The following is a 134,056-nucleotide window of genomic DNA, read 5'->3' as shown; positions in this document are numbered from 1 at the left end:
TTATTTAATTTGCTTAATACATCCTGAGTTCACAGTTATTTTATGAAATATTACATTGGCATTGTATGGTAATACATTATAAAAGAAGATTGATTGTAACAGTCTGCACTGCATTACCTCACTGAACCAATATTTTGATTTGACAATTATAAATGAAGGTTTAATGTTCACTCTGGTAAAGTATGCAATCCAAGCTCCAACAGTCCTGTAAATATTATATTATCAAACCATTTTCACAAAATATCAGGAAATGTAGATGTAAAACGGCACAAAAACATGTTTAAATGTTTGCAATATTTAGTGTGGTTGCAGAATAGGCCTTTATGGGATGTGGAGTAAGCTTTAACACAAAACCACTAGCGTGGTTGTCTTCATTCTCACATTTGTTTATTGGTTGAATAGGCCAACTATTTTTTCAAACTTTTTTTTTTTTTTTAAAGCTCTTGAATCAGCCCAGCTGGGTGTGTGTGCACCATCTGGGTGGACTGGGCAGTGTGCATTGTGGGAGATAAATACCCTGACTCTGAGTAAAAAGGGAGTGCCAATGGCGGGACAGGAGAAGGGGGTAGAGATAACATGGCATGCACTTTAAATAGTGAATCCAGGACCAGTACAAGGCTGCCAGTGTCATCTCAGTCAAACCAAACGGACCTAAAATGTGTTCTTTCTTACATAAGACCCCAGCACACATTAAGATAACATACTTATGTGACAGACGCCCCACAATGGGAGTGAATGTGCTTTATCATAGAGGGGTGATCTGCTGAACTGTGTGTCCGGCAGCCTGCTCATCTATCGGGTGTTACTCCACCCAACAATCGATGTCACTTTGACAAAACAGCCAAAGAAAAAGCCAGATAACTAAACACAACTCTTCCTGACCTCTGTATATCCATTCATTTTACAGCCAAGCAGTTAATTGGACAGTATGTCGATCTGGAATGTGTCTCCTCTATAATGCACTTCCAACATTTACCAAAGGACCTCCAGCTTCTGTTTGTGTAGCTCTTTGTATTTGTCTGTGTTAATGAATGAATGATGCTAACCTATGACCTCATGCGAGCTATTACAAACCTATTTGTAGAGTGACACTGTCAAACTCACAAAGTCAAACTACAAAGGGAAGACATGAAAAAAGAATGACCAGAAGCCTTGCTATAGGGGAAAATGGTATGTTGGGTTTGTTCGGCCTACAGTAAATAAATATATTTGATCAATAATTCAAATTATCTTTAATTTAGTTGATTTATTCTGGTGTCAGTTAAGCTATCAACCTAACAATAAAGTAAAACTGATAGCTATATCTGAGAGACAAAACGCCAACAAAAGGGATTCGCGTGAAAAGACAGCTCTCATTCTGCAGCAATTCTTTAAAGATATGTACCAAATTAACTAAATTTGCCATGCTAGCTGCTGTTTGGGGCTTTACCTAAGCTTGGCTGTGATCGAATGCCATCATGCTAATGATAAAATCAATATGTAAGCTGGTAAAGAATATAATTTTTTTTCCACCTGATGTAAGTATGTAAGCCTGTGCTAGCAGCTTATGCTAATAAAAATTGTGAATCATTCTGTTATTGGAACCAAAACCAAAGCAGCCCTTCTTTGCACATATGTGGTGGTGGTACAAATATATTTATAATGCCCTATACAAATCTGTCTTGTAGATTTTGTGACATGTTTCATGCTAAGTGAAAGCCTATTCAGCTGGCAGCACTTAAGTAAAGATTTATGAAAAATAAATGCAACTTTTAAGTCTTTAAAAGGTAATGAACAAAAATTTGATAGAATTTACTCAATCCAATTGTTAAAATATTTAAATTTGGACAAATGTGGCCTGACTTGGTACATCACTAGGACTGAATACAAGGCTGTGCCTGCTAGCATGTGCATGGTCACAATGCTAGCTTGCTCATGTTTAGCTGACCATGTTTATCAACTGGTTAGCAAACTAGTAAGCAATACAAAAGTGAGCGAGAGCCAGTGTTTAGTTGAAATTAAAACAAAAATCTTAGACTACATTGAAAAATTGAGACCATTAACATCAGTAGAATACATTTTAACAGGAAAATTAATGTTTGTACTAAATTTCACAGTTATCTTTCCACTTAGTTGTTAGATATTTTAGTCTGGACTAGTGGTGGACCCAATGACCAAATATTTTTCATTAAAGCTATATGACCACTGGCTGAGTTAAACAAGACAGTTTAATATCAGCCACGACAGGGCTATGAACCACATGGCAGCATTAATGCTGAAGTTAGCATGCTAACATACTGTGCAAGGCTAACATGCTTATGTCTACTATGTTCATCAACCGCATTTAGCTAGTTAGCATTGCAACTGTGAATGTAATTCAATGTACAGGATTGGGAATGAGATTAGTTTTGTGGGTATTTTGTCATAAATAGAGATGGGCTGATTGTGAAAATTAGGACCTATGGATGTCCCATAATACCAGGGGCATGGGGAAATAATCTGTTGCAAAAATAACAAAGTCCACACAGAGGTGGATGTGGCGAGTAATCATGGCCTGGGGTACTGGTGGGTTACAGGGTTGCCACAAGCCCCTGGATGTACTGGGGATGTCCCAAAGGCCCAAAACTGCTGGTGGTCTCTAGGTAAATTACCAGATGTGAAAAAGCCCAGACAAAAGGAATGCAATCTAGCTAGAACCTAGCTCCAGAGCAACGCACATGCTGACATTTACCACTCTTGACTCTAACTGCCTACTTCCCCCTTTCCAGCCCTGGGTTTTGACACATTGGGCCATGTGATGAATCCTTGGCACCCGACATGCCTTAAACATTATTCACATGACTGTATATCAGATGCCAGCAAAAAACAGAAAAAAATTGACTGGACACAATAGATAAACTAGAATGGCCGTCTGAGGCGGCAGACCCACGCCTAAGCAGCACCACCGAGGAACTCACGCTCCCATTGATTACTATGGTGTTCAAAATTCGCAGTCCAAGAAAAACCGAACGGATGTGCGGATCATCACTAAAATCTAATCAATTCTTCCCTGTCACTATCCCAATATTCCCTGGAACTTTGGTGAAGATCCGACTTTCCGTAATCGAGTTATCTTGTACACATACAAAGAAAGAAAGAAAGAAACGAACAAAGATATGGAACCCTTTACATAACCCCCTGCCGATTTCATCTGCGTGGGTAATAACAGTAACTGATATCTGTTCTTGCCACATAATTTGGCTGATATAAAACCAATGCATCTGTGCATCCCTAGTCTTAACACCAAGATAAAGTGTACAAAGGATAATGGGAAATGTAAATCCTGCCACCAGAAAAGTAAAAATATTATGTAAGTAAGCTGCATTATCCAAATGCCAAACTTTTTGATGTTTAATGTTGGGCAAAATAAGGGGTGAACTGACAGATAATTCAGTCATAATACATATCCATTTTACATCTGCATTAATGTTTCCAAAAAAGGCGATTTTATTGCAATCTTAAACAACACAATGTATCCCAGCTTTCAACGCTGCATGAGATTGTAGTTTACATGACAGCAAATAATACGATTAAGTCTGACAAGAAATAAATAATAACATTAAGGGAACAATTCATGACAAAAATAAATGAGGGCAAAAAAATAGAAAATTAATGACACACATACCCACCTTTCACATTCACTGTTTCTGTCCTGCTCAAACTACTCTATCAAGCAAGGTCTGTAGAAAAAGACAATGAAAACATTCATTCTGCATAGTCCCAATGCACTTTGCATTTGTATGCAATAGATTTTATGTCTGTTTCTTTATGTTCACATTGACTCTGCAAACCTTGGCAGCCTGACAAGTGTTTTATTTCACATCCTAAAATCTGTATCTACTCTACATTATGACTGAATGAGGCCCTAACTCCATTTATCCTCTGTTAATCTTTAAATAATCTTCATCATAAATGTCTGGCCACTCTTTTTTTCTTTCTTATAGTAGTGTAATATTATATGGCAAAACATTGTTTTTTTTTTTTGCAATAGGTTATAACAGCTCATCTATTCTGCTCTGCAGTATGCAACAGGCAGAACGACGAACACTGACAGACTGATCAGACACAGACAAATGGACTAACATGTACAGAACAAGCCTACAATGAGTTTGTTGAATGTGACCAGAACATATGCATGACTGTAATCGTACAAAAACAAGCTTTGTAACTTATGGGAGCTCAAACTTGAGCCAGCTGTTTGCATTTTAGGAGGCTTAATAATGTCAAGACAATGAAACTGACGGAGGCCGACAGGCAGTACAGCAGCTTTTTCGGCAACTTTGTTTAACAGTCCCAGACAAGAAGATCCCTCCTTCACAAACTCTTAAAAGGTGTAGGTTTAGAGTGCAGGGCTCAGAGCGTAAAGGGAATCACGAAAGGGCCACAACCGAGTGCCTATCAAAAGTTTTGTGTCCATGTTGAATTGTCTCTGTCAAATGGTCGGCAGTGTTTCTTTGGCGCCCCCTAGCTGGGTGACAGGGCAGGGCTATTCTCTGTGCTGATGTTGACCAGGCACTCGCTGGACTTGAGGCTAGCGAGAGACTTGCAGCTTGGGAGGGAGGCCAAGGATCCACAGAGGCCCATCATGGAAGGGGTGTAGTCCTTTTCTGGTAAAGTGAGACAGACATAAATGATAAGTTCTAGGATTCCGTCAGCATGCTAACATTGTTACAGTAACACAGTTATATAAAGTGTGTAATAGGTTACCTGTGCACCAGGCTCCTCCGTTCTGCTTTCCATCCATCCTCTGGGACTCTGAATCTAGACTGATCTCCACTGACAGCAGTTCTGAGCTGGGGAAACTTCTCCTACAGGGGGATAGAAGTTACGGTTTACAAAGCTTCCAGACAGGCCTGAAAACTGTAGATTTATTTACTGTAGCTTAAAATAAAGTTTGCATGTCTTAAAACTATTTGCACACATGTATTTATCATTTCATTAACATTTGAAGCAAAAATGTGCAACAGCTGATAGTTTCTGCCTCCTGCATCATCAAATCTCCTCTGAGAATTTCACACTGTTTATCAAACAAAACATGCACATGTGGTGCGGTCAAACCTGCGGAACAACTTGATGTCGTCTTGGCTGTTGTAAGGCTGCAATGTCGGCCACTGGTTGACCAAGGGGATTGAAAGGTTCTTGGCCAGGTGGTTGGAGTCACATGGAAGCAAGCTGGTCCTGACAAAAAAAATGAGAATAAAACACATTTTACAAACAATAACTTCCAGGTCTCTGGAGTTGCAGCAACACCTTCAAGACACCAGTAAAACACATTAGGGTTGAAAAGTAGATTTAAATGGTAATATTTCATGCAACATTTCCTATATGTCCTTCCTTTAACCCCGTGATTTCAAAAGTGTAGCCTGTAGCCCATAGAGAAGGTTTAAAGTTATGACAGGAATGCTGAATAAAACCACTTTATAACATTAAGGACTGCTAGCAAAGCATGGTAAATTTTATAAGAGGCTTCCAGGAAAGCATAAGGAAAAATATTTCTTTAATTTGGGCACAGGTCTAGCTGGAAATGCAGGCACTTGTATACTGAGGCTACAATTCTAAGTCTATGGATTGCAGGATTGACTCCAGATCTTCCCCTGGTCTCTCTCTCCCCCCAAATTTCCTGTCTCACTTCAGCTGTCCTATCTAATAAGGTAAAAAGGACATAAAATAATCTTAAAAAGAGACAATATTCTCCTTGTAGACAGATTTGAAAGAAAACTTTACAGTGAATGTCTTTAAATGCACTTTAACATGGCTTGATTTTATTACTGGTGTTTGTTTTAACATTTTAACGTAGGTTTTTTAATAAATTTTGTCTGGATGCGACTTGTACTGTGAAACAGTGCTGCTGTCATTTGTTGTTTTTGTCTTTCTAGTGCTGAAACTCCTGTCTGCACACCTTCTAGTTGCTGATTGGGACATCTCGAACTTTGAGATTTAGAAAAATTAGTTTGAAAACATAAATGGTTGTTAAATCTTAACCCATTTAGACAGGATGCAACATATATACCTGTATCTATACCTCTAAGACTTGATGTCATGTCAGCATATTTTGGATGATATTTTGTTTTTAAGGCATGTAACTGACAAACAGCAAACTGATTTGCTAAAATAAACATTTGGAAGACAGATGAGATCAAAGTTAAGCAGTGACAACTTGAGTGATGGGAGCAACTTTGTGGCAGACTACAGGGGCGAAACTCTTAATTTTTTGTAAATTTCACATCTTTAACTGCTAACAAGGGCAAGAAATATAGATTTTAGTAAACGTTATAATTAAGTGTAGCTTTTCAGGAAACCCTTATGATTTCGGAGGTTATTTTCAAAACCCCCTAAATTTTAGAGGCGATTATTTTAGATAGCCGTATGGATTTAAAATTTGGAAGTTTCACATTGCAGTATTACTCTAGATTACTTCCTTAGTATAGGCTGCTACTTGACCATTAAATGACAAACACATGCTGCTTTTCTGTATTTTTGGAGACAATGTTTGATAAAGAGTTTAAAAATACAGAAACTTATTAGCAAAAGGCCTGACTGACAATGTATTTATTGTACATCAGTACGTGTTTGTATGTCCTATTTAATGGTAGAGTTAAATGACTCACAGTTGCTCCTGAAGTTCGAGCACTATGGCTTCTAGGTCCTTCTTCTCTTGCTGGCTGTGGTTTTGAAGCTCCTCTAGTCGAGCCTTCAGCTTCTTGTTCTCTGTTTCTGTGTTTTTCAGCTGAGACTCACGCAGTCGCACCAGCTCCTCTAGGTAACCCTAAAAATACACAAAGACACTGAATGACAGGAAATACTTACCATACAGGCCCCCTTCATTAGACTTTATTTGAGGTGAGCGCACTTCTCTAGAGACCATGAAGTTAACACAGAAATACTTGACATTTAAATGCCATAGCATTACATAAGAGTAAGACTTTTGATAGTACAAGCTATCAGAGTTTGAAAACTGAACCAAATATACTATTTCTCATAAAATAGTATTAAAATGTTAATGTTTATTGCAATGCTACATCCAAAGGCTTTTAAAAGGAAAAGTGTGAAGATCTCAACTTATATTAATTTATAATCTTTTACTCTATACATTTTAACTGAAACAAAAAGCAAACCTTTTGAGCATTGACAATTTTGAACCTCTGCTCCATCTTGCGACACTTTGTGCTCCAGCTCTCGTCATCAGTGACCAGGGGGATGTAAGGATGCTCAGGGATGCTGTCATCACTCGTGCTGCTGTCGATGCTCTGTCTATCGTCATCATCACTCAGATATTCATAGCTGAAACACAAGCCAGATGATGAGTCAAAATGTTGGCTGGGATTTAAAAAACTGCATAAGCAAGACCCTAAAAGACATGTACTCCCTATATAATGTCGGACAATAATTAACCATGAGGCTAAAGTGCTTCAATGCATTTTATATATTTGTGCAGATTGTAAGGATAGCACTTTAACAGCATGCTTTCTTGTCATAAACAAAATCAGGACCAACAACAACTAGTAAGGTCCCCCTGAACAATACACAATCAAAACATCAAACCCAACTGTATAGCTGAGACGTTTTGATACTACTATTCCTCCCCTGTAACCATCATGATACCTAGGCATATGCCAGTACAGAGCAACCATAAAAGGTGAGGGCGAACAGTTGGTTGTCACATAACTTATTACAGCCAAATGACAGGATGCTTTTTCATCATGTTCATATCAAATATTTGTCCTGATGCCATGATGACATTTTGTGTCTTTTGTGGGTCAGAGATTTTATATTAAAAGCTTCAAAGTGGACATTCAAACATTTATCTAAAAGTTGAAACCCTTAGCCTTGATTTGAGCCTAGTTTCAGCTAGCTTAAGGCAGGTTTTTGAAGAATAAGACCTTATATATAATTTTTTTCCTCCAGATATTTTCTAATGGCACACTTGTTTTCTCTCTTACACTCATCCACCCCATACATATATAAAAGTGAGTGTTTTGTACTCTATAATTCAAACAAAAAGGAAAAAATGCATTGATTACTAGAAAAGCTGTTTTTAATTTAAATACTAATTTGGTGTTTCTACCTTAAAAAATAACACGTTAAGGGTTCATTTAATTACTTCTTTTTTTTTTTTTACTGAAACCGCACAGCTAAAGGGACATCTAACCCAAAACAATTTAAAAACCAACCCCATGATGGGATGTTAGCTAAGATTATCATTAGCCCTGCTCACAGTTTCCCCTGAAGTCCCGTGTCTTCAGTGAGCTACTGATCTTTAGAAATAAAGTACTTAATTTTGAGATTTTACTGATTTAAACGATCAAACTCAAATCAAATCATCCAATTAAAAAAATGCTAACTTAAAATGTGCAACAGGGCCCATGGCTTACTGATGCTTTTCTTTTTTTTTTTTTTAGATTTATTTTTGGGCATTTTTGTGCCTTTATTTGATGGATGAGGACAGTGGATAGAGTCAGAAACAGGGACGAGACATGCGGTAAAGGGCCTCAGGCCGGATTCGAACCGGGGCCATCCACGTACATGGTGCGCGCCTTGAACCACTAGGCCACCTGCGCCCCTGTGTTTTTCTAATTACTTTGAAGCACAGTCCATGCTAGCAGTACTGGCTTCTATTTAAAGGTTGAGTGCCATTTTCCATTTTCCGGGGCTAGAATCTCTAACAAAAAACTCTTATTGTGTTTAAGAATTTATTCCTGGTTACTAAGAGAATAAGGAGATATAATTTACAAGCAAAGCTTTTTCCACATGCTGTCTTTTACCTTTGTGTGAATTTCAAGTATGGAGTGTAGTCGATCACAGCAGGAGATTTCCCATCAAATGCCTCCCCTTTTAGACAGAAACTAGAGAAAGAAACGCACAGAAAGAAGATAAGCACACTTAAATGATCAGTTTGGTGCAAATAATCAAGGTCAAGTATTCTCACCTAAAGTCTATGGCTCCAAGACCTATGAGCATCCCTGTTAGTACTGTGGCTTCTTCTCGTAAAACGATGGCTCCTTCCGCATAGAACCGCCTAAAAAACACACAGACGGCAGCGGGATAAGGAGCTAGTTTTGGTAGGAATACTGATAGCACTGTCAAACCAAGTGTGTGAAGCCTCTCACCTGGTCGTTCTGCTGTCCCGGAGAGCAGTAGCGATGTATTCAGACATCCTCTTCTCCATAAGAGCAACTCTCATCCAGGCTCGACCCTAAAGGGGGGCCAAAAAGTTTTGAAATCTAGTTTCACTGGTGTTATGTACATTTCTGTCCTCTCTTTCTTTGGCTCTCTGCTCTCTCCTATCTCTGCCTGCAGCACACCTGAGTCCAGTCTGCATTCACAGGGGAGGAGGGGTATTTATAGGAGGAGGGAGAGGATCATGGCTGGATAGACATCTGATGACGAGTTTCTTTTTTTCTCTCTTCTGTATTTGTTGTTGGATTTTCCTTTTATCCCAATGCAGGTTTGGTTTTTGTTGTATATTCTCATCCCCATGTGTGTTTAAATGACTGATCTTTGTTATTTTAGATTAGGCTGAAGGTCACCTGTAGTCCCATTTTCAATCTTTTAATTTTTAATAAGTTACATTAAAATTTGGTTGGGTAGTATGGGGGAAGATGGTGAGTCCTACAGCCCACTGCTGGGTTAATGCTGCAATCTTTCCATCTCTTGTTCTGTTTTTTCATAAATCTTTTCTAACTTGCATTTATGTCAACAAGGAAACCAGCACAATCATGTCTGAAGATGTATGTCTGAACAAGCACAAACCAGAAGAAAATAGAGGATCATTTGAATAGCTGAATGACAGAGGTCGTCTATTCCACCTCTCTACATTATTTGTGTGTTTTCCATGATTATTTTTACAATAACTCTGCATGGGACTCGCCTTGGCCCGTGAGGCGCTGATGTTCTCCATGCTCTCGATGCTGCTGATGCAACTGTTGGGGACTTTAGCACAGGCCAAACGGATGTAGTCCCAGAAACTCCTCTGGCCATCGAACCAGCTACCTGAGCCTAGAAACAGAGTTCAATAGGTATATTAGGACTTTTTTCTATATCATCATTTTGAACTTACAGTTACAGCACTGCAGATGGTGGAGTAATCATTGTACAAGCCTTGTAATGTGTTCTTAAAATCCCTAAAAATGTCCTAGCTTGACTATAGGACTTCTTTTCTAACATCCACTTTCCCAGAATAAATTCCACTTAGTTTGTTTACCTTTAAAGCGATGGCTGAGGATGTGTTCAAGGATGGCTGCAAAGTTGATGAACTCCTCAGATGAATCATCTATGGGCTCAGCGGTGTATTTCTCTAAGAGCGTCTTTACGGAAAACCTGTGTGAGGGAGAGAGGAAAACAAAGAGAACTTTTAACAAGGAGTCTGGCTGCCAGTAATAAAGTCATCATGGGAATGGATTAGTCAGTGAGATTAATGGATTACTGCTTTCCTCGTCTCAGTTCACTGTAGGGGAAACATAGCAAAGATAACTTATAAAATCTCTACTTCCTTTATAGAAATAGCTCAGAAGTGTGCGAATAAAGCATATTGTTCTGCCAGAACCATGAGTTGAGTTCAGTAAAGGCAGTGACAAAGACGGAAACACATGGTTTAATTTTTTCAGGCATAAAGAAACCAAATCATCATACAAACACTCATCTCATTGACAGTTGATGTAAATTTCCCATCAAAAATGTGTCTGATGTCAGCCCTTCACTGACAGGAAGTCGTTTACTGGGCTTTCAGGAAGCTCCAACAACTCAATTTACTTCCTTTATCTGGACGGCTTGAATTTATGACTGTCTCCTGAATGCACTGCTGTGAAATGCCTGCTTGTGGTGTACTTTAGTTGTAGCCTCTAATGGCACATTTGCAGTGCCTTTTTGAATACATGAGTGACTAACAGATTCAGGGGAATTCACTGGAAATGTGGCAAGGAAAACACAGCTCTGCCACTGACGGCTTGAGGTTTTCTATCAAAATCAAAATCTCCACATATCATTTAAGATTCCCAGTACCAGACTAACTCTAACTTGTAAGGTGCCAAGTCAACTGCTGCCCCACAATGTCTTATTTCACTGTTTAAAAACTCACAGTGGAAGGAGTCAGAAGAAATAATGTCTCAGTTTCAGCATTTGATGTGTTGCATTCCTGATTTTTGTGCAGTTTTATTAAAAACTGTGAAAACAAATAAAATGGCTTTTTTGTGTGTTTGCATTGGCCAATAGAGCTGATCTATGATGTCGACCCAATGGTAACACCAGAAGAAAAGTCCTCAAAGAACATTCCTTTGGGTATCATGACTAGCATTACTTTGTGGTATAAGAGTGGCTAGTGCATTAATGGAGGAAAAAATGGTGCGTCCTCCTTTTATAATACACCTACAAACCCTTAAAACCCCCTCAAGCTGTGTTAAATTTATTTCTAGCTACATTAAGCACCTCCTGAAATGACCACTCCTAAATATTTTCCTGGAGTCTGAATAATGCATGAGGTTTATTTACTGCTGGAACACCTGCCAACTGCTGTTTGTCCAGTGACACATCGATACGCTGTGGGGTGAAAGATGCCATATGGGCCAAAGAGAGCCTTAGTAAACAGCCTCTCCAGTAGATGGAGAGGAATTATTTCCAATGGATACTGGTTGTTTTTTGCTTAACCTGGTTTGGGGGGCAAAATAAACCATTTCAGAAAAAATTGATCTGAGGATTTTAAAGTCTACACAACTATTTTGCATGATGCGTCCTTAAAGACAATGCTGATCCTAACACAGGCCAACTAAGCAAGTGACTTCTCTCCCCATTGTTCCACATAAACAATGTCTCATTGAGATGCCCTGACTGTGGCCAGATACTGCACAATAATTGGCTGACTATCCTCAAAACAAGCACACTCCCTCGTGTTTTCACTGTATCTTAGACAGCAGGGAGGTGAAATGACCCAGATAGGCTTACCACTGGCTCTGCAGAGGTACAGTTTTCACCTGCACTGATTTTTAATATATAAATGTATGTTTTTCACATGGTATAGTGGGGTATGGTTTTTCACAGGGTCTACGTGTTAAAAAAAGACCATCCATACTGAAGACTCATCACATGAGTGAGCTTTAAACAGACCCATGAAACAAACATTTGATATGTTTAGCCTCAGATTCCAGCCTGACTTTGACTTTAACATCAGTGACTGAATCTTGGCAGAACAAGCAGCCTACAGACAGAGCAGTTATGACAGCCAGAGTTAACAGAAACTGTTTACATAAGTGACAACAGTATTATGGTGAGATCTAATCAATGTTGGATAGAATATCTGCAAATAAAGAACGAAGGAGAGATCCTGTTTTTTTGCTACCACCCTCACGTAAAAGGGTGAAAGAGTATATTTCATTGCCATTTTTAGTGACATAAAACAGTAAATCTTATTCAGCTCATGACAAAAAGCTTGTCTTGCTTTACACTCCCATCTCTTGTAACACAATCAAATACTACTCAATTCATTTCTTGTGTCATTTTCTTGTATTAATATAACCTCTAATTGAGTTGTTGGGGCAGCAAAGATGAGCAGTAATCTCAACTTAGACAGTTTAGTACCATATTAGATGTTAAATTTGTTTAGCTAACATCCAGATTCACTGGATACAAAAATATCAAAAATAGTTTGTAGTGTTGCTATGGTTTTTGTTCACCCTCCTTTTAGCTCTAGTTTTGGTCTCAACCAACCCTGGAGAACATATTTAGGCAAGTTAGATCCTAAATTGGTTTGTTTCCAAACGTGGTAGAAGCTTGACCCGACTTGACTCTGTACGCGTCACTTTAGCTTCATAAGCTTTATCTTAAACTAACATTGCTATGCTAGCTATATAATTTACATTACTACATAAGCCAGTGCAGCTAAGTTAGTTTTAGCAATGGAGCTATAGCAAACATAGGTGATGTAGATAAAGTAGCTATGTATCTTACGTAACTGATTTGTGAGCTGAGCTTTAGGTACATTAGCTATATAGCTACATTATCTACACAGCTTACGCAGCTAACTGAGCTATGTCAGCTACTTTTACTGCTACCTTTACTTTTTTAGGTAGACTGTTCACTCAGCTTATTAAAATGTTTTGCTATTAGGTTTTGCAAGTAAGGTTTGTAACTTTTAACTGGTATTCCAACTCTTACCTAAACCCTTATACCCTTACCACAAACAGAAGTCTATTCTGTTTTTTTTTTTTTTAGAAAATTTTAGTGTGTATTTTCATTCCAAATGTTTAAGTTTGTCCAGCAAATGGGTTTGATATGCAGACACTAATGACTCTGCAGATACATCTAGCATAAAACAGGCTTTAGTCCTACTCATGGCTAACTGTAGGCTAACTTTAAAACTATTTGTGAACAACTGCTGGCATTCATTAGTAGTTTAGAGCTTTTTAGCTGAATACACTTTTTCAAAAAGTGACATTAAACCATGACAACAAGGTTGCAGGCCAGAAAACTAAAAATAATCAGCTAAAAATATGCTAAAATGCTCTTCATAGCTTAAGTTAGGCTAACAGGCTAAACCACAAACAACTTCTTGATGACACATAAATCAGTTTCTGTAAAATATTGTTTATGGCATAAACAATTGATATTGAACTATTATAATTAAAGATTAAAGGCAATGTTCAGTTCCAGGTTAACTGATTGTTTTTTATTTATTCCCTTTGCTAGCATAGAAGAAAAACATGCATGTCATCATGTAGTTTGTCTGTGTGTGTGTTTCAGCTGTCAAAGGGCATTTAAGAGCAAACCCCATCCAAACCCCCCACATTTAGTCCAATCAGGTCTACAGGCCTCAGACTGTCTCCCTGCCCTGAATCCCTGGGGTGCCAGCTAGTCCTTGCCCCTTGGAAGGTTGTCGTCATAGCAACCACGCCATCAGCAGGGTGAAAATAAATCATACTGACAAAGATGACACGGCTTCGCTCAAACACAAAACAGACTGTTGATCAATTATCAGACTGTGTATGTAATGGCATTACTGTGTAATATTAAAGGTCGCTGATGCACAGGCAGGCTTCGTGAGCGTATAGGCCTAGCGACGATAGAGTTCATAAAAAGGACTTATGATGAGGATGACGTCAGCAGACATGTCAAAATATGTCTGACTCTGTATATTTGCGCTAAAACAGAAGCACAACGGCTAGTTTGTTGTCATAAAACACATAATAGCACAGTGGGATAACTTAAATTATACCCAGACTCACACATTTTCCATACACATCACAGTAAAGCACATAAAATTTTATATTCACAGACCTGCACACGGTGATGAGGTTTTTTCGCTCCACCGCTACGTTCCGAGTCGACGCTTTTTTCGAGACATCTCCCATGGCCATCGCTGCCTGCACACAGCCGGGCTCCATCCAGGAGGAGGCAGCCCTGATATCAAAGGACCCCTCCCTGTCGGCCACCGGCCCTCCTCATTCACTCCTTCAGGATGACCAAGAGAGACGGGAGGATGCTGCCTGCCCGCATCAGAGCCGCTGTCAGCCGGCAGCAGAGCTTTTTTTCAGGACGGAGAAGACATGAGACACACCGGGGTATGCAGTGTGTTGGTGTGTATTTATTATTACTGTACACAGAGGAGGAGGACTGGATTACATCTGCGCTCTCTCTCTCGCTCTCTCTCTCTCTCTCTCCCTCTCTATCCGCCCACCTTTTCGCTTCATCGTGACGTCACTAGATCAGCTCTCATCATGAAGACTGAACATGACGAATCAGCTTGGTGGCCTGAGTGGCTTATATTCATAAACAGCAGCTAGCGTAGCCAACAATTCTCTACTTTACATTTTAGCTTTTTAAAATAGAACTTAAGGTCTTGAAAATGAAATATTATGTGATATATTTAAAATAAATAGTATCTGGCATTGAGTTCGATAGAGTTAAATGACCCTTTATTGACGTAAAACATTATTAAATTGTTAAAAAGATAGCCTATGGGCTACGAAAAAAGGGCCAGTAGCTTCTGAAAACCAAAAAGACAAAGGTGACAAAAAAAATCCAACTCTGTTGTCAAGTAGGGTGGACTTTATTTATTTTGAATAAATAAAAAATACATACAACATAGCCTATAAAAAATGATTCATTTCAATAAATTATAGAGCTACGGAAGCCCAAAGCAGGCATACATCCATGCATTTTATGCTTCTCTCCCTTCCCCATCATTTTGAGTAAATTCCATTTTTTTCGCAACATCTTTTTCTCAGATCTCAACAATCTCAAACATCACTGGTTTCTCCTTGATAAACACAATTTCTCAAAAGCTGGGGGAAAAGACTTTATCAGAGGAAAACAAACATTTTCAGGAGTTATGGATCTCAAGAAAACAACTGAAATCTACGCTATGTCAAAAGAAAATGAAGCAAAATAAAAATGTTTAGATGAGGGTTCTAATATAAAATAAATTACTGCATGAATATTGTCCCAAAGTGACTAACTTATTCAACAGAGGTCCAGGTAATAGGTAGTTGTCTCACAATTAGTGAAATGGGGATCATCTGAGAGCAGTGAATGTGTCTCACGTGACTGTACTTTAAAGACACCTGTATCTGAAAGAGCCAGTTAGTGGTTAATAGAATAACAACACTGTTTTTCCATGAGAATGTTCAGTTTTTCAAGATCTTGAAAAATAGTCTAAAACTGAACTCATTATCCCATGAAAAAGCATTGATATCCTGAGATAATGTTGTAAGAATAGAGAGGATAATGTCTTAAAAAAGGACTCAAAGTTATGCATTATTTTGCAAACAGTGAAAAAAAAATGTATGAATGCATGTCCTGATACTGAATTTGACTTCATATATACTCCTGTGTGGTTAGATGTGACTAATAAAAGTACTTTCTTTTCTTGACCAGAATCAGCATCTCCATAAAGGCTTTACACTACAGTAAGGGTGATATCATCAACACTGTCACCATGCTGCATCATTCCCTCCTTCTGTAATTGCCGATCAGCTTCCTCTGCTCTCCTCCCTCTTTTCTTTTTCTTCTCATCTCAACTCAAAAGTGTCATCAGAAGGTAACACTTCAGGACCCAACCTTTCCTCTCTAATGAGCTGACAGCTGGTTGCCACCATTATCGGGTGGGGGTTGGGGTTTGTGCCTTTCTGGTCCTGGTATAGAGGAGGAATCATTCATGCATATCTGTGTCTGTTGCTCCATATGCTTCATATTTCTGCTTGTAAGGAGTCACCTCTGAGATATTCTTTGACATAGGCAGTGATTTAAAAATAAAATAAATGTGAAAGCAGGGAAAACAACCTTTCAAATTGATTAAAAATGTTTTTGCAACTAAATACAGAGTAGAGAGGTCTTATACCTGCATTATAATTATATGCATCTGAATGTCTCAATGTAAAAAAAGACAAAAAAAAGTTATGCAGTGTCCTTAAATTTCTTTTTATTTGATGTGTTTTATTTGTTTAATGGGTCTCATTGTAGTCACTTTCTCCCTCTGTGCTGCCAAGCAGGACCAAAAGGGCTCATTCTGGACAGTTTTAAACAAAATGCATAGAAACACCTTCGCTTATACTGGTGTCACAGTGATTTTAGCGTGGTTCAAAGTGGTGAGTACAGTATTTTACCTTGTGATGTTTCATTTCTGCTGCAGGGGGCAGAGTTTTACCATTACTGATCACTGAAAGTCTCATGCCTCTGATTCTGCAGTTATTTTAGTTACATAAAATGACTTAAAAGCACGGAAGCCCATTTCGGCTAAATAAAAAAGAAAAACTTGAACATAAGGCAATTCTTGAAAAAAAAATCCTAAGTAATAACTATGTGATTAAAAAAGTCAAAATTATGAGATAAAAAAAGTCTAATCATTTGATAAAATTATATGATAAAAAAAGCCAAAATTATGAGATAAAAATTTAAAATATTTAGATAAAAAGTCATAATTATGAGGGAAAAAATTATGGGATATACAGTCATAATTATGATATAAAATGTCAATATTATGATATAAAATGTCAATATTATGAGATAAAATGTCAATATTATGAGATAAAAAGCCGAAATAATGACATAAAAAGTCAGAATTATGAGATAAAAAGTCAGAATTATGAGAAAAAGTCCTAATTATGAGATAAAATGTCAATATATGAGATAAAAGTCGAAATAATGGGATAAAAAGTCAGAATTATGAGTTAAAAAGTTGAAATCATGAGATATAGTTATAATTATGAGATAAAAGTCATAATTATGAGATTAAAAAAATAATCGAAATCATGAGCTAAAAAGTCATAATTCTATTTTTTCTAATCTCATAATTTTTAATTCTCATAAATTCATCTTTGCACCTCACAATTTCTAAATTTTATCTCAGAATTGACTTAGGACTTTTTTTCCAATACCCTAGCTTCTTCATTTTTTTTAAGTGGCAGAAATGGGCTTCTGTATCTATATAAAATGATACATCTTTAATAAAAAATGGAAAATAATTGAAATCTTTGACAGCTCAAAGAAGAACTCATCACAGGTGTATGTATGTTCACTAAGGGTTTTTTGTAGTTTTAAGTATATTTTGGTGGAACATGCTGTTTTGACTATATGTATTTATGGTAAATGTATTTTAACTTACCTTAACCTTCTTGGTTTTTATAAAGAACCAAACAATTTATGAAAAGAAAGACAAAAGTTTCCATTAACAGCTTGAATTTTGAGAGGTGTAATATGCCATAAATGTTTGGATTCACTTTTTTACAAGAAATACTTTTTTTTTTCCACAGCATATCGTTTCCTCTCAGTTCAGTTCCTTTTATTCATTTCATGTCATCTGAAATCTCAAGACATCCCAAACATATTTATTAAATTATGAGACCTATCTAACACTGTACATGCCCCACAAACACATATTAGTCATGTTTTTCCCAGACAAACACTCTTAAACATTTACAGGCTCTTTCCTGTTGTGAACACTAGTGACATCTCCTGCAGGTTTGTCCCTGAATCCACATCCACAGCAGCTCAGGAGTCTGTGGCTGAAAGCTGAGGCCTAAGGGGAGAGTGTGAAATTCTGGATGGTGTTGTCAGGGCGTTTGGGATAGAGGTCACACAGAGAGGAGCTAGAGTTTGTCCAGTGAAGGGCAAAAGGTTCGACTGTCAGCCCTCTGGGTCCTGTCAGGCTGAGTAATAGGGCAGCAGGATGGAAAAAATAAAGCTGCAGGTCTAGACAAGATGTCTGGACACTTGTGACTGTGGGAATTAATCAGACATTGACGACAAGTTTGGAAGAAAACTTTTGGAGGATGCTTTATCTGTCAGAAATGTGTCAGGGTATGCTGACAGATACACCAACAAACAACAACGAAGTTTGAGCTGGGGTGAGCTAGTCCAACAGAAAATAACTTTATATATATATATATGCATAAATGTATTAGAAAACTCTACCTTTTTAAAGCTCACATGAGGAACTTTGGGATTATGGCTATTTTGGCACCCCTTGTGTCTGAAGTATAATGACACCTGTGTCTGGAAGGCCCAGGCACTGGCTACCATTACATCATGAGGACAAAAGAACACTCCATGCAACTCAGAGAAATGATACTGAAACATTTAAGAGTCTAGTATGTGAGGCTTTCCTTATAGTTATCCTTCTAACAACAATCACAAGATGGTCTCCAGCTCTTTAAAAGACGGGCAGCTCTCTGGATCTTCCCCACCAGGACTGTCTGCTAAAGATGACTTTTGACTGCTTTTGTACTCATCGTTCCCCTTGCCACCTCTGACGTTACGGGCGGTAACTCCAGACTCCATCCCTCCTGGTTTCTTCACAGCCAGCTCCTGTTTTAGGTTAAGGGTCTCTGCATCATAGGGCATGTACCCAGGAAGGCTGTTTGGAGGTTGAAGAGAGCTGTGGCGTGGCGGCTTGCCTGACCCTCCACCTGCAGCCGAGGTGAAGGAGGGATTTCTGGGATTGGCAGCAGACAGGCTGACACTGTAGGTGGTGGTGTGAGACATCATTCCACCATAGTAGCAGCTGCCCCCTCCGCCACTGCTGGTCATCCGTGCTTTTTGTTTTAGGTCCAGGGTGAGGCTGCGTCTCAACCATGCTTTCTTTACCTCTGCCTGTACCTGAGAACAGGAAGAGGTTGACAAACAGAAACCTAAATTCCTCTGATGTTCAGACAAGGATGAAGTATGTTCCACTTTAAATCATAAAAGGGCTTCACTACCTCCCCATTGCAGAAACAGTAGATAAACGCCACAAAGAAGCCCTGGAAACAAAGAGATTTGTTAAAAAAAGCTGTGCTACAGAATAAGCTTTTGCAAATATGTGACTATTATAGCTGGAGATATACCTGCTGTTTCACCTTAAGTTCCCACATGCATCCAGTTGTTTCATTATAATTTCTATTAATATAATTGCCTATACTGGAGATATCTCTAAAGCACTAGTTCCCAGCCTGGGGCCCAGGATCCCCTTGGGGATGTGTGAAAGATCTCGGGGGGCGTAAAGCTTAGTTTGCTCTGGGGGTGTCAAAATTAGACTTGCACATATTGATAAAAATCCTGTTAAGTTAGGTCTTTATTGTCCTCAAGGAGCAATTTGGTTTGCAGCAGAAGTTCACACAAGAAATACACTTCATAAAAAATACAAAATTACATAGATGTTACACATAACTCTCAAGGATTTCATCATGAAAGGCAGGCAGTGAGATTTGATATGATACACAACAGTCCAGAGTTTTCAGTATGTGTAGTGGTAGCAGTGCCCGCAGCTTATTTAAAAACCCAACAGCTGATGGAACAAATGAACTCAGGTATCTATTAGGTAGCACAAGTAAACCTCCTGCCTGATGGCAGAAGTCTAAACTCTGCATCCAGAGGGTGCTGAGGGTCTCCCAGGATGGCCTTTGCCTTTGATAGGGCCCTCACTTGACAAACATGGCAATATCACAATATTTCCGTACCTGTTTTTGTTAACCAAATTACCAGATCACTGCAAAAGTTGAAATAGACTCAATAACAGATATCTTAAAAGAGATATATTTTAACATTAAAACCTTCCAAGAAGAACAATCTCTGGCCACTGGTAAAACACTTATATAATTTAAATAAAGCTTTTCCAGTAAAAAAAAGAGATCAGATCAGACTGATGACCAGTAGTCAACATTTTCATCTGTGCTTGGACATAACACTCCTGGTGTAGCAGTTTAATAAGTGACTGTGGTAACTTGTGACTTTTGTCTGACTGTATTTGTTGATGGGATTGTCACAGCAGTTTGCACGGTCACTTTTGGAGCTATAATGTTGGTGTTAGGATTTGAATATGTTTCCAAACTAGAACTATATGTCTCAGCTGGTTTACTGTACATGTTTGTCTCTGTGGAGTGATGATAACACATTGTGCATACACAGTTGTGGACTCAGTTCATAAGTGTGTCTAATACTTTTATGTCTCTGCCACTAAATTGATTGTTGTGCTTACCCCACCCTTACACCATCTCTACTGGTGATGAGCGTGCTCTATCTTGAGCCTATGTTTGCATTTAGTTTTGAGGACATGCACAGATTATGCTTCAAACTAGCAAAACATGTCCCTTGTGATGTCCAGTGTGCTGCAGCTTAACTTAATATCACAACATGCACATAGATAAAGAGCAGTCTCACCTGTGATGAGTTGAAGAACATCTCATAGTGCATCTGCACCTGCCACAGCAGCCCGGTCACCTCAGTGTAAGGCAGAGCCATAAACACCATGTAGTGAACCCCAAACAACGGCATGAGGACTAACGTGGACTTGAGCAGCTTACTAAAAACAAACATAAGCCTCAGCGTTTATATTCTGACTGAGTAACTTGGTGAAAAAGATAAAAAGTAATGGCCAGTTTTTTAGGCTTGTAGTTTTTGGAGGATTTAAATTACCCGTATTGCTGCCGAGGGTCTAGTTTGCCAGTGTTAGTCTCCCACAGTTTGGAGGCCAGGACCCGTATTATGTTGACGAAGAGAAGGAAATTCACCTGCAGGGATGGGAGTGTACAAGAAGAGTATAAAAGTGTCAAAATGCTTTTATTTACTTTCGTATTAAGATGTTTAAATGTATTTTTTCTCACAACTATAGCTGCCAAAATTGGAACTTGATAGATCCACTTCAGGTTTCCTGCACTAATGTCCCAACATCTGAAAGTGGAATCAGCAGAGTTGGAAAGTGATGAAGGTGTAATACAGAAAACATTAGACAGGTAAATGCATCAGATGACTTACTGTGTGTCTGCCAGTGATGCTCGTGCACTGACCCAGATCGACACAAACACAGCTGGAACACCTAAGGTCAGAGGAGGGAATAATTAGCAAACAAACAATGTCTTTCTATGGCCATAGTGACAACAAAGTACAAGGTGTGATGCTGGGTACCCCAGCCAATGATCATGAGGGCCCACAGGTAATTCTTGTCAGACAGGAAGGCCATGAAGATGAGACTGTGCAGGTATAACCCCTCCACCAGGATCCAGTAATGATTTGTCGCCAGGAAATAAAGAAAGAACGTGACAGCGACTTTACAGCCAGCCTGAGGAGACACAGAAAGATAGCACAACATCCATTAAAAATCTATCAGCTCCTTTAAAAGATACAGAAATAATTCAATTAAATCAGGTAGACTGGTGCTTTAAAAAGAAAGTTTAACATTTTGGTTAAAAAAGCTTAATGTATTAAACCACTTTAAAAAAAGAAATCACAATCAATTAAACAGTCCATCTTTGCATAAGATCAACAGATACCACATCATATCTTGATTAGTGACAAAACTAAGAAGGTCACAGTTTGCTCTTTCAAAGGTGTAGGTGCAGTTGCCTAGCAGCAACTAAAAAATCCCACCTGTTACAGCCTCAGTTGTCTGGGCCACATGCAGCTTCCCTTCTTAATTTATGTGGCCCACAAGTTAGTAAATTGTAAACTAAAGAAAACGACAAAATTTGCTATTAATAGTCATCTTTGATTACTACTGTAAGTTCAGTTCCTCTGAGAAATTATGTATAATTTATTATTTCTGTAAAACTGTTTAAAATGAATGGATAAATCATTAAAAAAAATAGAAAAGTAAGTTAAATATATAAAAAAACAGTAAATTCTTTGTTCATTACCTAAAAGTAGCTCATCATCTAATCCCAGATTAGATCCATGACCTTTTCCTTAGTTTCATTTATGAAATTTTGCTTCATCTGAAATGTTTGCAATAAAGCTATTTTCAGAATGTAACTACAAGGCTTTTTTTATAAAACGAAGTTGAATTTTTAACAAATCTAAAACTGGGAATATGTTGTATAATATATTAAATGTTTCTCACTGGCAGTTATAAACACAAGGGCAGCATTTTATTCTAATCTAATTTTAGTTAATCATTCTAATCTTTGTGTACTGACATGTCTACAGTCGCCATGGTTGGCGTTATGCAGTTCTCTACGGAGTTTACTCATCGGTAGCGGTGCACTTCAGTTTGGGGCTACGACGTCACGTGTTTTGTGTCTCTGATTGGCCCGTAAAGATGTGACGGACAGAGCGTTCATCCAATCACCCTCCATTATTTTTTTCGAAGGCTCTGCCCTTTCCCAAATGCTGTCTATGGGAGGTTTACCAGATAGATGTGTGAAACAAATCCATCTGGCGTGACAGGTTAAGAGTATCCTACAGTTCGCAACAATTAGGCTCTTTTGTAGTGAGACTAAAAGTAATGTGGCCCTCTTGGAACTAAAGTTGCCCATCCTTGTATTAAGACATTTATTGTGGCATTAAATTGAAACAAACTCAACCTTTACTCCCTTTAACTTTTACAACCACTTTCTCTAAATTATGCCTCTTTTGGATTAACCAAGGCTAGCTGATTTTGTATTCATGCTAAGCATAGCTAAACTAGAGAACTGTAGACTTTTACTTTCAAAAACATCATACTGTATCATACAACATTGACTCATAATATGTACTACTGGATTAATTTTATAACATACATGTCATACATAAAATAGTATAGTCCACCATTACCATTCTGTCATAAACTAAACAAAAAAAGTACCATCTGGGGCTTCTGTGCAGCGTAGTCCCGGTCAGTGTTGCTGTCATCAGAAATGTTGTAGAGCACAGCATCCTTCACAAAAATGCTGACAGCTCGACAGATGAAGGAGGTGAAGAGGTGAATGTGGATGTAATTGCGAGTGCAATGAAGGCGTCTGCAGACATATGAGTGTGTGGGAGAGAGAAAGAAAGAATAGATTAGGATCTTGAAGTGGAAAAAAAATCACATAAATGTCTTAAAAGGAGGCTATTTAAACAATGACACGAATAACTGACATGCCATGAAATTTCTGTTCTACAAATAATCCTTTCCCTACAAACGAAGACCTTGATTTAAATACTTTTTAAAGAATTGTGTTTCTTACTTGAAATAGCAGAGGATGGAGACTGCCACCAACAGTGATGCAAGAGAAATGGAGTAGCCAACAGTGTACATGAGATGTAGCCTCTCAAAAACCTTCAGAAATCAAACAAAAACAAACTTAAATGTTTGCTTCCTGGCAAAGTCCCAGGATGGACAACACAGGATGTCATTACATTTAGAAGTGATGAAAAAAACAGATTCAAATATGGACCATTTAAATCAGTTAGACAAAATAACATTCTTAACCAACAGAGGGTGCTATCTGCTTTTGCCTTCTCTGATTTGATAAGTAGCCGGAGAGTGCCGTAAAGGAATGGCAGAAGCAAAGTAAGATTTTAAGGTTTACTTGTCTTGTTACAAAGCAGGAGTGTTGACGCGTGGCGAGTAGAGGATGACCAAGACAAAAACAGTGTGCAAATTTTGCCAAGACAGTCTGACTGCAGACCATTCAACTCTGCCAGCCAGACTGTTAATCTGATAAGATGTCTATTTCAGGACAGAAGTACCACACTTTGCCACTATGATGTTTTGGATTTTTTTTTAAATATTCTACTTTATAAACAAAGTCTGTCAGTGACATTCATAGGGGAACCAATTACAAACAATACAGACTAAGAAACATTTCAAAATAAAACATAGAGAAAGGTCAGAGGTCCTACCAGGAATTAAATTATGTATAGACCAGTTTTAGAAGTAGTAAGTAGCTAAGCTAACATAGCTATGCAAGCTACATCATTAATGCTACTACATAAGCCAATGTAGCTAAGTAAGCTTTAGCAACATGAGCTTTAGCAAACATAGCTATGTAGAATGCAACTGGTCTTAGCTTCAGCTACATTAGCTACTGTAGCTATATTAGCTACATAGCTTATGCAGCTAACAGAGTAACGTGAGCTAAGCTTGCTGCATCAGAATGTTTTCATGGATGTCAAGCTTTTTTCATGTAAGCAGACTGTTTACTCTGCCATATTTAACATTTTGTAATCATGTTTTGCAGGTCAGGTTTTTTACTTTTAACTTTTGATACCCTAAAACAGAGGTTTAATCCGTATTTACTTTAAAAGTTTTAGCCTGTATTTCCGTTCTGAAATAGACAACTTCTCAGGTGAACAGTCTGTGAGAGTGGCCATCAGAGATGCACGCTCTGCAGCCAGACCCCTCTAAATTTTGCAAGACTGTTTTACAAAAAATGAAACATAAAATACAGAAATTTGATATTTTGCATTGTTATTGTCAGGGAATTTCAGCTAAAGATATTGACATCTTCATAAAAGTTAGAAAATTGTGACCACTGTAAAATCATACCATGAACCTAATATTGTGTTGCACATTATTATGTCTTTCACGCTTAATAATTTACAACTTGCAATCAAGGCTATAACAATTTGATTCCAAAAACATAAATCCAGCCAACCCACATCCAGACAAACACATATATACTCACCTCTTCTTGTCTCCTGTGGTTGAAGGACAAGTATGCGGTGCACTCGGTGTAGTTGGCCCATGTGCGGTTGATACTGGGAACCTGCTCCCAGTTCCCTGATGCATCGCACTGCCGATAAGCTTGGCCTAGGTTACAGGAGACACAGATACAGACAGTTTTATCACAAAAGTGTTGCAGTTCAGTAGTAAATATACAGGGTAAAGCTGCTGTAGCATTTATATTCATTAGTGTGTTAATCTCCTCTACCTCTGTGGTTAAAGTCGTAGATATACTCTGGACACGGCACTGACACCAGCTGACCTGCTCTGCTCAGAGGCCAGCAGATGATCCCGTCCCACTCTGGGTTACACTCTCCATCTTCACAAATAAGGGAGACAGCTGTAAGCTTTGTAAAAAGGTAATTTGAGCTTTTTCGATTGTCAAACTTCACTGTGGTATAAGAAAATAAGCCTAATGGCATCTTAGGAAGAGCTTTTTGCTGGTACTGGATCAAAAGAAAGACACATGACTGAGTCTGAAAAGGGGGGGCTTACTACATGTTGTCTTTTTAAGATTCTGATTCCCTCATAATGAGTACCTGGTGATACTCCACAATGTTATTTCTTGCCAATGCCCCCTATTCTAGCTGTATAGTGCACACAGTGAACCTGCAGATCGTGGTCCCCAACAGCAAGTTCCTCATATGACCGTGAAATTTAGATGGATTTAATGAAAAAGGAGCAAGTTTTCTTCGACTTTCACCTGCAGTACCCACTGGCTTGTATGGCATTATGCAGGGTATTTGTGCTGTATCTCTTAAGTGTTTGCTAATGTGTTGCAGATATGTCTGTAGAATGATTATGAGAAATAATCATTATAAAAAGGGGATAAAAACTAAATATGAAAATATTTCTTTAAACATGGTTACTGGTCTAATGTGCCCTTCTGTAGAGTCTTAAGCCGAGGGCTCTGTCACATTTAAGTCCTCCTAAAATAGACCTTGATGCAACTACTCATCAGCTTCTGCATCATATTCTGAATGAGACATGTCTCACTATTGTCTGCGCTTGAATTCATCAGTGAAATGACAGAGATACTGGTAGGCAGGATATTGGACACGTTTTGTATCTGATCCCACATATTTGACTGATGTAATATATTGTTTCTAATTATAAAACTGGACATGATAAAGGCACTGACGCCTCATGCTAACATAAATACTCACACACTTATAAGAAAAGCTTTGAATTTTCAAAAGTTTACACACGTCCCATTTACTTTAAGAGAGTTATTACACTTTTTTTGAGGCTTAACTAACTTTTCCCCAGCAGATGCAGATATTTAATGATTAAAATGCTCAAAACCAGCAGACAAACCTTTAACCAGGGCCAACTGTGCCCTGATGCTTCTCTCACACTTGGCGTGAGCACCAATCAGAACATAGATCTGCTCGTCTCGCGTGATGACATCATCAGAGTCTATCTGTAGCAGGATGGTGAGAGAGAAAAGACAAAATATTAAAGCAAAGATGAAAAAGATACCATAAAGTATTGTTTTAGGGATAAGCAAAGTCCTTTGAATTTTAAATTGTACAAACACTGGAGAACATAAAATATAACAGGTTAGATTTGGGGTTTTTTGGACATAAATTCCTATAAAATGCCACCACCAGGGGGCTCTCAATCAAACAGTAACAAAAGATGATGTATAGAGACCACTGCCTAGCTCTGACCACCTGATGCTAACCTAGCTTAACTTTAAACTGAGGACTTTATACAATAAAGCTACACTCCATAAGATGTATTTACTGAACAATGAACCACCATCCCCAGTTTGTGGCTGAATTTCAGACAACAAGGGAGAAAAGCTGTTTAAAAGTGGACTTTCTAGTTAGTCTGAAAGCATTCTGGGATCGCCTGCCAGCACAATTCAGGAAGGTCACTTTAAACAGTTTTTCTCCTTTATTATGTGATATTCATCCATGAAATGAAAAAGGTGTACTCTTAAACACGTGATATAAAGTATATTTAGATTATATCTATATAACTGTCAGCTGTCAGTTACTGTCAGTGCTTTGGTTAACATAATATTTTATGCAGAGATTAGGAAAAGTCTCTTAGATGCCTTCTTTCATTTTGGAAAAAAGTCTGTCAGCTGTCTCTCTCTCACTCAGATGATCTGTCAGTTATAAACACTGTTAGCGCTCTAATGTGCTGCCTCCAGGTGTTGTGAAATAGTTTTGTTAGGATGCGGTATGTCGCGATCCCTCATGACCCTCCCATTTTTTTTTTCTTTTTTTGCTTACAGCGGCCCAAATGGGGGCCTTCTCCTCATAACCAGCCCTGCCAAGTGAAATCACAAGTAGCTTTGTGTTCCATGAGTGCATTTCACAACATGGCAGCAAAACTAGCGTCTTAAAACTCATGTGAGGTTTGTTTGCCAGCCAGAGAGCTCATAGAGAGACAAGATGAGCCAGAAGAAGAGAAGGAATGTAGTCAAATGCAGTTTTAGTTGAACTTTTATGTGCATGTGTACATCCACTTGACATGACTACACACTCCCACTTTGCCAAAGGTCTGAAGCTAATAGTCTCAGTTTTTAAGCGTTTTCTATGAGAGCTTAACCTTTCATTAGGGTACAAGCAGCGGTGTAGTGGTGCTTGGAGAAGTGGGTATACTCTATGCCTCTGATCGATTATGGGGATGTTTTATATGTGCATGCCTTTAATCTTCCAGACATGGTTTACCATGGGGCACTGGGGTTAATTACTGATTTAAAGACCTTAACTCATCATTGTATTTCATATACACTGGCCATCACTGACTTGTAGTCTAAATCATTGGCATATCCTTATTCATAAGGCCAGACATAACACTTGTGGGATTTTATTCATGCAAAAAAGCTGAAAGCTACAGTCTTCCTTTTTTCACTCAGTCACCAGATTTGCTTTTGCTATATTCCAAAAAAAATGGTAAAAGAAGTTTCAGGTAAGCTGCTGCTGCTGCCTGGATTCTGCTGCAGTAATATTCATGTCTGGGAGAGCTGGTCTCTTTAAGATCTATTTCAAAGTAGATTGAAGGATGATGCAAATATTTGACCGATAACTTCCTGCTCTGATAAAGTAGAACCAGAGTGATTTTTCTCAGCCAGTGGCCTGGTAGTGATCGGGTTGTGGTGTGGCTAGTGGAATTGAGCTCAGTTTTCAAAAAAAAGAAAAAAACGGGTCACTCACAGTTAATTCAGTATTTAACAAAGGTGATGATCTGAAACATTTACGTGTGATAAGTATGCAAAACAAATAAGAAATCAGGAAGGGGGCAAATAGTTTTTCACAGCACTGTACCTGTGTTTACCCTGCAGTACACCACTCAGCTGCAGTGTTTTGTGTTTATTTTTTATTCACTGTGAATCATTGGTGTAGAAGATGTTGTGAACAAAGGTTGTGCAGATAATCCCTTAGTCTGACACCTCCCCTCTAAGTGAATATGTTGAAAAAATCTGTTTTTATGCTGATGATGTCTTTCTCTTTTGAGGCAACAGTAACATTTTTAGACTGTTGGCTATGCCTTCTTCATAATCTCTTCTCACTTTCTTTAAACAGACTGGAAACCTTCTTGTCAATGGATATGTGATAACTAACATTCTTGGCATGAGCCGTGAAAATAAACCGTCAATGTGTGAGCAGTGTTTCCACGATTGTAGCACAGAGAGTTACGAACAGATATCAGTCCCTGTTTGAGGAGGAGACTGTTGGCCAAAAACAATACAGACACAGTGAGCCATTCAGAAATCTGCTTATTGTTTCTTGACAGACTGCTGACACGCTTGTGTTTGCTTCTCTGTCTTTGTCTTCAGCCCTTTCTTCAAACACATGTCGACTAGTGATCAGGATACTGCCGTGTTTTCTCCCAAACATATTCTCCACCTGTACCCATGATTAACGTCAATTCTGAGAAATGTTGCCCCGTTCTTTGTACAGGGGGGTTTTGTGATGACATAAAGAGGGTGTGAGCAAAACAATTAGCCTTAGCTGTCTCTGCTCCCTTTGTCTCTTAATTCAATTGACTTTCTCAGGCTTCTGCTTCATGTAAAAGTGATTTTCAGGCTGACTGAGCAGCAGGGTGTAAGTCTGCCAGAAGATGACGCTCAGGATCGACCCGGGGAGAAGATGAAGAGATGGGGGAGATGGAGGGTCACGCCTCAGTGGGCGAAAGGTCAAAAGGGTCAGAGCTAATGGAGGTTTGTGAGGAGAGAGATGATCACAGGTGACTTGAGATAGAAGGCTTTTGTTTTGGTTTCCTTGCTGCTGTTTTGCTTGTTTAACAGGTAACAAGTTTCATCTCAGAAATGGAGAAGTCAGGTCTTTATTGCCCCTCTTATAAGATCAGACTGCTATTTTTATATGAATTTACTTTGGTCTGCGCTAGGCAGATGTGGGATTTTCCTTATGTAATCCCCAACTTTTCTGAACTTAAAAGCCATTTTTGATCATTTTATTTTGCAAACAAATTTGGAAAACATCAAAATATTATTAGACATTTAATAGTAATTATTCACTCATTGTGATTGTTTTTTATGTCCAATTAGAAATGCTTTTTTTTTTTGGACTATTTAGTGGAAGGACATTGCCATTATACAGTTCATTTGTATAGTTGTGACCAGGGCTGCCCACAAAATTAGCTGGGCCCCTGAAAAACCCAAAGAACGGGCCCCCATTTGTGATTAATTGATGACAACAGTGATTGTGTGCTGGGTCAGTAGCTTTTAACTTTTAACCCATTTTTGACACAGTTTTGCCACTTAGACACAGTTTTCGCTGCTTTTTGCCCATCTTTGCAACTTTTCCCCACATTTTTGCCACTTTTTCCTCAATTTTTGCCACTTTATACTTGTTTTGCCACATTGTCTCCATTGCTTGCCACATTTAACCCATTTTTCTACTTTTTGTCCGTTTTTGCTGCTTTTACCTCATTGTTGCTCATTTTTGACACTTTTTCCTAATTTTTGCCACTAATTTACTGCTTAACACTAATTTTTGACACTTTTCCCCCAACTAGTTTCCCCAGTTTTAACCCATGTTGCAACCTTATGGTCATTTTGCCACTTCTTTTTGTCAGTTTTAACCCATTTTTCCCCTTACTTATTTGCCTCTTTTCACATTTATGTGATTATTCTCCATTAAAGTTGTTCAAGTTTTTATCATCAACAATGGAAAGGTGTTTCTGTTTCAACAAAAGGATTTACATTTTGAAAAAGGTGATATTTGCACTACAGCATAGATTTATAAAAATCTTTTTTGTTGCTTTGATAAGAGGGATTATTATTAATTAGGTCAACAGCTTAATTTTGCACTTTACAATGGAGCATGATTTTTCTGACCTCCATCAGCCCCCATTTGGCTGGGCCCCAGAAAGCTCTTCCCTTTAACCCCCTTTAATAAATATATTTAGCAGCAGAGACGTCCAGGTACACATTATACACAGATGTAAGAATAGAATATCTTTGTACAAAAATTATTCTCATTACAATATAAATACTCTTTGAATAAAGATTTAACATGATTTCAATTAAAGAGAAAATAATGATGCTGAAATTATCATTCTGTAACACTATAAATAATCATATCAAAATTAATTTATAAGTCAAAATTATAATAATTCAATATTTTTTCAGTTGTTTAGCTAGTTGTGACAACATTTGTTTTGCAAGACTGAAACTTTTATGTTATAACTGTTATACCCCAAAATGAATTTTAGAATAGATTTAAGAAATAAAAGTAATTATTTATCAACAGATCTGTGTATTTTCTGCTCCCTCTGGTTTGTGAATGGCTGGCATGTTTCTCAAAGCCTGAGATAAATCAATGTCCAACATTCGGACTATCAAAGAGAGTCACAGACACATGAAGTTTTCTATATTTGGCCCAAAGTTCAGCTGGACGGGAGTGTTATTTCTGACTTCGGGTGATATGATAGTGCCAGATATGATGCCACTGTGTGAAAAGTTTAAATTTGGAACATAAAAAGCAACCTTTGTTGAAGTTTTCACCAGGTGAAGAGACTCAGAGAGTAACTCTGAAGCACAAATAAAGGAAAATCCTGATCAAATCCAATGAAGAAAGACCCATCCAGGTGTGTGTTTTCACATCATAAAAAAGGAAAACTGTTCATGTACTTTTTCATAATCATGCATAGTTTCTGTTTATTTACCGGGAAAGCAAAATGGAACAATGGCATCCTCAAAGGCAGGCAATAACACATTAATGAAAAAAGACAACGGCTCTTTCACCAAGTTAATTTAGTGAACAGTCAATAATCCAATCATTCAAATACCTAAGAGAAGAGGAGTATACTTACCAGTGCAGTCACTATCATCACACCGTGAAAAAGAGCCAAAGCAGCAGATCTCTGTGCAGACAGCATGACGTCTCACTGCGGACTTAAAAAAGATGTTTAATTAAAATCATCGTCCTCATGGTGCTTTAAGGTACTTGTATCCAAAAGTTATAGTTCTTCTGTGAGGATGTGCTTGATTGTTGGATCCTTTAAAAACTCCCCTCTCCGTCTGTCTTCTTGAGGCTGAGTGGACATCACTGATCAGGTTAAAGGGTCCATGAAGACTTCGGTCTACTGAAAGAGAGAGAGAGAGAGAGAGAGAGAGAAGCACTGTGAGAAGGCTGTCCTCCTTTCACTATAGTTTGTCTTTCAGAGATGGGTTGGACTTCATTGGCTGTTGCTCACTTAACTCTTTGTGCTCCCTGTCTTTCCTCCTTTAACCCATTTTTTCTTGACCCCACTGTCTGAGAAATTCTTTTATTTCACCATCCTGTTATTTTTAGGGTTAGCTCATACATCCCTGTTTTTTAAATTCTGTGGACATGTTTCTATCATTATGATATCCCACCATCATAAATAAAAGCAGTATGACTTAATGAACCAAATCCCCATGGTGAAAGACGCAAATTTCTCTTTCAGTTCTCATGCTGGATTATTTCAACACAGACCTGACTAACACTGCAGTTAATTGCAATTAGTTGACACCAATTACCTCCAGTGTTTACCATCCCAGTGTTTTGTTATAATACACAAACTGCATGGGAAATTGCCTATTTTGACTGCATGCTTCTTGTTGTTTTTGGAACCAGCTGTTCAACTTGTGTGCTGATGTTCTGCAGTGGTTGCCAATCCTAAAAAGAAACACTCAAGGGTCCTACAAAGAGTTCAGGACACATTACTTCATTTAGAAAACATTCACAATTTGTACAAAACATTATAAGTGAGTTAACATCACGCTCTGCATAGGAAACAGCGAGTACTTTGTATTTAAAATTTCACTGAAATATTAAATAGCTTTTTCCTTTTTTTTTAAAAAAAAAATCAAACAGTTATTTTAAGGACAAAAGAAGAATATGTTTGTACTTATACTACCACTACTTCAACTACAATGACCACATAAAAATTATGAAAATAAATAAACAAACTAATAAATAAACAAATGAATAAATAAAGTATACCCGGTATGCCAAGGTCATTGTTGTGCTTGGGATATTGAACTCTGAAAAATCAAAATAATCATAATTATTATTATTTGTTATATTTATAATAATAATAATGATAATAATAATAATAATTATAATAATAATAATAATAATTATAATTATAGTATTATTTATTTCACTCATTATCATCTTATTGTTTTTCTTCATTGTTATTGTTATTATTATTATTATTATTCATAGTTCATATATAAAGTCTGTCAACTGAAGTTCAGGTTAATTTGGTTAAAATTGTATATAATGATACAAATGATATATAAAATTATGTACGGTATATTTCCTTTATACTAGACGGAAGATAAAGAAATTATTTATTCTTAAAATGAATTTTATTTAGTCGATTTTGCTTGATTGAGCTATTATTTTGAACGGCCAATATGTGACGTCATCACAACCAGGAAGTACAACAAGGGCAGGAGCAGCTGCGTGTTGTCCGGAATCGTCAAATCGTAAGCTCAAACTGTTTATCCATTTACCATGCGACTGTTGTTTTTTTATTAACGAAAATAAAGTTAAAAAGCTCACCTGCAGCTTTTTTAATCTCAGTTCTTGGCTAGTTTTGATTCAATGTTGAGTTCTGTACCTCTGGTTGTGTGTATGAAGGGCATGGTGGGTCCGGCTGTGCTGAGGGCTCTCCGGACCCTGCGCCCCCAGTCTGTGTCAGCGGTCTCAGCAAGGTTCCAGACCCCGGTGGAGTCCGTCCTCTCGCCGTCTTCATGTGTGCAGTTTCCGTCATTGAGGTGCTGTCCTGTCAGGTCGCTGCAGCTGCACTGTGCTCTGTGTGCAGGACACAACAAATGGTCTAAAGTAAGGCACATTAAAGGACCCAAAGATGACGCCAGGGCCAGGGTATTTACGAAGTTAGGGATGATGATCAAGGTAGCTGTGAAAGGTGAGATCTTTAAACACAATCAGAGTAATCAGGGGGTTTAACTACGTTTGGAGAATTTTTAAAATTCTGGTTTCATTTACAGAGGGAGGATCCAACCCTGACATGAATATAAACTTAGCCCATATAGTGGAGCAGTGCCGAAGCAAGAACATGCCCAAAGCATCCATAGAGGCAGCAATCAGGAGTGCAGTAAGTTTAGGACTGTGTATGGTTTATCCTTACAGAGGTAATTAAATATTTACATATTTTTTCTTCCAGCTGCCTGTACATAGAGGAGTTCTTTACCTCTAGGGTTGTCATGATACCTGATTTATTGTTTGATACCATTGTAGTAAAAATCAAACCACATCAATGCAAACATGTAAAGAAGTCCATGGGACTCAACAGAACAGTGGTTCTCAACTGGTCCGGTCATCGGACCCACCAGCTCTGTTATGTGGAACAGTGGCCTAAATTTCTGAATTTTTTTTTATTAATTTAATAAAAAATAGAGTTTGGACCTTGGATGGAAAAAAAAACATAAGACTGAACAAAGAAACAGGCCAAAACTTCAGGACATGCATCCAAACATTTATTTCACCCAGTTTTGTCGTCAACTTTCTTGAATATATTTTCATCCAAATTAACAGGATACTTGAGTCAAGATCTCAAGCAAACAATCAGAATGGACTCTTTGTCCAGCACAACAGAGTAAAATCACTTATATGGATATACACATCTGCCTGGGACTTTAGTATATCCTGTAGATTTTGCCATCATTTTTGATTGCAGGAACCTGTTTGTGACACATTGAAAACAGCCCTATAACCTGTTTTTGAGTTTTATCCCACAAGTTGATGGTACATTTTTTGTTGTGTCACAAAAAATGCAATCTGCTCTTTAAATTGCACAAAAACATTGGGAAGATTTCTGTACAGAAGCGTTGCTAATGTTTTTGCACAATTTAGACAGTGTGTGTCTCTAGTAGACTTATCAGTGAATTTTTTTTGTCATCACTTATTTGATCCACATTTTCAATAGTGAGACAGGATACAAACCAGGTAATTAAAGGATTTGCAGTTGGAAAGATAATTTGTTCTTTGATAAGGCTTGATTCATGGGGCATGTGCAGTGATACTGCACACAGCTGATGATCTTCTTGAGCCTATAGACTACTCACCAAATCATAATAGTAGGGTGGTATGCCTAAAGCTGTTGGTGCAGCTTGTATTTGACTGTTTTTGGATCGTCTTTAACTTGTTCAGAATGTTCCCACAGTTTAAAAGTTTCTGTTTTCTCCTGATATTGTAAGCCATCAGGAAGCTGAAATGATTTAAAAGCCTATGGCCATGTAAAATGTGTTTGTAGATCTTAAATATATTCATTTTCACTCTGAGGAGATTGATTAAAAATACATGGGTTATTTTCAGAAATTCATTAGAAATAGTCATACTAAAGTATGCAAGGAGTCATTATTTATTTGGAGACAATGGGCAAGACTATTCAAAAGAGATTTTACTCCCCCGCATAGATGGAATGAAATGATCTATGTTTCTTAAACAGGTTTTTCAACTGTGAGACTGGCAGTCATATTAGTCTCTTCCAAAGTAATCATCAATTTTTTGACTATTTTGAGTCAAGCCTAGATTTGACTAGAATGATTTGATATACTGACTGTTCACAGAGCTCTGATTGTATAACAGAATGCATAAAACTCATTCACATCTTTCTGTGGCTTTACAGGAAAAAGCAAAACCAACGACTCTGCACATGGTTGAAGCTCGGGGGCCTGGTGGGTGTCTGCTTCTCATCGAGGTCCTGACTGACAACACCTCACGCAGCAATCAGGATATCAGACGCATACTTCTCAAGAATGGGTAAGGGTGGACTTTCTGTCATCTTTCATTGACTGTGATTATATTATAGAAACATTCACAAGTACTCTATGCACTTTCACTGATGCTTGACACAGAGGATCAACAGCCACGTATTGAAAGTTTAAAGTTAGACTGTAGTTACAAAGTTGTGTTATTGTCTCTTAAAACCTGGTAGAGTACCACTGGCTACCCAAACATGTGGCACTTAAATACAGGGCAAACAGAACGATTTCCACACAAATAATTTTGAACTATATTTACAAATAATACATCCACAATATGCATGGGTTTATGATTCAACAATGTTAGACAAGATAAAAGATAAAGATCCAGTTCCCAGTCAAAATTTCAGTTATATCTGCAGTGGTACTATTTAAAAAAAATGCAAATAATATAAACATTAATTAACAGTGTTACTACAACGTAAATCACGCTTATTTATTGGGTGCAGGAGCACAGTTCTGCTGCAGGGCAGAGTTGGAAATGGCAGAGAGAAATTAAAAGTCTCAGCTTATATAGACCGTCAAAAATCAGGAGGATGTTTGTCATGAGATCAGATAATGATGCTGTCAGGTGAGAAATCAGTCCAGATCAAGTTGTTTGTCTGAGCTGGCTTGCAGGTGTCGCTTCATATGTGTACAGTATGGTTGTCCAGCTTTTCCATGTTTTAATACACCATACACCATGTGTTTTGAACCCTCTTTTAACCAATTTAAGACATTTTTAACTTTTACTTTGCATTCATTTTGGCCTTTTTCAAAGCATATAGCATTAGTTTTTTCCTTGATAAATTTTGATATTTTTTTAATATATCTGTAAAACAGAGTGTATAAGGTCACTATCCTTTAAGGCCAATTAGGACCAAAATGTCAACTTTAAAAATAAATTGGATATTGTGTATGCATATTTTACCACCTTTTTAGGATAAATGTTTCAGGCAACTTCAGTCTTTATCAAAATGAACAATTTCAGGATTTTGTCCATTTTGTTGTTAGTTTGACTACATGATGTCACAGTTTTGTCTATTCATATTTTAACTTTATCTACATATAGAACACAATATGGTTTTTCCTTCTATTTGATAAATGAGGGGATTTTTTAATCACTGTTGAGTAAAAAAAAAAAAAAAAAAAAAAAATAAAGTGTATGGTTACAAAAAATGAAACTTTAATTTTTTGTAACCATAACATGATGAGGCTTAATTATAAGCCCTTCGGGTTTCCTGCCTCACCAGCACATTCCTTTTTTCACCTTGCTCTTTCCCTACGAAAGAAGCAACAAATGTTCATTATATTTTATTTCATGTGTGCAGATAAATAAATAAATAAATCACTGTCAAGTATTTCGGAAATAAAAAGGCATTTTTGTATTTTTTTTTTATGTTTATACAAAACAGTGACCTCATATAGTAATAAAACTGGCATTACTTGGCCATAATCCTCAACATGTTTACATTTTTTTTTTTTTTTTTTTTTCTAATCAGGACTGACCGAGGACTAATCAAGTTTTTACAAAATGTTGGTTAAAAAAATTAATTTATGAGATCTTTATGAAAGACATAATGGCTCTGACGTCAAAAAACTGAAACAGTACCAGAGGGTTAAACAATACAATTTTAGTTATTAAAATTAATGATGGCTTGAAAAAAGTATCTAACCTTTGAAACAACTAAATCTGAAACACGAAAGATGCTGAGGAGAAGAATAAGTTCATCAAAAAATTCAATGAAACTCTTCCATCTCAGTTGCATAAATATGTTATCTGTGTATTTTTGCCATATAACACTGTGCAGGAGTTTGCTTGTTACTACAGTATGGAAACAGGTTTCAATATTATGTGATTTTTACTAGTATCATATTATAGTTTCTACTGAGAGGGTATCATGAAAACCCATTTACAGAGCAGGCATTGAAGAAATCCCGTGCAAAGGATAAGCATTAGTGTGAGAGAAACCATGACATTGTTGTTGCCATGTTTTAAAAAATCCCCTCATCATCATCCTAATGACACACTGCCTTTTATGTTCATTTTGAGCTTTTGTGACAAAAAAATCCAAATAAGTCATGGGCAAGTCCACAAAGCTGTAATCCTGTAATAATGGACTGTCACTTCCAGGTACCAACTTATATATTTTTGTAGTTAGAGAAAGATAACCCAAACTAGACTTAAAAACAATAGGGCCGATAATAAAAAAGAAACCTGTATGATTTAAACTAGTAGATTTCAACTTGCCGAGCCTCAACTCCTCAGTGAGAAATTGCAACCCAAATATCAGATATTTTTTAACTTATCAGATTTATTCAAGGGAAAAATTAAAGTTTGGACCTCAGATGGTACAAAATGTAAAAAATTAAAGAGATATGACAAAACAAGAATGTTTTGAAAGAGTTTCATGGACTTTTGACCCCCTGAGAGTGGAGCTATGACTCACTTGTGGGTCCTGACCCATTGGTTGAGAACCATTGTGTTACTGCCTAGGGGGGAGGCTTTAGCCTTGTTTTGCTCTTCCTTTCTGCTGGCTGTGTTTGGTGTTGCAGGTAATTGGGGTGGAGTATCACACTCAGCAAAGGGGCACACCTGAGCAGGCTGGGCTCTGGAGGATATAAAGCAGCTCTGTTTCCCTGAGCTCACTCTCTTTCCCTTCTTTGTAGCTTTGCTTTGCTGACACACACATCCAACACTGCATGCACGCTGACAACCATAGTTTAATGATTTTGTGACATCTATTTACTTATTTCATTAAATATAATGTTAAAACTTTGCAACTATGCGTGGTCTCCCTCTTTGTCACACACTATTGAGCCAGGTTGTGATAAATGATTTGAATATTCAAAGAAAAAGAATCCCATCATCTAGTGTAATATGAAAAAACGTTCTCTCACAGAGATGTAACTCTTCTTTTGTCCACAGGGGGATGCTGTCAGAGGGAGCCCGACACAATTACAACAGGAGAGGGGTAGTGGTGGTGCCGGGCCAGGACCTGTCGATGGAGAGAGCCCTGGAGCTGGCCATCGAGGCCGGAGCTGAGGATGTCAAAGAGACCGAGGATGAGGAAGAAAAGCCGCTCCTGCAGGTCAGATAGGAAGAGGCGTTTAATCTGAAGAGAGCGTAGCTCAGCAGATACCTGAGGAAATTAGTTCATATTAAAAACAGTTTTCATGCAAATGAAGCAGGTGTAAAATGTGGCTCAGACTTTACACAAAAGAGCTAAAGACGCCACGATACAATCAACACACCATTATGTGAAGTGTGCATTTATAAAATATGCAACCTCAAATTTCAATGGCTTTTAAGACCATTTATTTTCTTGTGGTGAGAAGACATATTCAGTATCACTTTTCAATGACTGTTTCTTTTTTTGCCTTAATTTTTTAGATGGGTTCAAGTTCTGTCTTCACAGAGTTTGTATAAAAACTAAAGAAATACTGAAAACTGGGGAGGGCTAATTAAAAAAAAAAAAAACTATGATAATAGAACCGAACATTTGATTTGGGCAAATTTTTATGGAACTTTTCTCCCTTTTTTTATAGTAAATGAAGAACATGGCTTCAGTGGCAACAAAAATGACTCATTTACAGCCCTGCTATGGTTAAACTAACGGTTTGATCCATTTCTCTCCCTGTAGTTTGTTTGTGACATGACCGATGTGCATAAAGTCCGAGCCTCTTTGGTGGAGCTGGGGATGCAGGTCACATCTTCAGGATTGGAGTTTGTTCCCCACACCCTCTTATCTCTGGACCAAGACCAGATGGATGCAGCCTCAATACTGATAGAAGCTCTGAATGACTGTCCAGATGTAGTTCGAGTCTGGGACAACATCCAGGCTGGAAGCTGAGGGTGCTCTCTGGACGCTGAATCAACATTTCATGAGGGATTTACCATCAGTAGCTGTGCAGCATTTTGAGGCCTTCTTTGTAGAAAAAACTTATCAGAATGAAAATGTGATCCTTGATCAAATATAAATTAAACTTTTCTTAAATATTTTATGATGTGAGACTGTTAAAGGAGTCTTTCTGGAGTTTCCTTAAAGTTATTTATAAAAGTGCAGGTTTATAACTTACTTCTTCAAACTGAAGTAAGATTGAAGGCCTCTTCTTACCCAAATAGTTTTGTAAATAGATTTCATATTAAATTCTAATTTAAGTATGCCAAGTAGGTATTTTTTTTAGCTTGCATAAACTGTCAATAACAGGATTCTTAACCCTGACCCACTCACAAAATCTTAGATCACTGAAGAATTTCTATAAAGGTTAAAAATGTACATTTATAGATGCTGATAGCCTAGTGCAACCTTTCCCAAACTTGAGTATGCCAAGACAAATTTTGAAGCCTGAAAAAACTTCTGGGGCCAAGAAAAACCTTAGTACAACCATAACATAGGACTCAAAGTCTGAAACTCCACATTTTATTTCATAAACAGAGAATTTGATGTGAACATTACATTTTCAGAGACAATGATACCTTGAAACAAAGCAGAGAACAACTGACAAGCCACTTGTTTTGTTTTGATCAGGCATCTGCAAAGTCACCAATATTTTGTTTCCCATGTTTATCTCTATATGACACCACAAACTTTCCCAGTAATGTCTCCAAATACACTGATAAATTCTCCTAATCAGAGAGGGAATGGTGTTGGAAAATGTTTAATGGAGCATCACCCATTAAATCAACACCAGTTAAACTGTTACACCAGTTCTGTGCATCAGACAAAATTAATGATAAAAACAATTACCAGCAAGTTACATTTTCTGGCTGTTTAGTTCCTAACTTTTTTTCAAGACTATAAAAATAGAATCAGTTATTTTAAAATAATTGAAAATTGATTAAAAAAATGTAAATCATTCTTACGGTTTTCATTTAATTTAAGTGACCCCTCACAATCCACCTGCAGTACCTAAAGGGCCCACCAGAGGCCTTGAGCCCACACTTTGGGAAGCACTGCTGTAAAGGCATAAAGGTAAAAAATACAGTGCTTAACAAATTTATTAGACCACTCTAACCCTAACCAAAGTAAGGTTTATGCCACAGCTGCCCTAAATTAACAGCACTGGTAATTACCAAAATCATTTTTTATGTTTCTGCAATGGTTAATACACCAATATGTAGAAGCTTTTTAACAGAAATGCTAAAATGCTAAAATATAATTATTATTGTTATATACGAATTTCCAAATTTACTGATTTACAAAAAAAAAAAAAAAGAAAAAAATAGTAAAGCACATTATTATTTCTTGATTAATATGTCAAATTATAGTTATTTACTTGCATTCCTGAACAGAATTATTAGTTTTAGTGGTTGAATGTTATGCTTGATTCATTTCCGGCTCAAATTTGGGCGAATTCAGTTTGAAATCCCTCATTCCTGTTCTAAATAGTAAAATGTGGAGAGCTCACTGAAAATGAAAGAGTCTGCATTAAAGCACTTCATGATGCTGGATGGTCTCTGAGACAGATATGACAGGTGGTCTAATGAATTTGTTAAGCACTGTATGCCATCTGAGGTCTGCCATCCAAAATAATACAACGTACATTTATTGTATTGTTTTCAGAAAATGAGAATCCAGATGGCGAAAGGTTACAGCTGAAGGACGGGTTGAGCCAATGTCATCACAGGTCATTACCCCTTCATATTACTGTGGTGCCAACATTGCAGTCAATATGATGCCATATTAACACTATGTATGCAACATATTGAGCGGGCGCTATACATTTAGCCTGCTGATTTTATTTGTTACACCCTATTGTCATGTATGTCACAGCCTGAACTATATTTTAGAGCTACACTATCAAACTGCGTATGGGAATGCTGAGATGGTCATTTGATGTCATAAGGGAAGTTCAGTATAATGGCTCTGAGCCCATTTGTTCTGTTTATCAATGCTTGTCATTGATTTCTCTGTCAGTTCCTCTCACCAATATCATGGCATTGATTGTTTCCCAGTGTTTGTGAGAGTCGCGTGGCAACATGCAAGCTGCAGGCCAGTCCACTGCCCTGTGCCACAGTGGAGAGTTCAACATTGACATCCGAATGAAAGACGTGTATTTGTTCTGCCTAACTATGAGCTGTGATGGAGGAGTGTGAGTTTTTTTGTCCTAAAAGTGTCCTGAAGACTGGATATTTGAACCATGGCGTCCTAGATTTTAAGGCAGAGAAGGATCTGACACTCAGGTATGTTGAATGTATCCATTTCTCAAAGCAGCATGGCTTGATGGAAGATTAGCAAGAGTAGAGGGATGTTTCTACATTTCAGCTGCTGCCTTCCCTCTGCAGTTATACCGTGTCTAGAGTTGAGGCTATCGGGCATTTGGGAGGGGCACAGCCAGACTTGCATTCTGGGACATCAGAGCAGAGAGGAATTTGATATGGGAGGGCACAAAATATTAAACGTCACTGGTGGGGGTTCCATTTTTGCATTCATACAAAGACTTCTCACATCAAATATGGCAAAAATGCCCCATAAAGGACTAGAAAAAGACAGCATAAGGAGCCCAGTAATATATCAAGCAGTGATACTGATGACTGAAATAGTTGTAGAAATTAAGGTGAGCCAAATGTCTTTATAAAAATGTGCAAACCTGTGTAAACAAAGATTGCTTTGTAATAGCTTGACTATCAGTAAAAATATGTTTCTACAATCACTTGTAGGCCAGCAGAGCTTCATGTCTGACTCAGACCTTGGGAAGAGTGGACCTGCCAGCATGGGCCCTGAATGCCGCTCTCCCCCGACTCAGAGGATGGAGCTGCTCAGCCCCTCCAAGGTGAAGGACCGCTCTCAGAACGTCACAGAGAAAGTCACGCAGGTACGGAGGATAAGATGGTCAGATAGGGCTCAGTCTCTGCCTTACTGAGAACCAGGAAGTCCCAATTAAAAGCTCCAAATTAAGAGCATGTTTTAGTCACCAAATTTTAAATTGTCTTCCACTGTAGAGTGCTCGCTTCCTTCAGTCGACAGTAATCAGCCATATATAAGCATGACTTGTTTTTATAAAATACAAAAGTCTCATAAGGGGACTGCTGTTAATTAACCAGCAAGTGGAACAATCAATAGATTGTTTGGTGGCTGAATGTTTCCCTTGTGGGTATGAAAAGCAAAGTTACATTTAAGCGCAGTTCAATTCAGGCCTATCGGTGTTACTGCAGCAGCCCTCAGGCTCGTCATTCTGCATGGCTGCCTTTGCGGATAGTTTGTGATAGATATGAAACTGATTCAGGCAAAGTGATCATCACCTGGAACATAAACAAACAAAACAAGGAGAAGGAGACCATTTAGCCACATTAAAGAGTACTAAAAGAAAACACACTTTTATTCCCTTTAACTTAGGCAAACATATCAGGCTGATGTGTGACTGATGCAGATGATTACAGCACACTCTTGTTTTAGCTTCAAATTCGATGCTTTTATACCATCAGGAAATATATATTCTATCTGGATGCAATACACGAGACGCCTTCTATTTCAGAATGAAAGTACAGTTTTTTCTGCCCTTTCCCCCCTTAGGAGCTTGCAGCAGTCCGTGATACAAACACTGATAAGAAGATTATCTTAGTTTAGTGATCACTGATAAAAATCACAGCTTACTGATGTACTTTTTATGCTTAGGTACTTTCTTTGGAGTCTGATGTACTGCCTGAATACAAACTCCAGGTGCCTGAGACGACATGGTGGATCTTGCTTCACTACAGCCCCTTCAAGGCATTTTGGGACTGGATTATTCTCCTTCTGGTCCTCTACACAGCAGTTTTCACCCCTTATTCAGCTGCCTTTCTCTTGGACGAACATGGGGACTTACGTCAAAGGAGTTGTGGGTACACATGTAACCCTCTGAATGTGGCGGACCTCATGGTGGATGTGCTATTCATTGTGGATATAATCATCAACCTACGTACAACTTACGTTGACCAAAACGATGAGGTGGTCACACAGCCGGCCCGGATCGCCAAGCACTATATCAAAGGCTGGTTCCCCATTGATCTGTTTGCAGCAATCCCTTTTGACCTCCTCATTTTCAGATCTGGCTCTGATGAGGTAAGAATTAAAACTACTTTGTTGTCCTAAAGTGTCATTGAAATTATTTCTCCATGAGTCCTCAAGTTCAGTAAACTGATAGACTTTCCTTAACTAACACCATCTTCCTTGTCCTTCATTGATCCTGAAGATGGCGACCCTAACAAGTCTGCTGAAAACAGCTCGGTTGCTACGATTGGTCCGAGTGGCAAGAAAGCTGGACAGATATTCTGAATATGGAGCCGCTGTTCTCTTCTTGCTGATGTGCACGTTTGTGCTCATTGCACATTGGCTTGCCTGCATTTGGTATGCCATTGGCTTTGTGGAGAGGCCATACACAGAGACTGGCTGGCTCGACAACCTGGCTGAACAACTTGGCAAAACATACAATGACAGTGATTCCAGCTCTGGCCCATCAGTCAAAGACAAGTATGTCACTGCTCTCTATTTCACCTTGAGCAGTTTGACAAGTGTTGGCTTTGGGAATGTCTCTCCGAACACCAACTCAGAGAAGATCTTTTCTATCTGCGTCATGGTCATTGGCTGTAAGTTAAGATGACCTTATAATTTCCAACAATCCCTTACTATTCTAATATACTAATATATTGTCTTTATTGTTTCTTCCGTCCAGCTCTCATGTATGCCAGCATATTTGGGAATGTGTCAGCTATCATCCAGCGACTTTACTCAGGAACAACCCGCTACCACACCCAGATGCTGAGAGTCAAAGAGTTCATTCGATTCCACCAAATCCCAGGTAGCCTTCGCCAACGGTTGGAGGAGTACTTTCAGCATGCCTGGTCCTACACAAATGGCATTGACATGAATGCTGTAAGTAAAAGTGTTATAGTACTTCCTCATTCTCCTTTAACCTGTGACCCTTGTTGAATTGGATCTCTGCATTCTCTAATTAACTTGTCAGTGATCTTGTCTTCTCATTTTCAGGTCTTGAAAGGATTTCCAGAATCACTACAGGCAGACATCTGTCTTCACTTGAACAGATCATTACTACAGAACTGCAAGGCTTTCCAAGGTGGCAGTCAGGCCTGTCTGCGTGCCTTGGGAATGAGATTCAAGACAGTCCATGCTCCTCCGGGAGATACTCTTATCCACTATGGAGATATCCTTGACTCGCTCTTCTTCATCACTCGTGGTTCCATTCAGGTCATCAGAGATGACGTTGTGGTTGCCATATTGGGTAAAGCCATCTAACCACAGACAGTTTCATTGTAGTTTGTCAAAAATGCTCCAGAATCCATATTTCCAAAACATCATCTACTGCATCACAGGCTAATAAAAATATGATTTATCTTGCAGAAAGGAATGACATTTTTGGGGAGACTATCCATCTGTACGATGAACCAGGAAAGTCCAATGCAGATGTCTACACCATCACCTACTGTGACTTGCACCGCATTCTGAGGGAGGACTTGCTAGAGGTCTTGGACATCTACCCCAGCTTTGCAGACAACTTCTGGAGAAACCTGGAGATAACGGTTGACCTGAGAGATGTATGTTGGCATACAATAGACTTGTTAATAGTGGCACAAGGAAATGTATGTGAATACATGACAAGCAGCACTATCAATAGAGTGCCTGTCCTTTACTGGAATTATGCAAATACTGTTCAAGTACTGTTGGCTATAAACCATCTTGTTGAGCGCCTTGGCCTTTCAAAAAACTAGAAAAGTGTAACTCTTGCAGGCAATTGAAGAGTTCCATGCTGGAACAGACTTCCAAGAAGACATCACACGATAAACTAATCGTTATTATTATTTTCTATTGTTATTTAGGCTGAACAAATACCACCAATAATTACCTCTGATGATTCTGGTGATGACTGTGGGTGTTGTCACAGGCCAAGACACAGAAACCATGCCATGGACTGCCGAATCAAGCCAGGTGAGATAATAGGGTCTAACAAAAGTCTTGTAGCTGAAACACCTTGAAAAGGTTGAGCACTAAAGAGTATTTTAATTTTTCCTGTGAACAGATGGAATGGATCATGAAGGCCCCTACCCTCGCCAATCCTACCATCATCATCATCACTCAACAAATCAGGCCCACTGGGATGACCACTGTAGCTGTGGATCCCAATGTTCCCAGTCAAGTGAAGACCTGGCTAAACCTCTTGCGCACGGTGCCAGAGTAGAGCTCTACCCTTCCGAAGATATTAGACGGGACTACTCCCCCTCTGTAGTGCAGCTTCTACCCTCTACTGGCAGCACAGTGGGCAGGGAGCCAATGATGGACCATGGCCACCAAGGTAGATAGTTCTAAGTCTTATTTGAAGTCTGTTCTAGACAGAGTGACATAGTATGGATGCTTGATATTTTAAAGTTTCAGCAAACTGCATTTATTGATATTTCATGGGCCAGGGCTCAAAGGTGACAGCTGCATTTGAAAAACACTATTTTAGTTGTATTTTTCCCATCCTAAAGTTGTAAAATATGTTGAATGCCTTGTTTACCTTAAAACTCTACAGCACCTTAGGTGGTTAAATGCAACAAGGTGCATAATACATTTCTTCCTCTGTATCACTAAAGGCATTAAAGATTCCCACAACTTAAATCCCATACATACTCATAATTTTATCCTCAGCTTCATCTTTAAATGTTCCGGGAATGTATCAATACTGGCCAGACCGACACTCACAACAGTTTCCCAGTCGTTCCTGGCGGTCTTCTTCAGTTCGCAACTCATACCACCCACCACCCTTCCCAGAAGACCGGCCCAGTGAGTTGGAGTCTCGACTTGAAGTCTTACATTCACAACTCAACAGGTGAGTTTAGTGAAAAAAAGATGTCCGTTGTTTTTCGCTTCTGATACAAATTACAGCTTACACAATAAGACAACAAGACTCACTGGCTTTTCCATGGGTCATAATGTATGTATTGTATTGTATTATAACCCATTGATGCAAAAGTTCAGCATTCATAGGCACTCTGTAGCCTTCCAGAAAAAGCTTGTCCAATTATTATTTGCCAGGCCCCCCATTATACCATTCATATATGTTCCTATTTGAACAAGACAATTCCTGAGGTGAACAAACAGCTGCGATTACATCAACAGTTAGGTCTGCAAATGTTTGCAAAGACTGTCCCTTAGGCAAACAGGAAGAAAGGGGACTTTTGGAGAAGTAATTGTCTGGAAGAAAGGGGTCCATTTTAGATGCAATGAGCTACAGGTGATGGACCTTTCAAGACATGCAGTGCTTCACATATTTGGATAATCAAGTGCTATGGCACAACAGGAAATTCCTTTGGATCCTCTAGATGTCTGTCTAGTATGCTCTTAGTTTTTCTTCTTAGTGATTAAAATATAGGTAAAGTTATTTGGGCATCTAGAAGAACCTTTTAGGTGCTCACATAACAGAACCTAGATTGTCTGTGCATTAAGAAAGAATCTTGTCAATAAAGCCCTCCTGGATGTCTGCAACAATTGATTCTCTCCTCATTCCCCAGACTTGAGACTCGTATGACAGCAGACATCAATGTTATTCTCCAGCTTCTACAAAGGCAGATAGCTCCTGTACCTCCTGCCTACAGCACTGTATCATCTAGTACCCTATCTGCAGACTCATCTGGTTTGTACGGGACTGGGACATCCGTGATGCACAATGTGTACCCTGTTTCCCCAGTGCAGATTGAGAGTCGGGCACCCACACAGGTAGAGCATTACAATGGAACCTTTCAAGACATCATCAGATACTCTGTAAGTCAACAGCTTGTTAATTAATTGTAGCTTTTTATGTAATTTCTCCCCTTTAGACCTCTACTCAGACTGACCTGAAGTCCAGCAAGAAGTCCCAAGAGTCACTGTCAAGTGGAGTCCATGTGACTGTGGCATCAGATGACACTACATTTATGACCACCACTCCAGAAACTGAGACCCATACAGGGTTGACTCCTCCACCCTCCCAACCATCAGTCAACTCCTCTTTAATGGAAAACCCAAGTCTGAATGGCAAACTACGCTACCCATCACTGCCAGGAAACCTGGACAACACATCAGGACCGAATGAGATCCAGAAACACCTCTCAGACCCTGTACTTCTGTCACCTGAACATCCTCGATAAAAAAGAATTCCTCGGCAGCCAGTGTGACTTTAAAAGTAGTCGTAAAGTGCTACTTACAGACGTTGGGAAAGATGCATATGACTTATCAGTAATCTGTATACACTTCAGCTGGGTGAACACTGCAATTTCAAGCCAATTCTGACGCTGTATTGAGTCAAACAACTGGTTTTCACATGGAGGCTGATTTCAGCTTGATAGTGCAGGTACAACAGCTTTTATTGCTGCTCCGGTTAAGTCGGGAAATTTCTGGCATGTTTGATGTTTTGGTTTTACAGATTCATACGGCCACACAATAAGCACTGTGTCTTTATTCTCCTTATCATAAAAAACCTATCACAATCAGGAAATATCTGTGAAACTTCATCAGACAGTAATTACTTGTTATGATTTAGCATGTTAGTTGTTGTGTGTGTCTATTTGTGTGAGGTAGTGAGTGAATTTGTTTGTTTGCAGCTATTTGAGCCGTGCATGTGGGTCAACTTAAATACTTACAGAGATGACTCCAATCTCCGTATGTGGGACTTTTCTTTTTTGACATTTGTCAACCTTCTGTTCAAATTAAACTTGCACAATGTGAGCACTAGGGTCATACCTGTCCATTGTGCTGTATGAGTTTAATGCAATCAGTACCACTTTTATACAATCAGCTTGGAATTGCACAGTATACACCCAGCCTAAGGCAAACAAATAACATCTGAAAATATGGTAAACCAAAAAAAAAAAAAAAGAAAAAAATGCTAAAGTACCATCACTATAGGATTACACTAAGTCAGTGACCACTGCAACAAAGTTATCATTCAAATTAAGGGAGCATTGCTAATCTACAGCATATGCACAATTAAGGATGATCATGAACAATATATTGTTTACATCGTTTTTAATGTTTTATACCTTATGTCTTTACTAAATTGCATAATTAGAGCAAGAAGACAATTTTCTGATGTTTAAATATGTGTATTTGTATTCGTTTTTTGTTTTTTTTTTTCTTTTTTTTTGGTGACAAGTACAGAGCCAGACCTATACTTAAAATGTGAGGCCAAAATAGTAATTTGAGAGCTAAAAAATTGCTCCAACTTGAAAATATGAATATTCAGGGACTTTGCAGCAGTTTGTTTCACATACAACATATATTAATATCTGCACAGTAATTTAAGTCTACAACTTGCAGCTGTTACTTGGCATGACTACTTAAAAAAGCGCACAGCTGACATTAGCCAACCTTGGCCTGAAAAAGTAGGAAGAACATAGTCTACATTTTCTAAGTTTAGTCTCACCAAAGATCCCCTGAAATCTGAGTAAAATACGACTACATTCATCAGAAAACCTCAGTCTTACAACACTTTGTTGTTTAGATAAATTTTCAAGACTATAAACAGAGCTACTTTTATTATGACTGTTAGCATTACAATAAGCTAAATTATTTGTTTTTTACTGCATCAGACACTGACAAAATCTACAGTACTTATTACAGCGTGTATTACTGCCCATGTTATAGTTAGCAGTTAGCATACACAAGCATTATTAGCTTGAATCTTCCCTCATGTTTTGAAAGATTTGTAAGCAAAGCTCAACAGAGATTCTCTTGATAAAGCTAAAGCTAAATAGTTTAAAATAGACGTTCAACCGTTCAAAGATTAGCTAAATGAATGATGAGCTTTTTCCAACCGATAAAGAACACCATATAAAGTAGCAGATGTACTGTTAGCATGCTAGCGCGCTAGCTAACGTAAGGATCTTCTCGCTAGCTAATGTTCTATTACCAATAGCAGCGGCAAATAATTTCAACATACAATACAAGGTACATTAATCTAATAGTGAGTGAAAAAGCTATCAAATTCAGATTACAATTGGCTAACATCTGTTTAAAACTTGCTGTTTAAAAATGAATAAAAGTAATCAGAGGCAGTAAAGCGACGTTCCTGTTTGTGCAAAATAGCAGTGTGTGATTTAAGACAATACTTACCTGAGTGAGTAAGTGCTCTGTATTTAAGTGTAATGTGTTGCGTTATACCAACAGAAGTGTGTAATTTGAGACACACTGCCTATAATACACAGAAATGTATTGTGGGTATTACTTTTTCTTGATTAAGATGTGTCCAAGATGGTGAATATTTATTACAAAATATACCAGTTTACTTCATCTGAACTTGGAATTGCACAATAGCTGTTGACAGCTAGCATGCAGGATCTGTTAGCCTTGACCAGAAGTTAATATTGATGCTACATGTGGAAGTGTTGACAGTGGTCATCAACAGTATTTCCAGCTTCTTGCATTCATTTGAGTTTTTTGTGTAAAACTATTTAGCTACAGCTTCAACAAGAGAATAACTGCTAAGCTTTGTGTCCAAATTACATGTGCTAACTTCTTATGGCATTCATAGCAATACACATTGTAACTTATCACTTATTAACCAAAGATTAATAGATTTCTGAAGTTTCTGATTTAGTTACAAATTATTTAGCTCTGTTTACAGTTTCTAGATTTTTTTCTGAACAGCAGTGTTGTAAGATTCAGATATTTTGATGAAATGTAGTTGTATTTTACGCAGACTGAAGGGGATGTTTTCATAGCCTACATGCATCCTAATTTGCTAAGCTAAGCTAGGCTAAAGCTGCATTTTGTGTTTTTTACCCAAACACCTGACGGATATAGCTGGCACAATGGTGGGAAAATAGTGAACAAGCAAGCTTTCCAACAAGCGCAATTATTCCTTTACTCTTTAACAACAACAAATGCCTCATATTAACATTTCTATTGTGTTTCATTAAATGTGAATCTAAAAAGTACCAAGATATGCACACTCACTGTTTTTAAATAAAGGTAGTTGTGATAATCTTTTCGGTGCTGCCTGGTTCCTGTCATAGGGACTCCTTACAAATAACTGAAAACATATCTTTGACATACAAAAGCATATTGCTTTCACTTGTGTAAGAAAAGTCTTTTTCTGAGTTTATTAGCTATTTAACTGTCTTGGAAATTCAGGAAAACAGGGCAATTTTTCTTCTGTCACAGTCAGGCTGGGTGGAGGCTATCGAAGGTTATTGATCCTTTCCTCGCCTGTGTAAACTAGTATCAGATCCTCAATGGCCCGAGGCATCCTCTGGATGTCCCAGATTGAAGTCTGGTGGTCCTCTGCTGTAGACAAAGAGGAAGGTATCAGGATTTATTTGAATTGACTTATCTTATTCAGACAGAAAGAAAAAAAAACAACCGCATCTATTGTGTATTGCATCTTGAATTTGAATTTAAATTAATACAGAACCAACTCAATGTGCAAGCTGCTGACTGGAAGGAATTTTTACACATTTCTTGATTTTTTTTTTTTTAATTTCACAAATTTACCTTTAAAGCATGAAAAAGATTGACTTATAGGAAATAAACTTAAGGAAATCCCACAGAAAATTGGTCAGTAGAGAAAAGTTTCAGTGGACTTCTGATATGCTTTCTGAAACAAATACTTAAGCTGGCCCCAACAGCTTAACTATTTGTATTTCCCATACATTTTTGCTGAATGTATGATAGCATTCTTTTTTCTTCTGGACAAGTTTTGCCATCTTTAATATTCAACATGTTGATATTAAATGAAAAGAGCCATCCATGAATTCATTATCTTTAGCTCAAGCCTCTACTGTCATTAGACAAGAGGCGTGGTACACCTTGAACAAGTCAAATGAAAGGATGAAAACCTATAACCAGTGACAAAGGCCCTACCTGTAGGTGCTGCATATTTCTACCACTGATGGTAACTTCAACTGGCTATAGAAGTTCCATAGGCATTGTGTGGGTGTAAGGGAGTGCTACAACTTGTCTTTACCACAAGTTTGGCTCCCTCTTGTGCCACTTGTCAGTTACTGCAATGATATCCATCAGTTGGAAGACTTTATCAAAGTAAAAATGCTAAAATGTTTCCATCTCTGGGACAGTAAGTGTCTTGAGAAACAGTAAAGTTGTCATTAAATCCAAATTTATTCTTGGACATTTTCTTGAATTTTTGTTTGGAAAAATCTTTATCAGAAAGGTATTGATAGCTGACTGACTTCAGCTCAAGACATTTGGCCGGCAACAACATCTGACTTTAAGCTGACATTAATGATATAAGCGCTTTGACACCAAATTTGAATAGAGTACATAGGATGTAGCCACATACTTTGAGTTTTTTCCACCTGACATCACAAAGGGTTCATTGAATGAGTTTTTAAACCATGTTTTCATTTTTGTGTATCTAAACATCTTAAATGAGCAGAGGTGAAAGCAATAAAAAATAATTTCTGGAAGTCATAGAGTGGCTGGCAATCATGCATCATCTTGTGGTTGCCAAATCTTAAAATCACCTCGAGCCCCCTTTATTAGATCAGTGACATTACAGTAATGTCAGCCTAATACTTGGAACATTTTACAGAATGTTTATTCACACAGTAACCTTACAAAAACCTAACCTGGCTCTGCAGATGTATTTGTTTCAAACATTCATCTGGTAAACCACTCATAGACAGCATTTGGGAAAGGGCAGAGCTTTTGAAAAAAAGATCTCGGAGGGTGATTGGATGAACGTTCTGTCCGTCATATCTTTACGGGCCAATCAGAGCAACAAAACATGACATAGCTGCTATTATGCTGTGCCCCTATTGAGGAGTAAACTCCACAGAGAACTGCATAACGCGAACCATGGCGACTGTAGACATGTCAGTACACGACTTTTGTCATTTTTGAAAAAAACTCAACACAACTGCCCCACGACGCTGATTGGTTCGGCCACTTTCTAACCGGGCTCAAATGGTTCAGACGGGAGCTTTGCAAGATGGTGTATCCATCTGCTTTGCAATTGTAAAAAAAAAAAACACAGCTTTTATTGGTCAGGCCAACATTTTGCTTTGTCCAATATTGTCAGATATCCACCAATATTGTAACTCAAGGACAACTGAGCGGGCACCAACACCTTCTCACACAAGGTATGGAGCATGTTGGGCTTAAGGCACAGCCACAGAATGTCAAAGTAACAAACTGAATCATGTCTTGGAGGTCTGAATGGGTCTTTCCTATAGGTGGTGCAGTGACAGCTTTTTAAAATTGGTAGGCTACACTGACTTGCTCAGAGGTAAGCTGTAAGCTTATAAGTACTGTTTAAGGCAGTTTTCACCTTGTGTGTTTGAATGGCTGTAACTTCCTGTTACATGGTGAAATATCAAAATTGATGAGACACCAGAGCTATAAAAATTAATAAGTAGTTTTGTTCCCAAAGAGTAAAAATGATGGACTTCCTGCTGATTTGGAAAAAGGGTCCAAGAGGCTTTGTTGTTGTCACTGTATGGCGAAAATCCATAACAAATTTTGCTGCTTTGGATAATTGAGCCTTTGAAGGGCTGCTATGATTTATGGGTCTGCTGTTTTCCATAACTACATTATAAGCCACTGTCACAAACACTAATCATGAACTTGACTGATATCTACAACCAACCATATCCATCCACTGATGCAGGTGTTTGGCTCTTTAGTCGAGACAGTGAGTTACAGCAGCACCTCCTTCAAAACTTCTCTATAAAACCCTCAAAAGCAGGTAGAGTAGTGGCTGAAAACTTGCTATGTAAGAATTTCCAGGGTTTTGTGATGTGATGTACATAACTTTTTCATTAAAGAGTGTAAGATTTAAGTGTCTCAAATGCTCTAAAGTACTATTTTTTTTAATCTACCAGGTCTTTATCGGCTACTCTGCTCAATAATGATGACAGAAATACATCTCCACTCCAAGCATCAGTCAAACATCTCTGTCCCAGTACGACATTTCTTCACGGAGTTTAATTTCAGTATTTGTGATGGCATTGAAGAAGGGAGGTCTGTTTGGGCAGTTTTTTCAAGTCTCTGCTTTGCTCTCGGAGTTCCTGCCATTGTTGCCATCCTCTGGGAGATGTCCAAGACCCTCCAGAGAGGAACTCCCCTCACACCAAATGATTTTTTCATGCTGAACCTCTCTGTCATGGATGGCATCTTCCTGGCCTTCCTTCCACCTGGACTCATAAATCATTTGATCTTGCACAATGTTGCGTTTGAAGCGCTTTGGAATGGTATCTTTGCTTTCAACACGTGTGGCAGACCCCTCCTGATGGCTTGTACCTGTCTGGACTGTTACCTGGCCGTGGTTCATCCAATCACCTACCACAAGAGGAAGAGTCTGACTCCCAGGGTTGTGCTGGCTGTCATCGTGTGGACAGTGACACTTGTCACTGGGATTTTTTTTTTTCTTTCATATGACCATTATTACTCCTTTGTTCTCATTGTGCCGTTTGTAGTAACCATTGTAATGATTGGAATCTGTGATTCTTTAATCCTTTATACACTGGTTCGCTCTGATTCTGGCAGGAAAAAAATCCACCCACAGAAGCAGAGAGCAATTCAGACGCTCGTCAACAGCCTGGTGATGACCATCTTTTCTTACCTTCCTCCTGTGTTTCTGATCACCATCGGGAAGACCCTGATCAGCAGTGAACGGACTTTTATATGTACTATTGGTATCCCGATGTCCATCACCTCTAGTTTGGGATCCTGCATCATGCCTTTACTCTACCTAAATAATCATGGAAAAATGGATTGTTTCAGGCTTAGGTGTTGGAGGAAGTCTTGATGTATGACATATTTTCTATTTCTTCTGGCTCTCTGTGATTTGCACATAATTCAGATCCCATTGCTAAAAGCTAAAATGACAGAACCTTCTGTCATCTGTTGTTGACTCAGGCTGGTTTTAGGTAAATATTTCACGTATGCGTGCCTTTATTCAATCTTTTATTGGTTTTATTTATTTGATGGTGTTTCTTTCTTGCTCATTTGTACTTAGTCTTTTATTCATTTGACTTCTCTTACAAAGAAAGATTAAGAATTGTGTAAATGAGACTTTGACAGATGTCATTCCCATATATATGAAAATCTGTTTACCTTAGACTTAATATGTCTATTCTTTACTTTTTATGGTTATGTAACTCCTTAAAAGGGGGGGGGGTTATGCTGAGCAAGGATAACCCCTTAATACAGAGGGGTGCTGCCTTTCACTACCAGAAAGTTAGGGCAGCTTTTATTTTTCCATTGAATATAAAAAGTTCTCATAATTCGAAGGCAACTATCTTTTTAATTTTGAGGGATTTACATTTATTTATTTGTTTGTTTGTTTTCTAAGTAATTGCAGTATGTTTCCATACTGGCATGCCTGTAGTGTAAATTATTGTCTGCATAGGTGACACTCTACTCCAACTTCATTGGGCCCACTGAATAATATTCACAAGGAAGTGGCTTTCTGACTTTATGAATAAGTATTCACACCTGATTACTCTGAACTAAAGCATCTACAGGGGTGTGTTCGTTATTATAACATCTCATCCTAACCCTGAGTCACAACAGGAATTCATGATGATTCACTGCAAGAGCAAAAGGTATGAGATGAAATACTTCAGGCAGTTTTTCTTTGCTGTTAAGAATTCACCTTTTCAGCCTATTCACAGTAAATTTTGACAATAGCCTATAATCTCATCAATATATTGGTCTGTTGAGTTACTGTGTTATGAATAAAACTGTTATCTGGATAAAAACAACATTAAACTGTAAGGCACTGTAGCTCTGTATAAAATAAAAGGTTGATAACTGAGTTTTGCTCCGTCTTTTTGAACTCAAAGTTTTCTCCAATAATGTCTTTAAGTCATCTTGTTTGACAGCAGCTGAGGCTCAGTAGATAACCAGGCAGCTGTTTTAGCAGATAGCGATCCAATCAGGCTGGGTAGAAGCTATCGAAGGTTGGTAATCCTTTTCTTACCTGGGTAAACTGGCATAGGATCCTCAGTGGCATCCTCTGGATGTCCCAGATTGGATTTTGGTGAGGAAGGTGTCAGGACTGATTTGAATCGGCCTGTCTTATTCAGACAGCAAGAAAAACAACTACATTTGGTGAAGAAGTATTTTTGTGTATTGCCCTGTTTGTCTGGATGAGAGGTGAGCTATGTTCTGGAGGTGAAAGGATGGAAAATCCTTACCCTGTATACAAAGGGCTTACCTGTGGATGCTGCATAGTTCTGCCACACACAGAAACTCCTACGGGCCATGGAGGTTCTGTGTGCATTGTGTGGGTGTGAGGCCTTGGCTTTTTTACCACAAGAATGGCTCCCTCTTGTGTCAATTGTCAGTTGCTGCAACGACATCCAACAGTTTGAAGACTGTATCAAAGTTATACAAAAAAAGTTTCCTACTCTGGGACGAGTGCCTGGAGAGATAGCTAAAAAGGTTTCAAGTCCAAATCTACTCTTGGACATTTTCTTGAATTTTTATTTGGAATTTCAGTGTCCTACTGAAAACCCTCAAAAATCTTCATCAGAAAGTTATTGACAGATTTTGGTGAAGTTAAAGCCTGACATTAGACTTTCCTCATCTCAAGACATTTGGTAGGCGTCAGAATCTGACTTTTGGCGGACATCAGACCCCATGGTGGGCCGACATTAATTCATAGCCTTGAGCAAGATCCTGATAACGGGCTAATCCTGAAACCTGCTGATGAACAGCAGCACAGGGAGGTGACACCTGTTTTTTTTAAGCAGCTCTTTCGCCTGAATTAAACTGACCTCTGGTGGACCTCAGTAGCGTCTTAAAGAACTATCTATCAGTAATGCCAGCTCTTTGACACCAAATTTGACTACAGTGTGTTGGACATAGCCACACACTTTGTGTTTTTTCCACCTGCTCACAGCTAAAACAACAGTTGATTGCCAAGACACCACAAAGGGTTCACTGTTTGAGTTTTTAAATCGTGTTTTCAGATCTGTATATTTAAATAATTTCAGACGAGCAGAGGTCAAAGCAAATCTCAGGAAAAGCTTTAAAGTCATAGAGGGGCTGTAATCATGCATCATCTTGTGGTTGCCCAATCTGAAACTCTCCTAATGCTGCTTTTTTTAAATATCAATGACATTACAGTCAAATGTCAGCCTAAGTCTTGTCATAAATGAAGTATGGCTTCCTCTTACATGGTGAGTAGTTAAGCCTTAATGAGACACCAGAACCATCCTTAACATTTTTCTACATGGTGTTTTCCGGCTCTAAAGAATATTTTGCTTGGGTTTTTGTAGGCATAGGTGTATGAGGCCTAGAAATGTTCAAATTTATAATTCTAGTTTACTAAAAATTCAAATGATGGACTTCCCGTTGATTTGGGATAAAAACAATAAATGAATGAATAAGGTTAAATGTGCTGTAAGGTCTGATTTTGTTAAACATTGTTCTATTTTGTCCAGCTTGTATTTTTGTACCAAGTTTCATAGCTGTACCACTATTTTGGATCTCTAAAAAAAACAAACAAACTACTTCCTACTACTACTTACTTTGCTTGTTTCCTGGCAAACAAAAATCACCATGGCAGCAGCTTTGGACATAGTGTTTTGGCTTTCACAGTCATGCATGGTGAAGGTCTTTGGATGCCATTTTTTGCAAATTAGAGTGTGATTCAATCAACCCCATAAGAATACTCAAACATCAAAACAGAGGCACTAACTAAACATTTTCATGCTGTGACTGTAGTATACAGTGTACCATTTCTTGTATGATTTATTGATGGTGTCAGTGCACAGGTGTTGGATCAGTGGCATTGATGCTCGCATCCTTGGGTACAGTTTGGAGCTGAAAAGTGTGTGAAGCTATTATGGGGTTCTAATGTATTATTTATATCTTGATGTTATTTTAAAATCCTTTTCATTTTTGCCAATTCCTTTGGCCAAACATAAGCCATTTTTGCTGCTTTTTGCTCTTATTTGACTCTTTTAACCAGTTGTCGCTGCTTTTTGCCCCATTTACCAATTTGAATCAACTTTTGCAGCTTTTCACCTATTCTTGGATCTTCTTTTTTTGCCACCTATAAACCACTTTTTCTGCTTTAGACCATTTTCTACTCTTTAGCCACCATTTGTCATTTTTTTTTAAAATTATTAAATTATTTTCCATTGGATTGTTTTCTCAGTTTTCTCTCAGATGAGTGGAGGATCAGGAGAGGGGGGTGAAAGTTTCCTCCAAATGGGGAAGGTCAGCTGAAGTTGGAGGCGGTGCTAACTCCCCACATGACATCACGAGGTGGGTGATGTCTGTGATTAAGTGACCCCCCACCACCACAGTGGTGGAGAGTCAGGGACACTGCTTTAGGTAATTGAGCCTTTGAAGGGCTGCTATGATTTATGGGTCTGCTGTTTTCCATAACTACATTATAAGCCACTGTCACAAACACTAATCATGAACTTGATTGATATGTACAACCAACCATATCCATCCACTGATGCAGGTGTTTGGCTATTTAGTTGAGAAAACGAGATACAGCAGCACCTCCTTCAAAACTTCTCTATAAAACCCTCAAAAGCAGGTAGAGTATTGACTGAAAATTTGCTGATTAAGAATTTCCAGGGTTTTGATTTTTAAATGTGATGTACATAACTTTTTCATTAAAGAGTGTAAGATTTAAGTGTCTCAAATGCTCTAAAGTACTATTTTTTTTAATCTACCAGGTCTTTATCGGCTACTCTGCTCAACAATGATGACAGAAATACATCTCCACTCCAAGCATCAGTCAAACATCTCTGTCCCAGTACGACATTTCTTCACGGAGTTTAATTTCAGTATTTGTGATGGCATTGAAGAAGGGAGGTCTGTTTGGGCAGTTTTTTCAAGTCTCTGCTTTGCTCTCGGAGTTCCTGCCATTGTTGCCATCCTCTGGGAGATGTCCAAGACCCTCCAGAGAGGAACTCCCCTCACACCAAATGATTTTTTCATGCTGAACCTCTCTGTCATGGATGGCATCTTCCTGGCCTTCCTTCCACCTGGACTCATAAATCATTTGATCTTGCACAATGTTGCGTTTGAAGCGCTTTGGAATGGTATCTTTGCTTTCAACACGTGTGGCAGACCCCTCCTGATGGCTTGTACCTGTCTGGACTGTTACCTGGCCGTGGTTCATCCAATCACCTACCACAAGAGGAAGAGTCTGACTCCCAGGGTTGTGCTGGCTGTCATCGTGTGGACAGTGACACTTGTCACTGGGATTTTTGATTTTGCTTCATATGACCATTACTACTCCTTTGTTCTCATTGTGCCGTTTGTAGTAACCATTGTAATGATTGGAATCTGTGATTCTTTAATCCTTTATACACTGGTTCGCTCTGACTCTGGCAGGAAAAAAATCCATCCACAGAAGCAGAGAGCAATTCAGACGCTCGTCAACAGCCTGGTGATGACCATCTTTTCTTACCTCCCTCCTGTGTTTCTGATCACCATCGGGAAGACCCTGATTAGCAGTGAACGGATTTTTATTTGTACTATTGGTATCCCGATGTCCATCACCTCTAGTTTGGGATCCTGCATCATGCCTTTACTCTACCTAAATAATCATGGAAAAATGGATTGTTTCAGGCTTAGGTGTTGGAGGAAGTCTTGATGTATGACATATTTTTTGTTTCTTCTTATTGAAAGAGTTTCTACACATGCACAAAGGGAGTCAACTCTCTTGGATTCAGGCTTTGGTTGGTTCACAGTAATACAAAGCTAAAATGACAGAACCTTCTGTTGTCAAACAATCATATCCCTGACTCAGGCTTTTATCATGCCAATATTTCATGTATGTGTGCCACTATGTAATCTTTTTGGTGTTGTTTATCTAAGGGTGTTTTGTTCTTGTTTGTTTGTATTAAGACTTCAGCCATATGACTACTCTAACAAAGATAGACTAGGAATAATCTGAATGATGTAAATGAAATAATGTAAAAGAATCTTTGACAGATATAATTCTCATACACATTAAAATCTGCTTACTCTAAGTGTCTCATCTTGACTCTTTGTGCTTTTGCAGCCCCTTCAGACAGAGCGTGGTGTTTAGGATAACAATTTCCTGGCTGGCTTGCCACTTTGTAACTCTTTAATACAGAGGTGTGAGGTTTATGCTGGGCAAAGATAACCAGTCATCTGGCTGGCTCGCCACTTTTGCAACTCCTCAAAACATGTGATTGGGTTTATCATAGACAGGGATAACCAATCTTCTGCATGGCTCACTAATTTTGTAACTCCTAAAGATAGGGGGTGAGGTTCATCCTGGGCAAGGATGACCAATCATCTGGCTGGCTCACCAATTTAGAAACTCCTTAAAACAGGGGGGGTTGGGTTTATCCGGACAAGGATAACAAATCTCCTGGCTGGCCCGCCACGTTGTAGTGCTTTAATACAGGGTCATGGTGATTATCCTGGGCAAGGATAACCAAGGATAGATCAGCATAGGGATTTCTTGGTCAAATGTCCCAGGTTTCAGTATCTCTGAATTCATAGGTACCAAGAAAGTTAACCGAATTCATGCTCAGAGGGTCTCAGTTAAAACAATTCAGAGTTTTAGGAGATTAGAAGTTGAGAACTCTATAAAGAATTGTCAGGTAAGACCTCCAGTCCTAACAAAATATGTACATACATCACTGATGTATAGAGAAAAAGAGTAAAAATCTATTTAGGAATTTGTTAAAGTATTTCTGTTAAGAGTTGTGTATTCAATGTTAGTGCAAAAATTAAATTACACTCAGACATAACAAAACAACAACCTGTGTGGTCAATATTTTATCAAAAAAAAACAAAACAAAAAACAAACTGTTGCACACCCAAAAATAAACTATACCCTTTTAAATATCTCAGACTTTAATATTTTTCCATTCAAAAGTTATTTTCAATTAGTACAAACATGCCCTTTAATCCCATAAGGCGCTCTTTAAATTGCTAGAAACATCATTTTTTCACCTTTTTTGTTGTTGACTCAGAGACCGTGTTTCTTTTAAACAAAGCTACATGTGTGATGTATCAAAACATGATAACACATGTACAAGAGGTAACCACACTCAGGCATGACAGGTCCTGGAGCAATGTGAGTACAGGCAACTGGGCCTGTTGTGATGATGCACTCACACTATGAAACATCTGTGCTAAATTTGAAGATAATTTATGCCTTGACAAAATCTTTGGATGGTTATACAAACATATGAGCTAACATGTTTGTGTCTGACCATGACTATTGATAAAACAGAAGATTTATAATTAAGGACAATATATCTTTTTAAAAATCACATTTTTTGCATTTTATCTTGGATGAAGCCATTCTTTTTATCCAAAATGTTTTAGAATTGGCAGAATTGCTCCCACAGACTACAGGATTTGTCTTACAAAACTAATACAGGAGCTTAACTTAACAGACAAGTGATGAATAAGCTTCTATAATGAATCAATAATAAAATCAAAGACTTTGATTTAAGTCAGAGTAGGTTAACCGCAAGTGCAGGATGTGTTATTTTTTTTACCTTCACTAGATGGCTTTGTCAGCTTCCTTTTCCCCTCTGCTCTGCTCTTTTCCATAAGTAATTTGCAAACGAACAGCAGACACGAAGTGATAAATTTGACTGATATATATGACACAGAGCCTCGAGGAGTTTGGCTCATAGGAATGCACCAACACGCTACACCTTCTCTGTAAAACATTGCTACCTAGAGGTATAGTACAGGACCTTATTTTCTAAAAATCAACCTGGCAATCAAGTTAGAGGGGACTGAATAATAGATACATTTTATAATAGTTTCTACTTGTTGCACAGTTTTCTTAAAATCGTGATTAATCTCAAAAGTCTCTAGTTAGCAGAGATCCTCAAATTCCACTATTTTGCATCTAAACTGCTTTTGTATGGTTTTGGATTTTACTACTGTCTTCAACTTCCTGTTTGAATGCTGACCTGCTGTTATTGGTAGATCTAAGATATTAACATGAACATAACCATGGAAAAGGAAGTTGTTTTGGATTGACAATGAAATTAGGGGACAGTAAAAGGGTTAATGTTTTATAAACACAAGGTGCAGATGATTTTGACTTGTCCACTGAGCTGTCTGCAAGGTTTTTGAATTAAATAAGAGAGTGGCTTCACTGAGAGAAAGATGTGATTAATTGTGATTAAAAAAAGTTAATGCACTAATAGTGGATCTTGGTTAACTGCATTTAATTTGTTTGATCATGACAGGCCTTGTTTTATGCTTCCATCACCTGTAATCAATTAACCTACTTACCTGCAGAATGTTTGGAGTGTTTTTGAGTTAGTCCACGACTTCCTGGGTCTTTTCTTGCTCCTGCCCCAACTTTTTTGGAAGATGTTGCTGGCCTCAAAATTCTGAATATGCTTTTATTTATTTATTTTTCTAAAGTGATACAGTTGATCAATTTAAGAATTAACTATCTTGTCTTCATGTTGTATTCAGTTGAATGTACATTGAAAAAAAATTGAAATCCTATTCTTTTTATATTCACATTTTACACAGTGTCCCAACTTTTTTGGAATTGGGGTTGGTATGTAATACAGCATGTTTTTTTTTCTCTTAGGTCTTAATCCACTACTATACTCAAAAATGTTTTCTGGAACACATCGGCACTTTGAGCATCAGCCCAACAACTCAGCAACATCCGGAGTTCTTGGTCCAGAGTTTGACTTTGAAATCTGTGAGGGAATGGAAGCAGGGAGATCACTTTTGGGTGTCAGTGCGATCTTGTGTTTTGCTCTCGGTTTTCCTGCCACTGTTGCTATACTCTGGGAGATGTTCAAGACCCTCTGTAAGGGAACTCCCATCACACCAAATGATTTTTTCATGCTGAACCTCTCCATCATGGATGGTATCTTCTTGGCCTTCCTTCCAGCGGGATTGTTAAATCATTTCATCCTACACATTGGGATGTTTGAGAGGGTTTGGAATATTACGTATACTTTAAACACATGTGGCAGACCTCTCATGATGGCTTGTACCTGTCTGGACTGTTACCTGGCTGTGGTTCACCCAATCACCTACCACAAGAGGAAAAGTATGGCTCCTAGGGTTGTACTGGCTGTCATTGTGTGGACAGTGACAACTGCTAAAGGGATTTTGTACTTTGTTATTCACCAGTTATATTTCACCTTGCTTCCCATTGTGCCGTTTATCGTAGCGATTGTAACAATCGGATTCTGTGATTCTTTCATCCTTTTTACACTGGTTCGCTCTGACTCTGGCAGGAAAAACATCCACCCACAGAAGCAGAGAGCAATTCAGACGCTCGTCAACAGCCTGGTGATGACGGTCTTGACTTACCTTCCTCCTGTGTTGATCATTGGCATTGGGAGGCCCCTGATCAGCAGTGAACAGACTTATGCATGTGTTATCGGTATTCCAATGACCATTTGTTCTACTTTGGGATCCTGTATCATGCCTTTAATCCACCTAAATAATCATGGGAAACTGGACTTTTTCCAACGTTGGCTATGTGGATAATCTTAATTAATGCTTACCTTTGTACTTCTTCTAGCCGAAAAATCATTTTTAGATGCTAACAAACATGAGTATGCCACCATTTTCTTTAATGATTTCAAACCATTCTTGAATAAGCTTATCAACAACTTATGATGTTATCATCTACCTTTCTACAGTACTATACAGAACATTTAGTCATGTTTGGGCCAACAGGCAGGAAGGAGGATTGACACAACCCTGGTCGTGCTTTGGATGTCCTTGCATATCACCAGGGGCATGGGGAAATAATCTGTTGAAAATAAAAAAGTCAGGGTGGATGTAGTATGTAAGCACAGCTAAGGGTACCGTCCAGGTGGGTAGTAGGGTTGCCAAGAGCCCACGGTCGTGCTGTGGATGTACCAAAGGCCCAAAAACTGCCAGCAGTCTCTTGGTGTATTACCAAGGGGGAAAAGACCCGGACAAAAGAAATGCCGTTGAGCTTGACTTCGGCTGCTGTTGGGGTTTTAATGCTAGCTTTTGGTTATTATTCAAATTATTAGTTTGAAGAAATAGAACCAATGATTAACAGTAATGATTAATGGGGCACCACCCTGAAAACAGGGAAAAACAACAAACAAGGAGCAAAATTAGTCTCAGAATTAAGATGTAAATAATAAGAATCTTTTTGTTTGATAAATTTTGGTATTCAACACTTATGGCTACACATGTGATTTCACAGCTAGCTCTGCCCAAATCAAAACCTCTTACTTGTGATCACAGTGTGTGATTAGAGTCTGATGTCAAACTAGGTCCAGAAGTCAGTAGAGGTTATTGCATTAATTTTCCTTCCACGGTTCCAGCAAGTTAAAGGTCAAGATTCAACTTTAGGATGAGCAGAGCTCTTATTGTCCTTCTTAGGCGGGAGAAGAGTTGCATGTCCTTCTTTGGATACTGGTTGAAGAAAAACTACTCACCTCCGCCAACTGCTGACTACGCTAACACTCAAGCTGAGAAAACAGAGCAACAGTGGAAGGCAGCCGGTCTGCTGCTTGAATGGTGGTGGAATGGCCCGACATCTACCATTTCTAAGAACATTTATTCACAACACTTTGTTGTTCATTGTTGTTAACTTATTCTTGTGTGTAAATTTGTGTGCAATAATTGCATTTTCCCAGAATTGTGCACTTTTCTTTTAAACTTGCATGCTTAGATTCATTGTGATACAGTAATTTGAAATTAATATATCGGTGTATTTCAACAAACCATAAAATAAAGTGTTTGAACTCAATTTATCTGAGGGTAAACTGCAGTTTCTCCATTGCCAAGAGGAGATGATCTCTGATCTTCCACCTGAAGTCGTTCAAGTAGCTATTCCTCTCTTACCACTGAGTGTTCTGTCTTTGAATTTAGATATAATATCAACTGTTTCACTTGACACATCTCAGCCAAACAGAATGTATAAAAATGCGACAAAAACAAGGGGACAAAGATCACCACAATGTCTTTAGCTTTAATAACATATCTGAACAAAAACATCACTGTCGTCTTTACAAATGTTTGCAACTGTTTAATGTTCAATCATTTATTAGACAAAAAATCATTAGAATTCAAATAAATGTTAAAAGATTTTTTTCTCCTCACAACAGTCAGACTCAGAACTTTTTCCACTATACATTTACATGTGGTGTACTGCATGGTATTCTGAATGTAAATGATGAAGGCAGACAGATCATTTTTCATGACAGCTGTGCTTGTGCAGGTGTACAGGATTAAAAAACATCATTTACATAGAAAGGTAATACACATGAATGGAAACTAGTGAATGTTTCAATATATATATTTTAAAAGATGAGTATTAGTCAGAGTCAAGAACCTTTTTACCCTAATTTAATATGATAGCTATGATAGGATATAAACACACTGTTTAAGAAAATAAAAGCCTACAGTGAATAGAATATTTGACTATTGGTTACAAGTAACTTCCCTTTTATCCAATTGTTGCTCAGGTAAAAGACAAGATATTTAAATGTTAGGGTTATTGATATCTCTAGTTTTACTTTTACTCCAGCATATTTTAAGGGATATATTCACTTCATCTCATTTTATATAGTAGCTATGACTAAGTTTAAAAAAAGGTACAATGGAGATCCAAGCTTTCTTCATATGTGAAACAGGCTTCTTATTTGGCAACCACCGTCAGTAGTGCACAAGGAGAGAACAGTTCCACGTTACATACAGTATTTGTTGTCTTTTACGTCTCTATATTTTTTTATACGCTATATTGCCAAAAGAATTTGCTCACCTGCCTTGACTCGCATATGAACTTAATTGACATCCCATTCTTAATCCATAGGGACCATTCTTCCAGAAGCGCATCTGTGAAGTCACACACTGATGTTGGACGAGAAGGCCTGGCTCTCAGTCTCTGCTCTAATTCATCCCAAAGGTGTTCTATTGGCATGAGGTCAGGACTCTGTGCAGGCCAGTCAAGTTCATCCACACCAAACTCTCTCATATGGACCTTGCTTTGTGCACTGGTGCACAGTAAATTTGGACCAGGAAGGAGCCATCCCCAAACTGTTCTCACAAAGTTGGGAGCATGGAATTGTCCAAAATCTCTTGGTATGCTGAAGCATTCAGGGTTCCTTTCACTGGAACTAAAGGGCCAAGCCCAGCTCCTGAAAAACAACCATACAACATAATCCCCCCTCCACCAAACTTTACACTTGGCACAATGCAGTCAGACAAGTACCGTTCTCCTGGCAACCGCCAAACCCAGACTCATCCATCAGATTGCCAGATGGTGAAGCGCGATTTGTCACTCCAGAGAGCGCATCTCCACTGCTCTAGAGTCCAGTGGCGACGTACTTTACACCACTGCATCCGACGCTTTGCATTGCACTTGGTGATGTATGGCTTGGATGCAGCTGCTCGGCCATGGAAACCCATTCCATGAAGCTCTGTGCGCACTGTTCTTGAGCTAATCTGAAGGCCACATGAAGTTTGGAGATCTGTAGCGATTGACTCTGCAGAAAGTTGGCAACCTCTGCGCACTACGCGCCTCTGCATCCACTGACCCCGCTCCGTCATTGGCCTACCACTTCGTGGCTGAGTTGCTGTCATTCCGAATCACTTCCACTTTGTTATAATACCACTGACAGTTGACTGTGGAATATTTAGGAGCAAGGAAATTTCACAACTGGACTTATTGCACAGGTGGCATCCTATCACAGTACCATGCTGGAATTAACTGAGCTCTGAGAGTGACCCATTCTATCACAAATGTTTGTAGAAACAGTCTGCATGCCTAGGTGCTTGATTTTATACACCTGTGGCCATGGAAGTGATTGGAACACCTGATTTCAATTATCTGGATGGGTGAGTGAATACTTTTGGCAACATAATGTATTATGTGTGCTAATGCCTTACCAGCCACAAGAACTGCAATTAGTCATGGCTACAACACTGAGGTTGAAAAGTCAGATTCTCTTGTTTTTGTACTGAACATGCATGACATTATAATTTCTGCTTTAATGAACAGCTCAACTCTTCAGCAAAAACTCCTCAAAGCTCCCAGATTTCCCAGATAGAGCAGTGGCATGATTGCACTCCCTGCAGTTGGAGTTACCAGGATAGGTATTGCTAAAAAGCAGTCATACTCTTTCTCATCGCTTATTATCAGATCTCCTAGAATGTAAACGAGAACCGGAGGGACGTAGGAGAAGATGGTCATGACCATGCTGTTCATGATGATCTGCAAAGCCTTCTGCTTGCTTGGATGGAGTTCTCCTCCAGCAGGATTGGACTTCTTCAGAGTCCAGAGAATAGAGACATCACAGATGACAATGGCTGGCAGGGCGATGATGTATACAAACATGGCCCAGGCGCTGTGGTTCAGCTCATCAAACACTGTGGACATGATCCCTTGAGCAGCGGTGATGGTCCAAACAACAGCAGCCATGAGAATCCGAGGAGTCAGGCTCTTCCTTCTGCTGTAGGTGACTGGATGAACCACAGCCACGTAACAGTCCAGACAGATGCACGCGGTCAGAAGAGGTCGTCCAGCCAGGTTCAAGGCGTACAAAAAATTACTTAACGATAGGATGGACTTTATGTGCCACAGGAAGAAGTTGCACAGACCGAATGGCACAAAAAACAAGAAGACCAAGTCCATGATGGTGAGATTGAGCATGAAGACGCTGTTGGGGGTCATTGAGCCTCCTGATCTTTGTCTCCGCACAAGTTCCCAGAGAACAGCTCCACATGCAGGACATCCCACCAACGAGAACAGCGCACTGAGAGAAGCCCAAACTACGATACCTGCCATCAGGTCACCACAGTGTCCAAACATGTCGTCTGAAGGCTCGCTGTGGTTGAAGGTAAGATTTAGAGGTCGAAGAAACATTTCTTATCGGCACTGATGCTCCAAATGTTCAGTTAGCCCTGATACTAAAACTATTTGTTTATCTGTGATTTGAATATGTAAGTGACAGTGAGGATCATTTTTCATCAAGATCTGAACTGATGTTTTTATAAACAAATAATCAATCCCACTCCTAGTATGCAATGTCACACATAATCAAAGACAAACTGGGTAAGTAGAGATGATATTATAGTGCTTATAGAAAATATTCACCCCCCTTGTTTTTTTTAAATAAATCAAATATAATCTGGCTTTTAAAGACCCTGTAAAGTGAAATCCAAAGTTTTTGTCTTATCACTCTAGATATGTTGGACTATAGTTGCTGTAAACATGTGAAAACACTGAGATCTACATGTGACTGAATTATGGATTTAGGCCATTTCACCTCTTTCCTGGCTTGGTTTCATGTGGGCTTATGATGTCATGAGCCCACAGTAGGGAATGACCCCGCCCCTCTAACACACTGGAAGGAAGCAGTCACCTGGAGCAGGGACTTCTGGGATTATTTTGTGCAAAGGAATTCACTCTTGTACCGTTCTATAATGTTCATGTTTCATTGCAAAGTTATAGTTATGCATGTTTTGTTTATGGGCTCTATGCACGGCAGGGGGTGGCGTATTTCCGGTGGAAAATAAGGCGGCTTCACAACTGCCGCCCAACGATACATGCTAAGCCAAAACGGAATCTAAACCCTCCTATACTGCTTTAATTTGCCCGTTTCGTTGGGTTTTTTTGTTTCAATTGTTGTTTGTGTTTACTCATTATTGCTTGGCATCCAAACATGCTAAAATGATGTTTCAAAAACAGGTTAAAAGCAACTCTGGACATCGCTGCTGCGTGCTGCAATGTACATCTTCAGCTAACTTTAACTCATCATTGACAGTTAGCTCAGATAACTCATGCAAACCACGAGTAAACGGCAACGAATTTGCTGTCATACGGCTTTCTCTTCTCCCGACTGGAAGTGTGGGAGCGGTCTAATGCCAAATGTGGAATCAGCTCATGCATAGAGTCCATTGGTTCATATTTTTCGGGGAAAATATTTTTCCAAGTATGACACCATGAGTGAGGGGGTTAATGCTGCAGACTACACTGCCTCTATGTATGTATATCTGTGGTGATAAATAAAAGATATCTCCTCATGCTTACTCTGTGAGGGCTTGTTAAACTCAGTGAACTAATCTTAGAGCCACCTCTCATCACAGTTTGCAACAATCTAAAATCACAGAGCAGTTCTCTCATTACAGTCTGTTGTCACAGTGGTATGGATTATTTAAAGCATCATAGCAGAGATTTGAACAGACTTCGTCTTTTCTTCTAAGGTCAAGAGACAGGCTATTGGCGTGAGTGCTTTCCTCCATTCAGATTGTAACATTTTTAAAACCTGAGAGGATCATATTCCTCCTGAGTGGGCGTGGCTTCAGCTCCTTCAACAGACACACCCACACCATCCTGGAGCAGATTTTACTGCCTCATTTTTCATGATTTGAAGCTTAATTTTCCAAACTTGGAGATGCTTTATTTGACTTTAATTTGACCTGGGGGCTCATAACACAGTGATCTATCATACGACAAACCTAAATACAGATTTATTTTTATTTTACAGGGTCTTTAAGACAAAAAATGTCCAAAGCACTGAACATCCCCGAGTTCAGTTAAATCCAGCATCTAGAAATTAAAGGAACTTGGCACATGTGTAAATCTGCCTAGAAGGAGACTAATAAGGGAGGCCACCAAGACTCCTATGACTATTTTGAAGGCGTTATAAGCTTCAGCAATGGTGAGAGGTGCCAGTGCAGTGCAGGCATTTTTAAAGTCACCCATATTTTCTTTTTCTAATATTGATCTCTTTAGTTGTATTTTGGGTCTCTACTGATGCTCCTGAGGGTACTGATAAATTCCTTTCATCAGGGAGCTGGTAGCATGCAGTGTCACCAGTTTAAAACTTTAAAAACTTTAAAAATAGTAACAAGAAACCAAGTATTTAATTTCAGTTTTAAAAAATTAAAAGTTTTGCAAATGGCCTGTTGAGGCCCACCTGCAGTACTTTCAGGGCCCACCAGGGGCTGCTGCCCACACTTTGGGTAGTACAGGCGTAGAGGACAGTCAAATGCCTAAGTGGGAAAATCTTAGAGGACCACAACCATCTTTGCAATATTTTTATCCTGATTCCTTCTCTGGATATTTTCAGAGAGTATTCTGACTTATTTTGTCACACAAGTAAAATATGGGTAAAAAATTAAACTTTTTGAGCCCACATTTTTAACCAGCAAATACAGGAAATTTAAGTTTTGTGCACGTGTGAAAAAAAGCGTAAGAGTACTTTATCCTCATATGTAAGTGGGGACTCCCTCATCTTCAGATGAGGTGTCATGCTTGGGTCTGAGTTTGCTTACACACATATTTCAATCAGGAGATACTTGATATGATTGTAATAATTTATTTTACAAGTTTGGAAATGTTTGAGATTGTGAAGTATTTCGTAAATAGACTCCGTCATGATGTCTTTATGAACCTGAAGGGGTAGTGAGGCCGCCGTCGACAGCAGGATAGGGTAGCCCCCTATAGAGTCTGAACACTGTTGGTGGTGATGGAAGGAGGATAAGATGACTAGTGAGCTTCTGAGGAGCTTGACCCAAGCACTGGTGAGATGACTTGGAAGAAACAATTAAGGTATGCAGGATAGAGGAACTGGACCTGGGCACAGATAGGATGGCTTGGAGAAGGCTGGGGTGGAGGAGAGTTCCAGCAGTCATGCTGAAACTACTGACTGCAGAGGAGAGGACTGATTTAAAAATGTGACAGCTGCAGGATGATCAGATTGAGAGAGGTAGTGGCAAAAAAGGACTGGATCAGAATGTGAGTAGATTCCCAAAACAATGGAAGCCCTAAAGGGCCATGTATTCACATATATTATTTACTGAGTTTTCCTGTGATAGCGGGATTAATCAGCTCATTATCATGGTAAAACAAAAACTGTTATCCTGTGATAACACGAAAATCAAGTTGTTGTCACAAGTAAACCAGTGTTACCTAACTTGACACACCGGATTGATTTGTTTCACACAGCCATTTGTAAAACTTTGGTATACAGCGATTGGGAAAGGGTAGAGCCTTTGAAAAAAAACTCAAAGGGTGATTGGATGAACGTTCTGTCTGTCACATCTTTATGGGCCAATCAGAGCAACAAAACATGTGATGTATCTGCGACTGAGGTGTGCGTGTGCAACTACCGAGGAATAACGCGAACCATGGCGACTACAGATATGTCAGTACACAACTTTTGACGTTTTAAAAAGAAAACAACTCACTGCTGTTCTTTGTTCTTCTTTTAACGAAGAAATGTCGTCACATTCTGATAAAACTGACACTTTAGCAGCATCCACACAAATGTCTTCCGCCACAATAGCACTGGCCTCTTGTTGCTGCTTGCTTATGTCACGACTCCACTGTGCCCTAAAGTACTGCCCCTCATCGCTGATTGGTCCTGTCATTTTCTAACATGATGGATTCGCCAGTGAGAAACACGGAAACGGGTGTATCCATCTGCTTTGAAAGGTTAAGTGTTAACTGGGGATAACGACAAAAATAAGTCGAGATCACGAGAAAATGGACAGAAATTATTCGTTATAATGGGAAAACGGATCAGAATCTTTAACTCCAATGTAAAACCTGTCTTGTATGGAGCCGAGACATGGAGAATGACTAAAACGCAATCATTAAAATCCTTCATTAACACATGCTTAAGAAGTATCTTGAACATAAACTGGCCAAAAAAGATGGGCAATAATGACCTATGGTTGAAAACAAAACAGCTCCCAGCACCAGATGAAGTTGGACAGAGAAGATGGGGATGGATTGGGCACACACTACAAAAATCTGTATCTAACACCACAAGACAGGCTCTGATTTGGAACCCACAAGGGAAGAGGAAAAGACGCTGATCCAAAAACACCTTATGGCAGGATCTCCAGTCTGACACCAAAAGACTGGGATACACCTGGTTGTAGATAGAAAAGAATGCCAATGACCGAGTACTCTGGAGGTCCCTTGTCGACAGCCTGAACCCCAGTAGGGGTGTCAGGTGGAAGTAAGTTAGTAACGGGAAAAAGGAGTAAATAATATTTGTTAATATATGGCCCTTTAGGGCTTCTGTACAAAACAGCTGATCACCAAAGAAGAAAATGGAGCAAGTAAAATGTAGAACAAGTGATTATTAATAAGAGAAAGAATGAATGGAAATGAATCACTCTTCCTGCTTGAACTTAAAAATGCCACTTAAAAAAAAAACTGTAAACAATTTCACATTTTTTTAAGATTTATATTTGGTCTTTTTGTGCCTTTATTCCGTAGAGGACAGTGGATAGAGTTGGAAATGGGAGAGAGAGAGAGGGGAGAGACGTGCAGCAAAGGGCCATAGGCCAGATTTGAACAAGGGTCGCCCACATACATGGGCAGCGCCCCAGACCGCTAGGCCATCTGCGCCCCCAATTTTACTTTTAAAATAGAAAACTTCTAGTCTTATGGTTTTTGTGCTTTTAATGACACACATAATGTATGCAAACAATTCCATATAAAATGACCATTTCTTCATACATTTTCATTTAAACACCCATCCCTCCACAGTAGAACAACTTCTCACAATGTGTTCAAATTAGCTACCAAAATGATTGTTCTTATTCATATACAAATATATAATACACATTTACAAGACATGACTTACTGACCAAATAATAAAAGATGCATTAAAAAAACTCCCACCAAAAAGTTATTATTCATATATTCACCATATTATGGCATCAAAATCACACAAACTGTGGTACAAAAAATATTCACATAAAAGGTACAAAAAATACTTTGCTTAAAAATGTAAATTACAGGTATTTAATCTCATGCACTCAAGTCACACAGCTGTTAGTTAACAGTTCCTTCTTTTCTTTTGGGCTTACTCCAAGATTTGAGACTTATTAATACATTTTCTGTAGATCTTTAACAATTTTAAATAGCCACAGGCCCCTTTTTTACATTCAGCATTATTCTTGTGCTCAATCCTGCTATTTAAAAGGGCCAAGATCCCTTCAGCAGGGATGTCTAGGCTAGTCAGGGCCAGTCCTGGGGCTCTGTACCGGTTTCATGATTTAATATCAAAGACAGATGAGACCTCTGCAGTGTATACACTGATAACATCAGTACATTTATCCTGATTGTGCAGTGGTTTTGTAATATTGTGGTAAAACATTACAGAAGAGATTTGCTTCAGTATTTATATGATCCTCTGATATTTTCTATCTCCAAAAGTTCTTAATTTGTAAGCACTTTTTTGTAAGCCTTGGTTCTCAACTGGTTGATTGGGACTCCAAATGTGGTCGTGAGGCTAATTTTATTGGGTCACAAATATGTGTCTGGAAACAAAATATGTGGCAAAAATCTATGATGTGCTTTTATTTTGAAGGGCATGTCTCATCAATTTCTTCCATCCCATCTTTTGTTCCAACTAAGTCCAAATTGCTTCATTCTTATTAAAAACATTTATAATTGAAACATTTAAGAAATGTGGGTTGGGATTTGTCGTCAAAGGGGTGGTGGGTCTAGACCAGTTGAGAACCGTTCTCAATCTTTATGAAGACAAATCAAAACATAGTTAGAAATATAAAAATATAAAATATCCATCCAAATTTATATGACAACATTGCAGTCCGGAGCTAAAATAGAACAAAATATCATTGTTTGACTTCTGTGTGGCTTTACAACTCATCCTTTTTGTCCTAAAAGAGAGCCAGAATTTTATGTATTTATTTGCCACCCTTTGCTAAATTGCCAGCATAAAATCAAATTTAACTCTTCTTTCTCCTTCCGTCTTTAACGGCGGATGGCAACCAGCTTCATCTACCCTACTATTTCCTTGTTACACCCTAAAAATAGCCATGCAACGTTGACGTTTTGGCCAAACTTCTTCTATTCCCAAGCATCTATCTGCAACCTACTGAAAAGGCTCCACAACCCACTTGTAGTTCCTGAACCAGCAGTTGAGAACCATGGATCTAAGGCACTAGTATGCTAGAGATAACAAGGCGCAATTTAAGATGCACTTTAAGCTCATCCATGATTTTTTTGTCCTTTAAAATATCATAAAACTAATGTTATAATAAATTGTGATCAATACAGTTCCTGCTTTTGTCCCAAAAAGACTGCTTGGATGTGACTTCACCTAACAGCAACAAACACATACTAAGTGTTTTATTTCAAAACATTATCTTTTATCTCATATCTATTAAAATGAACAAACAAAACTTAAGATATTTTAAAATCAATAATAATAATAATTATTATTATATTATATGTTAGTAGAAAATAGTTGAGGATATCAGTGTTTAATATGAGGAATTCTTATTAAAAAAGAAAGTGAATTTTAGAAACAATTTTTATGGAACAAAATTCTAAAACCCGTATGAGAACATTAAGAAGGAAGACCAACGTTTTTTCAGAGTAAAACTGAGCACTGATGGGGGGGGGGGGTGTTGAAGACAACACAACAAACCTAGTCTATTATTTAGAGACCCTTTAAGGATTTCTAAACCCAACCATTGCACCACATCCTGCTAAAACCTCCACTTCTCACTTTCCAAAGCCGTGACAACATCAGTTGTTTGGGATGTGCCAGTTGGGAGAGCGCTGACTTTCCTCGAGGGTCTGACAATGGCTCCTTTCAATCGCTTTAGACCTCCCCCCGCCCAACACCAGCTTACGAGAAAAAAAAAAAAAAAAAAAAAAAAAAAAAAAACCTTGAAAAAAAAAAAATGCTGTTGATTATTAACTGGGATTCCAGTGTGTTCTCACTGAGTGGAATTTGAGCCGTGCATTGATTATTAAACTGAGCAGAGTAATGTTTTCTGCCTTGTCCGATTCACATTCGGCTTCAGTGTCCGGTGCACTTTTACACAAAAATATAAACAGCAGATCTGCACTTGACTCAATTACAGATAAAAAACATGCATATTTACATGCAAATTCTTCACTTTTTGTGCGATATACTCACTAATAGCTTGCAGTGCTTTCTTGCACAGTAAGAGGCCACTGAAACCAGAAGGTTTACTACAACCCTAGGGCAGCATATGCAGTATTCTAACATTTAGTGCACTGTGCATGATTTTAAATGCACTTTATCTTTAAGTCTTTTCAATCCCTGAAAAGCTGGCTCTTGAATCCACCAGTTCACTTTTCCAGAAACCTGTTTTGAACGTTTGCAGCCTGAAAAGTCTGCTCGTACCTCGTATCTCGTACCACAAAGTAGCTGCAGCCGCTGACTCCAACAACCACATGCATCAGTGCTGCACAATGCCTCTGTCTTCTCCATACAGGATGCCTTTCTTTCAGTGAGCATGTCCACTGGCCAGATGGGCTGCAGGGCCTTCTCTGGCAAAAACAAAATGGCTTTTGAGTGTGCTAAAGACCCCCATCAGGTCAGAGGCAGAGTGACCAGAATACTAAACATCACCTTCAGTGTGTGCTTTTACTCATGCTGTCAGAGTTTTCTAGGTATATTCCATATGAAACAATATAAATTAGTGTTTTTTTCCTTTTTGCTGTAATTATTAGGTATTTAAGACACTGAAGGGGATGCAAAATGCTTCACATGTAGTAGAGACAACCACAGACATTTAGGTTCAAAAATACAACATAAAAAACAGCTTTCTGTCAACCCAGTTAATATTGGATTCTGTGGTAATCAGACATCTTGTACCATGATCAGTTTGGCAAATGTGAACTCTTCTTGCTTGTCAGTGTCTCAGTTATAACCACAGGCTAAATTAACTTCTTTTTTGGCACTTAACAGTCATTTAAGAGGAAAACAAATGATGCCCTCAGACACCAGATCAATGCTACAATGTTGAGTCAAGGTGCGGCATAGCCAGCTGATTTGTGGATTTTTTTTCTCAAGGGATCAATCGGTTTGTTTTCTCCTGATATTTAGAGATGATTCCCCCTCATTTGCACGCACCCAGCTCATTTCAGACACCATCTTTCATCCCTTGTTTCCCTCTGTAGAACACAATCTGTGACTCCTCTTGAGTTCATCACGTTGCTCCTAGTTCCTCTCCTCAGGTGTATCCACTCCAAGTGTCAGCTAATCCCAGATATTCTGGATTCTCTGCTGTGGGAGTAACAAATCCATTCACATGGCTGGGAAGTCCTCTGTCTCTCTCCAGCGCCTCAGGGCCATCCACCACAGCAGCCCCGGCAATGGCTTGCGCTTTAGCCACGAGGTCCAGGTAGTATGGGTTGTCAAACGCTGGAGAAGTAGAGGCCCCAGACTTTGCAGGAACCAAGTATCCTGGGTTTTCAACGCTGTGACCAGAGCTCAGGCCGTTAGGGAGGCGGCGGTCTACTCTGGAGCCTTTACGAGGCAGCGTGGTGGGCCGCTCAGGGATTATCGGCCTAAAATCCTGAATCTCCTGGTTTACGTATTCTGAACAGATGGAAGAAGAAAGAGGAGAGATTAATGATCAGATCTGTTTTCTTCTGCACAAACTCTTAAATTCTCACTCTGTAGTGCTCACCTGGCAAAGCTTGATTATGAATATACCCCTGACTTCGCCTGGGCAGGGAGTGATGAAGGTGATTTGGAAGATGAAAGCCATTTTGCACTGGTCCATCCATCTCCAGGTCACCCTGACTTCCGTTGGTGGGGTCTTTGCTGTAGCGTCCCGGGCTGGCCGGGGGGATGGAGGGGTCGTCTGCAGGTCCGTCCAGGAAAACAGAGTCAGACTGGCCCCCAGCAGAGGGGCTGCGATTCAGAGTTGGGTACTGAGGAGTCCACAGGCCATTAGAGGTGCTGGCTCCTAAAGGTAAAGTCGGGTACTGGCTGCGACCCAAAGTGCTCAGTGATGAATACATGCTCCGAGGACCGCTGGCGATGGAGGGATCAATATCCAAGCCCTGATCTCTGCTCTGCTGCAATGAGGAGGAAGGGTTATTCAGAGGATAGAAGGTTAAAAGGTCTGCAATACGTTGAAACAGGTCAGCTAAGCTTATCTGTCATACAGAAGCACATTTCAAAATCAGTGCAGCCAATGAAGAGAAAAAAGATTATAGCTGATACAAAATCCAGTTTAAATATACTTTCTAGAGATTTGTCTGATCTGACTTCTTCACTACTCTAGTCAGCATTAATATAAAGTGATAAAGAACAACATGATAAATAATGAAAATAAATCTGTGATTAGGGGGTTTAGATCTGCAGTATCTACCTCATAATACTTTATGTGAATTTCTAGCATGACTTTCTGTCAAACTGGCATTTTCCATGGTTTCTAATCCTGGTTAATAAGGCGATGAATGTCGTCTGTTACACCTCAAACAGGATGATGTTTTTATTCCTGTGCCTTCTATCCAGGGATGGGAGGACAATATGAACAAACAGCCTCAGATAATGTACACAATTATACTTAGCAAACTTTATCAGCTCCATATTTAGTAACAATATTTTAGTAACAAAGATGATCATGTTTTGTTACAGGAGGACGGATCAGACCACTTACACTTTAAAGGAGACGTAGAGCACAGTCAGAGATTTGACATTTCTCTGTTTAGTTTCTGAATTTGGTGTTCCCAAAATCATATTATTTCACAAACTATTCTCTCTTATAAAATGTGTTTCCATTGATATCCATGATTCACATTCTCACCTCTTCAGGTCAGTTAATCTGAAATTCCTCATTAATTTATGAATTACACCCCTGATCCATGAAGGACACATATTTGACGCTATGCCTGGTTAATGGTAAAACCACTAAGAGAGCAACAGGTACAAGAACTCAGACATTTTAGAAAATATTAAAGATAACTAACAGCTTATAAGGTCCACCTATAATCAGTATATTTCTGTTAACAGTGCATTTGTATTCATATGAGGGTTGGAAAGTAACTCATTATATCTACTCAGATTTCTGTCATTAAGTCGTTTTTTTGGGTACTTCTACTTTTTGAGCACATTTTGTAATCAGTATTTTTAATTTTACTTAAGTGATATTACTGGAGAACTCTTGTTCTTTTCTCACCTCTGTTGTCTACACTGTAGCACATAGAGAGAGAATAAGTTCCACCAGTGCTACTTTGCCTCTGCAGAGTTGAGTGAATTGATCTAAGCCAGGGGTGTCCAAACTTTTCCAACTGGGGGCCACATACAGAAATATATAAGGATGGTAGGTCCACTTTCATATACCTCACTTCAAGTTAGTAAAACCAATCTAATAGGTTAAGATATGCATCGTGATTGAGCGTGCTAAAAAAGACAAGGGAAATAGCCAGTCATTTTAATAATTTCAGGGTGGCCATTCAGCCACACCCCTGGAATATCACCCGCTGCCTTAATATTTTTGCTATTTGCTGCCTTAATCCATAGGGTGTTATAAATCAAGATATTGTTATTATTTTGGTTGCCAATATGTTTACCATTTACAGTATTGTCTCAATTTAGCCACAAAAACAAAATCAGTAATTTCTACTTGTCAAAATGTTTGTTTACAGAATCAGAATGGTAGCACCTCCTTGCGCTTAAACTAAGAAGAAAAATACAGACTAGCACAAGTTTCGTGCTCTAATGTGGACCATATTTCATTAAATTAAAAAAAAAATGTGCGGGCCAATAAAAAGTAGACCGCATGATGCATTTAGCCCCAGGGCCATAGTTTGGACACCCCTGATCTAAGCTCTGCCCACAGCAATTTCAAATGTGGGAGGATTTGTGGGCGGAGTTACCCATCATTCCCCTTGGGCAGAATGTTTGGATGTGTCCGTATGCGTTTAGATGTTGCCTGTGGTACAGGGATCCCTACTGGAGTTCTTCTGCTCATGTTCCCAGTGGATTTTTGTTAATGATGTTAGACACATTTGCACCATGATTGAAGTTATTCACCGGGTTAAGAGTTCCCGCCTGTGACTTTAGGTGGTCCTAGAGGACACATAGTGCATTAGTATGCACTGGCTTGCAATGATTTCTTTGTGTTCTTCAAGAGGAGGCCCGCCTTGCCACAGATTTTTAACAGTTACTGCGGCTCTATCATATTATAAAATATTTAAGACTTTCAAAACTTTATTTTAATTATATGTAGTGAGGACAAATAAAGACACTTTTGAACTTTTAAATTCAACTCTATATGAGTTTAATTAACACTGTCAATCTTACTGTGCATTTCACAATATTATAGAGGTGTGACTTTACCGGAACAACCTGGTTGGAGATCTATTCTTTTGTTGTTCTTGAAAATAATGAAAGATCAGATTTTATGGTACAACTCCTCAGTACTCAGTGCTTAAAGTAAACTTTAAACTAAATACTTTCTACTTCTACTTGAGTAGAGTTATAGATCAGTAGTTTTACTTCTGAGTAAATTTAACCAAAGTAACTGTACTTTTTCTTGAGTACAACAGTTGTGTACTCTTCCAGCTCTAATTCCTGTGTAGTCCTAGCTGTATCAGCCAATCAAAAATCTGCAGGCTTTGGTGCATGCAGGATGAACAGTCATTTGGACAACAAAAGCTGGCAGAACACAATATGTGCTTAATGACAAACCAGATCCCAAGAAATAGCACTTAAGTTGGAAGTACCATTATTTTAAATACAAACAAAAGTGGTGGATAAATTAATACTTTACTAATGCCACTGCAAAGTTAAGAGGTCAAGGAAGTTGTTGAGACACTTGCCGAGAACCTCTATCAAGCGTGAAACTCTAAACGATGAGGGAGGAAATGATACAATTCCCTGAATCGGCTACATAATGTATCTGTGACTGTTCACGGTTGTCTATTAACTGCTCAAGAACTGCTTTGGCCTGTTATAAATAAGCCAGCCTAGTATGGCATGACTACGAAGTAAAACTGACCTTGTATGACTGGTGTCTGGATGGCCCGTTGGTTTGAAGCCCGTCTGTTTGAGTCCTGGGAAAGAGGTTGGGCTGAGGCACCAGATACTCCTCTGCATCCAGCAGTTCCCTCATATTGTTCCCTTCCTCCTCCAGAAGCATCCGGAAGAACTGGCTGTCCACTGGGCTCGACATGCTCATCTGCTCGTCGTTCTTAAAGACAGAAAACAAACATAACAGTTTTTAAAAAACAGAGAGGAAGGTGCAGTCTTCATTTATATGATGCAGGTTTCTTAAATGAGCAACAAAGTCAGACATTTGCAGCAAGAACACACATTTATGTATAATATACCTGGATGACAACAAAACGAGACGGATCTCTGGCCATGGCGCTGAAATCATTCACCAGATCTTTGAACTTGGGCCTGCTGTCTGGGTCAATCATCCAGCCTGATGTACAATCATAAAACCAAGCTGTCAATAAATCCTCTTCAGTGCTAACCAAAACATGTAACTCTGTCCGGCTAAACAATAAAAAGACCACATAGACCATACAGTAATTTAGGTCATATTTATGCATAGAATATATTATTACCCTCTCACTTATCTGCTTAGTAATACTAAAATAAATTAACACTGCAGCAGGAACTACTAACATTTGACCATGATCATATAGACATCGATGGTGCAGATAAGGGGTTGTGGAAGCCGTTCTCCTCCCTCTAAAACATCAGGGATTTCTCTTGCAGGGATCATGTCATAAGGTTTTGCACCAAACGTCATCAGTTCCCAAACTGTCACCCCTGAGAAAGAAAACACATAAAAACATAGTTTTAAGAAGAGAATATTCAATCTTAAATAAAAATGCAGACATTTTTTTTCCAAAAGTGAGCATACATTAATAACGCTTGCCGCTCTACAGCACTAAAAAACATGTAGTCTTATTCAGCAGAAACAATGGAAAAAGACGTTTTTTGTTTGTGAAAACAAAGCTTGTGAAACAAGTAAGACCTACTATCTGAATTTTAATCCTTTATTTTATTGTACCACAGTATTCCTTTAAAGCTCCAGTGAGGAACTTTGTTTTTTGTTTCTCTGAACGCACAAGTTAATTTTGCTTTCTTTTGGTTTAATTGACCAAAAAAAAAAAAAGACTGTTTCTGCAGCATTTTGTTCATCACCTGGTGTGACACCAACCCCCAGCTAGTTTTAGGGATTAAAATACCAGAACAGAAACAGTCAATCTGATGCTGATGCTCTTCTTTTCTTTAGTAGCACAGGAAGAGGCTTCAGTATTAGTTTTAGGCTTTTTAAATGACTAGCCAAAACTATACGAAGCAACACATATCTCTCATTAAGCACTGAAGCAATATTGTGGCTTCAAAACAAGTGTCTACTAGATTTACTAACCTCTATTCCAAAAAAGTTGGAATTTTCAGTCTTTTCTTGCCCATGTCTCAACTTTTCCAGGACGTGTCACAGACATCAAATTCAGAATGTGTGTATATTTCCAATAAAACTGTAATCAGTCACATTTTGCATAACTTTTTTGGACCTGGGGTTTGTACCTCAAGTTAAGTTTTTACAACAATAACATAAGAAAAACCTAACAAGACTTTGTACTGTAACAAAACATTTGATAAACTTTGCAGGTCTTTAGAAAGAAACAGATTTTGAAATGCCACTAGAGTTTAATTCTAGCAGTGTCTGTCAGTTCCAGCTCTGAGTGATACCAACCATAACTCCAGACGTCGCTCTGATGTGTGAACCTCCTGTGCAGAATGGACTCCAGGGCCATCCATTTAATCGGCACCTTGAAAATTATAAAGAAGAAATAGAAAATAAATAAATATGTTTCAATAGTTCCTGGGTAGGTGATCATATAGTTATGGCTTCAACTTACCTTTCCTCCGTCAGCGTGATATTCAGTCTCGTCTATATCAAGCAAACGGGCCAGGCCGAAGTCAGTGATCTTCACGTGATTCGGGTTTTTAACCAGAACGTTACGAGCTGCCAAATCTCTGTGGACGAGCCGAACTTCCTCCAGATAACTCATCCCCTATCCCAGCACACAAACAGATCCATCAGCCATAAATTCAGCTTCACACATCACATCACACATCACGCCATCACTATTTTGAAAAGAAAAAACCAACTGCCAGCAAGGTTCCAAAAAAAGGCCAATCTGACATTCAACTACTTTAAAAAGTAGTAAAAGAACAACATGTGCACCTTAACCAGTACAAAGATGACGGCATGTTTCTCTTTTACACACCTTTGCTATCTGGACACACCAGTTGAGGAGGAACTGGGAACCTATGCGATCCTTGTTCTCTCTGACGTAGTCGAGGAGGCAGCCGTAAGGCATCAGCTGAGTGACCAGCTGCACTGTGGAGGTCAGACAAATCCCCAACAGACGACACACGTAGGGGCTGAACACCCCGGCCATCACATAGGCCTCCTGGTGATCACAGAAGAAAGATGTTAATGTATTCAAACTGGATTTATGCATGTTGTGACTGTGTTTGTCTGCATCACACTAACATCAAGGATCTCTTTATTGGCTTTTGGTGATGTGTTCTCTCGCAACACCTTTATGGCGACTGGTATCTTGACATTTTCCCCATCAGGAGCCCAAACTCCCTAAAAGTCAATGAAACCATTATAAAGGTTTGACCAAATAGGCAGAACTCAAAAAAATGCTTGTATCAAACTTTTTCATTTACTGTCAATGAAGCTCATACCTTGTAAACGGTACCAAAGGCCCCTGCACCCAACACCCGGAGCTTTTTCAGCTCAGTCTCCTTCAGGATACGCATCTGAGCTTGATTGGGTGACGCACCACTGGGTGTTAAAGGCTCCACCAGCTGTGAACCAGAAGAAGCAGATGACAGAATCCTTTTCAACAAAATACAACACCTGATGGGAACTTAAGAACTCAATCTAATGGTGATCTTTGATTCAATTAGTTATTTGTACTTTTTAACATCCATGCTCACCTCATGTTCCTGAAGGATCCTCCTCATCGTCTCCTTCCTCTTCAGCTTCTTCTGCCTCCTCAGGTAGAAGACCAGCAGGGCCAGCAGGATGAAGAACAGCACTACACCACCCACAGCAGCAGCAATGGTTGTGCCCGGGCTACACATGAGAAAAACAAACATTTTAACGGGGTATTTCCTAAAACAAACTTAAAGAAAATCTTGTATGAGCTAATTCTCAATTTAACTCAGTAGTTTTGTTAAAAATGAAGAAATAAGCAGCATAGATACACTAGTTTTGTATGCAAAAAGTTGAAGCAGCTCACCCTGTCCTGGTGTCAATGGGGCAGCCTCGATCGTCCATCACAGTGCAGCTGAAACAGAGGAGTGCTGGGTGTAAAATAAGTCTCACAATTTAAAAAGTGGTCAAAATGAATAGAAAGTGATCCCTAAAATGATGCCTGTGGCACATCTAACTTCACAGGAGACACTATGATGCTGTGAAAAGTGGATGTTCACTCACGACAGCGTGCAATTGGTGTTGCAGGGCAGACAGTGTCCAGTTGCATTGCTGTACTTCCACACCGTTTGCTGATCCTCTTTGATGCCGCTGGGACAATGGTCAACACAAAATTCACCATCCTGGAAGTTTCTGCACTCTTCACAATCATCTGGACCCTGAAGATGCACATATATGAGTTTATACTGAACGGTTTTATAAACATACACAGTTTTTTACAATTAAGACAGGCAGTAATTTGAGTGAAAAATGTCCATGTTATTGATGGTTTATGTCATATTTTAAAATTTACAGTTAGAAATAGATTCTAAATAATAAAATAAGATTTCTAAGGGCTAACACTATTGTTGGTTGTCCTTGGGTGTGGCACAGAACTTCATGAACATCTTACCGGTCCGTGACAGGAGGCAGACCCATTCAGAGGTCGACACTCTGAGTGACAGACGCCGCACTGAGATCCATCCGTGTATTCACGCACAGAACTGTAAAACAGGCACAGCAGGGATGAAACATAACATCCCATTACACAGTCTGGGAATTTGTTGGATGCTTTTATCTGAAGCACCTGACACAGTCATAAAGGACATACATTTTTAGAAAGGGGGCCCCAGCTGGAAATAACTGCACACGTTATCAGAGGACCAAAACAGGATGTTCTCTGAACCACACAGGGCAGTACATACAGTGTTTAAATAATGAATTCAAATGGTTGCAAAAATATTTACTTAGGGAATTTTTTTTCACTTTATTGTGAAGAGTTATATAATACTGATATTACTCTTATACTGGCAGGTTCAACTAAAGCCAACATTAGCCTAGAAACAGCTGACCAGCTTTACTCTGTTTTTGTACTTTCTTAAAAAAGCGCTCAAATATATAACAGGTTTCTGACTAGTGGCACAGCAAGGCTAACTGACTCCCGTTGATTCCAGTCTGCATGCTATACCAAGCTAACTGACCACAATGCATAGTTCCATGTTATTAATTTACAACTGAAGTGTAATACATAAATTGTATGACAACAAAGTACAGGGAGGCTGATGTCAATATGACAGTCTTAAATGGTTATCATTGTTTTCTTCTTTCATAAAAGAAGTCTATTGTGTATTAGATAATGTAAACTGCACTGATATCAACATGGATTTTTAGCATTAAGTCCATCATGTTATCACAAGAGTCAGCTATGACAGTATTGGCTCAGGAACAGTTCAAGTTACAAGCTTTCAGATTGATTTATAATGAACACTTGGCAGGATTGGCACTGACTGTAAACCCTGTCAGCGCCAACAAAGAGCCTTTTGTTTGCAAACTTTACACCAACACGTCATTGAGTTAATCATATTTAACTGGAGAAATTAAGTACTGGATTGGGGACTTCAAAATGTCCCCATGAAAAGTGCGTCTGTAGCCTTAGCTGCTAACTGAGACCCCTTCTTGTAACCTTTATTTAGATTAATTTAAACATTCTTAATATTTCCTTATAATTATTAATAATAATGTTGTAATTTTTAATTTATGTATTCTTTATCTATCGTTTAGTTTTTACTCCTTTATTTATCTATTATTATCATCATCATTATCTATTCCTTTATCTATTTTAATTTCTGTTAACTGTGATATTGTTTCTTTTGTTTTTCTTTCCTAACCGTTTCTATTTTTATTTTGTTCTTCTTAAGGAGTCTTTCCTTACATTTGGCCAGGGACTGCAGATGAAAACTAGCTTTTAAGCAACTGTGGCATATTTACAGAAATGATGATTAGTATGCAATGCCACTTCGCAATAATTACAAGAAATACATAAATAACGGTATGGTATGGTATGGTATGGTATCATATTGTACAGTAGTGTATAAGATGATATTTCACGGTATAGTATGTTTTTGTATCATATCATCACTCAGCTATTTATTGTTTTTTTCACTGTGACACGTACACCCACACACAGCCAAACTTTCTTACCCCTGAAAGATGTCACACTGCTCGACACACTCAGAACCACGCTGAAAAGTCTTGCAGGACACACACTGGTTGGGCCCAGGACCCCAGCAGCCCCCCTCACACAGCGGATGACAAACACGCCCCTCTGCCTCTGAAAACACACAAACATAGAACAGTGCATGAAAACCATAGCGCGCACTGTAGGATTTGTTAACAACACTGGCTATCTGAAGTGTTTAAATCTTTATCAGAGCTTGAGCTGCAAATGTTAAGTTTGTTTCATAGGTAAACTCTAAAAACTCCTGCGTTTAGACATTTGTGATCTTCTCAAGCCTTTTTGTAGATGGTTTAAAATGCTTGGGAAGCTAATTTTATGCAGCTGATTTAAGTTTCAACAATAAAGAAAAATGCAATCCAGTATCTTGAATAGGGGATCAACAACAGCTGTGGAGTGAAAAGTATCTGACCAAAGTGCAAACTGCAATAGCTTAAATGGACCTTGGCATTGCTGTGTAAACAATAAGGTGTTTGAGTTTGTAAACCTACCACAGAGTTGGAGTTTCTGGTTATTGCTGACAATACGGTGGGGCCCCTGGGTGGGATGGAGAAGACTGTCCCAGGGAATTGAATCAGTGTAACAGAGGCGGGAATTGTTGTGCAACAGGACTAAGCCTCCGCTGACACTACGCAAGGATCGCAACCCCAGAGACTGGATGTGAAGATTTTGGACTGCGAGTGAAAAGACCCCCCTAAATAAATTAAAGAGATCGGAGACAAAATACAATCAGTTAATAAATAAATAAAATCAGTGGAAGTTCACTGAAAAACGCTGGGAATATTGTCAAGCAACTCACAAATCAAGTAAAATGCTAAAAAGGCAAAAAAGAAATCACACAAATGTTTTCATTTAATCAATAACAACATGCAATGATGACTGAGCTTGTTTTTAACCAGTATCAAACTAGCAGATCCTGTATTTATCAGTATGACCTCCTTTGAGTGTTCTGCACTGCAAAGTGTCCCAGAGACTTGAACTGCTGTCCTGGTTGGTTTGTACTTCAAGTGAGAAACTGCTGTGCTGGCTAATAATTAGCCTTTACAACCCTGAAAGCGAATAAACTGCCTCAACTGTTTCCCTGACTGATAATTTTACAAAAGAGCACAAACAAAGACACAAAGCTGCACAAAAAAAGTGAAGGAACGCAGCCTCGCTGAAATCACAGATTTGAAAAAACAAACATCACCTGAGTATTAAAATATCTATGTGATATTGTGTGTAGATTTGGAGACAAAAAGAAAACAAGGGGTCTTACTTGTAGAGCATCCTGCCTCTGATCACCTTCAGGTTCTCAAACACACTCAGGTCACCCCAGTCTTCTGGCCAGGCATCAACATACAGATATCCTGAATAATCAGACCAACAAATGATAAACACTGATATCAAGGTCATAGAACATTTCCTTTCCAAGGCTTATGTGTAGCATATTAGGGAAGATGACGCTATATTAAAGAACATACTTTTTAAAAACTGGAAACATTCTATTTCATTTTCTTTGTAAAGGTTTCAGAGAGGCTCCATAAATACCTGTAATCTCCTCCAGATTTCTAAAGGCACTCAGCTGCTCGAGGGTCAGGCCGGTCCTGTTAGTTACAGGGTCCCTGCACGATGACAACTCAGAATGTTATAGCAATTTAACACAAAACTCAAGATGCCTTATCACATCATCATATCTAGATAATTATCTTGTAACATCTCTACTGACAGATAAAATCTGTGCTGGTGCATTATCTAAGGTGTGTTTACATTTCACACTTTCAATTGTGCAGACAAGAGGATTCATCAAGGATTAGGCATCACAGTTTCAATTGCTGTCTCTTTAGCTAACCCACCAACAATTTATACAACATACAGAGTAACTGTTGATCTAGCTGACTAGTAATAAATGCAGTTTATTTTATTTGATTTCAAAGCACATCAACCCTTCACTGATGTTTAACTTAATTTCTTTCATGTTGATAAAAAAACAGCTCTCTCTGTTTCTTTCTGTTGACACAGAGATATATTAAAGGTGTAAACATTTAAGAGATTAAAACACACTTCAGCTCTGTACTTTGAAGAGACTGGTTTGGTTGGTAACTTTCCCCTTTACTTGCACAAAGAATCTTCAACAAATTCTGAAGTAAACTTAAATATTTGAAGGCCGAACCTTGGGATGTGGCTCCATTGCAGTTCAAAGCTTTGGCAGTCGTACTGTTAGTTATACAGTACCGATTAAAAAGTATTCACCCCCTTGGATGTTTTACCCTTTTATTGGTTTTATAAAGCAATCATGGTCAATACACAGTACCGTGAAAAACGTATTTGCTCCCTCTCTAAGTTCCTGATGTTTTTGCATATTCATCACATTAAATGTTTTGGTGCATCAAACCAATCTTTATACCTAACAAAGACAACCCAAGTAAATACAAAATGCAGTTTCTAAATGATGATTTAATTTATTAGGGGGGAAAAATCCCAACCTAATTTAAGGTTTAAACTCTAAAAAAATTAAGTGCCCAGATATACAAGCCTGATTGAGATCTATCCACACAGACTCGGTGTATGATTGCAGCCAAAGGTGCATCTATTAAATACTGACTTGAAGGGTGTGTGTGTGTGTGACATATGTCACTAAATTGGCATTGCTTTGTAGGAATCTGTTTTCAATTTGAACATTAAAGATGTTTTCTGTCATTTTTTCATTGTCTACAAAGCCAAATTATATTAACCATGATTGGTTAATAAAATCAATAAAAGGGTAAAACTTCCAAAAGTGTAAATATGTTTTATAGTCACCTATAAAGAAGTAAAAATTACTTTTTAATATCTATATTGACTAAAAATATTTGTACTTTTTGTATTATGCTTGGTGAACCTCTCACCTTGCAAAGCTCTGAGGGAGGAAGGCCAAACTACCAAATATCTTCTTACACCGGTTGAACTGCTCCACATTAGATGATGTTACCATGGTGATGCCATGGTTGTCTGTGACACCTAGGTTGTCCATACCCAACCCATAACACACTGAAAAACAAAGAATAAAATTAGATTTCAACTTCAAGAAATTCAACTTAACTCAGAGCTCCTGTGAGAAATGTTTGTTTTGCGTTGTTTTTGGCGCCCCCTGTGGACAAAGCTTTATCCTTTTCCTCACCTTGTCCTATACTTACACGTTTTTGGAAAAGTATTATCTTGCTACCTTTTACTAGTCAAATGTGTTTCTTTTCATAAATTTTGTGGTGTTAAATGTAAAAACAAAGGTTTTTTTTGGCATGCGATGATTCCATAACCTGACACGCCAGATGGATTTGTTTCACACATCCATCTGGTAAACCTTCGATATACAGCGTTTGGGAAAGGGCAGAGCCTTTGAAAAAAAACTCAGAGTGTGATTGGATGAACGTTCTGCCTGTCACATCTTTACGGGCCAATCAGAGCAACAAAACACATAACAAAGCGGCGACCGAGGTGCCCGTGCTCAGCTACAGAGGAATAGCATGAATCCATGGCGACTGTAGACATGCCAGTACACGACTTTTGTCATTTTTGAAAGAAAACAACTCACTGCTGTTTGTTGTTCTTCTTTTAACGAAGAAATGTTGTCAAGTTCTGATAAAACTGGCGCTTTAGCAGCATCCACACCAATGTCTTCCGCCATAATGGCACCGGCCTCTTGTTGCTGCTTGCTTACGTTACGACTCCGCCTCGCCTGAAAGTATTGCCCCTCTACGCTGCTTGGTCCTGACACTTTCTAACCTGGCCCAAACAGTTCAGATGGGAGCTTTGCAAGAGGGATTTGCCCGTGAGAAATATGGAAACGGGCATACCCATCTGCTTTGCAAGGTTAATGGTTCCATTTATCCGACATCTAAAGTGTGCACCATGCAGCGAACGTAACTTTATGGAAAGAAATCAGCCTAGTATCTGATGGTCTAATCTGCTTTTTTAGGTCTCTATATGAGGACTTGAATTAATATAGCAGTTAATGATCAACCACATTGCAAATAAACTGGGATATCATCGGCGTATAGTGATAGAAAAAATGTGTTATGCATTTATAACTTGTAAATCCCCTTGAATACATGGATGTTTTTCATTTGTAAAACACTTGCATAAGTTTCACAAAGCATTTCAATTAATAGAAAAACGCTTTTTGATCAGTGATGTAAGAAGAAGGATTCATGACATGAAACAACCATGAAAAGGTACAACAGGAACAGGTTGGTTCACTCTGCACTTTGTTAGCATGTGATGCATCAGAACAGCAGTACGTGCAGAAAATAACAAGTGCTTAAGGACCTTGGCATGCATGTGGTGAATGCATAACAAGAACTAGTCCAGCATGTCAAGTGTGCACAATTTAGCCACAAGGTGTAACATTGTTTTCCTCACTAAAATAATAGGTACTTAATACTGGCTAGGACATAAGAATAGCTATAATCATTTGTGACATAGATTAAATAAGGTAATAGTATGGAAATATGTCTATGATGACATGAAGTGGCTGCACATCCTGCAAATCTCAAAGGGTTTCTTTAGACTGAAATGGAGGCAATTGGATCACATTGAACTTGTTATCACATAATCCAGTGTCACTATGTTCACTACGGCAATAAAGAGATGATTGATTTCAGCAACAATACTCAAGTTGTCTGTGATATTGAAAAGACTCTAAATTAGTTATTAGGGACCTATCATGTCCCTTAAATATATCCCCAACACATTAAAGCCAGTGGATGTCTAAATAACCATCAAATTGGGTTATTAAGTGTATAATTAAAACTCCAAAAGCAAATATATGCACTAGTACTCGACATTTCTCACCTTTAGGACAGTCTCCTTCACACTTCTCACATTTCTGCGTCTCGTTTCCATCAGGGCTCCTGATGATGACTTCCTGGTTAGCTTTCGGACAAAGCAAGGTACAGGCCACTTCCATGGCCAGATAGTTATCTACAGATAGAGAAACAACACTCTAAAGGGTCTTTCCAGAAAAAAAGAAAATGTATCAGGTATGATGAAACGGGAATCTGGTAGCCCGACGTGATAGAGAAACAGGAATGTGATTGTGACATCGCCAGGTTTGAATTCCTGGAATGTGTGAGGAAATCTTGGCAAGGAGAGGGAATAAAATCATAGTTTTTCACTGACAGCATTTGCTGTCATCGAAGGCACCCTGCAGCAAAACACTTAATCATCAGGTGAACATGTGGAGCTGCAGACTGGTCACTACCTGAGTAGATTTGTGTACAGGTAAGTTTACAAAAACGGTTCTCACAGGGACAAGTCTTCACACAGGTGGCTCCAAAGTTGAACTTCTTGTTTGGGTTTGGTTTGGTCTGAAAGGTGACAGGGTCGTAGATAGTTGGTGGGGGGCAGTTTTCTTTACACACACCACTGTCATTGAAATGACGGCAAGCCTGGAGGGAATGAGGGAAGACATGTTAAACAATGAGAAGCAAAACACTCTTACATGAGTTAAAGAAAACTGAACAATTATCTTATCAGTGTCTTTTTTCTTTTTTTACCAGACAGTCAGAGTCTTTGGGTCCAGTGCAGCCGGCAGCACACTGCATGTGACAACAGTCGTTTGAAAGGGGACCTTTACACCTCTGACACCCAGACGCACATTTAATACGGGTCACTGCCAACAGAGAAATTTCAGCCATGACTCACCCAGTCTGACTTTTTTTTAGAATCACTGTAATACACACAATATTAACTCACAAGTCTGGCAGTCCTGAGCGGTTTCTCCCCAGCAGCTTTTCCCACATGCAGAGGCACAACTTGGACCTGAATGATAGAGAGAACAGAAAACAACAAATAAGAGCAGAGCACTGGACTAAACAGAGATTTAAAGTAGTATAAAGTGTACAGCTATTCTTATGGCTCTGGTTGTCTAAATAGTCTAAATTTACAGTATTATCAGTAATTAATACTTCATTACTCGAGCAATTAAAAAGCAGAGTAGGATCGACAGAGAGGATGGCACAAAGAGGGAGAAAAGGGGATCACACTGATGGAAGTATAGGCCACTGAGCCCTGGTTTTTGTCTTTAATTGCTGTGAAAATTCAACCTCATGTGTCAATCATGTGCTGTTGGGTCCATGTTTTCGGTGGATTTTAACCAGATTAAGGCTGTAATGTTAAACAAGACTAAACTGAAAAGATGCCGTCCATCTCTTCAACTGATAAAGATGAAGGGTTCCTTCTTTGGTGAACAGGCTCAGTGCTGTCAAGACGCATCCCCACAGCATGATGCTGCCACGACCGGGCTTCACAGTGGGGATGGTGTGTTAGCATTGATGTGCAGTGTTTGGTGTCCATCAAACACAGTGTCTTGTCTGATAGGCATAAAAGCACCATTTGATCTCATCAGACCAAAGAACTTTCTTCCACTTGACCATGGAGTCTCCCACATGCCTTTTTGGTGATCTCTAGTCAAGATTTAATATGAGTTTTCTTTAACAGTGTCTTTCTCTTTGCCACTTGCTTATAAAACTTTGATTAAGAACCTGGGCAACAGTTTTTGTATGCAGAGTCTCTCCCATCTCAGCTGCTGAAGCTGGGTGTCTTGCTCTTGGTGGCCTCTCTCACAAGTCTACTTCTTGTACGATCACTGATCTAGGCAGATTTGCACACCCTTCCATTTCTTGATGGATTGAACTGATTTCTGGGGGATGTTCAGTGCCTTGGAAATGTTTTTATCCATACCCTCTCTTAAACATTTCAATAACCTTTTCTCTGGGTTGCTTTGAGTGTTCCTTTGTCTTCATGGTGCAATGGTAGCCAGGAATACTGATTAACCAGTGGCTGGTGAAAACTTTTTAGAGGCACTGTATCACCCGTAAATACAGTATTAGCATAAATTTGCCAATACTGATGATCAGCTTCTTAAGCTATTATATGCCAATACTGATGTGCTGACAATACCATGTATCCCTACTAGTTTGAAGTGGACAAGAAGTACAGTCAGAGATGTCAGAAATCTTATTTTGTTATTTGATTGTGTTTATCTGTAGAAAACTTGACCATCATCCATCCCATTGTTGCCTCAACAGTTTACTCTTTACTACAAATGCCTGCCTTGTTGTGGCACTGAGGATAAACGAACTAAAGTCGACTCAATTCACTGACTATGAAAAGTTTAAACTTGTGACAAAGCATTTCCTGTCAATTCATCCAGTGTTGTTTGGGAGGTTTTAGTCAAGAGTGACATTGCCATCCCAAGGCAAATGACCTTGTAGCTGAAGATATGCTTTTGAATAATTGACTGTTGAGGTTTCTGAGCACTTGATAAAAATTTGAACTTCTAAATTTCTAAAATTATCTTTTAAACTGGACAGTTTTCCACTGCTGGCTGAAATGCTTTGCCATCTGTGTTGTTTTCTACTTTGTACTTATTGTAGTACTGTTAAAAGTTTCAGTCTTCATACTGTAGTTTCTTTGGGTAAGTTTACCGCTCACATTTTGGGGCTCGAGGCTGCAGTCGCTGCATCCTCGCGTGGCTGTTTTGCTCATCCAAAGTGTCCCTCCAAATAATATTCTGGGCATCTGGAAAGCACAGCTGAGGGTTCCCCCAAATATACACTCCACCCAACAGGATCTCTGCAAAGGAGATGATATGCAAAATAAACAAGGGCTAGACAGAACAACAACAAAAATATACAGACCCACCTTAAGCCAAGACCAAACAGGTAGTTTTCTAGGCTGCACTTCAGTGTTTGAATATCTGACCTGTGAGGCTTCGTAGCCGGAGAGTCCTGAGTCCCTGTCCATTCAGTGTGTTGTCCAGAACAGCCAGAGCGTAGCTGGAGTTGTATAGCTGGCTGCCTCTTATGATCCTGAGGTTGTCCAAAGGAACTAGACTTACTGACACATGAGCTACAAGCACATAGCCCTGAACCTCCACAATCCCCTAAAAAAAGCAAAGATCTTTTAATTCTTTGTTTTAATAGTATACACACCAGCACCATCTTTGAAAAGCATCATTTAAGAACATTATGTTAACATCAGAGATACTGCAGTCTACTTTTATGCATATTTGGCAGTTTGGGAACATTTATCAAACCAGAAACCACTCTACCTGTAGGAAGGAGAGGTCAGGGTTTCCATGAAGGTGTGTAATCTCCAGGTTTCCGTGGACAACCTGACAGCCAGTGTAGAGCAACCTCAGGGTCTCATAGTGATTTTCCTGGCTGGAGGGAAGAGCTAGCTTCATGTCTGTACCCAGGCATACTGAAACATAGATAACACATGATCTCAAGCATGTATAATAATGCTCAATATTCATTCAGTCAAAGTTAATAATGTTCACTGTTGATTACAATCATCCACAAGCACAAACATCATCAGCCTAAACAGTATTGCATGAGAAGAGAAGTCAGTAAAAAGAGTTTGAATGTTTCTGGATATGGTGCAAAATGATGTGAATGGTATTTCAGTGAACAGTAAAGTAGTCTTTCTTGCATTCATTGCACACCAAGTTAAACATATGGTCATTAATCACTGGACTGGCAAAAACTGCAGAATAACTTGTGACTTTATTGTCATCACAATTGCAAATGCCAAATCATTTTACGGAAACAAACTTTTTCAACGTGCTTATTTTACATGCTCTTGAACCTCTTCAACACAGTTAAAACTCAAGCTAGTCATGAGGGAGGTTCAAAAATTCTTTATTTATTTTTGATTCATGAGAAACACAGTACAAAACAGTCTAGGGCTGTGCAATTAATCAAAAATGAGTTTAAATAGCAATATGGCCTGCTACAATTTTCAAATCGCAAAAGGTGCAATATTTCTTTGACCTGAAATTTGGGTAAAAATACCAGTTTTAAACTTCTTTTGCAGCAGAGATGTATGCATGACCAATCATGCAATCACTCAGGTGCCATTTTTTTTAGAATAGTTTACAAAAAATAGACACTTTTAAAGAATTATTCAGCCCTTGTTTAGGATATAAGAAAGTTAAGGAATAATAACGTATCAAATCACAACTGCAATACTGGGGGAAAAAAATGCAATTTGATTAGTTCAGCCCTAAACAGTCTTAGCCAAAGTTTATATGGGTTCTTCAATATTAATTTATTTAACAAATTGTATATTATTATTTCATTTTTTTATAAATATAAAAAGCACAATACGATATTTTTCAATCATCTGTGGGCCCCTAAAAAATAAAACAAAACTTCAAAGACCAAAATAACTGTATTTTGTTTAAAGATTTTTTGATTCTATACATAAACATATTCAAAATTTTAGCATTTCTTTGGAATGATAAATGTAGCCTATGTGTTTTTCCACGTTGCAATATCTACATTGCAGGAAGGAAAGAGATTGCAATGTCATTTTTTTCCCCCAGTATTGTTCAGCTCTGCCCTGATCCAAGGATCATGACTTTTAAGTAAAATTTATCATTGCATTCCTAAAAATATTGTATCTTTTAAAAAATGTGTTTAAGGAAGAACCATTATGTGAAATTAGAATGAAATTTGTTCTTTGGTGTAATAACTATGCGGTATATACCCACAAGACCCTCCTGTTTATTTTGCCACATTTGTTGGGATGAACTAAGCAGGATGAATTTACTGTAAATTAAACCTGCTATCTCAGTAGACACAATCGTGATTTAATTGGTTAACTGTCACATTTTAAGTTTAGTTTTCTTGCACCCAGGTGGGATTGTTGCAGTCAGAGAAAACTACATTAAAACTCCACTCTGACTTTGACTCCTCATATTTTGACTGTGCCACTGTTTACAATCGGCTTTGAATGTGCTCCTCTGAAACACACACCATCTGTGCTGCCTCTGTGTGTGTCTCTGAGTGTGTGTGTGGTTGGTAAATTTTCCACTGGCAGAGAGCAGAGAGCACAGATTCCCCACAGTGGCTCACACACAGCAGCAGCATTACATTCAGGGTCACACAGCTCGACAATTCATGGGGGCTGTTGCACACATAGCTGCCATACTTCAGCAGGCAGTCTCTCTCACACATGGGGGCGTTCCTCCTCTGCTGGGGTTATAAATGACTTCCTCTGGCTCTCATCCAACAGCCCTTCAATAGTCAACCCACTTTTCCTGATTGAAGACCCCCCTCTTCTCGTCTCTCAGTGCTATATCCGTCCATCCTTTGGGGGAAAAGATGTCTCGGATACATCATTGGAGGAACAGGAAGTGTTGTCGGGCAGGAGGAAGGTGGAGTTCAGGAGTTTTGTGCTCCTTATGTTCTTTTTCATGTTTGTGCGTCTGTATAGTTTCCTGGTGATGGCTGAGAACATATTAGAGCTCCTGCAGCCTTGATAAAAAGCTTTGGTGTGAATAATTAAAATCCGACAAGCAGATGGATCTTTGAAAGAGTGACTGCCAAAAATAAACACCCTGTCACTGCAGCTTGAGTTAAAAATATTAAATCAAATCAGATCACTGCCTTCTTCAGTTATGTCATTGTGGAGAACATGTTAAACCAGGGAGGGGAGTCATGCCTTTAATCTTCAAATAATTTTTAATTAGGGCTGTCAGCCTTAAAGCAATTAATCATACTGCAATTAAAGTCCATAATTAGTTGATTCATTTTTTAATCACATAAATCACATGGTTTATCGTCCCTTTCAGCACACTTTGGATGAGCCACTGCAGTGATTCCCTGCAACCACAGTAACAAAAATAGATAGAACACAGCTTCTTAATATCTAATTTCACTTTAAAACTCACAGACAGCTCAGTGAAAAATCATCAGCACCTTCTGTTATCAAACATTCCTTTTTTTTTTTTACCATTCACATATTTTCCCTTTCAATCCATAACAAGTTCATTTTTCTGTGGTCAAGTTCTCGCCAAAGTCTGCATCTATCAGAGTCCTGTATTTTCCCTCGTAATAAAAGTCAGTTAAAAAATCTAAAATTAAACAAGAACATTTTTAAATGCAAAAGAAAAAAATAGAACTTCAAATGGGTCAAAGAATTAACTATGGCCCTAATTTTGCCACAAAGAAAATCTGCAAACCACACAAACAATAGGAACCCAGTTTTCAAAAAGTTGGGGCGCTGTGCCAAATAACAATGTAGTTTTGTATCCTACAAAACAGAAACCGATCTTGAATTGAAAATAGCACATTTGCAACGTATCAGTTGTTGACACTAACACATTTTATTTGTTTTGGAAAATTGTATTTACCACAATTATACCAGCAATTTGTTTCAGAAAAGTTGAGACAGGCACTTGAAAAAATTGGAAAAAACTTTCAAATGCAATACTGTGAAACTGAACAACTTGAAAATACTCAAAATAGTTTGCGTAACTGATTACATAAAAGTTTTTAAATAGTGGAAATATGTTTGTTAGTATGACTTTAGTTAAGATAAATAATTTACAAATCTCTCATCCACTGCAATTTAACCTTTTGTGCCCTTCGAAAGAGTTCAGTACATTATTCTTGTTGTGTTGAAGTTGCTCCCAGAGGCTGGACTTCTCTAACTGAGTGGGTAACTTCACTCATGGTGCAAAGATGTCTAATGCCAAAAAGCATTCTGAGGACCTGGGCCACCAGTTGATGATCATTGGTGTAGAAGAAAAGACCTGATGGAACATTTTACTATCTATTAGGCTAATTGGCATCAGTTATGTGCCAACATTTTAGAATAGAGTTGTTAGAATAATGTGCAAAAACAACAACAAAAGTTTTAGGATCTTATGTTCATTTGCACAGTTTTCAATCAAATGTAGGCTTTCTTATTTGAATAAAAATTAACATTTTCATTTTTAACAGCATCCCAACTTTTAAGGCGATTAGATTATAAATACGGAAACAAACATATAAATAAAAGATGCAAAGCTCCAGCTCTGGAGGTAAATGTGCCGGAAAAAGGCAGCTTTTCCATTTTCTAAAAAGTGTGTACAGCCAGCTCTCAGCTTCCTCTCCTTTTATTCCCACATTGTTCGCTCTTCTAAAGTCTCTCAGCAACGTGTGAGTGGGTTTCTGTTTGTGTGTATGTGTGGCCTTGTGAGCAGCAGCCCACCCCTCTGTCCCCCAGGCCTAAAATACTCGCTCTTTTATCACTACTTTGCTCTGTCAGCCGGCTGTCGTCTCAATAGCTCAGCCTTCCTCCTCTAAATCCAAGCACATCTCTTTTAAAACCTGTTTCACAGCCAATCAGAGTAAAAATCCTGCCTGCCCCCGTCCCCTTTGTTCATTACTTTATGTTAAAGTGTCATTTCACAGGAGTGCGTCTCAACACATGACACCCATTTCACAAGGTTTGTATTCATACATGCCACCAACCTGTGAGCGTCCAGGTTACAAACTGATCTCTTTGTCCAGCAGTGTGTCACCTGAACAACTACTGACTAACACTGACATCCAAACACACACCAACAATCACACAGCTGACCGTAATAAGGCTCTCTGCTGCCAACGTATCACAGCAACTTGGCTCTGGAAACTTCCACTGGTCAGCTGATTCAGTGGTAAACAAGAAGATTTCTACTTTTCTGCCTATTTTCCACATTTGATCATTCAAAAGTCATGAAAGAAGTTTTAGATTGCTTTGAAACAAACTGTAACAAACGCTTATTTGTCTGTGAGAATTACAACAGAAAAACAGAACATCAAGAAGACTGCTTATTTCTATAATTTCATTTTTCACTGCCTTTAAGTGTTTCCAGGGGTTAGATGTCAGACAAAGGCATCAACAACACACCAGTGAAACTAGGGGTGCACAAGGGATGAATGATAATGTATCAGCAGAAATCACCATATTGTTTTCTTTAACAGACATGTTCCTGACCACCTTCTTACATCAAAAAAATGAGGTAGTTTATTCACTTCAGGACTAAATGTGAGAAAATTACTCTCATGGTTTGATTTTTGCTCTGATATGCATTGTCAGCTATAGAGAGGTGTGTGCCTTTCCAAATCATGTTCAATCAATTTAAGTGACCACAGGTAGACTCCAATCAAGGTGTAGAAAACATCTCAGCAAAGATCCAGAGCAATGGAAGGCAACTGAGCTCAATTTTAAGTGATTTTGAAGAGGGTCTGAATGCTTCTGTCATGTGATTGTTCAATTTTTTTATTTTTCATAAATTTGAAAAAAATCTTAAATTTTGTTTTCACTTTGTCATGATGGGTTACTGAGTATAGATTAATGAGGGTAAAAATGATTTTTTTGACTGTTGCATCAGGCTGCAACATAACAAAACTGAAAATAGCAAAGAGAATCTGAATTCTTTCTGAATGCACTGTAGATGATAATTTGAGAAAGAAATGTGCTTAAAACATTCTGGAGAGCACTTCCAGACCTCCTTACATGACGGGGAAAACAATAAATGAAATACATGGAATTAGTGCTTGTACTGATCAACAGGATGATGTCACTTTTTGGTAAGTTTTAAACTAGCCTGAAAATCAGAATGAAAACAATCATGATCAAATAGAGATTGTGATACAAATGAATTGGGTCTATGATGGTTTTCCATACTGCCCACAACTATCCATAGAGTACTTTGATTGAAAGCATTATCATTATCATTATTAAAGTGTTAAAGAAAACTTAAAAAAGTATGCAGGAATAGAAAGAACAAGAAGAGCTAGACAGGAAAGCTCAATCAGAGCTTACTCTCCAACCTTTGTACACCTGGATAATGACAGTGTAAACAAGGACCAAATGTCCTTTTGTTTGGTTTGGAAAGAGGTCCAAAAACGTGTGGAGCTGGTAGAGTTTTAGCTGGTGACAAGTTCTTAAAATGGATCATACTGAATCTGAAACCAACAATCTGATGCTGAAAACACACATAGCACATGCAGTTAAACAGTACTGATGATGTGTTTTGGAACAAACCTAGTAATGTGTCAAGTATCACGTTACGCCGTCTGAAATAAAGTGCACGTCAAAAGATATGATACCATAAAGTGGTCGATGTTGTGCCATTTTTAAAACTACAACACTAGGAAATTTGCCGCAATAATAAGAATGCAACACCATAAATAAAAAATAAAAGTTTAACATAAAATCAGGGCAGATATATCTGTCTCTGTCTGTCTAACCGGCGACATCCATTGTGGCTTTTTAGAGCGAGGTTACTGCGTTAAAGTAGAAAGATGATAGTTAAATCCTTTTTACATGAAGAAATCCTCAATCAACTCATTTTTTTTAGTCTTCGGTTCATTTAACTTATAGTTTCCACTCTAATTTGACTTTCATATCCTTTTGTTTTATCTGATTAGAAGCACAGACTTGTTTTCCACTCAGGTCAACTTTTCCATCTTTATTCCATCCATTTTTTTATATTTAGAGGACTTCTCCCAGAGTTTTGTTGTTGTGCTGTTGGCTATTTTGATACAACAGACTGTATCTAGCAAAAATACTGGTGACTGATTAAATTTTAATCTGACTTCCTGTTCGAGACGATGTGACTAAACTTTGTGTCTGCCACATGTGCTCTTTAAGTGAGTGCTTGTAAAGTGAAAGCCAGCCTGAAGCCACACCTGTGCATGGCTGCATGCCAGGTAACACAGGGAGTGTGCATGTGTGTTTACCAGTGTATGTGTGTACGGAAACATGATGGCAGCGATGCTACTGCAGGAGTTAGACTGTTCCATGTTGGAACAGCCTGCAGAGAGAACAGCCGACAGGATAATTTGGCAATGGATCCGGTCCTTCAAGCTGAACACAAACAGAACACCTGATCCATCAGGACTTTCTCTGTCAGTGTATTATCCTGCAGATTTAACATGTCGCTCCTCATTCTAAAGCAGCGCTAATCCTAGCAACGCATCTTGCATGAGCTGCAAATTTCAACCAACCTCCCTGAATACATTCTTTCTCTCCCCCTTCTCTCCCTTCGGTTGAGGAAGAAAAAACAGGTATTGCTCAACAGACAAGCAGAACAGGATCGTACTGTACTGCAGCGTCAGACATGAGCTCCTCACTCAGTCAGTTTGTTATGCAGAGACTACAAACACAAACACAAGCAACAGCCAGGCATCAGAGGATCACCTGCAAAACTTTTCACACAGTCTGAAAGCCTCTGCAGCTGCAAGTGAGCATGCAAGTAGTTTAAAAGAAGGAACTAATATGCTCAGATAATATGCAAATTCATGAATAAAACACAAGTTATCCAAGGCTGAGTTAGGTATAGAAATACCATTATCAGCTGTTGAGATACCCAGTACTGGATTTTTGCTGATATCTGAAAAGCCGATATTTCCAAACTCATTTGAGCCGATGCCATTTTACAGTGCATTCAGACAGTATTCAGCTTCCTGTTATTTTTTGGTTTTCTTATGTTGCAGCCTGATGGTTCCCTATGATGACAAAGGTAATGCATGAAAAATGAAAATCTGAGATATCACGTTTCTACACCTTCATTGGAGTCCCCCTGTGGGAAATGAAATTGACTGGGATGATTTGGAAAAGCACACACCTCTCTATAGAGGGCTTCACAGCCGGCAATGCATATCAGAGCAAAACCAAGCCATGAGGTCGAAGGAACTGCCTGCAGAGCTCAGAGACACGATTTTTGCAAGGCACAGATCTGAGGAAGACTACAAAACAATCTGCTGCACTGAAAGTTCCCAAGAGCACAGTGGCCTCCATAATTCTTAAATGGAGGAATCTGGCACTGGTGGCCGGCCAAACTGAGCGATCCAAGGGGAGAGGACTTTCTACGAGAAGTGACCAAGAACCCAGTGGTCACTCTCACTGAGCTCCAGAGATCCAGAGTGGAGATGGGATAAAGTTCCAGAAGGACAACCATCAGTGCAGCTCTCCATTGATCTGGGCTTTATGTCAGAGTGGCGAGATGGAAGCTCTCCTCGGTGCACAACACATGAAAGCCTGCTTGGCTTTCACATGGAGTGCTTTGCACACTCCATAAATCCACTTAAGTCCTTAATATTCACCTCCACTAGTCAAACGCTTGTGCCAACAGAGTAAAAGACTTGAGCTGACATAGGTCTGTTGGTCCTGCATAAAGCTTCATAAGTGTATTCGTACATATGGCTGATATTTGCTGCTAATGTGGGCCCTAAATATCGTAAGAAATTTGAATACATGCCAGTACAGCTAATTAGCTTTTAATGCTAATATCTGCTGATACCAATACACCAATAATATCCCTAGTCAAAAATCCTGTAAGCAGACATATCCAACTTTATCCAGTTTGACTTTTAAACAAGGGCAAATGTTTGCTGTTTGACTTGTTTGCATCAGGTCTTTAAATGTATTTATTATGTATTTTATATTTGTATGTATGACTTATTCTTGTTTATCTGAAACTTGTTAAGTATGCTGCTGTCTGTCTTGTCCCAGACAATTTACAAAGATCTTTTTAATCTCAACTAATTTTCTTCTGATTAAATAATGCTCAAATAAAAAAGTTAGGGTTGTCAGAAGATCAGAATCTTTAATCATGACTGACTTCATAATTTCTGTAGTTAATCTGGATTAATGGCATCCTTTTAGATTTATTTTAAAATTCCTCTTTTTGCTTTAAAAACTGCCTTTATGGACTTCTTCTTTGGATACAGACCTGCTTTTATAGGTAGATCAACAATTTTAACATGAGCTTAAGCGAAAAAAAAAGGAGAAAGGAACATATTATGGATTGAATAGTAAGTAAGGGGACAGTAAAAGGGTAAATGTTTAATATCACAACCTGCAGATGACTTTTGACTTGTCCCCTGAGCTGCCTGTGAGTAAACAGACAGCTCAGTGAAATAAGACAGTAATAAGTAGTGGTAGACTTATTTTATATCACTGTGGCTGTAGGGAGATGCAACAGTGGCTTAACCAAAGCATGCTGAGAGGGACAATAAAGTATGAGATTAACTGTGATAAAAAAAAATACACGCACCAGTTGTGGACCTTAATCATCATGATTGATGTGAATAATTTTGACAGCCCTAAAAAATATAGAATTAAGAATTATATATATATATTCTTGTAATATTTCACTTTCAAGAAATACTGGATTGTTGGTCGTAGCAAACAATATCTGTTATAGACAATAAATCTCTAGTATTCTACCTTTAAAAGGAGACTTGCCAGTCAAAACATAAATACTTTATTTGATTAACATAAGTATCTTTTACATATGCAGTACAAAAACACACATTACTACAGTTTCTGAAATGTAAATATTAACTCTTCTTCCTTGGGAGTGTCAACCCTAAAGCCTTTTTAACTTGAACTTGAGTGCAGTTCTGGCGAAGAGGACAATAAGGAAGGAGCTACTGTAATGTAGCTCGAGGTACGATCGAAAAGGTGTGGAAGGAAGAGCACAATGCAAGAACAATGTCACCACATGACATAACTAACCACAGTGGAATGCACAATGGCAGCCTAAATTTGTGAATGTATTTATTAGATGTTGTGAAAATGTAGTGGGTTTCTTTGCTCCATGCACAGAGGCTGTTTCAGCTGACAGCCTGGGTTTGATTCTGGCCTGTGGCTCCTTTTCCTGCATTCAATTCCACTTTAAGGCTGTTAAATAAACAGAAAAGTCCTTATGATTTTTTTTTTATTGCTATGACATCACGCTTATTAAACAAACTTCCTCAGTAATTTCACAACAGCTGCATCCGTGTCTGAATTTAAAATAATTCATTGATTTGCTGCATTGCCTTGAAGGGCAGTCACAACCATGAAACAAATCCTGCTACTTATTTTCATCTTTCCAGGTTGGACTTCTCAAAACCAGAATGGTTTCATAATACCAAGGTTATTTCACTTTTTTTGATAACGGCAACCTTTCTGATATTTTCTTAAGCTCTCTCACTTCCCAAACTAACAAGAGTATATGTCATGGTTCCCTCTGCTCCTCACTTAAATTAAAGTGAGAGCTCTTTAGGTGGGCGGCTCAGAGAACACACCGTGCTGTGAAGGAAGGGAGGGTGTGTTCACAGTAATCGTTTGTTCTCAGTTATGCGTCTTTACGATTGTAAGAAGCTAAAATCATAAATGAAATTGAAACTCAATTCATCTACCAGTGCTATTCTCAACACCCTTCCCAGTTTCCAACGCTATCTACATTTCTATCAAAATAAAGAAATAAAAGCCCCAAAATAAATCTTAAAATAGACACTAATGTAGTCCAGTAAGGTCATTATGTCTTAATATGCAGGGTTTCCTTTCCTTTAAAACACTTGATTACAAAGTTCTTCATGAACTCCCAACCAAATAAAAAAACTCAGTAAAAATGTAATCTGCAAGTACTGTAAAGTACTGTAAATAGTGTGTGTGTGTGTGTGTGTGTGTGTGTGGGGGGGGGGGGGTTAAGGGAAAGCTTTCTGGGGTGAAGTCAAATGGGGTGGCCATGGAGGTCATGAAAATCATGGCCAATTGTAAAGTTAATATGTGAAAACCATATTATATATCTAACCTGAATAATAATCACTCTTATCAAAGCAACAAAAATGAGTTTTATTTATCTGTTTATACCGTAGTATAATATAGTATTTCAAAATGTAACCCCTTTTCTTAAAACAGAATTACCTTCTTATTTGTAAGGTTAACAATGTTGATGGGCACTAAACTGTTAGAAATTAGATTTCATAGCCATGATGTCCACAAAAGTCAGTATAACAGAAAATAAAGACGAAGGAACTGAAATAACTTTAATGGGACAATAGATACATCATTGAAAAATACAGGTGAATATTTGAAAATAGGTTCAAAGTAGCAAAAAATTGGTTTAAAGTAGCAAAAAATGGGTTCAAAGTGGCAAAAAATGGGTTCAAAGTGGCAAGAAATTGGCTAAATGTAACAACAATGGGTGGTTAACATGGTAAAAAGCAGAAATAAGTGTTTAAAGGCAGTTAAAGAGTGGTAAAACTGGGTTCAAAGTGGCAAATGGAAAAAATGAGCAGTGAAAATAGTGAAAAGCGGTTCAATTGGGGTAAAAATTGGTTAAAAGTGGCAAAAATTGGATTAAAGTGGTATAAAATAGGTTTAAAGTTGCAACAATGGGAGGCTGAAATGGTGATAGTGGTTATAAAGTTTCAAAAATGGGGTAAAAGTGGCAAAAATGGGAAAATATGGCAGCTAGTATAAAAGTTGGAGAAGAGTTATACATTGGCTGAGAGTGAAAAAATGGGCTGGAAAAAACAGTCCAAAGAGAGAAAAAAGGGGGTTAGGCATCAAATATGGCTTAAGAAAGAAAAAAAAATGGAAAAATGTTCAATAAAGATGGAGAAAAGTGGTTTATATGTGGCAAAAATGTGTTTACAGTGGAGAAAATGGGTTTGATCTGGCAAAAAAGTTGCAAAAATGTGCGGTGCAATGCTGAAAATTGGTTAAAAAGAGAGTCAAAATAGGGTGAAGGTGAAAAATGGGGCAAATTATGTGCAGCAAAAGTAGTAAAAAGGTTTAAAAGTAGCAGTAAAACAGCTAAGAGTGGCAAAAATGGGATTAATGTGAAATATGTGGCAACATGGGCAGAAACATTGATGAATAGGTGTTAAAATGTGACACAAATAAATCATTTGAACATCAGAACCCGATAATAGCTTAAGAGCCTGTTTTTAGCTCTAAAATGTTGTAACTGTTTGCCAGAATGCTCGTACCAATGCTACTGATCCAACACACATGCATCCATATCATCAGTAAATCACTACTGGGGAGGGTCCATCCACCCATTCACTGGGGTTTTCAGGGGCCCAGCCAATTCTGTGGGCAGGCCTGACAATGACTTCGAACTGCTGTCCAATAATAAATCAAAATAAATCTTACATGAGAAAACCGTAAAAGCATTTAAGACTAGGTAAAAACTGTGTAAAAGTCAGGAGCTGTCAGAGTTTCTCACTAAGCCAACAGCACCCTGACCTGCTGGCTGCTGAAGTCTTATTCATCCGACCGTCTGGTTTCAGTAACTCAAAACAACAGGTTTGGTATGGGAGTTTGACTGTGCTGCAACAACTGTTATGATGCCAGGTGTTATGTAAAATTCTTCAGTTAGGTTTCTAAATCTTTTAATGTATCAAAAATATTGCAAATACAGATGTTGTGATACAACTTTGTCCTTTCTGATACAGATTAATGACTGTCAGACTACCTTTTATTTTTAAAGATTAGTTTTTGGGTTTTTCGTGCTTTTTTGGATAAGAGGAAAGTGGATAGAGCTGGAAACAGGAGAGAGTGGGGAGAGACATGTGGCAAAGGGCCACAGGCTGGATTCGAACCCGCGTACATGGGTAGTGCTGTAGACCGCTACACCCTCTGAGTGCCCCAACCGTGTCAGACTACCTTTAAGAAACACCTGCAGGATTTAAAAATATTGAAATATGGATGGAAACATTGGATTGCAATTTGCAAACATTTTTTATATCTTTGACTGATTTTTAACTTTCTTAAAATGTCCTAATCTTGTTGGTGTTCAAACTGGGATATTTGCTGATGCCACCTCCAGGGCGCAGAGGTGTTTTCCTCCTATTATGTTTGGTTCCTGCAGGATATGTGTAACAAATACCAACAAAACAAGTCAATTTCATGATAGGTAAGGTGTCACAGTTTCCTCTCTGTCTGGTTTTGACGGCCCCCTCCTCTGCTCAGAGTGATCAGATTGCTGACACACAGCCCTGTGAGTCACTGCTAGACCTGCCACTGACCGGCATTCAGTGCCACTTAATCACTGCGCTGTGAGTTTCACTCAATGGGGGCAATCGAGTGTGACAAGGACATGAACCCTGTGAACACCGGGCTTTCCAAAACACAGAGAGACGCAAAATATGCTCTCACAAACAGGCAGGATGCTGTGGTAATTATTTCAGACCACTGAAAGAAAAACATATCTGAAATCAACACATTTGAAATCAGATGTTTGTTGGCTGCATGTACAAAGAGAGACAAAAACAAGTCTTACTGGTAGTTGCTCAAACTGTGGAGAATTATTTGCTGTGGATGATGCATTACTTAAGTTGTAGTGTACAGACCAATCACAGCGCTCGTTCTAGACTGATGCTTCAGAGATTGACTCTGCAGAGCAAAGTGCACCAACCTGTTCCCATCAACAATGCAGTCGTATTTTCAAATCCCTTCAGCTGTGACAACTGGCTCTCTCAGTGTGTTTAGTGGTGATGATGGAGGTGGGGGCAGCCAAACACAGAGACAGCAGCACTAAATTTCAGCTAGTTTTATCAATTTTCTAGCAGCATGTTGTTTATTATTACTTTATAGAAGTGCTACTCAAAATAAAGGCTCTGGTGTGAAAGCTCTGCACTGACCTACTTCCTCCACAGATTATTGATTATTTTAAAAGGCTAAACTGTGTTTGACATATGAAATGCTTTCAAATAATCTGACAACACATATTGATGTTTGGCATCACTTAAAACAGGACCTCCAATAACATCCAGAGCCATGCACGCAATTTTGATCAAAAGCAGCATCTAAAGATTATTTTCATGGTTAGAATCTGTTTGGTCCTTGATAAACCACAAATTCAAGATCAAACTGAAAAAAAATATGCATGTTTAGGATAGAGACACTTTTGTCATTGCTTAATCAAATTTTGTCTGCTTGTTTGTGATTGAATGTAGGCAAAATGCTGAAATTTCACTGAATTGTCTCTTTGAAACTGTATTTTTTCCCCAGAGATGAAGGAAAACTCCCACACTGCCGACATTTTTCAAGTTTGATCAATCAAACAGCCAGAGTTTGTTTGTGTGAAATTAAAAAATTACTTTCTCTGAATTTGAGGTTAGGTGTATCAGCACACCAGCAATACAGTGCTGCAGTACAACACATAAACAAAGACTACTGACACTGATGCATGCCTTTTATTAGTAGATGGACAGAGGTTTGTCATGCTGACCTAAAACAGGCATGCACCCCTACCATGCATACAACTATGATGAATGCACAGTTGAAAATCATGTTTATGGTATGAATTCATATATTTGGTTCATTAAAAACACAAATTCAGACTAAAACAAATTTGTTTGAATCCTGAGATCTTCTCTGGTCTAATGAACTGCAAATTGTTAAAAACAAATCACTATATGGAAGCAGTACACAGGAGAATGGTACGGACCCAATGAATCTGTCCAGGCCACCTGGATGTGGAGCACCATGCTCAGCCCCACCTCTGTTGCTTATTTGCTTTTATGAATTAAGGGGTCTTTCTTAATTAAAACAGAGCTCCATAAAGTTTATTTTATAGATGCTCAGATTGTTAGAATCAGCACCGATAACGATCACAATATTTTGAATTACAATTTTATTTAATTTTCTGTTATGTTTGACAATAAAACCAGATCAAAGTTTGCCCAACAGGTCAAACCTTCTGCTTCAAAATAAATCTCTTTTCTGAATCAGTAGTTTGATGTACTAGACTGCAGTATCAAACTGATATGACAACAGATAAACATCTGCTACCAACATCTATTCATGCCTGCATTAATAGCTGATGACCAGTGTTTTTCATATGCTGGTACCAGTGTTAAACCAATGCAACTGTGCATTCCTAGTATATTCATTAAACTGTAAACCATTGCTCCTGTTTCATGGATAGATTTCACTCATTGAGGGAGAAAAGATATCTAAAAGTGGCAATGGCTTCCAGACTTATGCTGCAAAGTCCTTCACGTGTAACACATGTCTATGTGCATCAAGAAGCAGGGAAGTTTTGCCACTTTTGAAAAAGCTTTTCTCCTTTAAAGTGTGAAACTCAGCCATAAAATGACAAGGGTGCTTTATTAGTAAATCCACATTACTGATAGGGATGGGTATCGAAATCCAGTATCAACATGGTACCAGTGCCAACACATCTGAAACCTACTAGACCTAATTGCAACACAGATACAACACAGATACTGATGTATCATTTCAATGCCCCGACACCCAAATGGCACTCCATGCCACTCCAAATGAAAGGCAGGAAACACCTTATAAAATTTGTGCGATTTATGTGCACTCTATTTCAGCTGAGCAGGAGTGATGTCTCTGCTCTGCTTGCATTTTCCTACAGAGATAATAATCAGATTGAATGACATATTTAGTTTATCGTCTCTGACACAAGTATATGAATTTTAAGCTTCTAATGTGAATAAGTGACACTGGTTCCATTTCTTATGCCATGTTTAAAGATATTTCTGCAAATCATTTACAATACCCAGACAGCTTTAATTCTCCTTCAGATTTTCAACAGTTTTTTTTCTCTCAAAAGTATCAATTTAGGCACCAGCATCATTTAGAAAAGTATGGATTTAGCAATGACGTCAGAAAAAACCCAACTCTAATTACTGAGTGCAGTTTTTATTTAACAGACTGTTCATGTCATTAAAAAATATATTTATATTATTTATATACTGTGTATATATTCGTATTGAATTGTAATTATTTTGACTACTGCAATTTAAATATGATTTGTGGTAATAAAGAGTGAAAATTTTAAGATCACTATCTCTCTTGAGTTGAAAGACATATCAAATGCTTATTGAAAGAGCAATATAAGATTGATGAGTGAGATTTTTTTATTTTTTTATTTTTTGCACAAAGATATTTCATTCCAAAATCTGTGATTAAAATGTGCACCAAGACATATGTACTGCTAAAAATATTTTAATAAAATGGTGCCTGAAATAAATCTTTGACAAACATTTCCCCTTAAAGACACATTGCACCTAATTTAAAATGTATTCCAGCACAGATATCAATATTGATCTATAAATGTTGGTCAAACAGAATTTAACTTTTAGGGATGAGGATAAACAAAGAAAAAGACTACTGCCGATGTAGCTCTGCCCTTCTTAAAACTTCACAAACTTACATACACAGATGACAATATTTACAGCCAAAACAGGCCAATATTTACAGCTGGTGTATTGGTTTTAAATATCAGCTGAAATGTTCACATCTGCAGTTGATTGTGATTAATTGCTAAAGCCATCTTCAAAATCTCTCCAGTAGAATTGTGTTCTTACATGAATAGCATGAAAGAGAAAGTGAAGATTTGTTATTTGAAAAACAGGCACACACTGATGTATCAGTTGAACTTTAGTACTGGCAGATATCAGACCAGTTGGTAGATAATAATATGGTATACATCAATACCCACAGCTGCAGTGTATCTATTGTGTTTTGTCATTCTATTGCTTGGAAGCTTGTGTACCTAACTACTTCCTTAGAGTTAGGCTGAAGAAGTAATCTTTTGGACAAAATACTTTGTTTTAATGGTTGATTATGAAAGAAAAGTTGAAGTGTTTTACTATCTCTAGGAAAGATAAGTGACATGCATTTTGTAAGACTACTGAAGAAGAGGGACCGCTAAAAATTACACACACCCAATCATACTGCTCATTCAAAAAAAATAGACATGCAAAGTAACAAATGCTGCAACAAAGTCAGTAACAAAATCAGCACTGATTTCATTTTATGCCTGAATTTTCTCAATTTTCTCTTCTGAAAATGCAATATTGCTCTGAACTCCTACATGCTGTTTTTCTCTAGTATTATCAGAACTTTTAAATAAAGTCCTGATTTGCAGTGACTATTCCGCAAATGTGCACTTGTTTGCACATTCAGTTAGCTCTTGTTTTACTGGCATTCTCTCAAGCTCCAAGTGTGACAAGTGGTCCTCTATCAGACAATGTCCTCTTTGGAGCCAGAAGTGAATAATTGACATCGTCATGATCCCGGACACACAATGCACTGCTTGTTATTATTGTTGGTTTGTTTTTGTTTACGCGCAGAGCAAACCAGCCTAACGCCCGCCTGCACGCGCACTCTAAGCTTGTATCTGTCCCATAAGTTGCAAAGCACGTTCTCATATTTCTTACCTGTTACTACTACTGTGTTTATCCATGCAACAAAACCATGCTACACGTTGCTACATTAAGTCTAAGTGCAAAAAAAGTAAACCTCACTTGAGGCTACTTTGTGACAGGTGCCATTTTTTTCTCCTTATCACTGCTTCATAAATCCCACGAGCCTCAGCAGTGACTGAGTGACGAGGGCTGCGGACTCACGGAGGAATGTGGTCCTAGCTTGAAATATCACCCTCTTCTGAGTCAAGTTAAACCTAGAATTTTACTTAAATGTTACCCACAGCTTCTAATTCAATAAACATGTACGCAATGTGTCTACTTTCTAACAGTGAAGCATTTAAAGGGAAGAAAACCAGCGAAAGTTACCCACCTTCTCTGCCCAATGCGCCCGTCACTCCGAGCAGCACGGCCCCGACAAACAGCAAACTTCTCACCGCCTCCATCTGCTGAGACCCGCCGCCTCTAGTCCATACTCCAAACTTAGTTATTTTTACAGCTCCCAACGCCGAACTGATGTATTCCGCCTGCCTCTGGCGCCTCGGTTCGTTTTTTGTGTTTTCTGGAACCTTTGGAGTTACTCGTTTCCCAATCTCAGTGACTTCCTCCCTGGAATTCTGTGCCTGTTGGTTGTGGAGCGTGACAGCAGCGCGCATGAGCAGAGGCGCGCGCCCGTGAAGGCCTGAGCGGGGAGTGGCAGGTTGACTCAGCCCGCCCTCACTGCGTTATAAAGAGCTAAATACACTCCGTCAGAGCTGTTAGTTAGAATAAGTCAATGGTGGCGGAAGTGAGTGCATATTTTGCTTAAATGGAATTAATAATAAACGTTTACTGTAGAAATCCTGCTGAAAAGTAGAGCAGGAAAAAATAAAATAAAAGAGGCTACCAAATCAAGAAATAAAATGATTCAAAATGCAAAATGGCAACATTCAAAATATTACCTTTAATACTATGGATTAATCGACATGTGCATTCAATAAAAAAAGAGTAATAATTTACTCCCAAATTCAAGTTGGAATAAAAGTCTCTAAGTTTTTTTTTTAAGTGAAATGAGACATAAAGGCCCAATTGTTGATTTATTTCAGATCACTGTGGCTGCATGGAGATGCTGCAGTGGCTTCACTTAAGTGTGCTGAAAGGGACTAAACAGCATACGATTAATGCGATTTCAGAAATTAATGCACTAATAATGGACCTTAATAACGATTATTAATACATTAGTGCTGACAGCCCTATTGACAAATCTTAAACCCTACATACTGTTTTAATTGTAACACAGGCTTGTTGAATTACCACTCATGAACACAACTACAAAGACACATTTTTTAATTTAAACTTATTTAATGTAAAATCAGAGCTGCCACAGAATTGGCTGGGCCCCAGAAAATGAGCTCTCCCTGGTTGTGATTTATTGATGGCATCAATATATGTGTGTGTTGGACATGTAGAACTGGTTCTAGCCTCTTGGACCTGGGTTGAGCTATTATTGGGTTCTGGTTTTGCTGTTATCTATTCTTGCCTCTTTTTAACCCCCTTTTTTGCCACTTTTAACCAATTTTAACTCTCCACTTTTGTGCCACCGTTTTTGCCACTAATGTTTGACATTTCTATCTATTTTTTGCCACTTTTTTTTTACCCAGTTTTGCTGCCTTTGGCCATTTTTGCCACTTTTTCTCCATATATATTCATATTCAGTTATGTAATTATTTTCAATTAAAGTTGTCTCAGTTTTTTCTGTTCCATTTACGGACATCCTGTTGTTTCTAAAGCTTTAAAGTCTAAAATTGCTTTCCAAATTGTTTAGTGCAGTGTGCCCATCTACATTATTAACTTTACCAATAAAAAGGGGTTTACATTTTGAAAATAAAATTAATGTTTTTTCAAGTTGAAAATAAAATTTGGTTATCACAGCTTCATTTACAATGGACCATGAGTCTGCTGACCTCCATGCGCCCCCAGTTTGGCTGGGCCCCAGAAAGCACTCCGTTTTATCCCCCTTATGGACAACCTTGCATACACTTGAAGGAAATCTTAGAGAAAATCACTGATGCCATTTTCTTCATTGCTTCATTGTTGCTGATTTCGCCCAGTATGGTGCCCGAGTGCACCATATAAGTGAATCTCAAAGTAGTGTGTATTAATGGTGAATAGAGTACACAACTTGTTCATGTCAAAGATATTCTTGGGCAAATGTTACTCCAATTCAAGTGAAGGTTGTGCATGTCAAATAACTTGGGTTTATATTTTTAAAAGCAAGTCTATATCAATTGCTTTTAAAAATATTAAAGAATTAATATTACATTTTTACATCTCAAAATCAAGATGGACAGTCCTAAACAACACAAATCATTCTTCACTTCAAAAATCTCAAAGATGGCTCAATACAGTGGCTCTCAGCTGGTCTAGGGGGAGACCCACCAACACCTCCTTAACAAAGAATTGTGACCCGTTTCATAAACTCTTTGATCATAACCAATCGTTTTTTTTTTTTTTATTAAAAATGGGCCAGTTTGGACTTGAGATTAAACAAAAGATGTGGCTGAACAATGAGATGGAGACATATTCTTCAAAATAAAAGTACGTCATAGACTTTACACCTCATAGTTTACAGGCATATATCTGCAACCCACTAAAAATGGCTTTGCAACCCTCTTTTAGGTCCTGACCCACCAGTTGAGAATCAAGGGCTTAAGATATCTGTCTCTGCTGTAGCCTCATTAACACCACTGAATGAACAGGTATAGAAATGCCACTTAAATCTATATAAACTAGTTGTCTTTGGGATTAGATTTTAGAAAAGAAAATTCATCAGCTGACTTCAGAGGGAAAGTAGCAAGTACCAAGAACATTCATGGAAAAGTAGTGGAGTCAAAAGTGCTAAATTTGTCTTTTAAATGTAGTGGAGTAAAATATTGTAGTTCACCCAAAAATCAAATTCTCAAGTCAAGAACAAATAGGAGACCTCTTTATATAAGTGTAAAACTCAAGTTTAACTGTGTCTTATCAAATGAAACTGTCTTAGCCCATCCAGTTACGTGCTCTGTAGAATTTATGAGGAGGATTTCCCTGATACCAGCTCAGAGCATCTTCACAATTCTCATGCCCCTCACTTGACAGTCACAAATCAGGAGTTGAAAGAAGAATAATAAACTCTATTCATCTCAATCTCTGCACTCTCCCCACCCACAGCAGCCCGGGTCAGACTCCGACCTCCAGCACTGAGCTATCAGGAAACAACAAAAAGCTCCTCACACAGAACACACAACGTCACTGACTTTTACATTCATTAGTGGTGCAGCTTTCTGATCGGATGTCTACACTCCGGTTATAGGATTTTCTCAGACTTCTGTAAATAAACAAATTGTTTTTAATGAGGTGTTCCATTGTTGGATTCATCGTGTCTCTTTAGAAAAACATGGCCTAATTTTCATTATAATCTACACTTACCATAACAAAGCGAGTGCAGACATAGAATCATAAAACATGGATATTTGTTGGAGTCTGCATGGGGTGGGAATGGGGCTCAGCAAGAGGGTGAGAGATACTGTGAGCAAGTGAGAGAAGCATTGGCATTTGTAGGGACTTTTGGGCCCTACCAACAAGCATTCATTATGATATATGACAAAAAAAAGTTAAAAATTGCTATAAAATTGCCCAAGATCAAGTTGGCAAGTTAGACATATAAAAACTGTAACTGCTAGGTTAGCCATGTTCTTATAGCTAGCTAGCTGCCCCCACTCTGCTGACCTCTTCACATGTACAGCTCAGCTGCTCTGCTTAGTCAACTCATACTATAAGAAAGACACCATATTGAAATGCTAGCTGAAGTTATGTTATTCAGATATTGTGCTCCATTAAGAGTAAATCAGCAGGCCTGCCCTTAGTGCCCTAATGTACAGTAAACAGTTATGACTACGAGTTTTTTGCAACAACTTGTTCTTCTATCTCTTTGGGAGCAAAAAGTGAAAAAACAAAAATATCCACATTTTTAAAATAAAGAATGTCCTTGTGCTTTTGGAAATTTGAGTCATTATTCAAAGCAGTTCCTGTCTGCAGTGACACAGAGGGACTCATCACAGCCTTTCCTCTCTATTATGAGTCATTCAGGCTCTCTTCTCCAGTTTTTCAGCATTTTCTCAGGCGCTGTTTAGCAAAGCATGATGTGACGACAGAACAGCCTGCCATTGGTTGTCATTGCCCAGTCACATTAAATTGTGGGATACAAACAAGACAGTGTGGCAGACGGAATTAGCCGCTAGCAGCAAGAACAATCAAAAATTGATTATAAAATGGATAAAAAGATGTTCAGTATCGGTGTTACTGGTGTTGATTTAATCTTTAAAGACAGCGGAAAGTTACCGAAGTTCAAGGCCTGCTAGAAAACATTCTGCATGAGCTATGAAGGCATGGATAGCGTCATTAGAATGGCCCAACAGAGGGATTTCAGGGGGAAAGTCAGCAAGTGGCTTTGATTTATGGTTTGAAAGTAATTTAAATTTCAATAACGTGTCTCTTCTTTCATCATTGTCATATATGACAATGCTGGTTGGAAGAGGTGGCTTATATTTTTCAATGGACAATAATAAAAGGTGTATTTTTGTTGCTTTAATAGGTATTTAGGTTTAAAAGCCAGGTCAATCATTGCTTAAATTAAGGATAGACAATGTCTTTGCTGTTAGCCATGGGTCCCTCCATGGCTCTGGGCCCCAGAAAGCAAACCCTGATACCCCATGTACAGCCTTGCTAGCAGCATTCAGTCATGTACTCAAAATGTGCAAAATCTGCGGTGACAGTGGACTAAAACTAACTCTTACTTTATCGATTAAACTTTATTTCCCAGTGTTTCTCTCATTCCTGAACAACGCTATGAAGGCAGCTTTCTGCCACTCAGGCAAGGCCAAGTTCGAACACTGGAATTCTATAATAAATTAAGTTTTGGGACAGTCATCTGTTGTCATTAGTGTTACTGCCTAATTAGGCTTTCGTTGCCTGGAAAGAGAAACAATCTTGGTGAAAGATGTTTCAAGAGAATAATTAAATCTCACGTGAGTCCTGAACCATTGAATTGAGATGGGGCTCAGGTGGGAGCAAGGACATAAAAGATCAACCACAGACTTCATGTTGTGATCTTTGTTTTGATCTTGTGTGGGCTTTATTTAATGTTTTCATCTTTTTTGTCATTGTTTCTGTTGTTTCTTTACCCCTTTGTCACTGTGTTTGATGTATTGTGCGAAGCATTTTGAATTGCCTTGTTGCAGAAATGTGCTATACAAATAAACTTGTCTTGCCTTTTTAGTAAGTTTAACTGTCATATCTGCTCCCCTTACAGCTGTCTTGTTTTTCTCCCTCCTTCTTCTTCACCTCCTGATTGAGAACTCCTTCTCATTTTCCTTTAGTGACTTTTATCAACAAACTTAACAGTTTTCACGGAAACAATGAATGCAACCCTGAGCAGTACAGGTGCCAGCAGAGGGGGCCCCCTTAGGGGGGTTTCCCACTGTCATTGTAAACTTTGCACATTTTGACAGCTGCTGCTGTTTAAAGCTGGCCAGCCATTGGGGACCCCTACGGTAAAACTGTATATCCATTTTGCAATAAAATGGTTAGATTTATGACAAGAGTGTCCCTGACTAAAAACTATTTCATAAATGGAAGCGTAGATTAATAAATACTAATATTAAACAGTAACCAAAGTCTTTTTATTCTGCTGATATGAAAAGGCAAGGTCATCTCATTTTCTTAGTCTGTGTCAGAAAGTGCATCAATTAATCCTCTTGTCTACAGCTTTTAGAAAAATGCAACAGATAACTGATGAGCAGGAGTACTAATTCTTAAACATGTCTCAAGCTGATGAAAAAAGAGCATAACTGAGGCAAATTCCTTTATAACAAAGAACACCTTTATTTGTTCCTTTTCTTTCCTTTTTTTTGTATATCTTTTATTTTGGTCAAATACTTGATGAGGTGAAGGAAAGTGCACTGAGTATAAGAGGTGATGGTGCACAGGGCAGCAGGCAGGGGGCAGCAGATGAGTGAGGGATGTAGTTATCAGTAAAGGAAGAAGGAAACAGACATTTTAACGATTTACAGAGCAAAAATTGACGTTTGTTTTACAAGCATTTGTCAAATTATTTTAACAAATACCAGTGAAATGAAAACCAAGTTAAATATTTTAAATTAACCAAGTTAAATATTTCAAATTAATAGTTTCAATGTTTAGCTACTGTTTTGACCTTTTAAAACAGATTTAGATACTTTGGTTGCTTATGATAAATATCATGTTTAGGAGTTATCTCTGCTGTGATTTCAGGATTTTTTTTTTGCTAACCAAACCTTTTAACCTTGCCCTGTTCTTGTCCTCTGCCTCCCACCCTCATCCTGGGCTGTCAGCAAAGCTAAATTTACCCCTCTCATCCCACACACATCCACACAGCAAAACTCTAGAAAACATATATATAGTATACATTCACACACTCAGTAGTTTTACAAAAGGGCCCAGCACAATCCAGCCCCCTCTCACATGCAGTCATCCAGTTCATAGTGACAAAAAACCCAAAACAATGTCGTGTCAAGGCAACGTGTACACACACTGGTCTTTGTTCAAATCTCACATCGAGATACAAAGGTGTGGGAAGAGTTCCATATGAAAATATGCGTGTAAATATACGCAAACACTTGTAAAGTGCACATATGAGAGGAAAGCTCCGAGGGATGAAGACATACATGGTATGGATCCTGGTATTTTTAGGAGATTTGACTTTAAAAAAAAACAAAAAAAAAACAAAACAAAAAAAAAAAAAAACGAGGTTACATGCAGATTGTATTTCAGTGTGTAAGGCAGACATGGAGGGAGCGTTTTTTGAATGTTTGGGCAGGTGCTTGTGCGTGTCTGGAAAATATTAACAAATCCAAATAATGTGAGTAATTAATGCTGAACCAAGTTAAAACCCTTCCTTTTCATATGAGCCCCTCTGAATACTGCTCCCGGTCACAGCTTATTTTTCCAACTTCAGACACTTTCTCCTTTTCCTTCCTCTTAAAGGCAATCCAGGTGATTAAAAATAACACTTCTACTTCTGATCATCAGGCATGTCCCACCCAACTTTTAAATACAAGTCATCAAAGTAAAACTGTCCACAGAGTAAAGCACAAATTGGTCACCAAGGACAAATTAAAACAGCCAAGGCAGCTGATGAAAACAAGGAGAAACAAAACCAGCGGTGGAAACAACACAGGCACAAAAAGAAAAAAGGTGTGATGTGAGAAAAGAAAAAAATAAACAGTCAGCTAGAATGGCCTCCAAACATATTCCCGCCCCTTCACCCTTTTTCTCTAGAACAATCTAGCCCCATTCACAAGGGCCACCTCTCTGTGCCCATCAGTCCATTTCTGGCTCAGACTGATGCTAGCACACAGCACACAGAGAGGGTTATGATGGCCAGGGAAGGGAACTGGTGCCATCTATTGTCAGCTGCAGAAAACTGCCTCTCCTGCTGGACTTCCAGGACTTTGTGAGTGAGATTTAAGGGTTTACAGGGTCAATTTAGAAGAAGGAAGTGGAGGGGGAAAAAATTTTTCCTTGATGTTTTTGCAGAAATGATGGATGGTGAAAGACGTGTAGAGCACGGCAAAGTGAAACATAGCAAGCATTAATCATAGGAATAAAATAGAGAACAACACCCTCCCCCTTTCCAAATAAATAAATTAAAAAAAGTGTAAACAAATTCTACTCTGATGGAAGTCATGCATGTCATCTGGCAGGCTGATTTAAGTCCGTGTTCAGCTGTCCAACTGCCCTGATGGGAGAGGTGCAAGAAAGTGGGCTTGGTGAAGAGGCAGCCAGCTCCTCCTACTCGACTTTGACGCCCATCTTCTCTGTGTTTAATAAGTAGAGGCTGTCGTCTATGAGGAAACTGGAAGGAGTTAAAAGAAAGTAAGTCAGGTTCATTTACTGAGCACAAAATCTCTCTCTTTCAGATGCAGCGTTGAATGTTTCAGGCGAACCTGTAGAAGAGGAAGTGCACGGGTATGGTGCTGAGGTGCCACACGGCGTGAGCGTCCAGGATCCAGAGCAGAGGGGGGAAGTCGAGGAGCTCCAGCAGGGCCAGACCGTGAAGCAGCAGCACCACCAGGCCGCATTTCCACCAATAAGGGAGAGTTCGCCTGTTCTGCCAGCACCAGCACAACCACCACAGGAGGTTCACCATGCCTTTAGAGACAAGACAGAAAGCATTATTAAAAACACAAAGACAGCACTGGTAAAAAAAAATAAAGCAAGCACTGGAGCTATTACAGTACCAGCATATGTATGAATGCAGTCAAAATTAAGGTTGTCTTTATGATGATGAAAACCGTGGCATTGCTCAGTATTTGGCACAAATGAGTCCTATACATTTCTTTAAAACAGCATCTGAAATGAGAAAAAGTGTGCTATAATGGCCAACGAGATTGGAGTTTTCCCCTTACCAATGGTGCAGTTTGCAGCCATGTTGTAGCCATAATCAAAACTGACAAAGGTCAAATAGGACACATGCGAGGTAAAGGCCAAGATGAGGAGGACTCCCACCATGCTCGACACCGCAGGCCGCCTCAGACCCAGAGTTCTGGCCAAGAGAGGGGGCAAAATCAGAATTATGTTTTTACATTTACATTAACTGTAATATAAAAAGTAATATAAAAGCAAAAAAACCATTCTGTTTACCAACTCTCACAAATATCTGAACTTTATACAAGATATATTTGACAGAAATGTTCTCCCCAATACATCCACCACATGCCTTCTAATATATCGGCACAAATGAAAACAGCAGGAATTCTCATGTAAGAGATCACCTGACACAGCATAAGTAGATTGAGTACAGAATGACTGCAGTGGCACAGAAATAGTCCATTTTCTGAAAAAGAGAAGAAAATATTAAAAGTGGGTTAAGTGTGCTCGTTCTTTTGTTCCAGACAATAAGCCTTACACAGCTGAAGAGCTGCTCAGTAATGGCATTAGGATGCTACTGAGTGGATAAGCTCATTAGTCACTGAAAGGAAGAAACATCCTCACAGTTCTCAGCAGGTAAAAATATATTATGGCATCAGTAAAAGTGCATTAACTATCTTTATTTAGTATTCAATCTGACTCCTGTAATTTTGACCAAAATCAGCTCACTGTTTTGGCTCTTCAGTGTTAAAAGTTAGCCATGCCCTTTGACATCCCTTCATAAAAACAAGGATCAGCTTAAGCCTGATCCTGAGCTGAATTAGCAGATACCTCTCTCATGAATAAGTGGATTCTGTTGGAACTGAATGGTGGAAGATCACTCCGGAGCAATCCAGTTTTATGTTAACAGGTTAGTAGATGACATTAAGGCTTCAGAGCCAAATTATTGCAAATGTTCTTTAACACACAGAAATAGCTGTATTATTATGACTACTGTAATTAATGTATACGCTTTTAGTGCACAACTTATTCAGTATGTTCAACATAGAATTCTCAATCAGTTTCAAAAGATTTAGCTCATTCATGACAGCAGTTTCCCATCATAAGTGTTATAAGTTTAAATATAATTCGAATATTTAAAAACTCATTTATATTCGAAAGCTGAAGTTACTGTTCGAATGTGGTTTTTTAAAATATTTTTGCTGTTTACACTCGTTCCCGAGTCTCTCCCCTCTCTCCTTGGCCTCTACTTCACCCATATTAAGGTGTAGGAACCCAATGTTTCATCACATGTCACGTGACATGATGAAAAATAAAGTTTTCACAAAAAAAAAAAAAAAAAAGAAAAAAAAGAGGCGCAGATGGCTGCCATTGGGGATGTTTGTCGCCAAGCTGATGCACACGCTGGCAGTGACTTGGCAAGTGAGGCTTTGCTACATCAAGAGATGCTGATGTACGAGAGTAAAACCGCAATGCCCACCGACAGGAACCTGCTGTTGTGTTGGAAAACGTTCTGGTCCAGGTATCCTCTCCTGTCCTAACTGGCACGCTGTTACCTGTGCATCCCGGGCACCTCCGTCAGGGCGGGGAGGGTTTTCTTTATGGCTGGGACGATAGTGAACAAAAAACGCTCTGTTCTTGATTCAGAAGACAAGGATTGCCTTGTGTTTTTTAGGTAAAAACATGTAGGAACAAAATAGTACCAACATTTTTTTAAAATGTTTTGTTTATTATGAACATGATGTCATCACCGCCATAAGCGGTGCGATTTATTGTTGTTTGACATTTAATGTCTAACCCGTTTGTTTGCACTAAAAAGTACATAAAACTTAACATTAACTACTTTTTCTTTTAGCTCATTATTTCTTTATTGCAATCTGTAATGTAATATTGAGGGCCCCCTAGTGGACAAATGTGTAACTACACGGTGATTAAAGCAACTGAACGCTTTACATACATATTAATAAAAAATGTGCAATAGGACTGTAGATAAATATTGACAGCCCTACACTGACTGTTGTACACTGATCCCTGCTGGGGTTCTTTTGATCATGTTTCAGATGGATTGTTGTTGTTTTGTTGTGAGACACGTTTGCACCATAAGTGAAGTTATCCGCTGAGTTGGTGTTTCCGCCTGTGACTTTTTTTGTTCCTAAAGGGCACATAGAGCATATTCTTCACCAGTATTTATTGCCTTGCTATGAGGACTCTCTTCTTTGTTCTTGCCAGAGGAGACCCACCTAACAGAGTTACTGCAGCTCCGCCACACTGCAAAATATCTAATACTTCCAAAAGTCTAGTGTACTACATGGAATGTGAACCAACAGACAATATTAAAGTGTTAAATTTAACTATACATGAGTTTGATTAACACTGTTATTTTGCTGTGTATTTTACTTGTTATAGAGTTGTGGCTTTACATGAAAAACCTGGTTGGAAATCTATTCTCTTGTGGTTTTTGCCAATATGAAAAGATAATATTTTCCTGTACTTCAAGTAAACTTTAAGTGAAATACTTTTTACTATTACTTGAGTAAATTTATAGACCAGTATGGTCTATAACCAGAGTAACTATGCTTTCACTTGAGTACAATAGTTGTATACAATTTCCATCTCTGCTTGAAAGACAGGCGGAAGTAATGCCTGACACAATGGCCAACCATGGCCAAACCAGAAGCTCTTGACTGGTCAGATGGATTTTTGGCATGTTTGATTTGGCCATACGACTGCACACTCTCAAACAGTAAGAGTCTAATCTTTAAACTTGGGGTATGTTTTCCTCTATTAACAGTCAGACAATGTCTTACGTGCCCATTAAAACAGCAGGAATTCCTTTTCCTCTTGACTATGATAAAGGATATAACGAGTAGGAAAAAGGCCTGCCGGCAGACCTCCAGCTAACATGGAATATTTTTATATTTAGCTGCTAGTTGTGCTTCCTGGTGATGCTGTTTGTGTATGTGAGATGGGGATACATTTTTTGTTGCTGTTTGTAGCTACAGTATATGAATCGGATAAGACAAGAGGTAAAACTTCAACCTCTGTGTGCAAGACTTTTAAAGAGAGCTCCACTGACATCTGCCCTGACTTCACTTGTACAGTATGAGCACATAAATCTGATTGGTCTGAGTGGTCTTGAAATCACACAGTGTTAGCTTTAGCAGCCACTATCCATTACCTCGGTGAGATAGGTGTCCCTGGTGTGAAACACAGTAGACCAGAACCAGGCGTTAAGAGATACCTGCAGAAACACACAAGTTATATTATTAAGATGATAAGTATTGACATAAAGACACCGATGTATTGGGGATTTGTTTTAAGTTATTTTATTTTTGGGGGTAGTATCAGCTCACCAATGAGAAGGCGTTGATGGTGTGGTACATGGGGCTTTGACGTGGCACCGTGCTCCGATAGCGCAGCAGCATGAGAAGGCAAGCCAGACCATTAAGTAGAGAGGCCAGGGCAGAAGCTGGCTCCTCAAAGCACAGGAAGCGTGCAAACGGCCACTGTGAACAAAGATGTCACTCAGAGTTGTATATCTTTACTTCACTCAAATAAAATAAACAAACCCTGGAGCACTTGGCAGAATCTAGCATCATCTCCCATATGACAAATGTTGGCACCTACCTTGCCATGGAACTGTGGAACCCTGTACCCCTCAGCCTGGTAAAGGCCCACGGTGGTCCACATGCATTCGTAGCGACAGTCGTCCCGACATGTCCAACCTGAGAAACAGCAAAGACAGAACAAGGAGATGAAGGCTTTAAACAGCTAAAACTGTAAAATGGGACAGGTAGAATTTCTTACAGACAACAGAAATCCAGATAGAGATGGCACAACATGATAGATGATGGAAAACGTGCCTGCAAAAACAAGTTGTTTTCTAAGAAAAAGCTGTTGCTGTTTTATTTTGTTATACACTACATGTTTAAATGGAGTAAACGTCTTTCTGGGAAAACAAACCAAGACATTTAAAGATTTTGAAATGATGTGTACGAATACAGCGATATGCTCTTTTTCAGAGTTTTGATCTGAAAAGAACAGAAGGGTTATTACCTAGTAAATTTACATAAGAGCTTTGGAAGACAATGGGGTAAGAAATAGACAGCAAGCAAATAGCAGTGCTCCTACAGCCAAGAAACTTTAATAAAATGAAATTAAAAAAACAGTACCAAACTAACACAGTATTAGGGTTAACAAAATACCAGAATCTTAAACTTTGATATGATACTTGGAAAATTCAAATGATATTTATACTTGATTAAATACCATGACAACAGAATTCCACTAACTGACATCACATTTTGGACATTTTTTTACTTTCCGCTTCTCAAAATTTGCAGACAAAATCCTATACAAAGAAATAAGAGTTTGGGATTTTTCATTAGTTTTTATTTCAATTTAGTTTTAACTCTTTGTTCTCACTTTCAGTTTAGTTTGAGTTTGTTTTTATTGACAGTTTGTTAGTTTGGTTTTATTTTGCAGAAATGTTTTTTTTTTGTACCTTTAATTTTCATTGATTATTTCAACATTTTATATATATACAGCCTACTGATGAACATGTTGGCTTTACATCAAATAAATATTTTGATTTGATTTGATAATACTTTATTGTCAGATGCAAGCTCTGAAATTTGTTTTGCATTAAAACAGCAGTTCCGTTGTACACAATTCAAGGGACAATATACACAGACATACATATGACATTCAACAAGCACAATTAACAAAAAAACCGTCTACTCCAATTAAGACCTCATTGATTTTGTGGATTAAGCTCCTCATTTAGCTTTAGGATGGACTGATGTATGAAGGACTGTTTGAACCTGACCCTGTTAAAGCGTGGCAGAGAGTACCGACGCCCCAATGGTAACAGCACATATTCTTTGGCATGGCTGGGGTCAGAGATGATGTTCTTAGCCAATCGCATGGAGTTATTGTGATAGGCAGCTTCAAACAGTGCGTCCAGAGGTTGGCCCACAATCTTTGAACAGATTTTAATCAAGTGTCTCAGTCCAGATTTTGCAGTGACTGTGAGGCAGCTGTACCATACGGCATTACAGTACTGCAGCACACTAAGGACGACAGAGTTGAAGAACAGAAGGAGCACCTGCTGTGTGGCCCTGAATGACCTGAGGCGACGGAGGAAATATATTCTTTGTTTGGTCTTTTTACAGATGAAGTCAATGTGATGTTTCCATGATAATGTTGAGTCGATCATGACGCCCAAATACTTAAATGACTCCACCTGTTTTATGCAGACATTATTAATGACAGTGGGAGCTGCAGGTATGGGTTTTGAGCTGAAAACTACTTCCTCTGTTTTTTTTTGGTGTTTATTTCCAGAACGTTGTTTTTGCTCTACGTCACAACCTTGTCCACGCCCTGTTGATGCAAGCCCGGGTTGTCTGAGTTATTCAGCAGTGTTAGCAAGACAGTATCGTCTGAATACTTGATAACAAATTGATTATTTGAAGATGAATGGCAATCGTCTGTGTATAACGTGAAGAGAAGAGCTGAACTCACACAGCCCTGGGGGGCCCCGACATTGGTTGTGATAGTAGAGGAGAGGGTTTTATTTACCATGACCAACTGGACTCTGTTGATGAGGAAAGATGCATACCAGTGAATCAAATATGGGTTAACTCCCTGATAGAGTAGTTTAGAGATTAAAATGTCTGGTTGAATTGTATTGAAGCAGATGAAAAATCTAGAAAGAGAACTCTTGCATAGTTATTGGGTTTATCCAGGTGTTTGGTGATAATGTGGGTAAGCACAGTGACAGCATCGTCTGTGCCACAACCTGTTTTATATGCAAACTGGAATGGGTCCAGTTTGTCATTTATAGATTTTTGTAAATGGTGTAACAAGATTCTCTCTAGAGCCTTCATGATTACTGAGGTTAATGCTATGGGTCTGAAATCTTTGTGTTCTTTGGCACACTGAACTTTGGGTAGTGGTTTGATGTGTGAAGTTTTCCATGCTATGGGAACTGTGCATGTATCAATTGATAATTAGTTAAATAAATAGTTAACACAGATGAATCTATAACATTAGAGACACTGTTGGGAGTTCATTTTCCAGTAGGAGTGTATCTGTTCCATCACAATCAATATCAGAGTTATTTGTCCCTTCGCTTTTCTGTTGTAATGCCGCTGTATTTCGTCTTGAATAATGTCCACTTCTCCCACTTGTCATCCATTTGTGCTTCCTGTAATCTCAAATGATGCGCCAGTTTTTCCATTATGAAGATTTCTTCCACTGTCTCAAGCCATTGGTCTTGGGTAGGTGGGTCTGCTCTGCCCCACTTTCTCGTAATAGATATTTTCGCAGCTATCAACAGTATTTTTACCAAGTATCTGTCCCTTGTTTGTACAGTTCCCTCAGGTGACTTAAAATGACACATATAGAGTAGCAGAAAACTCATAGGAATACTGTATCCTAATATTTCTAGTAGGGCTCTATGTACAGTGTTCCAAAAAAACAGAATCTTATGGCATTTCCAAAATATGTGTGAGTGATCAACATCTATGACTACATAAGATCTCCAGCATGGCAAACTTTTATTGGAGTGTTTGCTTTTTAACTTGGGAGTAATGAAAAAATGAATCAAGTTTTCCCAAGAAAACTCCCTCCATGTCTGTGAATTTGTGGATGTTTGGTGTGTTTTCAGCAGAAATGCTTTAAGTTTAGTTTTTGAAGTTTTAGTTTTTCCAGCTATATGGTATACTTGTCAAAGGGCAAGACGCAAAGGGTCAGAAAAAGTAAATGTCATACAATTTTCAAAAAATACTTTCAAACAGCATAGCACACACTTGCAGTTTTGTTTCCAAGTGAGGGTAGAATGGACCCTGGATCGACAGGCAGATTGATGCAGCATCAGCAGTGCTACAGACCGTATACTGTACAGTCGTGGTGAAGAGGGAGCCGAGTTGGAACCCAACCCTCACCTACAGTCATAAGCCCTGGGTAATGACAGAAAGAATGAAATTGCGAATCGAAATGAGATTCCTTAGGGGGGTGTCCGGGCTCAGCCTTAGAGATGGGGCAAGGAGCTCGGACAGAGCTGCTGCTCCTTTACCTTGAAAGGAGCCAGTGGAGATGGTTCGGGGAATATGATCAGGATGCCCCCTGGTTGCCTCCCTTTGGAGGTCTTCAGCACGCATCCAACTGTAAGGACACCGCAGGGAAGACCCAAGACCTTATGGAGGGACTACATATCTCATCTGGCTTGTGAACACCTCAGAATCAGTAGACAGTAGTTCTCGTAGGTGTTCTGTGGTACGGGTCGTCCGAGGCGACCTGGATGATGTCTTGAAGCCCCATGTCATCAACGATGTCGATGGTCTGCAGTCTCTGGTCACCCATTAGCGATTGCATTAGTCAGCTTAGATGTTGCCGTTTTGGGGACAAATCTTGGTCTGCTGGACTGCGCTGGTGTAACTTGGCGTCGTGGCTGGATCCCGTGTTGTTGTTTGTGTCTTTGCTAACACTAGAAAGATGCATTTTGCCCGGAGGTAGTACTTCATACTCATTGTACTTTGGTGTAAAGACAATTCATCACCACAGTATGTACACACAACTTCTGTTTCATCCAGACGTCCATTAGGCAGCATTTTAAATTGAAATTTGCCATGAAGTAGACCTGGGTCTGTCTCCTCACTCATCACTGCTGGCTGCGTTTGACCCACCTTTAACCTTTTCACCCAAGGGATGTAAACATCCACGCAGGAGGACTACGGGAGGAAGCTGTGGTCAAAATTAGTCATACAATTAAACTGCGTCATTATTTTCTTTAACGCATTATGCTTTCCAGATTAATCATGAGCATTAACGCATTTATATTAACAGGCCTAAACTACATCTGTTTTTATTAAGCCCATTTGACAATTGTGCTCGTCAACACGTCACAGGCAGACTTCTTGAGGGGCCTACGTTGCTCAGAGAGGGTGGTTTGGTGCAGTGTTTCACTTGAACTCTCTTTGCCAACCAACGAATGTTTAGCGTTGAGGTAGTACTTTCAGCTGGTATAGTGAAGCAATATTTTTTTCCCACTGAGTGTGCATATCACTTTGGTTTTACTGAGAGTCCCAGCTTTTATTTATTGGAACACAAACTTCCCAACCAGAAGATCATCATGTTCATCAGAATTATCCATAGTCTTTGTTTGTTTGGATTGCTGCTTCCGTCTGACTGGGTTAGAGCGGCAACAAGTACAGACTGGGTGGAATTGTGGGATATAGGCCTATTGGAAGGTTTATTCTGTGCAAGTGTTAAATGTATTAAACAAATAACTAATTAATCCTGTAATCTATTTAGAAAGAGTTAGAATGTTATTTTCCACAGCTCTAGCTTGAATACAACTCAAAGGACTAAAATCAACACTGGTTTTTAACATCTCATTCAATCAAATCAGCCCATTTTATACTCTCTAGGCTTAGCTCTTTATGTCTGCTGCTGTCAACTAATAAAGTAAAGAAAATTGTGCCCCTTTAATTTTAGTGACTTTTGTAAGCACATAATAAATGTTTTAGTTTTTGTAAATTTTAGTTGTTATTTACAGGGTTCCTTCACACCTTAAAGAATAACATTTAATAATTTTTAATAGCTTTATTAAGGAAAAATTAATACTACTTTTTGTGCAGCAAATTGTCAAAAATGAGAGGTCTATAAGATTTCTCAGTACACCGGTGAGAGCTGATTTGTCTAATTTAATTAACTATTAATGAAATATAAATTGATATCATACATTTTGAGGTAAAAAAGAAACAAATTTGATAATCTATGGCACACTGAATGTGTATTTTCCATCAATATAACATACAATGATATTAATCAAAACATATGCTTCAGTCATATATGCAAAAAATAGAATAAATGTAGCTAGTAATGAAGATTGGATAAAGACACTTCTTATTCAAAATTCCTTCTAAGATTTAAGACCTCTTACAATTTAAAATAAGACTTTTTTAGACTATGGCCTTAGATTTAAAAGGTCCAATTTAAGACCTGTCAAGACTTTTCAGCCCTGTATTTAGTTTAAGTACACTAAAATGATATTTACATTTGAGGTTTTGTTATTTAGTTAGTTTTAGTTAAGTTTCTGTCCTTTTAATGCAACCTACTATTAAAGTAACAGGTGGTTTTAAAGTATATGGTATCTTAAATATAACAAAATACTGACAATTTTTAAAACCTAGCAGTATCACAAAAAATATGTATGTAATGTAAATAAGTACAGCTTGTGTCATGACCATAATAAATGAAAAAATGCTCTGCATTAATCATGGGGTTGAATTATCATAAAAGTTAAGAAATAATGGTCCATGTGTATCATTTTTTTACCTTGTCATTGCTTTGTGTTGTGTTTTAAATACCTCTCTCACATATTAAACCACACTACAATACAAAAGTTCACGGGGGACAAAGGGTGGAGTTACAATCACCCTTTTGTTACACCTTGCTCAGCCAGAAAAACCGGTATTCAACTTCCATGGCAGTTTCAATGTATGAAACAGAAACACATGTTAAACATAAGAACTGAAACCGCCTTTAAAGTCACACTGAAGCCATGACACAACCCAGCATCCACAGAGACCAACTACATGAATAAGAGCACACAGAGTGAACATTTTAATGAAGAATCAAGGAATAATTTAGCAGTAGCTACTAAATAGATGCAAGTACAGTTTGAGTCGTATTACTTAATACAGTTGGCATGGTTGTTGTGATACCTGGATATATGGCAGGTAAAAACCAAACCATATCAGTGCTTTTCCTAATCAACAGAATGCAAGTTTCAGGCATGCTTTATTGAAAGAAAATTACATCAATACATTGGTATTAAACGCAATTTAGTTATGGTTTGCTTGCAATTTTGATTGATTCATTTATATTGCCTTGTAAAAAACTATGTTTTAAGACTTCTGCACTGTCCAATGAGCGTCATTCATTAGAATAAATCAGGTTAAATTGTTTCGAAACGACTAGTATCGAAAAGTATCGACTATCTTATTAACCTCTGTTAGTATATTGTCAACACATATAGCTACAAACTGCTAGCAAGCTAAGTTAGCTAACTCACCTGCAACAACAAAAACAACTCACCTGTCAGCGCCATGTACTGTGGCTGGGCGGACTGAAAACCACGGAGCCGAGATCCGGTGCAGTTGGTACGGACACACTGCTTCACACAGTCCCGGTAAACTGGCTCTTTGTCGCCTTGAGAGGACTGTACAGTGGTCGCCGACACCAGGAGCAAGGCGAAAGTGGCCACAGCGGGGAGTCTGACAGATGTGCAGCGGGGTATCGCTGAGGCCATGATGATGGGTCTCAGCCCGTCAGAGCTCATGAAGGCACGGCGGGACGACAGCGGCATCGGGGGCCTCCACAGCCGATGTTCCACATTACCAGACTGCCATTCTGGGTTGGTGTTGACAAACCGGGCCTGGGATGGTAAGCTGTTGTAGTGCTGTTTGCCCACTGGTCCCTCCCTCCGCTGCACTCTTATCAGGGTCAAATTTCACGTCAAACTTCACGTCTCCCGTCAGGAGTTTCCAAAATAAAACACTCATAGTGGATGATAGTGGAGGCGTTCACGTTGAATAGTAAAATATACTCTTTACGTTATGATTCCAATCCACGCGCGTTACAAACATTTTCACTTAGCTTTGAGAAGTAGTTCCTGTTTTAGATTAGTCATTCACTGAAGTAAGAACATGTATTGTAAAGCGACATGCTGTTGGCTTTTTTTGTTTTGAAGGCAGAACGATATCCTATTCCGACTTCTATTTCCGGTTTTGCGTAGAACGTCAAAAAGTCACGTGACTGTTATTTATCTCTTTCACATTCTATCTCGTGTTATCCCCCACATTGTTGCTTGTGTATTGCCCTTAATGAAAGGATTTTTCTTGATTTTTTGAATAACTTATCTTTAAACTTAAAATTATGTTTTAAATCTCCTGGCATTCACTGGGTAAATTGATTCGTTTTTTTTATTTTGACTGTTACATACTGTACTCTGTTCTGTGCAGTAGCTGTTATGGGTTTTTATATAGGCTAGCTCTTCTTATTCTATTTCAAAGCACACTGAATGTGGTGAAGGTTTACCTTACAGATTGTAAATTTTAATAACTTCAGTAAAAAAAAAAAAAAAAAAAGGGATTAATAATAAAAGCAGCAATAATAACTTCACTACAGCTACAACTAATGCCAATACTACTCAGCTAACAACATTAATAATAATTAAATAGTTATAAAAAAAGATCAACAACATAACCACAATAACAAAAGAAATAACACAATAAATCAAGCATGAAAAAAGACAATATAGCATAAAAATGAAAAGCACTATTGCAATTTAAAAATAATGTATTGATTGATGAAACATCTATGATTTTAATGCTGATGCATCTTGTTGTTTTAAATGCCAAAATGCCTGTTTTGCATGCTTTTTCTTTAACCAGGACATTCCCAGATGTCTTCACTGATATGAAAAAATGTGTCTTGCTTTGAATACACAAGCATTATATTTACCACAACTCAGAGTCACCATCGGTAATTTGCAAATGATAAACAAAGTTGGGATATGTTAAGTAAATATACAATGAAAAGATCAATATGTTATATTACTAAAAGCAGCAGCAGATTTCTGATAAAACACTGAAGTAAGAGATTTACCACCAGGAAGGGCTTGCAAAGGATTTGTAGTGAAAAAATTGCCAATTCGATACAACATTGTTCTTTCTCAGACTTGTAAATGTATTTATGAGTAACCATTTAAAATATACACTGACATGACTCAACATGGCTTCAGTCCATTATTTTTTACCAAAATGAAGAAAGAACCCCAGATATGAATAACATTGTATAAAATTATTTTACAAGTAGAAATATCCGTAGAGGGGCTCAGACAGGCACCACTGACACAGCTAAGGCATATGTGTGTCTTTTGTACACACAGAGAGCATTAAATGTTAACATGTTTTCATGCGCATACCTGGCAGAATCATGATGAATACCTTTGCATAAGCATACCAGGATGTATAAGGAATATAAGTGCAGAAATATACAGCTACTGTATGTATATTGTATACATATACTGTATGTGATTTAGTGATAATGTCAATGCATGTGTGTATTGGATCAGTAGAATTGGTGTCATGTCTAATGGTTACTTCATTTTGGAGCTGGGAAGAGTGTCAAGCTATTATTAGGTTCTGAAGTCCAATTTATTTTATTAAAACCACTCATTTATCCATTTTCATTATTGTTTCTGCCTATTTTTGCCAAATTTGTTTCCCCATTGAACAGACGTTTGCTATTTTTAACCAAGGTTTGGCCATTGTTGACTCTTTTTACCACTTTTTGCCTCTTTTAACCCATTTTACACTACTCTAGTCACCCATCTTTACAGCTTTAATCCATATATGCCACTGTTAACTCATTTTTGCTATTTTTAAACACCTTTCACAATTTTCTGCCCATTTCTGCCCCTTATATACATATATATACATATATATATATATATATATGTATATATACACTGCTTAACAAATTTATTAGACCACCCTAACCTTAACCAAAGCAAGTTTTATGCCACAGCTGCCCTAAATTAAAAGCATTGGTAATTACCAAAATCATTTTTTATGTTTCTGCAATGGTTAATACACCAATATGTAAAGGGCTTTAACCGAATTGATATTTTTAATGCTACAATATGATTATTATTGTTATCCATGAATTTTCAAATGTACTGAAATTTCTTGATTAATAGGTCAAATTATAGTTATTTACTTGCGTTCCTGAACAGCAAAATTGGTTTTAGTGGTTGAATGTTATGCTTGATTCATTTCTGACTTCTCAGAGAAGCCAAGTGAGCCAGCTCAAATTTGGGTGAATTCAGTTTGAAATCCCTCATTCCTGTTCAAAATGGTAAAACATGGAGAGCTTACTGAAAATGAAAGAGTCCACATTAAAGCACTTCATGATGCTGGGTGGTCTTTGAGACAAATATGACAGGTGGTCTAATAAATTTGTTAAGCACTGTATATACAGATTTATTTGTGTGTTTATATAATTTGATAGAAAGATAAACTGTGCAAGTAAGTTCATGTTTTACTCAATGACATACCTAGCATAATTTTAAGCAGAAAATTACCTTTTCTTTTTGAAGCATAAGTTAATTAGGCCCCATGAAAAGAATAGCATATGGACCCATGACCATCTTAATCAGAATGTCTATTTATTTAGGTGGGCCATCAATAGTTGTCTTCACTGATGTGGAAAATGTTCCTAGCTTTGAATCTGCAAGTCATACTGTATGTCACAGATTAATCAAAACACTGTCAGCATCAGTGATTCATACATGATGAAGTTGTCTCGTAAGTAAATGTGGTGGTGAGTTCGGAAAGATGTTACACAAACACACAGTGACAAGTCTGATTTATTATAATGTTACAGCTGCAGCACATTTATTTCTGGATGGTTCTTTTACATGGAAAATGACAAAACAGTGGAAATAAAAAAGCTCTCCTCCAATTCTGGTTGAATTTTTAAGAAACATGCAGCAGAAAAGAAACGGAAAAGAAACACAATCAGTTGATTTGTCAAGATGACCAAACCAAAAGTGGCCCCAAGCTAATTTGCGTTTGAGACAAATATGACAGGTGGTCTAATGAATTTGTTAAGCACTATATATATATATATATATATATATATATATAGTTAATTAGATTTATTGCTGCCACAAACGCTTGAGCCAGTCCAGTTTTCCCAAATTGTTCACATACAGGATGGGTGAAACGGAGTTTCCTACCAACATGCTGCACATCACTGGATACATTACAGAGCAGAGAGAGGTAGCTGGGTCCAAGTTCAAAAACTTAACTGCCAATGCACTAAGAACAGGTGGCAGATAGGAAGTAAAAGTAATGACAAGGTTGTTGATGATGATCTGCAGTGCTCTCTTCTTCTGTGGATGGACGGCTCCTCCTGTAGGGTTTGATCTCTTCAAGGTCCGGAAGATGCTGACGTCACAATATCCAATAATTGGCAGAGTCAGAGCAAAAAACATAACTTTAACAAGGTTGTCAATGAGATTATTCAGTTTTCCAAAAATACCTCCACAAATAAGAGTCAGGGTCCAAACAGAAACAGCCGTGAGGACCCTGGGAGTCAGACTCTTGTTTGCGTGATAGACAACAGGATGAACCACAGCCAGGTAACAGTCCACACAGATACAGGTGGTGAACAGAGGCCTCCCACACAGATCAAATGGAAACAAAAAGTCCAAAAATGCCCTGAAATCTGAGTTTTTTCCATGTAGGGTATTAAACACCTCTGGAACACAAAAGAGCAAATAAATTCCATCTATGAGAGTCGCATTGAAGACAAAGATGTCGTAGGGGGTGAACTGGGCTCCTTGTCGTCCTCTCTGGAGCATGTCCCAGAGTACAAGAACAGCTGCAGGTAACCCAAAAACAGCAGAAATCACGTTGATGCATGCCCAGGGGGCAATGCCCTCCCATTGGTCCTCACACCAAAAAAAATGATTATCTGTCAAGTTGGAGTAGTACGTGATGTGAGTTAACCCAGACATCTGGATTGCTGGTCTTATGGTTGCAATAATGATACATCAGCTCCAACTCTCTGCTTTATAAAGCAATGGAGAACACCAACCTACGATGCAGCAACTAAGCAATTCAACCATAAATATGACATGTTGTGATTAATAACACAAAGCTAATTTGAATAGATAATGCTTGCAGTTAACAACCTAGACTGCATTTATTTTTACAGCATCTATTGCATTACAAAACACGTTTCCTATTCACTGATGTGGAGATTATAAATGAAGTTGACATTTAGGTAAATGAAGTGGTGAGTTCTGACTCATGTTAAACATACAGTGATGATGCTTTTTTCAAATAACAGTAAAACAGTCTCTAATACTTTTCACGTAAAGCAATAATGTGCCTCCTTATTCACCTGTCAAATTTGGACAGTTCTGTTACGTCACTCTAGCAGAGACTGTATGAGGGAACCAGTGTTCTAATTTATGGTCTGTATTCCTGCTAAACAGAGAGGTTAGCAGAGGGCGCTCTATGCATATGGAAGTAATAGCACTCACCAGCGGCCTGTTGGACCAGCTATAGGTAAGCACTGTCTAAACTTATGGTGTAAGTTTTAGTTCATAAGTTGATCTTTTTTCCATAGAGCTTTATGTCCAAATTATTGTTGTTGTTGCAGACATGACGTTTTCACTTAATTTGATCAATCAGTGAAAAGCATTTTTAACCCAGTGTTTGTTCCAGTGCTGCTCCTTGTGTTCAATCATCAGGCTAATAGCTAATAACATTTTATGCTAAGTGCCGTTAATCCTCTGATGTGTTTACACCATTTGTGCAAGTTAATTATATGTAAAGTCAACGTAAAGAAGCAAGTAGACGCAAATTTGCCTTGGGCAGCACAAATGGCGTAAATGAGGTGAATTTGCGTCGAGTTCAACACGCCATTCACTTCTTTCGCTTATTAGCGAGAGTTGAAAAAACTGAAATCCAATGCCCAATCGGCATGGAGATCCCCCAATGATGTATTGTATATGTCACTGGAGGATCCCTGAAGAACCAGTCTGGGAAGGAGGGTGTTCATTTAACTGGAAAATGGAGGAGAAACTTGTGGTATTTGTCTGTGGCTACCCTGAGCTATACAACACAACATGTCTGTTCTACCAGCACAGGAATAAAAAAGAGCCCACTTGAAGGTAAGGGAGTGAGGAGGTCAGATTGCCTACACAGCAAATTTTGTAGTGTTAAATTAACACTTAAAGAGTTAAGTTTAACACTCTGTTTGAGTGTATTTGGTGCTTATCAGAATTGGTGTTAAATTAACTCTTTCCACAGTGTTAAAATTTCAGAGTAAAATTAACTCAAAATTGAGTAAAAAATTAATACTGGCTTACACTGTACAGTGTTAAAAAACTTAACATTACAGGTTAATCAACTCTGAGGAGTGTAAAAATTACTTCCAGTTGTGTTGGTTATCTACTCTTCTGTAATAACAAATCAGCTCTGTGTCAGTGTTAATTCAACTCCCATAGTGTTGAATTTAACACCTAGGCTGAGTTTATATAGTTCCCCAATAGTGATACATCGTAGTATTTAAGAGTTACTTTTCAACACATGAAGGTGTTGTTTAACACCTTAGAAAGATCATTCTTTTTTAATGTGTTCCAGCAGATTGATTAAGAACATTATTTATCAATGTCTTAAGTGTAATACTCAGGAAATTTCACATACATTACATTATTGAAACTTATAATAAGTGATAGACACACTTTGCTTATTTATGCAGCTCCTGTTACTTCACACACAGGCTACACTGTGCTGCCACAGGCAGGAAGTCACTTACTCAGTAAACAATTTCACTCATGGTGGAAAGTTTAAAAACTAAAAACTCTTCAACAACCCACCAGAAACATGAACAAAGGACTCCGAGCAATGATTACTGTACAATAGGCATCATCTAAACATATCCAAACACAATTCAAAACATCTAAAACACATATAAACACTCTGCATAAGGGCATCATGGGAAAATTATTCAAATTTTGAAATGAAAGTAGGCAGA

General features: G+C 38.5%; 7 protein-coding genes across 9 annotated transcripts; 2 read left to right on the top strand and 5 right to left on the bottom strand.

The window, feature by feature from the left end:
* Positions 1-3,464: 3,464 nt before the first annotated feature.
* Positions 3,465-14,580, bottom strand: rundc3ab (RUN domain containing 3Ab). The gene is made up of 11 exons (XM_041815972.1): positions 14,281-14,580; positions 10,220-10,335; positions 9,887-10,014; positions 9,126-9,211; positions 8,945-9,034; positions 8,781-8,861; positions 7,134-7,299; positions 6,627-6,784; positions 5,077-5,196; positions 4,726-4,826; positions 3,465-4,625 (listed from the first exon to the last, which is right to left on the bottom strand). Exons 1-11 carry the CDS (start codon positions 14,385-14,387, stop codon positions 4,483-4,485), a joined length of 1,296 nt encoding a protein of 431 aa, XP_041671906.1. The 5' UTR covers positions 14,388-14,580; the 3' UTR covers positions 3,465-4,482.
* A 2,839-nt stretch (positions 14,581-17,419) lies between these two features.
* Positions 17,420-31,377, bottom strand: pth3r (parathyroid hormone 3 receptor). The gene is made up of 13 exons (XM_041815998.1): positions 31,178-31,377; positions 26,198-26,303; positions 25,089-25,199; positions 24,843-24,967; positions 23,400-23,491; positions 23,036-23,189; positions 21,382-21,535; positions 21,232-21,292; positions 21,081-21,147; positions 20,893-20,987; positions 20,638-20,779; positions 19,200-19,241; positions 17,420-19,098 (listed from the first exon to the last, which is right to left on the bottom strand). Exons 1-13 carry the CDS (start codon positions 31,241-31,243, stop codon positions 18,631-18,633), a joined length of 1,683 nt encoding a protein of 560 aa, XP_041671932.1. The 5' UTR covers positions 31,244-31,377; the 3' UTR covers positions 17,420-18,630.
* A 1,383-nt stretch (positions 31,378-32,760) lies between these two features.
* LOC121527942 (translational activator of cytochrome c oxidase 1) lies at positions 32,761-39,110 on the top strand. The gene is made up of 6 exons (XM_041814992.1): positions 32,761-32,825; positions 32,980-33,268; positions 33,351-33,457; positions 34,991-35,124; positions 38,035-38,197; positions 38,750-39,110. The coding sequence occupies exons 2-6, from the start codon at positions 32,983-32,985 to the stop codon at positions 38,957-38,959; spliced, it is 900 nt and encodes a 299-aa protein (XP_041670926.1). The 5' UTR covers positions 32,761-32,825; positions 32,980-32,982; the 3' UTR covers positions 38,960-39,110.
* A 1,434-nt stretch (positions 39,111-40,544) lies between these two features.
* LOC121528880 (potassium voltage-gated channel subfamily H member 6) lies at positions 40,545-50,026 on the top strand. Of its 2 annotated transcripts, none has more exons than XM_041816523.1 (11): positions 40,545-41,882; positions 42,725-43,150; positions 43,281-43,674; positions 43,761-43,960; positions 44,075-44,327; positions 44,447-44,640; positions 44,923-45,031; positions 45,123-45,395; positions 45,731-45,911; positions 46,594-46,798; positions 46,900-50,026. In XM_041816523.1, the coding sequence occupies exons 1-11, from the start codon at positions 41,748-41,750 to the stop codon at positions 47,206-47,208; spliced, it is 2,679 nt and encodes an 892-aa protein (XP_041672457.1). In that variant the 5' UTR covers positions 40,545-41,747; the 3' UTR covers positions 47,209-50,026. The 2 variants fall into 2 exon arrangements, with proteins under 2 accessions (XP_041672457.1, XP_041672456.1); XM_041816522.1 differs by having other exon boundaries at positions 40,545-41,924.
* A 16,006-nt stretch (positions 50,027-66,032) lies between these two features.
* LOC121528606 (G-protein coupled receptor 15-like) lies at positions 66,033-66,887 on the bottom strand. Its single transcript, XM_041816118.1, has one exon. It carries the CDS (start codon positions 66,885-66,887, stop codon positions 66,033-66,035), a length of 855 nt encoding a protein of 284 aa, XP_041672052.1.
* A 4,550-nt stretch (positions 66,888-71,437) lies between these two features.
* erbb2 (erb-b2 receptor tyrosine kinase 2) lies at positions 71,438-109,632 on the bottom strand. 2 transcript variants are annotated; one of them, XM_041815542.1, is made up of 27 exons: positions 109,377-109,632; positions 92,329-92,480; positions 91,980-92,160; positions 91,710-91,850; positions 89,970-90,035; positions 89,771-89,886; positions 89,521-89,662; positions 89,067-89,195; positions 87,125-87,266; positions 85,788-85,861; positions 85,516-85,606; positions 84,749-84,951; positions 84,224-84,353; positions 82,656-82,746; positions 82,268-82,422; positions 82,071-82,118; positions 81,766-81,904; positions 81,511-81,633; positions 81,311-81,409; positions 81,042-81,227; positions 80,670-80,825; positions 80,504-80,579; positions 79,423-79,569; positions 79,119-79,216; positions 78,788-78,979; positions 75,464-75,857; positions 71,438-75,372 (listed from the first exon to the last, which is right to left on the bottom strand). In XM_041815542.1, exons 1-27 carry the CDS (start codon positions 109,447-109,449, stop codon positions 75,005-75,007), a joined length of 3,912 nt encoding a protein of 1,303 aa, XP_041671476.1. In that variant the 5' UTR covers positions 109,450-109,632; the 3' UTR covers positions 71,438-75,004. The 2 variants fall into 2 exon arrangements, with proteins under 2 accessions (XP_041671476.1, XP_041671477.1); XM_041815543.1 differs by having other exon boundaries at positions 75,464-75,854.
* Positions 109,633-114,462: 4,830 nt separating this feature from the next.
* pgap3 (post-GPI attachment to proteins phospholipase 3) lies at positions 114,463-127,946 on the bottom strand. The gene is made up of 8 exons (XM_041816466.1): positions 127,535-127,946; positions 121,058-121,155; positions 120,784-120,936; positions 120,609-120,671; positions 117,835-117,896; positions 117,469-117,605; positions 117,007-117,211; positions 114,463-116,915 (listed from the first exon to the last, which is right to left on the bottom strand). Exons 1-8 carry the CDS (start codon positions 127,803-127,805, stop codon positions 116,852-116,854), a joined length of 1,053 nt encoding a protein of 350 aa, XP_041672400.1. The 5' UTR covers positions 127,806-127,946; the 3' UTR covers positions 114,463-116,851.
* Positions 127,947-134,056: the final 6,110 nt, after the last annotated feature.

This window comes from Cheilinus undulatus, linkage group 20 (genome assembly GCF_018320785.1).
Source record: "Cheilinus undulatus linkage group 20, ASM1832078v1, whole genome shotgun sequence".
Classification (NCBI taxonomy): domain Eukaryota; kingdom Metazoa; phylum Chordata; class Actinopteri; order Labriformes; family Labridae; genus Cheilinus; species Cheilinus undulatus.
Note: the sequence above shows the minus strand (reverse complement) of the source record. Positions and strands in the feature narration are given on the sequence as shown.

What these genes read in the sequence shown, in the direction of transcription:
- LOC121528606 (XM_041816118.1), bottom strand. Translation starts at nt 66,887, where the DNA reads ATGTTTCTTCGACCTCTAAATCTTACCTTCAACCACAGCGAGCCTTCA.
- pgap3 (XM_041816466.1), bottom strand. Translation starts at nt 127,805, where the DNA reads ATGCCGCTGTCGTCCCGCCGTGCCTTCATGAGCTCTGACGGGCTGAGA. An exon ending in ACAGTACATGGCGCTGACAG is followed by an intron (nt 121,156 to 127,534) that starts GTGAGTTGTTTT and finishes GCTGTTTCTCAG; the next exon opens with GTTGGACATGTCGGGACGAC. An exon ending in ATCTACTTATGCTGTGTCAG is followed by an intron (nt 117,606 to 117,834) that starts GTGATCTCTTAC and finishes TCTCTTGGCCAG; the next exon opens with AACTCTGGGTCTGAGGCGGC.
- pth3r (XM_041815998.1), bottom strand. Translation starts at nt 31,243, where the DNA reads ATGCTGTCTGCACAGAGATCTGCTGCTTTGGCTCTTTTTCACGGTGTG. An exon ending in TCCATCCTCTGCTATTTCAA is followed by an intron (nt 23,190 to 23,399) that starts GTAAGAAACACA and finishes ATATGTCTGCAG; the next exon opens with ACGCCTTCATTGCACTCGCA. An exon ending in CTGCACAGAAGCCCCAGATG is followed by an intron (nt 21,536 to 23,035) that starts GTACTTTTTTTG and finishes GTGTCTCCTCAG; the next exon opens with GCTGGCTGTAAAGTCGCTGT.
- rundc3ab (XM_041815972.1), bottom strand. Translation starts at nt 14,387, where the DNA reads ATGGAGCCCGGCTGTGTGCAGGCAGCGATGGCCATGGGAGATGTCTCG. An exon ending in TCAGCGCCTCACGGGCCAAG is followed by an intron (nt 9,212 to 9,886) that starts GCGAGTCCCATG and finishes GCCCCCCTTTAG; the next exon opens with GGTCGAGCCTGGATGAGAGT. An exon ending in CGGAGGAGCCTGGTGCACAG is followed by an intron (nt 4,626 to 4,725) that starts GTAACCTATTAC and finishes TCACTTTACCAG; the next exon opens with AAAAGGACTACACCCCTTCC.
- LOC121528880 (XM_041816522.1), top strand. Translation starts at nt 41,748, where the DNA reads ATGTTTCTACAATCACTTGTAGGCCAGCAGAGCTTCATGTCTGACTCA. An exon ending in TTACATTCACAACTCAACAG is followed by an intron (nt 45,912 to 46,593) that starts GTGAGTTTAGTG and finishes CTCATTCCCCAG; the next exon opens with ACTTGAGACTCGTATGACAG. An exon ending in AGAGTCGGGCACCCACACAG is followed by an intron (nt 46,799 to 46,899) that starts GTAGAGCATTAC and finishes TCTCCCCTTTAG; the next exon opens with ACCTCTACTCAGACTGACCT.
- erbb2 (XM_041815542.1), bottom strand. Translation starts at nt 109,449, where the DNA reads ATGGAGGCGGTGAGAAGTTTGCTGTTTGTCGGGGCCGTGCTGCTCGGA. An exon ending in CCGGCTACGAAGCCTCACAG is followed by an intron (nt 91,851 to 91,979) that starts GTCAGATATTCA and finishes TCTCCTTTGCAG; the next exon opens with AGATCCTGTTGGGTGGAGTG. An exon ending in TGAAGGAGACTGTCCTAAAG is followed by an intron (nt 87,267 to 89,066) that starts GTGAGAAATGTC and finishes TTTGTTTTTCAG; the next exon opens with TGTGTTATGGGTTGGGTATG.
- LOC121527942 (XM_041814992.1), top strand. Translation starts at nt 32,983, where the DNA reads ATGGTGGGTCCGGCTGTGCTGAGGGCTCTCCGGACCCTGCGCCCCCAG. An exon ending in AGGCAGCAATCAGGAGTGCA is followed by an intron (nt 33,458 to 34,990) that starts GTAAGTTTAGGA and finishes GTGGCTTTACAG; the next exon opens with GAAAAAGCAAAACCAACGAC. An exon ending in AAGAAAAGCCGCTCCTGCAG is followed by an intron (nt 38,198 to 38,749) that starts GTCAGATAGGAA and finishes CTCTCCCTGTAG; the next exon opens with TTTGTTTGTGACATGACCGA.